The sequence below is a fragment of the Pocillopora verrucosa genome, chromosome 5 (genome assembly GCF_036669915.1).
Source record: "Pocillopora verrucosa isolate sample1 chromosome 5, ASM3666991v2, whole genome shotgun sequence".
NCBI lineage: Eukaryota > Metazoa > Cnidaria > Anthozoa > Scleractinia > Pocilloporidae > Pocillopora > Pocillopora verrucosa.
The window spans coordinates 13,891,831-14,013,726 of NC_089316.1; the positions used below are offsets into that span (position 1 = coordinate 13,891,831).

Sequence of the window (121,896 nt, forward strand, 5' to 3'; positions counted from 1 at the left end):
CGTCAAATGGAATGTTTGTCCCATTCATCGCTTCCAAATTCAACTCTTCTCCTGCTCCCAACAACTCTTCAACATTTCTTAACACCTCCAGCGGTAAGTGAGTTTGTTGCCACTTCCTTGACACAACACAAACCTGGGAACCTGTATCCCATAATGCCTCCACTTCCTTTCCTTGAATTAGGCATTTTACCACGCACCTCCGTCCCACGATTTTCGTCAGTCCGAGCTGCTGCCTTGGCGTCAGGTGGCAGGGAAACGTCGTGTTCAAATCATCGCCATCATCTCCGGCTGCTTTCTGTTTCTCAAGTTCCTGTATAGCCATGCAAACTGGTTTATGCACAGTTCTGTATTTTACTTGACATTCTTTTGAATAATATCTATTGATCTTACAGGCTCCGCAGCGGTTAAGTGGTACATGGTCTGTGCTTTGTTTTCCACACTGCACGTAACGGGACTGATTTTCTTGCCTGGTCACACCCTGTCCCATGGGCGTGACCTCTGGCCGTTTCCCTGAGATTCTGCCGGAGAGCGTCGGCTGAATTGGGCATTACACTCGCGTACATAATGGCCACTCGCCCCACACCTGAAGCAATGGTTGCACGGCCATCCATTCCCACTTTGTTGGCAGGTCCTACACAGTGGGGGTTGTCTCATAGGCTGTTGTGTGAGGGGGGTTTGAGCCCGGAGTGGGGCCCGAACTCTCTCTTTGACTGCGGCCACTTCTGCCTTGAGCTCCCTTAGTTCTTTCATGAGACCTTCCTCCACCCCATTATTCTTTGTCTCCTGCTTGTCCCCTCCCTTTTGAACAGCATTTACCTTGGGGGTTAGCTGTGAACCGAATTTCTGTGATCGCTCCAGTTCGTCACTGAAACACACATTTAATTTCTCGAATAGTTCTTCATCGCTTATAAATTTCTTTTCCAAGTAAGGCTTCATTTCGATCTTGATATTCTCACTTTGCAGGCCAAGGGAAAAGCTATGGACAAACATGCCATGTACTAAGGTAGGATCATATTTCAGGTCCGAGTCAGTTTCTTGAGATGCAAACAAGATCTTCTGTTTCAAATCGAGAAGGCGGATCAAGAATTCTTGAGGTTTTTCCTTTGGCTGTTGGACAGTTGAGCTCAACTGATGATATAGTTCGGTTGCTGTTCTCTCCTGATAATGAGAACGCATAATTCTCCTCAATTTGGCCAGTGTTAAATCTACCTTACCTTCCAAATAACTTCTTAGGCTTAACGCCGGATTTATCGCTTTTATCACAGCCTCTTTAATTTCATCCTCTGTATAGTCGTTCTTTAAACCATTCTCAATTTGATGCACTAGCGAGGAAAAACTCAAACGATCCTTCTGCGACGCGTCGCCAATCTGGCCCGAAATCTTGAAGTCGCGTTTGAATTTTGAAATTGACACCACGGGATTTTGCTCTATTTTGACGGTCGCTTTATTATTTTCAGAAGCTTTCGGCGGTTCCGTTTTCTGTTCCGGTACAAATTTTCCCTGCATACTTAGAGACGACGACAACACTTTGAGCTTCTCATTATCTAATTCTTCCGTTTCGAGGTATTTATTTAGAGCTCGGATAAAAACCAACCTTCCCTTGCTCTCAGGCGGTACAGTAATGTTCAGCCCACTACAAACTTCTTTAAGCCTTTCCTCGCTCAAGGAACACAACGCGGCCTGAATTTCGATCTGCAGACTCTCGGTATCCATCATACTTCCAAAAATAATCTTTCGTACTCACCAATAGTGCAATCAGCCGTTCACAAAAGAAATGCGACACTTTACGTCAAGATCAGTCCGCCGTCGACAGCAATCGACCACAACCAACTCGCGCTCGACGAATCAACCAAGCGTGCCAATTACTTTGTCCTTCACAACCCAAGGCAGTTCTTCGTCGATGATAAGCCTCTTCGGTCGAGTCCTGGCGGGGTCGCCAATGTTACACACTCAAATCACCAGATTAATTAAACACAAGGTTGTATTTATTCGAAAACTCCGAGCACATGCATTCTCTTTTTTTTCCCGACACCCTTTGTGGTTCATGAACTCAACAAAACATGTCACGCACTCTACATATGTAGTAGTGGAGCTCTTTATGCCGGATATGGATGGCTGTGCAGAGACTGTTGTTATTTTGGCATATGTTATTAAAACAATTCACTGTCAAAATAATGTACATAGCCATTAAGCGAAGTGTGAGATAGCTAGTACTTATACATCACTTTACCATTACAAACAACTACACTTTTATAATGCAACGGACTTTTCCCAGTAAACACCAGATGCTTTGGGTTTGTAATAGTGGAGCTCTTTTATGCTGGATATGGAAGGCTGTGCAGAGACCGTTGTTATTTTGGCATATGCTTCTGAACAATTCAGCATTGAAGTAATGTACACAACCATTGGGTGAAATTTGAGACAGCTAGTACATATACATCATCCTCTATGAGGATGATGTATATGTACTATACCACTGTGTGGGCCATATCAGTATACCACTGATATGGCCTTATATTCTTTATGTTGATTGGATAGGCATGGGATGCTGCCTTAATAAGACTTATGTAAAGCTTGAATTACTCACTGATTCTGACATGTTGATGATTGAAAAAGGAATTTTAGGTGTTTCAATGATCTTAAATTACTTTGAGGGGAAAATTATACATATCTTGGTGATTACTACAATTCAAGCAATCCAACAAAATACATCACTTATCTTGATGTAAACAATCTCTATGGATAAGTCATGAGCCAGCATCTTTCTACTAGAGGTTTAAAGTGGATGTCCATCTCTGACAATTGATGAGATGTCCCTTGCATCCTCGATGTGGATCTTGGGTATCCTAAAGACCTTCATGAATTGCAGAACAATTATCCACTTGCTCCTGATTGATTATTGATGAATTAGAAAACTGATTCCAAATCTGAATGATAGAACACCACTTCTTCATATGAAGATACAAAATTGATGCTGATCCTGTTGTGACTGAATTTTTCGAAATTCATTCTGATAATGAAGATAGTATAATATCTGCACTTACCTTCAGGAAACATCCTGAGGTGTAATGGTGGAGTACAATGAAAAACCTGAAAGGTGTTAGAGATGCTATCATCAAGAATATCATCAAATAGATTCTGCTAGGAAATTTGGTTTTCTGATGGAAAAGGGACATTTCCATGGTTGCAGCAAAAACAAAGATCCCAAAATACAATGACTTAAGACCCAAAAACAAAGACCCCTTAATGATCTTGATACAGGAAGTCACACTTTATAGCTTCACGGATGAAAAACAGGTAAAAGTTTGACAACTTCTCTGCTTGCAATGTGATCATTCATCAGTTTAAAAAAGCAAAATTGCCAGCAATTACATTTAACATTAAACCTTAGGTAACTTTTCTTATTTTTTGCTTTACTAATTTATTTTTCAAATACATTGGTGCCCTTCAAAATTCCTAACTGCCACCTCCTGACTTCCCTATTCTAAAAAAAGATCTGAGCTCGCCTATGTGAACTTTCAGCCCAGCTGACACAAGTAGGTGTTACGGTGCTGCTCATCATTCATAGCTAGTCCAGCTGCTCTTCATACAAGCCTGTATGGCAGGATAAATGCCACTATTTAATATTTTCAGTGTTGCATGAAGGCTAGTTCAGTACTGTGGGAAGGCAACTTTCCTTCTTTTGTCTTTACTTGGTTTTGGCTTGACATTCAACAGTTTGGACTCTTTGAATGCAATAAGCTTCAATTGAAAAAGCACATTTGCTGAAAACGCTTAGGAAAGCTCTTCTTACACCATTTTGAACTACAGAAAAGAGTCAGAAAACAGGTGGGAGCTTCTGCAGAGTGGGAGATTCTGCAGTTTGAATGCAATAAGCTCCACGTGAAGAAAGCACATCCACTGAGGAAGCTTTGGAGACAACATTTTTCTTAAGGAATTCCAAATTACATGGTTCTTAGATACACTAAGTTCATTGGAGGGGGGAGCACATGACAGATACATTTGATCACTTTCAATAAAAGAAAATAAGGGCCGATCTTTGTTTTCACGTGTTCCTTTTCAGGTGTTCTTTTTCGGGTTTTTGTTTTTCTGGTCTTAGTGTTTGGGTCTTTATTTTCAAGGTCCTTTTATCAAAAAATCAGTGTTTGATTGCATACTTTATCATTGTTGGAAAGATTAAAACCAGAACTGGATATTTCTGGAGAGAAACCATAACAAGATCATAATAAATGAAGAAAATAAAAAGGTCTTTGTTTTCAGGCCTCCATCTTTGAGTCTTCATTTTTGGGTCTTTGCTTTTGGTTCGTCGTTTTTGAGTCTTTGGTCTTCAGTCTTAGTTTTCAGGGGTCATCGTTTTCATTACACCCATCTCCAAAGCAAGTGCAAGCAGATCATTGCTACAGGTGTAGCAGTGTTTCAATGTTTAGAGAGGATTTTGTTGAACCGGATACTGTTTTCCAACCAGAAACACTGATCAGAATGTAGGCACTACAGTGTATTTGACACTTGACAAGATAAAAATGAAGTCAAAGTATGTAAATATATGCTCTGTACAAAGCTTCCTTATGAGAAATTTCTCAGTTGAAAAAATGTAGTCACTGAATCTGAAAATATACACCATTACAACATTGGTGAATTTCTGGAATAGATGACAAATGGGCAATCCTTCTGAAAGCATGGGGAATGGGGAAAACTAAACAGATGCAAGAATGCTGATCAGAAGCTTTAAGTCATTGCTCTTCTCCTATCTGTGCAGCACAAAGGTTATCTTGCCATTAGTGCTAGGTGATGTGTGGTACACACCTGTCTTTCACCAACTTTGTGTGAAGATGACATTGATCTGTGCACAATTCCACCATATTCAATACGTTTAATGTCTTTGTTCTATATCCAAAAATACATACAGCTAGGCAGTGTGAGTTTCAGACAGCTGAAGCATCATAATCAATTGACTCTTGGGCCATGAGCTAGACATTGATGACACCACAAATTTTATTCCCAAGAAATAATGTGGGCAAAAGATGTAAGAAAACACATCACATTTTGGAATAATTTTGATCTTAATTTTCAATCTGAGAGTTATTTTCAAATGAGCAATTTGGCTGCCAATTACAAATGTATTACTTTTCTGGAAACCAAAGCAGTATTGGTTTTGGCAGACAGACAGCTGAAGGATACTAATTAATTAAAACATTATTAAAAGCATCAAATATTTACATCGTTTTGCTCACCTTGTGGTACATGATGACCACACCAGTCTAAAATGTAACTTTGCTTTCTGTCATTTTTCAACTCTAAGTATGGAAGATATAGAGAATAATACATGGGTGTGCATAGATAATTAAGGAATTTCTCTTTGAGTGTTCAACTCTATAGCTCACAAGTGAGGGCAGCGAATGAGTGAGATGTTGAGTTGAAAACTCAAGGAGAAACTCCATGCATATGTTATTTTGTTTATCACATGAACGCAATAGCCCTTTTCCAACAAGAAAAAGCTGACTTCATTAATGAATGAAAATAAATGAATCAACAAACACCGAATAACAATTGCAAAGTGCATTAGCACTAACTCTTAAGATGGAAAAATGCACTGAATCATGTTTATCAAAAACAACAGTGGGCATAATTTTCAATTTACAAAATTCTAATTTATTGACTTTGTCCTTACCCGTAGAAGAAGTCTTCCAGGTAAACAGCCAAAATTGGCCAGTGGCAAATCTTCCAGTAGTTGATTTTTGTCCTCTGGTGCAAGAAATGTCATTACCAATGCCACTGAATATGTAGCATTCAGTTTATCTTTTCCTATATTGGTTTTCCTCCCCTTCAAGAAAAATTTGAACATCACTGTCTGTGAGCAATATGGATTTTTTCCCATGTGTGTTGTTACAGCTTTTCTCAGAACTGAAAATCCTTGTATAACACCCTAGTTAATATGATTAATGCACATATCATATAGATAGAGGACACTTTTTCAATAGATCTAATTACAGTTTTAGCTAACCCTTAACATTTTCTATGTTTTATCAAATGCACATTGCATGACAAAATACTTATCAAATAATTGAAATGGCTATACCTCTACAGTCATCCTAATCCTTTTCCTGGCACCTCTTGACTTTACTTGTCTGCTCTTTATTTAAAATAAAAGAAATCAAATGAAGTAAACAAACTTACTGTCAGTTGCACTAAATGTCCTTAGGAACAATGTATCCCAACTTACTCCCCTTAGTAAATTTCAGTGTAGCTCTCAACTAGTCTTTTTCTCTATGTCCATGCCCTTGGAATTACCATTAACTTTTCACATACAAAAGATATCCCAAGTTTTTAAGGAAGTAAATTACAGCACAGATAGAAGGCTCACTGGATGTTTCATTAAATTAATTTTGCCTACCAGGAATCCCTGTAAACATTTGTAGACCTAAACTTCTGGCAATCTCCTTTCAAGATGGACTGAAATTATCATCTTAGAGCTGGGTTTGTTTAGCAGTGTTTTCATTTTCCCTTAAAAAGTACCCTAAAAACTTATGTGAAAGTCTCATCTTTTTACCATAATTAGGGGCTCAAAATTATAGGTGCTGCTTGTAGATGAGATAATAACTTTCAGGATTAACGGTTTTGAATGGGATCACAAATAGCTCTAAAAGCTTCAGTAAGTAAAGAAGGACCATATTGAAACCTTTTGATGATCATTATTTTAAGTAGAAATGGTGGCTCCTACATGTAAAAGGGCTTAGTACCTTCAGGTTCCTTCTCGCCAGTAGTTCTTTCAAGTGTTTCATTTGCACTTTGCTTGAGTAGCAACAAGTTTTCCTTCAATTGATGGCTTCTATATGTCCTTGAAAACATGATGTGCACATAAAGCTGTTGAGGAAGCTAACCTTTCTGTGTTTTTTACTGATTGCTGTGAAACTACCCAACTCAGCCCACACCTTCCTCTGTTAATAAAAAAATGCTACCGAGCAAACATTGTATGTCATACTCCTCTGCTTCATTTTTGTTCAAATTTTATCCAATTCATTTCCACTGTGGGTTTTAGCAATGAGGACAACTCTTATCAGTCCCAAGAATTAGGGAAATTGATTAAAGATAAAAGATTGACTCATTAAGGTTGCTACAAATATACAACATTGGATTGAAATTGTGAGAAAATTTTGCCTACAGTTTTTCATGAAAAGGAAGATTAAAGGTGATTCATTTTAACAACCAGAAACTTTTCTCTACCGATAACCAAGTAAGAGTCTGAGTCACTAGTCATGCTAATGCATATCCTATCTTTCTATTTGACATTTCCTGTTCCACACTTTTTTCCTCTCGTTTTCACCCCATTCACTAAATCAACAATAAAGCCCCAAGTGACCCAAGCCTTCTGTTTCTCTCTAGGTGAGACTGTATATGAAAATTTGGCCCAAAGGATAAACTAAAGGAAAAGAAAAACACCAATTGATACCTATCTGATGAGTTTTCAATACATTTGCAAGGGATGCACAGACAGAAGTTGTAATATAGCACTCGTGCAAGGCCTACCTTCTCTTCTACCAAGAAGCTATCATGGTAAAACATCCTCATACACCGCTCAACACAACGTGTGCAGTTTCACTTCGGCTGAAAGTCCCCGTCAATTACACAATTAGTCAATGGTCTTTTCACTTAGTTGCTATGGTTTTGCTTTTTTATTTTAGCAAATCGTGATCTTTCATTAACTTTTGAGGGTGAAACCCAGAATGGTCACGAAAAACGTTTCAAATCAAGAAAATTTTACGACTTTAACAAATAATAACATAAAGAAAATGCGTGACCAGCCTGTAGGCCTGATATTTCTACCGCCTGCCTGACTTTTAAAATATGTCTTGCAAATGTTGAAACAAAATTTAACTTCCTTGGGATACAGGCCTACAACGAGGCAAAAAGCTGGCTACGCCCCTGAATTAAAGAGTGGATACGCTCACTGTGATCATACCCGAAAAAAAGAGAAAATGTACCTTTAAACAGCCACAAAATATATGTTGCAATACAATCGACCATTTGATTGCCAGGCAAGCACTGCACAGTGACAACTTCTTTTCCCGCGAAAACTGAACTGATTATGCCAACATGGCCGCCACGGACTCCACAATCTGTATATACAGAAAAGCAATTCAAATTTTAAAAAATCAAGATTGTCGAATCGAGTTGCAGTAAGAAACTGGTCTTCACTTGAATATTAAACAATAACGCAAAAATATCATCTCTTGGTTGTACTCCTTTGACATAACGACAAAACCGAAGTTACGCCTAACGGTGCAGTCGCAACGAACTTACGTCTGATCCACTGTGCCTCGAATGTGTCGATTACGGATAGCGCCAAGTTTTTTTCTTCTCTCGCGGACGATTGTCAAGCGTACGGAAGATGTTGGTAACAGCCCGCAATATTTGATCGTCCCCGAGTTTACGGGTACTTCGAGAAACACAAACTTTTGGCCCGATAAAATTTCACTAGAACGGCAAAGATAAGTTATCCGTACCAGAAATAAAGCAGTTGTGTTGAGCAATTAGTCGCATTTACACTGTAGTCTCTGGTAGTAGATCGAATTAAAGTACATAGCAAGAAACTGTTTCTTCTAAGATCTGTACAGTTACAATCATGAACTAAACATCAATGCCTGCTGCAACGATCTTAGCCTGATTTTCAAGGATAACAATAAGGCAAATTAAGTTACGTAATGAACAATACACGGATATGTAAAACGATGCCGATAAAATAATGAGCTCAAATTTTAAAATTACAGAAGGGAAAGTACACCGCCGAAAAACAAGAGACGGCTAATTTGATTTAGAACCGCGATGACAAATATTTACGCTAACAATGGAGACAAAGGCTATAAAATAAATGTTTCGTGGTTACACTAACTACTACCTAGAAGATGATTGTTCCTTTCTTGCTTTAAGCGCCCTTAATCTGTGGGCAGGTGCTTGCTTAGCGGTCAAACAAAGGCCTTTCTTTTTGGGGTGTCACTACATCGAGGATCAGCAGACCGTGGAACTTTTCATTAAAAAAAGTAATCGAATGAAATAAACACTAGAACGTACCTAACAATGTTTACAAGTTCGTTTACGGGTATAAAGAAGAATGCTTTAAGTGAGAAATAGATTTTAATTGTCCTCCACGTAAAATTCAAGGTTACTCCCCACCTTCAGGGGCCGAAAAAAACATATTTTGGTTTATTTGACTGAACCGAATTGGAACGTTTAACCTAACGTTTCCAAAAGAACAATTTTTTAAATAGCCAAAAGCACCCGAGCTATTTAGAATAATGTAATTTCTGGTAAAAGTTAGCAAATCAGGAAGGTGTCATAATCTCGTACTTTGCTCCTCAAAGTCTTTGTTAAAAAAAAAGGAAAGAAAAATTAGAAACAGGCCCAAAGAAGGAAGAAGTCGCCACCGAACCAAATTTGCCATACACAGGTTTAAAACCGAGGTTTCCTTTTATTTATTCAAGTACTAGAAGCCAACAAGTTGCAACTAGTACTACTACTAAGGCACGTGGCTCCGTGTGGAGCATAGGCCATCGACGACCCCTCGCCATCGCACTCTGTTGTGGGCTAATCTTGCTGCTCCTATCCAGTTTGTACCTTGCTGCTTGAGCTCTGCCTCAGTGTCTCGCCTCCAGCTGTTGCAAGGCCGGCCTCTCTTCCTCTTTCCTTGCGGGTTCCAGGTCAAAGCTTGGCGTGTGATACTGAGGGTGTGTCCGATCCAGCCCCACTTCCTCTTCAGAATTTGTTTTGCTACTGGTTCCTGTCCCGCTCGCTCCCACAGCTCTTCATTTGGGATCATCTCTGGCCATCGGGTGTTGTAGATGCGCCGTAGAAAGGTATTGAAGAATGTCTGGATTTTCTGCAGCATTGTCTTTGTCGTCCTCCAAGTTTCGCATCCGTAGAGCAAGACTGACTTCACATTGGAGTTGAAGATGCGAAGTTTGGTTCTTGTCCTGATCTTCTTGGACGACCAGATGTTCTTGAGCATGACAAAAGCTGCTCTGGCCTTGCCAATCCTGGCTGTGACATCTCTGTCCGTGCCCCCCTGTCGGTCAACTGCACTCCCAAGGTAGATGAAGGAATGCACTTCCCTGATGGGCTCTCCATCGACTGTGACTGGTGTGTTGGCAGTGGTGTTAATCTTCATCAGCTCTGTTTTCCTCTTGCTGATCTTGAGTCCTGTCCCAGCTGATATGGTCTCCAGGCAGGTGGTTTTGTCCTGCATATGTCGGTGGTTGTGTGACAGGAGCACCAGGTCATCAGCAAAGTTGAGGTCATCCAGCTGCGTCCAGGGTGTCCACTGTATCCCGTTGTTCCTGCCTGTTGTGGTGGTCTTCATGATCCAGTCGATGACCAGAAGGAAGAGAAATGGTGACAGCAGGCACCCTTGACGGACTCCAGTCTTGACCTCGAAGCTTTCTGACGGCGTGAGCGATATTGCAGCTCATGTCCTGGCAGGTACAGCGGATGAGGGCGATGATCTTCTCCGGGACTCCGTAGTGCCTCAGCAGCTTCCACAGCGTCTCTCTGTCCACACTGTCGAAGGCCTTCTCATTGTCTATGAAGTTGATGTAGAGAGGGGAGTTCCACTCCAGCGACTGCTCTACTATGATGCGTACACTGCCGATGTGGTCTGTTTCTGCGGAAGCCAGCCTGCTGGTCTCGGAGCTTGGGGTCGACTGCCTCTTTCATCCTCTCCAATAGAACTCTGTTGAGCACTTTGTCTGGCACTGACAGGAGCATGATCCCTCGGTAGTTGTTGCAGTCCCTGAGGTCTCCTTTCTTGGGCAGCTTAATCACGATACCTCCTTTCCACTGAGCCGGTACCTCTTCCTTCTCCCAGATCTTGCTGAAAAGACTGTGTAGCATGTTGGTCACCGTTTCCATGTCTGCTTTAATGGCCTCTGCTGGTATCTCGCCTGGTCCTGCCGCTTTCCCACTTCTCAGTGTCATGATGGCCTTCTTGATCTCTACTTTTGTAGGCTTGTCGCAGCTGATGGGTAGTTCTGTCTCTGCTGGCGGGATGTCAGGTGGTGTTTCAGGAGAAGGGCGGTTCAGCAGTTCCCTGAACTGCTCTGCCCATCGCTTCAGCTGTTCCTCGGTTGTCGTCGGTTGGTCTCCATCTTTATCCTTCACTGGCTTGTCTGTCTGCTGGAATTTGCCCGACAGCTTCTTGATTACCAGGTACAGGTCTTTGAGGTTCCCCTGTCCGGCTGCTTCCTCTGCCTGACTGGCTTGGTTTTCGATGTAATCCCTTTTATCCTTCCTAATGCTCCTCTTCACTTCTCCGTCCGCTGTTATATATTATGCTATATTCTATCTGCGCCTTTGCCTTGGCTGCTCTTGTTCGGCTTGTGTTCAGGTCAGTTTTCCTCTTTTTCCTCTAGCTTCTGGGTGGTGTCAGCAGAGATCTATTCCTTGTGTTAGGTCGCCTTCTTACCCAGAACTTCTTCAAACGTATTGTGCCAGAGTTTCTTGCTGTCCTCCCACTGTGTCTCGATGTCTGTCTCCCTACCTTCTGTCAGCTCCTGTAGTAGCTGGAATCTGTTGGAAAGGCTGATCTGGGGTGCTGTTCGTGTGTCTTTATTCCTGAGCAGTCCAACGTTGTACCTTGTTCGAGTGTTGTATGCGTTGGCGTACCTCTTCTTCAGCCGCAGCCTCATTGTTGTCGTAACCAGGTAGTGGTCTGATGACACGTCGGCACCTCGCATCACTCGCACATCTAGCCATGACCTCCTGAACTTCTGGCTAATGCAGATGTGATCAATCTCGTTCTCCGTTCTGTGGTCTGGGGATCTCCATGTGGCTTTGTGGATACGCTTGTGTGGGAAGATGCTTCCTCCTATCACCAGCTGGTTCCAGGCGCAAAGGTCTGGAAAGCGCTGACCATTCTTATTCATCTGTCCCAGTCCGTATGTCCCCATGGTGTCCTCGTAACCATGTCTTTGGCTCCTCCTTTATCTATCACCGCCTGTAGTTGCTGGTAGAATTTATCCTTCTTCTCTTCTTCCGCATCATTGGTGGGAGTATAGCACTGTATGATGTTCAACTTGATGTCCTTCCTCTTGGTGATAAACTTGGCTGTGATGATGCGGGAGTTCACAGGTTCCCAGTTGACGAGCGCTCGCTATGCCTCTGGTGCCAGCATCAGGGCCACGCTCTCAGTGTGGGGGGCTCCATCCTCTGTGTGTCTCGAGTACAGCAGCTGCTCTCCTGATGAAAGTCTCAGCTGTCCTGTCTGTAGCCACCTCGTCTCACCGAGTCCAAGGACTCCAATCATATAGTTTTTCATTTCCTTTGCTACTTGGGCGGTTCTTCCAGCTTCAAACATTGTCCTGGCTACTCTTGTTGTTGTCCTGGATGTCAGAAGGGGGTTGGCCTTGCAGCTTCCTTTCAGCTTTCAGTGCAATGCGTCATAAGTCTTCGGGGTGGAGACCCTTCCTCTCACAGGTGAGTGTTTTGGGTAGTTGTGGTGGATGCTTCTGTAACTAGGTCGTTTTTACAGGTAGGGGTGTTAGCCCTACGCAAACCCATTTAGCCTCTGGGTGAGGTGGTCCACATTTGTCTGACCTCTACCCTTTGACCTGTCCAGCATGGGTGGCCCTACCAGGAGCATACGCTCCCGCTGGTGTAGCTCTCTGGGTCATTGAGGTACTCAAGCCGTCACACCACGACAAGGGGTGGACCATGTTACAGAGCCTCCTCTTAACGGCCTCCAGCCAACAGTCATTTTGTGAAAAGACGTTTCAAATGGCCTATGAGGGCTAGAAAATATCACAAATGCGTCGATTAATAATTTATTTAACTTAATTGAGATATTAAGCCCGAGATGTAATTTAGATATATAATATTCAGAGCTTATTCATAACCCTTATGGATGTCAACAATTATTAACCACGAACATATAGTGTGATCTGCCTCTCTTGCCTCTGGTGTATCATGTAAAAACAATTTAACTATTACGCCTCAAAAGAGACATTTCCTCCACATGCCGCTATGCATTACTATTGGACCTCGGGGACCAATCGGTGTAGAAGCTACGCGACGCTCGTGTGTGTCCAGAACTGTTAAAAACGAACCCGTGAGTTCTTTTCTTTGTGACCCTTTTGTGTTATTTTCACCTAAATGGAAAGCAGGAGAATTTTCATCATGGAATTTAGCACCTTATATATTCATTAGTTTAGGGGAATGTATTGTAAGCTATCAAGGAAACGTCTAAACATGATTTTAATAAAGTTTTATTAAGTGACTAAATGTGACTTTCTCAAAGTTTAAGTAAAGCAGATATCATTCGATGATATGAAGAGAACTTCTTCTCTTTACAACGTGGAACAGAAAAAGTAAAAAGCAAGACCTTTTCACGGTCTAGACTATGGGTAGTCCCTCCTTTTCGGCAGAGTCTGTCGCGTAAGTAAAAAAAATCACTGAAAAAAATTGATGTTGGGGACTTCTTGGAGTGAGGCGCTTCTTTTCGCACGACGGACTTCGCCGAAAAAGAAAGAGTGCTCGTCGTCTATTCACAGTCCAGAAATGCATAATCCTATATTTAACTATATTTTATTAAGCTTACCATCTTTCTTATTCTATTTATAAACATGACGCTATAGACATTGCTGATCCTAGCAGTATGCAGGACGCGTATCACCATATGAACTTCGTAATAGACCTCGCTCACTAGTAGAGTCTCTGTGGCTCGGTGGTAGAGCATCGGAGCGCGAGATCCTAATGTCTGAGGTTCGATTCCCCATGAAGACTAGGAATTTTTTCTTTGTACCACGCTCATGACAAGAAGAAAAACATCTTTATCACATAAACTACAGTGTTATACAAGGATTTCCAGCACTGAGAAAAGTAACTACACACATAACAAGATATCGTATTGTCTCAGGTGTATCTGATATCGCCAATCAGCTGCTGACACGTCACTCGCCTTTCACGCCACTCATTCAGGTTGATGAATGAACATCCGTGTTCCCAGGCAAAAAGAATTATCGCTGCTAAAGCACTGAGAGTTGCGTATTGCATATAGATAGTGACGTTCAAACTTTTCTGGAAGAGGGAGAAAACCAAAATACCAAAAGACGAACCGAAAGTTACGTATTCAGTGGCTTTGGTGATGGCAATTCTAGAGGCTGAGAATGAAAATCGACTGCTGGATGTTTTGCCACAGGCCGATTTTGTTCGACTTGAAAGATTTCTTCTGTCGGTAAAGGAAAAGTGTATAACGGAGGATTTTGTTCATTAAAAATTACGTGCATTGTCCTTTTTGTAATGATTCGACACATTTTTTTCGTCTTGAGCCTTTACATCAACGCACTTTACGATTTTTATTCGGGGATTGTCTATCCTTTTATTTTCATTGATTAGTAAAGTCGAGTTTTCTTGTCAGTAAAGGGCTATTGTGTATATATAGTAAACAAAATAATACACGGTTGCTTGTTGATATGGAATTTCTCTTCTCGTGTTTCACTCAACATCTCACTCGTTCGCTGCGCTCACTCCTGAGCTATCGAGTTGAACACTCGAAAAGAAATTCCATATCTACGCGCGCCCATGTATTATTCTATATATTTCCTATTGTTTCGCGCTCAGTCTGTACCACAGTAACGCGAGTTACAACCAGGTGGCTTGGAAAGTTTGTAGATAAAGTAGGCTCCACAGTTTTTGACTGAAATCTCTATTGTGTGTTTGCAACCAGTGGGACGATCACTAAAGCAGACTGTCCTGTAAACTTCACCATCCTTAAGTGTGGGATGAGCACCATCCAACCAGCCTGACCAGACTGTACCACAGTGGTATGCATCCACACGCTTTGTTGGCATTTTTGTTCCAGCATCTCCCATTAAACGATACCATTCCGCAGGGTCACTCTCTGTAGGGAGTTGATCGTCACAAGACTCTGGACCCTTAGTTGGTGTTGAGTAACTGCTCTTCCTGTCGTTTTCATTTAGAATTTTGTAATTTTTGCAAGGATTTCCTACGAAATTAAATGATAATTATAACAGGATCAAAGTCGTTAGAATCAATGTTAAAAGATTTTGTCTAACGAACATTACTTACTGCACATTCAGCAAGAAGTCATTCAGTACTTATAGTAGGAGCTCGTCATATTTCCCCAGCAGCATAATTCAATCATCGAGTGGTCACATATTGTTTAAAAACATACATATCTTAGACTTTTTTCTCTTTTTCTTCTTCTTTTCACATTAACGAAGTTATTAAGCTAGTAAACAGCTCTGAGCTTCAAGGCCAAACTTTGTTTTAATGCTGTTGTCAGCATGAAGACCATGCGAAGGCAGAAACAAACGATTCTAATAGCGAAGTCAAGAAAAACCAGTGCATTCCCGAATTTCCTACGACAATCACTTGAAAATAGCTGTGTTCAACATATGAATGATAGCGAGATTACTTCAAAGGACACCCTATAGTACCTTCACATCCGTAGAGCTCCATTCTCATCGAAATGTGTTTATGCCATTTGGTGGGTAGAAGTCTTACGTAACGCGCCTTAATGGATGGGTGGATCGGCTGGAATACAACAGTGTCACTGTCTTGGTTTGCAATGAACTCCTGCAAACAGAGGCAGAAAATAGATTTGATGTTAATCCATCATTTTACCACAAAAGTCAGAAGTGATACTTTTATTTAATGGAAATTTGCTATGGTCGAACCTCAAATAAGCAGTTTTTGGAGCTGAAATACGAGACATTTCTAGAAGATATCAAGTATCATTTCCCACCCTTTAACTTTACAAGTCAGACCTAACCCAAGGGGAAAGTACAGGACGTAAAAGAAAACATGCATGTTCCTACAATGTACCTTTGGAAAGTTTTGACCTGGTGTTTGATAAAAGTTAAAGTTCACTCCATCATCACTGTACTGCATTCTGTATTTTTTCACCCATTGGTTGTGGGCATTCCTTCCTTGAGTGGCCATCTGTGTTATTGTCGTCTTAGTAAGAAGATCAACCTGGATCCACTAATTCAAATTCTTGTTTTTAGCTGACCAGCCTCCTTTTTTTCGTTGATGCGCCAAAAAATTCAACCTTCCCTGGATTGCAGCATGGTTTCCATCCCACTCTGAAGAGGCTGAGATCTGAGCGTCCTTTATGAGTCTCAACTGGTTATCCATACCCAGGGGTGCTGAGCATGCTGTAAGGGTTGGAATAAGAGGATTAATCCCAACATAGCGTATGAATAACTCTAGGAATAATTCGATTATGTTGGCGTGACTTTTTGACGTAAATTTTGTTCAATGACTTTGCCAGCATGAACCACCTAGAGCACAGTATCGTATCCGAAGCACTACCCGCAGAGAGGTCAAAGGTTTGAATTTTGCTTGAAGCGCACGAAATTTTCTCTCTTAGTATTCCTCTGTAAAGAACTAAGATATTTGTCGTTTCAATATGCTTAGATGTACATGAGAAGAAAACTTCTGTCGGAAAGTACAGGAAATTACCGAAATGGCGGAAGACTTCGACGTCTTCTTGGTTTGAACTGTGCCGTGGTGGCATGGAATCGATGGAACCTGTGTTTTTTCGCCTTGCGTTTGCATTTGCGTTACCCGGGCTCACAAGTGCGAGAAGCGTATGCAAATGCAAATACAAGCTCAAGAAAATGAAAAACTTTTCATTCCTTGCGTTGACGCTTGCGTCTGCATTTGCGTCGGGGTGGTTGAAACGTGTAAATCCTTGTATTTGCACCGCAAGGCTTGCGTCTGCACTTACATTTGCGTCGCACGTTTGAAACAGGCTTTCGCTTTTTCATCCAAGAGCCATACATGTCTGAATGAGGCAAAATACTCTTTTGTACGTTTTTGAGACTATTAACAGTACCTGACGCTGTACAATTGCGTCCATCTCCAGTATATCGAGGTTTGCAAGTGCACACGTACGATCCGCGTATGTTAACACAAGTGGCGTATACGTAACATGAGCCAGGGTATGTTTTGCATTCGTCAACATCAGTCAAAAATTTTAAAAATAAAATAAGGAAAAGAGAGAAAGGAGTAAAAGCTAGGATTTAGTTCTTCTCCATGAGCCGTACATGTATGAACGAAACAAAATACTGATTTGCACGTTTCTGGTTTCATGCGATTCTAAGCGAAGTATCAAAATATTCTTGAGCTTTGCTCACGTTGTTGAAGTCTACTCCACGAACTGCGCTTCGTTTGCCACCCGAGCACAAGATAAATTCAACGGAACTCTATCTAACGAGAAAAACAGGAATCGACACCATTGAATCAAGAGAGAAATTCATGCTATTTTAAGCACTATGTAGATTACCATTTTCACAGTGTTCTCCATCGGACCCAGGAGGGCACAAGCATCGATATCCCTTTATGGTGAAACCAGTCTGACAAGTTGCGTTATTTTGGCACAGTGAATACGTATCACAAGAGTTCTGAAAGAACGAGACAAAAATCTACGGATTGAAAGAACGAATCGTTAAAGAAGAATGAAGAAGCAAAATGTTCGCAAAACGTCAGTTATTTTTAATATGTCATCCTAAATTAACCAATTCGTAAATTCTTCTGGTAACTTACCTTCGAGCCACGATAGTAAAAAAACGCGTCATTTGTCAAGTCGCTGTCATATTTCAGATGTGTGGCGTTATTTAGCTCACAGATGTGACCTGATTTGTCATTCTTTGGATTAATCCCTGGATCTTTTTTGAAGTTAAGACTGACACAGTTGTCGTTCAGGTAGCAAAGAAGCTCACAGTCATCTAAGTTCTTGACTTTTCTTGTTTCAATAGAATGGTTTACCAAACGTCTTTCAGCAAAGAAGTAGTAATCTGGAAACAGCATTGCGCGCTCTCGCTCTAAAATGAATAAATTTAAATATAGTTACAAGGCAAAATTTTCCATCGCGCAAAAATAAAATCTCAAGGAAAAGGCTCTTAAGACGAATTTCTTGGCAAAAAAGTCTGGGATCAAAGCCAATGCAGGTGGTTAGAGTTGGTTAACTATGGTTTATTTATGGATATGAATGCGATCCTCGCAGTATTTATGTCATCTCGTTATTTTCCTAAATTGTTTCCTCGACACAGATTATTCAATCATTCTCTGTTTTCATCAATTTTTTTTATCACAAGTCAGGTCCGCGCACATCTGTTTTCTGTGGTAGAAAAATATTGATCAGAGCAAAGGAAAAATAAGAACACACAACTGAATGACATACTTTTGAATAAATTACAGTCTTGAGTTATTGCAATGAGATTGATGTTGAAAGGAAATAAACTTTCAAAATTTGAAGAGACTTCTGCGCAAATGTTTTGACTAAAATCTTCGTGTTAAAGCTATTTGTTGTTTGGCAAGCCTGTACTTTAAAACTAATCCTTAAAAGGTTTTGAGTAAGATTTTTTTTCTGTTTTCGATCGCACTAAAAGGGCCCAAAAAATATTGTAAGAAACAGGGTACCCTGTATTTCCGCAGAATTGTTAAACCCAGAAAACACAATTTATTTCATGCACTGGCATTGCTTCTCTATATCAAGACCTAGTTTGACTAAGAGCGGCTTCACGATACAAAGTATCCAACTCCCGTGTTTCAAAATAAAGCGAAAATATCTTAAGGGTAGTTTTATCGGTTCATACAATTGTGAGTTTAGCATTAGGAGTGTTCTTGTTTTGAATGAAGCACTTTTTACCGTGGTCGTTCCTTGTTTTCATGTAGTTTATTCTGTAACTGAATCTCATTTTTTCGCTCTTTTCTTGGCTCTTTGCCTTTTTTTTTATTTTTATTAGATTTTGTCGAATGAAAAACATACCCCGGCGAATTTCACTCAAACACTACTCGTAATAACACATACTGATCATACGTGTACACATCCAAACCTCTCTAATGGTTCATGATAGTAACACCCCTTTCTTAAATTCTACTTGTTATAATCACATTTGTTGAGTTCGGATTCTTAGTTTTGTCGTAATGACAGGTCGTGCATATAGAACTTTCAAAACTCAGTGCATGAACTGTTAAAAATCAGCAAAATTGAGGCAAATAGTGATGGGAAATTAGATTGTACGAATGAAATATGAATCTAGGGATAGAAAATGATCCGTTCGCAGTTTGCAACTCACCTTTACAAAACGTCCAACAAGTCATCAAAGCATTTAGGACTGCGACGATGAAAAGTGTAGAAAAGTCCATGCTTCCTGAAGACAGCAGACCTCAATATTGATGCAACAAATTTCGAGTTGACCACCTGCATTCAATAATGCATTAATCGACACAGACCGACCTGTTTGTATTGAAAATGGAATGTAACAAAGTTAATAGCTGTCAGTCCTAACCCAATGAAATTATCGATGCAAATAACATTCACGATGACGTGTGGTCAGTTTCTGCGAATGAATACGTTTTCGATATCTTTTGTTTTGCTTCATAGAAAGAGTTTGAATTTGGGGGACTACAATTTGATCAGCGTTAACCAACAGAATAGACGCAGGACTTTGTCATACTATTGCAATAAAATTAAAATAACTTCATAATAACAGTCAACTGATAACGTCTAAAGCAATAACATTATGAGCATATTTATAGAACAGTAGGAAAATATACCAGTCACTCACACGGTCAAATTCTCCTGAGTTTCTGAGATAGTGTAGCCTCAATTTTACAAGATTAATCAGTAGATTAAGCGTATTTTTCTCTCATTTTTAGGGTAAAACACCTTATATCAATCGAAGTATTAATAACTGACGTACTGCAATCATAACAAACACAATAAATATAAAATAACACATATTAGTAGATACAGAATTTTTCCTCAAGTTTAGGCCTCTCTCGATTGTGCTAGTAAAATGCCGGATAGTTGCTGAATGAAAAGCTGAAAAGTTGCTAAAAAAAATTGCCAGAAAGCTGTTTCCTGAATGTTATGATATTTTTACATAAACGTTGATTGAAAGCTCTATTTTTCGGTCTTCACAGATATTTCTAATAACATTGAGACTACGCTTCGATCACACCTAGTATACGCCCGAAGCATGCCGCCGACCCAGCTAAACAGGATGGCGTAGTCTACAGGATTCCCTGTGAGTGCGGAAAGGTTTACATCGATGAAACTAGCAGACCTATGCAGGAGAGAATCAAGGAACATGACAGGGATATCCGACTCGCCAAGACGCAGACCTCCGCCTTGTCAGAGCACGCCTACAACAACGGACACCGCAGACAGACGAACAGCCACCGATAGAAACAAAGACACAGACAGAGTAAGAAACCGACAGAAGTTCTTCGTAAAAAATGAATTGTTGTTGTTTTGGAATTATCTTTTCACATGTGCACGAACAATTTCTTAACTTTCCATATCATGCCTACAGTTTTTTTGTTGTGTATGATCGCAGTTATTCATCCAGTAGTTACTTACCTTAAGCGATGCGTTCTTTATTAATTGCATCATGTAGCCACACCCAGCATAACCTGAGTACCCAATGGACAGATTATAATTTTGAACAGACCCTGTTCAACAAACAACTCTCTACTTTGTATGGGGAAAAGGCAGGGCTCTTGTTCAAACTAGTAACCAGTGTAAGATGTCAGCTTCTTGTAACCGCAGAAAAAAATATGTGAATTACTACTGTGAGGTACGAAGAAATGCAAATATATTAAGGAGAGAAATCAGCCTCAGCATTGAAAGTGAGCTTTTTTTGCACTATTGTAATAGAAACATATCATTTTTGCTTAATTTTGTGTGTGTGTTAATTTGTTGTTGTTGTTTTGTCAATGAAATCCCTAGACCTTTCGTAAACTATCATCCTAAAGCTGCTTTCTTCTCATAGCAAGTTTTTCTCGACGCTATAAAGTAAGTTGGTTTTCCTTTTGCAATGTAAACCCACTTTCTTTAGTGATTAAATTGTTTAATCGATTCTTTATTTCTAATACTCAAAGTGCCCATGCCATGGTTAATGTAAAGTTTTGAAATAATAACCTGCTGCATGTAAACTTTAAAGGAAAGAGTTGATGTCATTTCCATGGAAAATTCCTCTCGCCACAGCAACTTTGTGAGTGTAAGTGCGAGATCAAATTTCGAGGTATCGTGTTTGTTGCAAAGATGTAGCTCACGGAGTAAGTGAATGTCATTCTTCATCTTAACTGAGTGGTAACGACTTGTAAATCAGTTTAAAAGATCTATTTCACTTGATGGCAACGATATCTTAGTAAGGACTGATAATGATATGTTGAATAATAAGTAGAGAATAATGCATGGGCGCACGTAGAGATGGAATTTCTCTTGGAGTGTTTAACTCGATACCACTCAAGTGAGCAAATGCGCAGTGAACGAGTGATATGTCGAATTGAACACGGGAAGAGAAATTCTATATCTACAAGCAACCATGTATCATTTTATTTATCAAAGAATTACGACTTAATAAACCCTGTGGTTGATTGGTGTTGTTATTCTTAGCAGACTCTGATTATTGACTTAATTTATTTCTTCCCAAACTGACGTTTAAGGAGACTAACCAGAGGGCTAACTTCGAGGAGGTATCAAAGGAGTTGCGGTTGTCTATATGGAGAAAAGTTAGTTAAATGGCGACACTTGTTGTTCTTATTTTATAAGAAACAGTGCTTGCTCAAAAGCTTTTTTTTCTTGTAACATTCCAAAATCCAACAATTTTATATAAGAGTCTTAAGCTAGGACCAGCTAACAACGTTACCGAGAGGCATTTTCAATAACAAAACCAAGCTGGAGAGGCTGTAAATTAAACACTGCCCTTTGTTAATCTTCATTTTATTAGACGAGTGTAGTTGTAAATTGTACTTTGCAACACAGCTGTATCGATTGCTTATTAAGTAATAACGCCGAAAGCTTAAAAATAAGATATATTAAAGTGCACGTGGCAACCAGGTGAACAATCAGACATGGTTTGATGCTACTCAGGTTTAAAGATTCAATAAATGTAACCGAGTTACAATTCATAAACCCAATGTTTCGACACTCCTGACTAGTGCCTTTATCAGGGGTGATCTAATCGCTTCAACAAGAGGTCCTTTTATATGCTTACTAATTAGCGGCTTTTTTGTCTGACGGGGTCTAAATAGGAGTCAGGTAGTAAACCGCCATCATCACGATTTAAAGAGGCGTGGGTGGAGTTGATATGCCAGGCTTTCAAACGAAGGCGCTGGTGGTAACGTCGATTAGTGGTAATAATTTTAGACTTATCCCACCCGATTGCAAGGTGCTCCGATAAAGCTGAATTTTCTTCAGAGCAGCGATGTGTTATCTCCAAATGATCGTAATGTTCTCTTTTCTTAACCATAGATGTTTGCTCTAATTCTGATGCGAAGTACTATTGGATCCCTCTTCCCCCTCGTCTCGGTGTCTGTTGAAGAAAATATACCAATCCGCATGTTTGCATCTACATGTTCTTACATGTCAAATCTCTTCGTTAATTGACCAGCATCAGACATTTACTCCGCGGAAAACAAACATCTGAATGCATGTGTTATACATCCCAATAATGCTGCATCAACTTTTAGACAAGCACACATTCTTTGACAAATGCATTTGAGATGAAAAATCTTCCTGCTATATTTATAAGTAGAGAATCTTCTGGGAGGCATTCGAGAAGCCAACAACACCAACAGATTTTCAATGATAACTTTCCTTGTTCAAAATTTGGCATCTTGGCCTCTTTTTTTAAGAAAAAAAAAGGAAATCAACTCAAACCTTTAATAAACAGTAGAAATGGGTACAATGTTTTATTAACAGGTTAGACACTTGAGGCGACACTATTTGTAGCTTACATCGTTCAGTACAATGATGGTGCACACATATGTAGTAAAATACCATCAAAAGTTGGTAGGTATACCACTGGTTCTTGTTTAAATATGTCCTCTCTGGTAATTCTTGAGAGTAGTGAATTAAATACTACAACAGTTGGCCCAATGCAAAGAGGATGACTCGAAATATGAGCTGATAACCAGATTTGAGTAAACAAATTAAAACGCTAAAAATGGAAAATTAAGACTTAAAAATTTAATAACAAAGCGTATTTGTGGTTTGAGTGGTCAATTAGAGTGCGATTTCAACGCTTTCCACCGTTGTAGAATAGACATAGAATTATCCGAAACATTTTTTGGGTAGGTACGGCTCCTACTGGAAGCACTCGGAGTCTTTTTTAACTTTTCCTTAACGAGTATTTGTCACTCACTGAATAACATCTCCCTTCGCTTAAATCATCAGGCTAGAAATTTACAATCACCATTTACGTCTCATTTCGCTTAATTATCACATTTCGACATTACCTCGCATTGTGCAGGATGTCTGTTACCATGGACTTATTTAACTGGTCTAGATAGCTACGAGTGGTCCCAAGGACTGACGAGAAGGGTAAATTGGTTGAGTCCCCTTGGGAACGCTCAGATTTTTCTTTCCTCTTTGCCTGTGTCATTCATCAAATAACACCTTTTTTCAATGAAATTACAAGGCTAGGTGCAACTCCAATCGGAAGTACTCAGAGTTTTTTTTTCTCCGAACAGACATGTTTTATTCACTTAATTATATCTATGTATAGTGGGACTATCACTAAAGCAGATTTTCCTGTAAACTTCACCATCCTCCATTGTGGGATGAGTACCATCCAACCAGCCTGACCAGATTGTACTACAGTGGTATGCATCCACACGCTTTGTTGGCATTTTTGTTCCAGCATCTCCCATTAAACGATACCATTCCGCAGGGTCACTCTCTGTAGGGAGTTGGTCGTCACAAGACTGTGGACCGTTAGTTGGTGTTGAGTAACTGTTCTTCCTATCGTTTTCATTTAGAATTTTGTAATTTTTCAAGGATTTCCTACGAAATTAAATGATAATTGTAACAGGATTAAAGTCGTTAGAGTCAATGGTTAAAGATTTTGTCTAACGAGCATTAATTACTGCTCATTAAACAAGAAGTCAATCAGTACTAATAGGAGGAGCTCGTCATATTTCCCTGGCAGTTACTTTAATTTCCATCATCGAGTGGTCACGTGTTGTTTAGAAACATACATATCTTACACTTTTCTTCTTCTTTTCTTGTCACATTAACGAAGTTATTAAGCTATGAAATAGCTCTGAGCTTTCAAGGCTAAACTTTGTTTTAATGCTGTTGTCAAGCGTGAAGACCATGCGAAGGCAGAAACAAACAAAAGTCTCAAATTTATCCATTTATAATTGAGGAAAATGACTTTGGAGATCCATCTTTAAGGAAAAAAATACTTCCCGTCTTTTGTAACGATCACAATACACTCATTTTGCATTAGATTTTTAAAGAAGACCTATCTTAATAAACGTAATGTGTAAAAATTGGGGACTATTACTTGGGGGTATATCACCAGATATTCCCCGGTATTCGGTCACGCAATGCGTTTAGCGCAATAACACGCTCGATAAATCATTTGATGTATATATCTTAAGGGTGGTTGTGGTCTTCTCACGAACGACTGATGGAAACTTCATGGAGAAATAGCATCACACCATCGTGGTTTTGTTAACATTTAACGACAATTCAGCAAAGCGTGTCACTATAGTTAGTTCTAAAATGAATGAGTTTGAATGATTTTGAAAAATATAAGCGGGAAATATTGCATTGCTGCCCTTTTACGTCATAGATTTTCAACATTGCTGGCTCAGAGACATTTTACCGCAAACACCTTCGTTGTTAGATGGCATGTGACCTCGAATTAGCCAAAATAAGAAAGACATGTGCTGATGGGGAAAAAATCCCAAATAAATACCAAAAGTGTTTCTTAGGAAATGATCCACGTTAACACAGTTTAGAGCACCATCATTCGTAGATAAATGAAAATGAGGTGCGATTAAAAATAAAACATAAAAGAAAATGATTAAAAAAATTAGAGTGAACTAATGGCCTACACATCTGTCCTGTATAATTAGAACTCAGCAACATATCGTCGGAAGTTGAGCCACAAGAGTCAAGTTTGCAAAAAAGAGAAAAAACCGTTCCTGATGGTAGATAATTTATGGTGAACAATCATATTTAGGGTAATTCTTGCATTTTTCTTCTAAGGAATTCGCCATCGTTTCTTCGAGCTGTTACATTTCCTCTCTGAAATGTAGAGCCTTTTAAGTCAATGATTGATGTTGTTGAATAACAAATTTATGAAATTACCGTCTTTCAATGAAACGTCAAATCTAAGGTTCAGAGACAATTTATGATATCATTCCTAACTTTTTGTACGTTATCGCCAGTCCATCAAAGGACAGCCGGAAACAAAATAATAAGAAAATCGTTCAACTAAGGATTATGGACTGAGAGATCCATAACGTGATTGAAGGCATCCTAAAAGAAATCATCCATGATCTCATTTTCTTTCTTGCCGTTGTCATCTTTGGCATTCATAGCACTCTCTCTCCCATTCTAATCTCTTCTCCACCGGCTTTTATTCAGAATCGAGTCGACAAAGAATCTTATTCGTAAACAAAAACAAATCACGTTTAAAAAGAAAAAGTAAAGCAGAGGAATCCGTCCTACATAGGCACGTAACTCAGCGAAGTGTTTTCAAAAAGTTATGTTGAGCGTTAAAAGCCCAGTTTTTGATTTTCATAACCATTAACTTTCGAGAACTCAAAGTAAAAACAGGCAAGCTGCTTGAAATGAGAGAAAACGCGAGTAACCAAGCCGTAAATTGGTTTTAGTCTTGAATCTGATTGATAGAGGAAGCGTGCGATTTTTTTGGACAATTCTAATAGCGAAGTCAAGAAAAACCAGTGCGTTCCCGAATTTCCTACGACAATCACTTGAAAATAGCTGTGTTCAACATATGAATGATAGCGAAATTACTTCAAAGGACACCCAGTAGCTATAGTACCTTTACATCCGTAAAGCTCCATTCTCATCGAAATGTGATTGTGCCATTTGGTGGGTAGAAGTCTTATGTAACGCGCCTTAATGGATGGATGGATCTGCTGGAGTACAACAGTGTTGCTGTCTTGGTTTGCGATGAATTCCTGCAAACAGAAGCAGAACGCAATTTTGATGTTAAACCATCATTTTACCACAAAAGTCAGAAGTGATACTTTTATTCAATGGAGATTTACTAAGGTCCAACCTCAAATAAGCAGTTGCTTGGAGCTGAAATACCAAGCAGCTCTCGCAACGAGGAAAAAGCTGCCTTAATATTTCAAGACATATCTGGCAGATACCAAGTATCATTTCCCACTCTTTAACTTTACAAGTCCAGACCTAACCCAAAGGGGAAAGCACAGGACATAAAAGAAAACAAATATGTTCCTATAATTCATTAAGAGTACCTTTGGAAAGTTTTGACCTGGTGTTTGATAAAAGCTAAAATTCACTCCATCATCACTGTACTGTATTCTGTATTTTTTCACCCATTGGTTGTCTGCATTCCTTCCTTGAGTGGCCATATGTGTTACTGTCGTCTTAGTAAGAAGATCAACCTGGATCCACTGATTCAAATTCTTGTTTTTAGCAGACCAGCCTCCTTGTTTTCGTTGATGCGCCAAAAAATTCAACCTTCCCTGGATTGCAGCATGGTCTCCATTCCACTCTGAAGAGGCTGAGATCTGAGCATCCTTTATGACTTTCGATTTGTTATCCATACCCAGGGGTGCTGAGCATGCTATAAAACTACTTTTAAGAAATTTTCGCTGTATTTTGAAACACGGAAGTTCGATACTTTGCATCGTGAAGCTGCTCTTAAACATACCCTGACCGTGGCGAATTCCATTCAAACGCCACTTGCAGGTCGTGCTCATAGCACTTTTAAATCTCAGCGCATGAACTGCTAAAAATCAACGAAATTGAGGCAAAGGGTGATGCGAAATTAGATTGCACGAATGAAATATGTATCTAGTGATAGAAAATGATCCATTCGCAGTTTGCAACTCACCTTTACCAAACGTCCAACAAGTCATCAATGCATTTAGGACTCCGACGATGAAAAGTGTAGAAGAGTCCATGCTTCCTGAAGACAGCAGACCTCAATATTGATGCTTTTAGTGTGCAACAGAATTTCGAGTTGACCACATGCATTCAGCAATGGATTAATTGATACAGACCGACCTGTTTGTATTGAAAATGGGATGTTAACAAAGTTAACAGCTGTCAGTCCTGACCCAATGAATTTATTGATGCAAATAACATTCGCGATAACGTGAGGTCAGCCTCTGCGAATGAACGCGTTTTCGATATCTTTTGTTTTGCTACATAGAAAGGATTTGAATTTATGGGACTACAATTTGATTGGCGTTAACCAACAGAATAGACGCAGGACTTTTTCAAGCTATTACAATGAAGTTAAAATCAATAACTTCATAATTCAGTTAATTGAGTGCGTCTAAGGCAATAACATTATGAGCATATTTTTAAGAACAGCAAGCAAATATACCAGTCATTCAAACGGCCAAATTCTCCAGAGTTTCTGAGATAGAGCAGCCTCAAATTTACAGGATTAATCCGTAGATTCAGCGTATTTTCTCATTTTCTCCGTAAAAAACACCTTGTAAAATTAATCAAAGCATTAATAACTGACGTACTGCAATCATAACATAGACATAATAAACAGAAAATAATACATGGGCGCGCATAGATGTAGAATTTCTCCTCAATTTTAGGCCTCTCCCGATTGTGCTGGTAAAATGCGGAATAGTTGATGAATGAAAAGCTGAAAAATTGCCGAAGGGCTGTTTCCTAAATGTTTTGATATTTTTATATAAACGGTTATTAAAAGCTTTTTTTTTTTGCGGTCTTCACAAATATTTCTAATAACATTTCTAGTGGAAAACAGCTTGAAACCTAGCTTTGAATAGTAACTCACAAACATGGGCGAAAATTGAGAATACTCTCAAGTCTCACGGAACAAAAGGTTCATTTGACGTCTTGCTGAACATCATTTTAGCTGACTATCCGGTTTAATATTATATAAGGATCGTTATGGGCCTGCGAACGCTGTCAATTGAGACGTTATGTGTTCTAAAGCTTGATAAACATTCATATGAAGTTCACATCAATTTAAGTTTTATATGTTTGACCTTATTGTGCTTGATATGTGCCCTAAGCCTATACCTTGCTCAAAAACTGCTCAGAAAGGTAAAAATTCCTCAAGTTTGTAAAAACCGCAAAAAGTTGTTGCAAATGCCAAAATGTGCTCAGATGTTGCCGATTGTTGTTCATCTCGATATCTGACTCGTTCGCTACCCTTACTTGTGAGATATCGAGTTGAGCACAAGAAGAGGAACTCCAGATCTACAAGCAATTAGGCATTATTTTGTTTACTTTATAAACACAATAGGCCTTTTACTGACAAGAAAATGAACAAATGAATGAATGAGTTAATGACTGAATAAAGAATAAGGCGCAAGATGAAAAAAATGCGTCGAATCATTTCAAAAACAAACGACGGATGTAACTTTCAACTTACAGAATCCTCAGTTATCGCCTTTTCTCGAGCCCACGGCCTATGGAAAATCTTTCAGTCGATTTTTGTTCTCAGCCGCAAGAAATCCCGTTACCAAAGCCAACTAACCTACGGTGTTTCTTTTCGTATTTTGGTTTCCTTCCGCTTCTACAATCGGCGACCAAATTGTTGACACATTCACCTTTTCAATCCTCTATTACTCCAATTTTACCTTCCTTTTCCCTCTGTAAGTTAACTTACTTGCCCCCTTCCCCCAAAAAACGATGTTGTATCGTAATTCCACGAACCTTTAGCTACAAGCAGACAACATTGAGTGGTTCCTTAACGTGCAAATCGAGCAACTTCTTTTCAATTTACACTTTTCGTTGGATAAAGTTTTGTCAGACAGTCAAGTTAGCGATATATCTACTTCTTCAAGACATTATTGCCTCTACTATGTATTATACATTATAGCTCTCTGGTTATGTATATCGATATTTTTTTCTTTATTCAATTATTTTTGTATGTGTTTATAGCTCCCATCAAGCAAAATATCATAAGTGACACGTCATCAAAGACAAGAGATTAATTTTTCTTCGGTGAACTGTTGTCGAAAGTAACGTTGTAGTGGGATGACTGTCACGAGAAGTAAAAACTTGCAAATTTTACGAGACATCTACACTACTGTTTTGAAAATGGTATTTTCATTCAGTTTATTTGATTTTGCATTGGTGAGGACTTTCTTTCAGTCCTACTGAATAGCTGATTTCAAGATTCGGGAAAGACAGGCATAATTTATGAAAAACACGCAAAACACAGAAAATTTTACATAGTCCATAAAAAGTCACTCCTCCTGTATAAAATAGGCCCTCAGGGGTGTCAAAGAACGGTAAAAATATGCCTCCTTAAGATGCAAATGAACTTAAAAAATGTAGTAGTGTGATAAGTTTGCGTAGTTTAGAGGAAAACAATAGGAATGTTATCAGTTTGAATGAAGTTCTTCTTAGCTTTAGGAGTTTTTTTTGTTTGTTTTGAAACTATTTCGAAACTTCCAGAATGGGAGAAGATAAATAACCATATGTTCAATACCATTTTACATCTACAGAACGTATTTTCAAGAGTTTGGTTCTTTAACTAGTCATGCTTACTGAATTTGGGTTTTCAGGTTTGGCTTGTTTGGTAACAAGTTTTTTTTTGCAATAATGACCTGCGTGTTGCTACAATCAATTAAATTAGCTCAGCGTTTGAGCTGTTATATACCAGAAACAGACGCGAATCGTCACACGAAAATTACTCGCAGATTGCAACTCACCTTCATCCAGGAAGTCAATGAAGTCCAGAATAAAAATGTGAAAAACACAAAAAACTTCATGATTCCTTGATACAACGGACTAAAATATATATGCTTTAAGAGTCAACAACCAGCATTCAGCGATGGATCAAACAATACTAACTGAACTGTTTTAATAAAGGATATTGAGTGCAATGTAGTGGCAGCTGTCAGCTCAGAATCAATAAGGTTGAGGATTCAAAAAGATTTCTGTGAAAAAAAAAACTTCGGCCGACATAATTAACGTTTCGCTGGCCAGGAAGACGACTTGGGAGCTACCCTTCATTATAGACAAAAATAATCAGTCGAAAGTAACTTTTATTATTATCATTATTTCGATTTGTAGCAACGTGAGTTCAAGTTTCTTATTGATTAAAATCAATGGAGAGTGCTTTAAACAATTACTTTTTAAGCACATTCTTTGAAATGTCCAATAAACGGCAGGAAAGCGAACCAAAGGCAGGCAGTCGCTTAAACTTCTAAGGTTAACATTTACTTGGCTCTGGATTATGATGCATGAGCGGAAGAGAGGGTGTCCTAAATGTGACTATTGCTACGAGTGAGTGTTTTTTCTTTTCCTTTTTTACATGTATATTTTAGTTTTATCAAGTGGCAAAATTGCCTCCAAATACTTGCAGCAGGGCTCGTCACTATAACAGAGAGCTTGTATGTTGTGGCTCATTTGTACATATTGTTTGGAGTTCTGGATTAAGCCATTGCGCACGGGACGAAAATACAATGCACACAATTCACTCGGTGTATTCAGGCATCTGTTTTTGTGAGGCGAAAACAGATGCCGTGCACTGGTATCCAATCCTATATTTGCTGAGCTGAAGTAACGTACAGTGGGAGAAGTTGCGGGTCATACTCAAGAATGGTTTAGTACTAAGCTTTATTTGGCAAATGTTCCTACAGTCTCACTGATTTAATAACAATGAAAAACAAATATTAAATCTAATTTAAAAAAACAAAAAACAAACAAACAAATACCAAAACCAAATAACACATGGAACCTGACGAGTTTGTAAGTAAATAGAAGTCAGTCAGCAAATGCTAAGAATGACTTTCTATATACAAGGTTCCTATACGTTATGAATTTAGTCGAGTCTGAGTTATAGGCGAAGACAAAAGCGGTGTATTTATTAATTTTTTATATTTCATTTATTTATTTTGCTATATATTTATTTGATTCGTCTATATTATTACAGAGCTACTTTTAAGCACTTAGAAACTAACGAATTTTATGTCCCCCTTAACACTCTGTTAACTGAAAAGGTATAAAACATTTAAACTGCTGTCCTAACAAAAAACTATAGAGCTGCCAGTCAAATTGTATTAAGATCCCCTTTCCTGTCCTCACCCCCCCCCCCTCCCCCGTTAATTGCATGTTACCTCCAACTCCTAAGAATTGGCAGTGATTAAGCTACATAATATACCTTTTTGTTTTTTCGTATTTAAGTAAGTGATAAATGCCAATTAAATGCGAAATTTTGGCGTAAGTACTTCCTTGCGAAAATGTTAGAGATGTACAATGTTGTGCAACTTGAGTCTGTGTGAATAAAGATCCGACTCAACCTGTACAGAAGTTTCAACTGAGCGTCAAAAGTGATTCATCTCCGGCCGATTGTCCTTTTTATCTTCATCATTTTATCATCGTGTCAGCAAAATTTAACCATATTTGAAAAAAACTTTTGCTTTTCACACTGAACCAGTCCTGATTGCTTGATCGGTTTCGGTTTCAACAAGAAAACTTTCAGAAAAAAGGAAATAACGGGGGTTTCCCGAAGAAAGCTATCCTAAAATAAATTGATTGGTTAGCTTAGTGGACTACCCACAGTAACTACTACTGCACACTTTTAATCCATTTTTCCATCGCAGTTTAGATTTCATATTTGCGTTAGCGGGTTTCGCTCGAGCTTAAAATTGATATTACTTATGACAATAGGATCGAATGGAGTAATAACATGAACCAATAGATTGGTCTAAATCCTCTTGATTCGTTAGGTTATTAGTTTGGCGCTCAGTCTGTACCACAGTAACGCCAGGAACAACCAGGTGGCTTGAAAAGTTTGTAGATAAAGTAGGCTTCAGTGTTATACAAGGATTTCCAGCACTGAGAAAAGTAACTACACACATAACAAGATATCGTATTGTCTCAGGTCTATCTGATATCGCCAATCAGCTGCTGACACGTCACTCGCCTTTCGCGCCACTCAGTCAGGTTGATGAATGAACATCCGTGTTCCCAGGCAAAAAGAATTATCGCTGCTTAAGCACTGAGAGTTTCGTATTGCTTATACATAGTGATGTTCAAAAATTTCTAGAAGAGGGAGAAAACCAAAATACCAAAAGACGAACCGAAAGTTATGTATTCAGTGGCTTCGGTGATGGCAATTCTAGCGGCTAAGAACGAAAATCGACTGCTGGATGTTTTGCCACAAGCAGATTTTGTTCGACTTGAAATATTTCTTCTGTCGGTAAGGGAAAAGTGTATAACTGAGGATTTTGTTCATTAAAAACTACGTGCATTGTTCTTTTTGTAATGATTCAACACATTTTTTTCGTCTTGAGCCTTTGTACCAACGCACTTTACGATTTTTATTCGGAGATTGTCTATCCTTTTATTTTCATTGATTAGTAAAGTCGAGTTTTCTTGTCAGTAAAGGGCTATTGTGTATATATAGTAAACAAAATAATACACGGTTGCTTGTTGATATGGAATTTCTCTTCTCGTGTTTCACTCAACATCTCACTCGTTCGCTGCGCTCACTCCTGAGCTATCGAGTTAAACACTCGTAAAGAAATTCCATATCTACGCGCGCCCATGTATTATTCTATATATCTCCTATTGTTTCGCGCTCAGTCTGTACCACAGTAACGCGAGTTACAACCAGGTGGCTTGAAAAGTTTGTAGATAAAGTAGGCTCCACAGTTTTTGACAGAAATCTCTATTGTGTGTTTGCAACCAGTGGAGCGATCACTAAAGCAGACTGTCCTGTGAACTTCACCATCCTCAAGTGTGGGATGAGCACCATCCAACCAGCCTGACCAGACTGTACCACAGTGGTATGCATGTACACGCTTTGTTGGCATTTTTGTTCCAGCATCTCCCATTAAACGATACCATTCCGCAGGGTCACTCTCTGTAGGGAGTTGATCGTCACAAGACTCTGGACCGTTAGTTGGTGTTGAGTAACTGCTCTTCCTGTCGTTTTCATTAAGAATTTTGTAATTTTTGCAAGGATTGCCTACAAAATGCAATGATAATTATAACAGGATTAAAGTCGTTAGAATCAATGGTAAAAGATTTTGTCTAACGAACATTACTTACTGCACATTCAGCAAGAAGTCAATCAGTACTAATAGGAGGAGCTCGTCATATTTCCCTAGCAGCATATTTCATCATATTTCATATTTCATCGAGTGGTCACATATTGTTTAAAAACATACATATCTTACACTTTTTTCTCTTTTTCTTCTTCTTTTTACATTAACGAAGTTATTAAGCTATGAAATAGCTCTGAGCTTTAAGGCCAAACTTTGTTTTAATGCTGTTGTCAGCATGAAGACCATGCGAAGGCAGAAACAAACAAAAGTCTCAAAATTATCCATTTACAATTAAGGAAAATGACTGAAAAAAAAATACTTCCCGTCTTCTGTAACAATCACAAACACTCTCATCTTGAATAAGATTTTTAACAAAGACCTATCTTAATAAACATAATGAGTGAAAATTGGGAAATGTTACCTAGGGTATATCACCGGATATTCCTTGGTACTTGGTCACGCGATGCGTTTAGAGCAATCATGCCCGAGATAAATCATTTGATGTATCATAAGGGTGGTTGTCGTCTTCTCTCAAACGACTGATAGAAACCTCATGGAGAAATAGCGTCGCACCATCGTGGTTATGTTAACATTTAACGACAAGTCAGCAAAGTGTGTCACTATCGTTAGTTCTAAAATGAATGAGTTTGAATGATTTTGAAAAACATAAGCGGGAAACATTGCATTGTTGCCCTCTTACGTCATAGATTTGCAACATTGCTGGCTTAGAGACATTTCACCGCAAACACTTTCGTTGTTGTTGTTGTTCGTTGCATGTGACCTCGAAGTAGCCAAAGGAAAAAGACATGTGCTGATGGGGAAAAAATCCCAGATAAATAGCAAAAGTATTTCTGAGGAAATGATCGACGTTGACACAGTTTAGAGCACCATCATTGATAGATAAATAAAAATGAGGTGCGATTTTAAAGAAAACAAAAAAGAAAAATGAGAGTGAAGAAATGGCCTACACATCTGTCTCGTATAATTAAAACTCAGCAACATATCGTCGCAAGTTGAACCATAAGAGTCAAGTTTGTTAAATGGAAAACCGTCCCTGATAATAGATAATTTATGGTGAACAATCATATTTAAGGTAAATATTGCATTTTTCTTCTTAGGAATTCGCCATCGTTTCTTCGAGCTGTTACATTTCCTCTCTAAAATGTACAGTCTTTTCAGTCAATATTTGATGTTGTTGAATAACAAATTTATCAAATTACTGTCTTTCGCTGAAACGTCAAACCTAAGGTTCAGAGACAATTTGCGATATCATTCCTAACTTTTCATAAGTTATCGCCAGTCCATCAAAGGACAGCCGGAAACAAAATTATAAGAAACTCGTTCAACTAAGGATTATGGACTGAGAGATCCATAACGTGATTGAAGGCATCCTAAAAGAAATCATCCATGATCTCATTTTCTTTCTTGCCGTTGTCATCTTTGGCATTCATAGCACTCTCTCTCCCATTCTAATCTCTTCTCCACCGGCTTTTATTCAGAATCGAGTCGACAAAGAATCTTATTCGTAAACAAAAACAAATCACGTTTAAAAAGAAAAAGTAAAGCAGAGGAATCCGTCCTACATAGGCACGTAACTCAGCGAAGTGTTTTCAAAAAGTTATGTTGAGCGTTAAAAGCCCAGTTTTTGATTTTCATAACCATTAACTTTCGAGAACTCAAAGTAAAAACAGGCAAGCTGCTTGAAATGAGAGAAAACGCGAGTAACCAAGCCGTAAATTGGTTTTAGTCTTGAATCTGATTGATAGAGGAAGCGTGCGATTTTTTTGGACAATTCTAATAGCGAAGTCAAGAAAAACCAGTGCGTTCCAGAATTTCCTACGACAATCACTTGAAAATAGCTGTGTTCAACATATGAATGATAGCGAAATTACTTCAAAGGACACCCAGTAGCTATAGTACCTTCACATCCGTAGAGCTCCATTCTCATCGAAATGTGATTGTGCCATATGGTGGGTAGAAGTCTTATGTAACGCGCCTTAATGGATGGGTGGATCTGCTGGAATACAACAGTGTCACTGTCTTGGTTTGCAATGAATTCCTGCAAACAGAAGCACAAAGTAAATTTGATGTTAAACCATCATTTTACCACAAAAGCCAGAGGTGATACTTCTATTTCATGGAGTATTGCCAAGGTACAACCTCAAATAAGCAGTTGCTTGGAGCTGAAATACCAAGCAGCTCTCGCAACCAGGAAAAAGGTGCCTTAATATTTCAAGACATTTCTGGCAGATATCAAGTATCATTTCCCACTCTTTAACTTTACAAGTCCAAACCTTACCCAAGGGGAAAGCACAGGGCGTAAAAGAAAACAAATATGTTCCTATAATTCATTAAGAGTACCTTTGGAAAGTTTTGACCTGGTATTTGATAAAAGCTAAAGTTCACTCCATCATCACTGTACTGTATTCTGAATTTTTTCACCCATTGGTTGTAGGCATTCCTTCCTTGAGTGGCCATATGTGTTACTGTCGTTTTAGTGAGAAGATCAACCTGGATCCACTGATTCAAATTATTGTTTTTAGCTGACCAGCCTCCTTGTTTTCCTGGATGCGCCAAAAAATTCAACCTTCCCTGGATTGCAGCATGGTTTATATCCCACTCTGAAGAGGCTGAGATCTGAGCATCCTTTATGAGTTTCAATTGGTTATCCATACCTAGGGGTGCTAGGCATGCTGTAAGGGTTGGAATAAGTGAATTAATCCCAACATAGCGCATGAATAGCTCTAGGATAATTCGATTATGTTGGCGTGACTTTTTGACGTAAATTTTATTCGATGACTTTGCTACCATTAGCCACCTAGAGCACATGGCATAGTATCCGAAGTACTACTCGCAAAAGGTAAAAGGTTTGAATTTTGGTTGAAGTGCACAGAATTTTCTCTCTTTAAGTGTTCCTCTGTAAAGGGCTAAGATATTTGTCGTTTTAACATGCTTAGATGCACATGAGAAGAAAAATTCTGTCGAAAAGAACAGGAAATTACCGAAATGGTGGATCTTGGTTTGAACTGTTCCGTGGTGGAATGGAACCGATGGAAACTATGTTTTTCGCCCTCCGTTCGCATTTTCATTTGCGTTGCCCCAATTCATGCGTTTAGGAAGCGTATGCAAACGTAAATGCAAGCTCAATAAAATTAAAAATTTTTCATTCCTTACGTTGACGCTTGCATCTGCATTTGCGTAAGGATAGTTCAAACGTTTAAATCATTGCATTAGTATTTGCGCCTGCTCTTGCATTTGCGTCACACGTGTGAACCAGGGTTTCGTTTCTTTATCCAAGAGCCATACATGTCTGAATGAACTTTATCCAACGAGAAAAACAGGAATCAACACCATTGAATCAAGAGAGAAATTCATGGTGTTTTAAGCGTAATGTAGATTACCATTTTCGCAATGTTCTCCATCGAATCCAGGAGGGCATAAGCATCGATATCCCTTGATGGTGAAACCAGACTGACAAGTTGCGTTATTTTGGCACAGTGAAAACCTATCACAAGAGTTCTGAAGGAAAGAGACAAAAATCGACAGACTGAAGGAACGAATCTTTAAAGAAGAATGAAGAAGTAAAACTTCAGTTATTTTTAATATGTCATCCCAAATCAACAAATTCGTAAATTCTGCTGGTAACTCACCTTCGAGCCACGATAGTAAAAAGACGCGTCATTTTTCAATTCGCTGTCATATTTCAGATGTGTGGCGTTGTTTAGTTCACAGATGTGACCTGAGTTATTATTCTTTGGATTAATCCCTGGATCTTTTTTGAAGTTAAGACTGACACAGTTGTCGTTCAGGTAGCAAAAAAGCTCGCAGTCATCTAAGTTCTTGACTTTTCTTGTTTCGATAGTGTGGTTAACCAAACGTCTTTCAGCAAAGAAGTAGTAATCTGGAAACAGCATTGCGCGCTCTCGCTCTAAAATAAATAAATTAAAATATATAGTTACAAGGTAAACTTTTCCATCGCGCAAAAACCAAATCTCAAGCTCAATCTCAAGCTCCTAAGACGAATTTCTTAGCAAAAAAATTGGGATCCCAGTAAATTGCGCTAGCAAATACATCGAGAGCGAACATAACCTTGGATGAGAAGAACGATAATTCGTTAAATGCGTTTTCCAACTTTGTAAATTGCCTTTTTTTTATAAAACTACCCAACTTTCGTAATTTTTCATTTTTCCTTCAATCTCTCGTTAGTTCTTCATCTGAAAAAAAATTGGAATGGGGACGGTCTTTCTTCAAGTTAACAGGTACTAGACAATTGAATGTTTATCCCAAAGTTATTTCTTGATAATCATTGAACGGTTACCGTGCTAACTTGAGCTGAGAAAAACTATTCTTTTCTAGTATCGCGTAACAGATTTATATTTGGAATCGAAAGCTTTCTAAACATACAAATTTAGGGTGAAATTCTTCAATTTGCATTTTCAAGCCAATGCAGGTGGTTGAAGTTGGTTAACTATGGTTTATTTATGAATATGAATATGAATTATTTTACTAAATTGTTTTCTTAATGCAGATTATTCAATAATTCTCGGTTTTCATCAAATATTTTTATAACATAGCCAGTAAATTTGTCTGATCAAATTCAATTGCCCGAGCGTGCTTCATATTCCTTTATGCACGCTCATGACGTCAGCAAATAAATCCCTCGAGAAAAAAATTTCCCACCGGGTTGAAAATGTTATAAAACAATTGGTTCATACGTCATCTGTGCGTTCATCGAGATATGAAGCACTTGGGGAGTTTCGAGAGCACTCAAGAAGCAAGAGTATGCATCTTTCGTGCTCTCCAAACTCCCCGCGAGCTTCATATCTCGATGAATGCACGCTTACGTATGAACCAATGGTTAACTTTTTCACAAGTCAGGTCGCGCACATCTGTTTTCCGTGGTAGAAAAATATTGATCAGAGCAAAGGAAAAATAAGAACACACAACTGAATGGCATACTTTGGAATAAATTACAGTCTTGAGTTATTGCAATGAGATTGATGTTCAAAGGAAATAAACTTTCAAAATTTCACGAGACTCCTGCGCAAGTGTTTTGACTAAAATCTTCGTGTTAAAGCTATTTGTTGTTTGGCAAGCCTGTACTTTAAAACTAATCCTTAAAAGGTTTTGGGTAAGATTTTTTTTCTGTTTTCAATCGCACTGTAAGGGCCACAAAAGTATTGTAAGAAACAGGGTACCCTGTTTTTCCACAGAATTGTTAAACCCAGAAAACACAATTTATTTCATGCACTGGCATTGGTTCTCTATTTCAAGACCTAGTTTGACTAAGAGCGGCTTCACGATACAAAGTATCCAACTCCCGTGTTTCAAAATAAAGCGAAATCTCTTAAGGGTAGTTTTATCGGTTCATACAATTGTGAGTTTAGCATTAGGAGTGTTCTTGTTTTGAATGAAGCACTTTTTACCGTGGTCGTTCCTTGTTTTCATGTAGTTTATTCTGTAACTGAATCTCATTTTTCGCTCTTTTCTTGGCTCTTTGCCTTTTTTTTTATTTTTGGTAGATTTCGTCGAATGAAAAACATACCCCGGCGAATTTCACTCAAACACTACTCGTAATAATACATACTGATCATACGTGTACACTTCCAAACCTCTCTAATGGTTCATGATAGTAACACCCCTTTCTTAAATTCTACTTGTTATAATCACATTTGTTGAGTTCGGATTCTTAGTTTTGTCGTAATGACAGGTCGTGCATATAGAACTTTCAAAACTCAGCGCATGAACTGTTAAAAAATCAGCCGAATTGAGGCAAAGAGTGATGCGAAATTAGATTGTACGAATGAAATATGAATCTAGGGATAGAAAATGATCCGTTCGCAGTTTGCAACTCACCTTTACAAAACGTCCAACAAGTCATCAAAGCATTTAGGACTACGACGATGAAAAGTGTAGAAAAGTCCATGCTTCCTGAAGACAGCAGACAATATTGATGCAACAAATTTCGAGTTGACCACCTGCATTCAATGATGCATTAAAACACGGACCGACCTGTTTGTATTGAAAATGGGATGTAACAAAGTTAACAGCGGTCAGTCCTGACCCAATAAAATTATCGATGCAAATAACATTCACGATAACGTGTGGTCAGTTTCTGCGAATAAATACGTTTTCGATATCTTTTGTTTTGCCTCATAGAAAGAGTTTGAATTTGGGGGACTACGATTTGATCGGCGTTAACCAACAGAATAGACGCAGGACTTGTCATACTTTTGCAATAAAATTAAAATAAATAGCTTCATAATAACAGTCAACTGATTACGTCTAAAGCAATAACATTATGAGCATATTTATAGAACAGTAGGAAAATATACCAGTCGCTCACACGGCCAAATTCTCCAGAGTTTCTGAGATAGTGTAGCCTTAATTTTACAAGATTAATCAGTAGATTCAGTGTATTTTTCTCTCATTTTGAGGGTAAAACACCTTATATCAATCGAAGCATTAATAACTGACGTACTGCAATCATAACAAACATAATAAACAGAAAATAATACATGGGCGCGCGTAGATGTAGAATTTCTCCTCAAGTTTAGGCCTCTCCCGATTGTGTTCGTAAAATGATGGATAGTTACTGAATGAAAAGCTGAAAAGTTGCTGAAGAAAAAAGCTGTTTCCTGAATGTTGTGATATTTATATATAAACGTTGATTGAAAGCTCTATTTTTCGGTCTTCACAAATATTTCTAATAACATTGCTAGAGAAAACAGCTTGAAACCTAGCTTTGAAGAGTAACTCGCAAATATGGGCGAAAATTGTGAATACTCTCAAGCCTCACGGAACAAAACACATGGTTCATTTGAGGTCTTGCTGAACGTCATTTTAGCTGACTATCCGTTTTGATATTACATAAGGATCGTTATGGGCCTGCGAAACGCTGTCGAGTGACAGGTTATGTGTTCTAAAGCTTGATAAACATTCGTATGAAATTCGCATAAATTAAAATTTTATATCTTTGACCTTAAGGTGCTTGATGTGTGCTCTAAGCTTAGACCTTGCTCAAAAATTGCTTAGAATAGTAAAAATTCCTAAAGGTTGTAAGAACTGCAAAAAGTTGCTCCAAACACCAAAATGTGCTCAAATATTGCCGAGCACAATCGGGACAAGCCTATCCGAGTGTTCATCTCGATATCTGACTCGTTCGCTACCCTTACTTGTGAGATATCGAGTTGAACACAAGAAGAGGAACTCTAGGTCTACAAGCAATTAAATATTATTTTTTTTATTTTATAAACACAATAGGCCTTTACTGACAAGAAAAGGAACAAATGAATGAATGAGTCAATGACTGAAAAGAAAAGGATCCAAAATCAACTAAGTGCGGGGGGACTAAGGTTCAAGATGAAAAAATGCGTCGAATCATTTCAAAAACAAACGACGGATGTAACTTTCAACTTACAGAATCCTCAGTTATTGCCTTTTTTCGTGCCTGCGGGCGGCCTATGAAAAACCTTTCAGCAGTCGATTTTTGTTCTCAGCCGCAAGAAATCCCGTTACCAAAGCCAACTAACCTACGGTGTTTCTTTTCGTATTTTGGTTTCCTTCTGCTTCTACAATCGGCGACCAAATTGTTGACACATTCACCTTTTCAATCCTCTATTACTCCAATTTTACCTTCCTTTTCCCTCTGTAAGTTAACTTACTTGCCCCCTTCCCCCAAAAAACGATGTTGTATCGTAATTCCATGAACCTTTAGCTACAAGCAGGCAACATTGAGTGGGTGAGGGGGGTTTTGTTAATGAATGTGGTAGAAACGGGGGTATTATTCTACAGATGGAAAGAGCTCTTCAAACATGAAATATCAACTAATTTTGACGCTTATTGTAGGAAATTTCGAGGGTCACTGTCTGTAATCGATACGCACTGTTCTGTGTTGTTAGCAGCCATAATACGAGAAAAGTTTGACAAACGACCATGGATTGAGAATAGCTTTGCCATTCATTCATCGACCTTACAGAGTGGCACGAAAGGCTAATGACGTTTAGCAGCTGATTGGTGATAACAAACAAATGTAAAAAAATTCTTGTTTAATTGATAATTTTTCACAAGAGCTGTTTCGGCTACGGCTTTTCCCGGGGCTAGAAATCCTTGTAGAACACCACAGTTTATATCATAATAAAATTTCATCCTATAACTCGCTCGCTCCCACTCACGGAGTCCTATAGTAAATGATAATCAGTGTGTAGGGTCAAACGGGTTGGCATAAGCTGATACCAAAAAACCGTCCACCCTGCACTCGTACTCGGCTCTATCGCATTTCTCAAAAGCGTGAATTCTTAATTTGGATTCTACCTTGAAATAAATCTAAAATTATAAAATAGGTCGCGTTTTTTTAATGAACTCTCACTCTTCGTGAAAATCTAAGAATTTTATGATGCTGATCGAGCGAAATATTTTCCGTCTCACTTAGTCAATTAGTACGTTGTAATCAAAAGGTGATTTCCCAGTTTGAAGTCTTCGGTTATGAGTTACACTCTTAAACGGATCTGTGAATAAATGATTTACTTTGAACAAACAGAAACTCTCTTTGAAACTGGTGATCTTACATTATCGAAAGTCCCTAAGCAACTTACGACTGCTTTCTCTCCTACGTCTCAATATATCTTGAAGATCATGTTACTTCCAATAGCATAAAGAGTGTTGAGTAAGAGCCCCTCAATTATCTTATAATAGTTGACTGTAAGATACAGTGGTAGCTTCTATACTCAAGTCAGTGCTGTCATGAAGCCAAACTCTGAGCATTAGCGTTACTGGCTTGATTTCAAGGAAGATGGTAAATCGATGTTTGCAAAATATGCACCATCATGCATGATTGCTTTTAGCCGAGCGATGCACTATCTTGTATGGCTTCCAAGGCATTCATTGGACTACCTTTTGAAATTATTAAAAATCCTTAGGCCTTACTCTGTTAACAAGATCTACGAGCCGACGCTGAGTACCTCACTAATTCCTCTGATTGGGAGCTCTGCCGAGGTTTCGAGGTTCTTCTATTGCAAGCTCGTCACTATTCCAGAAAATTGAACGTTTTGTAAGCGTACTGCAAATCGAGGGCTGAGATCATGAAAAGCTTCAAAATATGAATTTAAGTCGAGACCAGGAATACGAAAAGACAATTTGAGAACAGAAATAAAAATAGTTATAGAGAACACATCAACGAACAAATCAAGAAGCTTACTTTTCATCCATTTTTTTCTACGGCGCAGTTCATTGACACAAGAAACAAATTTGATCAACAGGCGTCGTCACCATTTTTGATCCTCTCTCACGTGTTTTAGGAGTAATTTATCGCTTTGTGGAATCCCTTGTCGTTGGCAGGTTCACAATTCATGACGATCTTGTAACAGTAATGACATATTATTTTTATTTATGGTAATGATAATAAACATAGAGAAATAATCGAGAAGAGGTTCAAGAGGTAAGCAAGATCTTGTACATTACGAAGTAGTTTTAATTGTTTTCCCACCAAACATTTGTTATATCCAAATTTGGAGGGAAGACAAACTTACATTTTCTTTTTATTCCAAGTAAGCAAAAACACTGGAGTTATAGGCATATATCAAATCGTATAGAATAAAAGTCAAGCTTTTTCAGTATGTATTATGTAGGATCATCTCTTACCTTCCAAGAACCGACTGAGCCAAACGTGTTTTATTTTAGTATCGTATGGTAGCTCTGCTTTCGACAGGAACTTTTAGTTTCAAGCCAAGATGATAATTGACATTAGAACTTCCCTCTTCCTGTTTGTACTCTTTGCACAGGAAGTACATCGGGAAATAATGCCTGCTGAGTTATTCAGATTGATACGGAAATCGTTCCTTCAATCTAATTATCAAGTTTGCATTGTGATACATAAGCCCAGGGGTTACTTAGCGCGACTGAAAAGGACCTCTCTGAGTTTCTTAGACAGTTTGTAAGTCCTGCAATTTCGACCACTCAAGACGGAAAAGAAGTATGCTTAACCGTGAGCTTTCGTTTTTCGCATCTGTTTTTAACTTCAAAGACGAAGAACCTGTGTAGACGGACGACTGGTTGAGTTCTTTTTAAAAAACTTGTAAATTTTTTTAGCCGTTCTCCCCAAAACAATGACACGAATCTACATGTAACTCGTTCTGAGTTTGCTTGTTTCTGGAGCCCCGACGGAAATTTTTCTCAATTCGGCAATCCCCTCATCGTTTCAGATGAGACGATGTATAGGGATGACAAATCTAGCCATGAATGAAAGTTTTCAGGACAAATTGAAATTACTTTTCTCATTTGTATTTGTTGATGCCGCTGTCATCAATGCTCTATTTTCTATCGTATACATATATGGAGATTAATGAATAAAGGGAGTAAGTTTTTAAAGAAAATTTGCTGCTGCGTCAGTGAAAGAGTATAAAAGGGTAATTTAGTGTTATCAACTGAATTGATAACGTAAATTGGCCACCGTAAAGAGTTCCAAAGCTGACGTTTCGAGCGTTAGCCCTCCGTTAGAGCGAATGGAGGAAGGGCTCTGACTGTCACTCTGACAAAGAGCTAACGCTCGAAACGTCGCATATGAAGATTGTCTAATTTAATAATTGGGATGATACACGCTAAAAGAGGAGGTAAAAGGAATGGAACGACATGATAGAATGTAGCTCATTACGTAAACTTAATTTTAAAACATTCCCATTATAGGAAATAGGGCAAAAAAGCCGTCGAGGAAAGCACCTTTCAAGAACTTCATTGTTAGATAATAACCAGGGACAGTCGACAGCTTCTTTTTACTTATTTTTTCCTTTTTTTTTTTTTCAATTCTTCTATTTTATCGAAAATACAAGTGCTTGAATATTGAGAGTTTATTGAATAAAACATGACTGTAGAGATCCCCAGTGCACGGTTGTCGTAAAAGAAGCAAATACATGCTTATTTGCACCGAGACCAACTGTTGTTGTTTGCCATCACTTAACATATCAATATTCGAGTTCGAAAGGTTTCTAAACGTACAAATTGAGCAACTTCTTTTCAATTTACACTTTCCGTTGGATAACATTTCGTCAGATAGTCAAGTTAGCGATATATCTACTTCTTCAAGACATTATGGCCTCTACCATAGTTAAGTATATTCAATTTTTTTGTATGTGTTTTATAGCTCCCATCAAGCAAAATATCATAAGTAATACGTCATCAAAGACAAGAGATTAATTTTTCGCGATGAACTGTTGTCGAAAGTAACGTTGTAGTGGGATGACTGTCAGGAGATGTAAAAACTTGCAAATTTTACGAGACATCTACGCTACTGAAAATGGTTTTTTCATTCAGTTTATTTGATTTTGCATTGGTGAGGACTTTCTTTCAGTCCTACTGAATAGCTGATTTCAAGATTCGGGAAAGACAGGCGTAACGCATCAAAAATACGTAAAACACAGAAAATTTTACATAGTCCATAAAAAGTCACTCCTCCTGTATAAAATAGGCCCTCGGGGGTGTCAAAGGACGGTAAGAATATGCCTCCTTAAGATGCAAATTAACTTAAAAAATATAGTAGTGTGATAAGTTTGCGTAGTTGAGAGGAAAACAATAGGAATGTTATCAGTTTGAATGAAGTTATTCTTAGCTTTAGGAGTTTTTTTGTTTGTAAGGGAAACTATTTCGAAACTTCCAGAATGGGAGGAGATAAATAGCCATATGTTCAATACCATTTTACATCTACAGAACGTATTTTCAAGAATTTGGTTCTTTAACTAGTCATACTTACTGAATTTGGGATTGTAGGTTTGGCGTAACAACAAGTTTTTTTTTCACAATACTGACCTGCATGTTACTACAATCAATTAAATTAGCTCAGCGCTTGAACTGTTATGTATTAGAAAACAGACGTGAATCGTCACACTAAAATTATTGGTAGATTGTAACTCACCTTCATTAAGGAAGTCAGTGCAGTCCAGAGTAAAAATGTGAAAACACAAAAAATTTCATGCTTCCTTAAAACAACGGACTAAAATATATATGCTTTAAGAGTCAACAACCAGCATTCAGCGATGGATCAAACAATACAAACTGAACTGTTTTAATAAAGGACATTGAGCGCAATGTGGTAGCACCTGTCAGCTCAGAACCAGTAAGGTTATTGATTAAAAAAGATTTCTGTGGAAAAAAAACTTCGGCTGACATAATTAACGTTTCGCTGGCCAGGAAGACGACTTGGGAGCCACCCTTCATTATAAACAAAAATAAGCAGTCGAAAGTAACTTTTATTATTATTATTATATCATTTCGATTTGCAACAACGTGAGTTCAAGTTTCTTATTGATTAAAATCAATGGAGAGTGCTTTAGACAATAACTTTTTAAGCACATTCTTTGAAATAAGGACCGTAAGCAAACCACGACGGCGACGGCAACGAGGACGTGAAAAAACAAAAGATCTAATTGGTAGAACAATAGCTCAGCACGTGTGTTTTAAAACTTTGTACATTTCTTAGCCGTCCTATGCAAAACAACAACGTGAAATCACCACAATTTGCGTCGTCTGCGAACTGAAACCGCGACGACAAATTATTTTAATTTCCATTTGGAACTCAACGCTTCCTCTATACGTTAAGCTGAAGTTGAGTTGTGGCGCCGTATGAGACGGTAAACACATGCAGCCATTTTTAAATTCTAATTAAAGCGGGCAGAAATTCATTTTTTAATCGAAGTCTTCCTTGGCGTTGCGGTCCTGACTACTTAAGCTCCCTAGTGTCTAATAAACAACGGGAGAGCGAACCCAAGGTAGGCAGTCACGTAAACTTCTAAGGTTAAAATTTACTTGGCTCTGGATTATGATAAATGAGCGAAAGAGAGGGTGTCTAAAACGTGATTATTGCTACGAATAAGTGTTTTTCTTTTTCCTTTTTTCATGTCTACTTCAGTGTTTCAAGTGACAAATTGCGTCCAAATACATGCAGCAGGGCTCGTCACTATAACAGAGAGCTTGTATTTTGTGGCTCAATTGTACCTATTGTTTGGAGTTCTGGATTAGGCCGTTGTGCACAGGAAGAAACCACAATGCACACAGTTACTCGGTGTACTCAGGCTTTTCGTGACGCAAAAACATATGCCGTGCACTGGTATTCAGTCTTATATTTGCTAAGCTGAACTAACGTACAGTGGAAGACGTTGCAGCTCATACTCAACAATGGTTTGGTATTAAGCTTTATTTGGCAAATGTTACTACAGTCTCACTGATTTAATAACAACGAAAAACAAAAATAAAATCCGATAAAAAACAAACAAACAAATGCCTAACAACACATGGAACCTGACGAGTTTGTAATTGAACAGAAGTCACTCACCAAATGCTAAGAATGACGTTCTACAAGGTTCCTATACGTTATGAATTTAGTCGAGTCTCCGTATAGGCGTAGACAAGAGCAATGTATTTATTATTATTCTTTTATCTTTCATTTATTTATTTTTCTATTTATTTATTATTTTTTCGATTATTATTACAGAGCTACTTTTAAGCACTAAGAAATTAAGAAATTGTATGTCTTCCTTAACACCCCGTTACCTGAAAAGGTATAAAACACTTCAACTACTCTCCTTGCAAAAATGTTAGAGATTTACAATGTTGTGCAACTTGTGTCTGTGTGAATAAAGATCCGACTCAACCTGTACAGAAGTTTCAACTAAGCGTCAAATGTGATTCATCTCTGGCCGATTTTCCTTTTTATCTTCTTCATCTTACCATCATGTCGTCAAAATGTAACTATATTTCAAGCAAATTTTCGCTCTTCATCACTGAACTAGTCATGATTGCCTGATCGGTTTCCATTGCCATGAATGTGCTTGTACTTTTACCTCGTTTCTGTCATTGGAATTTTTTCTTGGCTCTTTTATTTGTCTCATAGTTATATCAACTTTGTTGTTCAATCACTTCACGACACTCATTTGAAAATGGTTCAGATAATTGTGTACACAATGTCCTTCTGTAAATTTTATAAAGCTGAGCCTCGGAATGAATCAACCTATATCAGTTTCCTTTGACAAAACCACTTATGATTTATCCTTATTCTAGTAAGCATCTCCGTTGTGGAAAGAAACAAACCTATGTTTTGCCTAATAGTCCTGTTTTCAACGTTCCTCCTGGATATGAGAGAAAAACTAATATCAAGGGAATCGTGAATAACATTTCCCCATTTGCCTCACAGCGGTCTTAGAATATCAAACTATTTAACATTGACTTTTGAAAATTTCTTTCCTACATCCTAACTGTCTTTTAGTATTAGAAATTGGGCCGATGTTTTATTTAAAGCTCTTTTACTGAACTTATATAGACATAAATTTACCAGAAAAACCACTGTTTAATTTTTCATTTCATTAAGAAACTACAATAAACACAGTTCAACTTTGACGCTATATATAGCATTCCAAAGAAATCTACCGACAAGTTGCTCGATCATTTAAAATGTTACTTACAACTTGCGCTTACTTACATTAGCTTGTAATACTTATCTACCTGTGTGGTTTTGAGTTTAAAAAGCAAACATCAGGCTGAAAACTTGATTACAACCAAATACAGTTACATGTAATTTAGATTAAGCTGTTATGAAAAATATCATGTAACGAGAATAACATCCCCATTTGCTGAAATGAGCGACATTCTCTAACTCTTGAGAGTCACTGCCAATGACCTCAGATTTGGAATCAATTTAAAATACGAGCAATCCACTTTGATAAATCCTGCCAGATTAAAAAAAACTCTAACATCGGCATGAATCTCTTTTCTCACTGTGTCTGGAAACTCCTTTAAACTTTGAAATACTGAAACACGAATAAAACGTCTTGTTGTGAATTCTTTTTCGGTGAGGTTGTCGGAATTTGAAGGTTGTATTCGCCAGTCCATCTCCAATTCGCCAATTGTCCATCTCCTACAACGCATTTCCCTTATCACACGCCATGGCCGTGGACTGATGTAGACGTCGACTAATTATGGTTAAAACTTACAGAGGAAAGATAGAAATTTTGAGCTTAAAAACTACGGTCTTGTATCAACGATCAACGATCTCAACGATTTGTATCGTTGAGAACAGACTTTTGTCATACCTTGTTTTTCATCATGCTGAATGATGTTCCTGTTTTCTATGATTTTATCACCTCTGATTTTTCTTCTTGTTCGCCTTTTATCACAGTTCTTTTTTTTCCGTTCTTAATTCTGCAAGCAACTAAGTTCTTGTGATTATTACAAAGGAGATTTTAAAAACATTCTTGATTGCAAAACAGTGATTACTGATTTTAATTAGTGATTACTAATTATGTTAAAAAAAAACTAAGGAAAAGCTCTCAAGTGTATGTACCTGCTGATCAATCTATGAACCCTCTTATTTGTAAAAAGTTTATGCTTCGTATTCAGTCTGTAGCACAGTAGGCCCAGTTGCAAGTATGTCGGTAAACGAATTTATAGACATAATAAGATCCACAGTTTTTCAAAGAAATCTTTGTTGAGGATGTGCAACCAGTAAAGCGATCACTAAAGCAGACTTTTCTGTCCACTTCACCATCTTCCACTGTAGGATGAGCACCATCCAACCAGCCTGACCAGTCTGTACCGCATCTGTATGCTGCCACACGCGTTGTTGGCATTTTAGTTCCAGCAGCTCCCACAAAACGATACCATCCCGAAGGGAGTTGGTTGTCACAAGACGATGGACCATTAAGGGGTGTTTTGTAACTGCTCTTTCTGCTGGCATCACTCAGGTTTTCGTAATCATAACATGGATCGGCTACAAAGTTTATGATAATTGTTACAGGATCGTAGTCAATATAATTTATTTAAACCTCTTATAATCCCATCAGTTTACCGACCAGCGGCCGGCAGAACTTGTGTTTTACAAGAATAAAATTAATTATCAAGCCTTTAGGTAAAAGGTCCAATTATACTTGTGTAGGAAATTTACAGTCAATAATGCGATGAAAAGTAACCAGTTAGTCCCTGTAAGAATAGAAAGAAGAAATGAAAAATTTTCAACCCCATGCCAATTTTTGACTGGCTGTTTTGGCGCTGACGTGGGATGCATAAACTTTACCTTATGAATATTGCAGCATTGTTATTTTAACAACTGATGCTTGTTTACGGCCCAAGGCCTCATTTTTAGACAAAAAAGAAACGAACAAACGAAAAACAAAAAAAGGCCGAAAGTATAGCGTACATAGTGACATCATTCTTCCTCACTCCAATGTATTCAATTTTCCTTGAGACCTCGTGTGGGCAAGGCAATGGATGCTTTTTTTAAAATTAAATACTGTTTTGGCCATTTTAGCTGTTGGGTGAAACAAGTAAAATATTTTTTTAATTTCTCCCAAAATTTGTTGATTCTGGAACTAAAACTAAGCGCCAAGTTAGTACTTATATCAGTTCTAGGTGCTTAATAGTCTCGTGCGGACAATTTACCTTAGAATCTCAAAACAAAATTCTTTGCCTTTTGTTGCAATTTTTCCGTTTTTCCGTTTTCAACAGCAAAATTTCCAGAAAAACGGAAATACCGGGGATTTCCCGAAGAAAACTATTCTGAAATAAATTAGTTAGCTTAGTGGACTACACACAGTAACTACTATAGCACACTTTTAATCCAATTTTCCGTAGCAGTTCAGATTTAATATTTGCGTTAATGCATTTTGCTCGAGCTTAAAACTGCGATTACCGACGGTAACAGGGTCGAGTGGAGTCCAGTTCGGTCTATAATCATACGAGTGATTACAAAATCGGACGACCGCGAAGCAGGAGTCCGATTTGTCAATCATGAGTATGATTACAGACAGTAAGTCGAAGTCCTGTTACCAATCAATCATAACCGTTACAATTTCTGAACAAAGAAAACAAAACAAATTAACTTATTAGCAAGGATTGGCTACAAAACGAAATGATAATTGTAACAGGATTATGGTCGTTAGAATCAATGGTTAAAGATTTTGTCTCACAAACAATACTTACTGCGCATTAAATAAGAGGTCAAGCAGTACTTGTAGGAGGAGCTTGTCACATTACCCCGGCAGATATTTCAATTTGCATCATCAAGTCGTCACATTTTGTTTAAAGACATACATGCCTTAACGTTTTCTTTTCCTTGTCACACTTTTTTTACGTGCAACGGCGGTCGTCGGCAACATAAGATTGCTTCCCCTCTGACGTCATAAATTTGCAACATTGCGCGGAAATTTCACCGCAAATGCTTTTGCTGTTAGATGGCATTTGACCTCGAAATAGCCAAAAGAAAAAAACTTGTGCTGATGGGGAAAAAAATCCCAGATGAATAGCAAAAGTATTTCCTAGCAAATGATCGACGTTAACACAGTGTAGTGCACATCAGCCTATTGAAACATGATATAAATGACTTATGAGTAAACAAGTGCATCGCTAGAGGATTAAGGGTTGTGAAATACTCATGAAGGGAAGTTCTGTTAAAGCAGTTTGGATGAAGCGACGCAGTTGCTGGTATGGCCACCTGAGGAGCAACCAAGTCCATTCAGTACTTACCCCAACAAGTCGAAAAAGGACATGTAAGAAACCAAACCTACCTAAACAGTTCAAACCATCTCCAATGTATCCAGGGCTGCAAATGCAGTTGTACGAGCCCTGGGTGTTTGTGCAAATGGCGTGCTGATGGCAGACGTTAGTTTTGCATTTGTCAGTGTCTGAAAGAAAAGAATATATACAGAACTTAAAATCGATAATTTGATACGTAGAGTAACTGTAACTCGTGATAAATCTTATAGATTAATGAAAATGAGGTACGATTAAAGAGAAAAAAAATGATAAAAAAATGAGAGAAAATGGCCTACACATCTCTCCTGTATAATTTTAATTCAGCAACATATCGTCGCAAGTTGAGGTACAAGTGTCAAGTTTCCAGATAGAAAAAAAACCGTCCCTTATAATGGATAATTTATGGTGTACAATCATATTTAAGGTAATTATTGCATTTTTTTCCCAAGGAATTCGCTATCGTTTCTTCGAGTTGTTACATTTCCTCCCTTAAATGTACAGTCAGTATTAGATATTGTTGTATAACAAAATTTCATGGAATTATTGTCTTTCACTGAAACGTCAAATCTTGCGATATGCTTTCTAACTTTTCATACATTATCGCCAGTCCATCAAAAGACGGACCAAAACAAAGTTATACGAAAATCGTTCAACTCAGGATTATGGACTGAGAGATCCATAGCGTGATTGAAGCCATCGTGAAGAAATCATCCATAATCTAATTTTCTTCCTTGCCATTGTCGTCTGCGGCATTTATAGCACTCTGTCTCCCACCCTCTAAGCTCTTCTCGACCGGCTACTATCCAGAATCGAGTCGGCAAAGAAGCTAGCGTCTGATTCTTTCCACTCACATGGTTCCCTTCTTCGTGATAGTTCTTATTATTGGGAAGTGAGCATCTTCAGATAAGAATTCAATCGGCTGTCACACTTCATTTGACCCTCTTCGTCCAATCGCGGATGTAACGCGAGCAATTTGCTGTTCTTTGGCAGCTCAATTTGTCGTAAGAGGGCTGAATACCCTTTCGAAAAGGCTTCTTGCTGTGCACTTCTAATGATGTGAAATTCTGTATCCTTGATCTCAGTTGGCCTCGATTCTCCACTTTCTTTCTCACGGACTCTGCATTTTTTTACGAAGCGACAAACTCGCGCGTAAACTCTTGTAAATCTTTTTGAATTGGAGAAACGTCTGGAGTCTAGGCGCCATGATTAATGAAAACCACTGTTAGTGCTTCGTTTGATTCTCTAAGTTTGGTAACTATGATCTTGCCGACTCTTGATCTAAGACTACTTTATTAACAGGCCACACCGAGTCCTTCTGAGCCAAAAGGTCCGGTCCATTCCATCGTTTCTCGTTGTTGACCAGTTCTGACAAGTCCATTCACCTTGTAGGGAAATCTGCTTGTTCTCTCCACCTCGATTTGCCACAGTTTGAGTGACAGACTTCGTCCACCATTATCCACCATAAGAAATTCGTGCTATCCAACCAGAGAGTGGCCTCATCTATATTGATGTTCAAAACTTTTCAAACAGGTTCCGTCATCCTCAAGCTTAAAGCGTCATTAATTCCAGTCGAGGAATGCTAGTAGCTGTAAGTAATACCACTTTTGTCTTTGCCGCCACAAATCTTCTCGTTATTCTGCCGCTCTTAAAACTGCTCTCGAGTCGCCCATCCCAGACGGATGGGCTTGATGTTTTCTAGTTCTTCAAGATACAAAGCTATTTTTCTTCGCTCTCCACGATCTTTTTTGCTTCTCCCAATAAATGTTGCCGTAATTGAAGTAATTTTTATTCAGGTGTAGCTGGTGCTTAATCAATGCATGCTATGAAAGCTGCCTCCCATCCTTCGCGCGCCCTTTCGTGACCGTTAAAGATAGGAATAGAATCGCGACCCCACATGTCTTGTTCCAGTGTTGACTTTTCGCACACTTTTTCCTTTGAATTTAGCACCTTCTATTTCCCGAGCATCCATTATCGTTCAATTTTATTCCCGAAGGGCTTCTTCCCGCTGAATGAATGAGACTTGCTCCTCTTGAGACTTGTATTCGCTCTCCACAATTTTTTCGCTTTTCTTTTCGACACTCTTTTTAATCTTGTGTTGCAGTGTATTAATGAACCTTGTATAGTCGAAGTCGATAAATCATCCTTTCCACTACCCAGAAATTCCTGCACTGTTTTTTTTGCATCCGAAATCTCTACCTCGAGTCAGTTCATCCCATTCGATAATTTTTCTGCGGTTGATTTTGTCCTTAAGAACAAGTCTCTGTAAGAATCAAACATCTTGGGAAATGAAAATTTTCAACCCCCCTTCAAATTTTGCATGCAGTTAGGCGCTCAGGGGGGATGCACAAAAATGCTCTTTTTAAAGGGCGCAGCACTCTTGTTGCCATGGTAACAACGGCTGCTTGTTCGAGGCCTGGCGCCTCATTTACATACAATAACGTCGCAAAAAAAGAGTGAAATGTTTATTTCCCTATCTCAAGCTAAATACAACATTACAAATTGGCACTTCTACCATACATAGTAACATCATTCATCTTCACATTGATAAAGTCGATTTTCCCTGGGAGTGAAGTTGAACACACTAACAGATTATTCATTTCGGTACAGTTTCGGTCATCTTTGTTGTCGGGTAAAACAGGAAAAACGTTTATCTGAATTTCTCCAAAAGTACATCGATTCTGGAACTGAAACTAACTACATAGCTGGTTATAATATTCTAGTTTTTAAAAATGTTAAAATCTCTGCGGGCCTGCCTCTACTTTCCATAGGAGCAATTCGCGAACGAAGCTCAAAAATCAGATATTGCATAATTTGGCGATGTTTACATCGAATGTTCTCGACAACAAATGTTTCAGAAAAATGAAACATGTAAAGCTTTGAAAGAATGTCATCTTATGAGAAATCTCGCCTTTGGTTGTCATCTTTCTAAAACAAATTGATTAACCTTCATGGAGGACTACTCGGCGTAACTACAAACATATACCTCAAATCGTTTGCATATCATTTGCGTAAACACTGAGAATCTGAGGGTATCAATCGTAACCTGTCAGCGGCAGTAATACATGTAAAACCCAGTTGTAACAATAGCAATTTTAACGACATAGGCATCTCTCTACAAAGAGCAGATTCGGGCAGTTATCATTTCCTTGTGACAGGAACTAAGATAATTAAAATCATCTGAAAACTGTCAAAAAACTTTTAGAAAATTTGTATAAGATATGATGGGGAGAGACTTATCACCGCCGCAGTGCTATCGAGTCAATCAATCTTTCCTTCTATGTCTTGTTAGAGAAAATATCATAACAACTTCGAAATAAAGATTGAATGAAATCATAATGTCATAATTCCACCTTTCAAACAACTTATTATCCACACGCAAATCGCAACTCGTAACTTGAACGGAACTCCCCATGGTTAATATGTAATCTGGATTGCTTCAGGACCTTCAGGAAAAAGAACAGCGATTTCACCACCATTATTTTCCACACTTTTCTCCCAGACATCTTTTGCAAGCTTACAGAAAGATGAATATAGCGTAATCTCCCAGTGATTTACACGAGAGGAAGACAAAGGTCTCTCTAATTTTCCCCTGAGGTGACCGGCTCACCAGGAAGAAACAGGAGATCGTTCGGTCCAATAACGCTAGTCTGTGGAGATTATCAATCTAATAAGATTGTGCCCTTTTGTTCATCAGTGACAGCATTAATTATTTCAAACATGTATTTCTCGGTCCAAGCGACAACAAAAATAGTTCCTTTGTAATTTTGTAAGCACTTCCTAAAGCATTTTACTGTCAAGGGAAATAAATCTCAAGGTTCAAAGCCAATATAACTTTCGAGCAAGAGAAAGACTCCCTGAAAAAAAGCTAAATTTCTGGAAATTGGTTGTCATGAAATCCCTGTTCCATTTGCTGTACTTCAAGGATACTGAGTAGTTCAAAATCTCCACTTTGTGATGATTTTCGCGCGAGTCGTACAAATTGCTATTATTGGCGACTGGGTTTTACATGTATTACTGCCGCTGACAAGTTGCAATTTCTGCTTTCAGATTCTCAGGGCTTACGAGCGTTCGATCGAGGGTTTTTTCTTTCTTTTTTGATTGTTTTTACTTAGAATGCGCGGAAATCTGCTGATATATCCAAAAATGTCCATTTCTCGTCTTCTTTGGGACGACCGATGGAAACTTCATGGAGAAATTCAGTGTCACGCCATCGTGACAACGTACATGTGTATGCAAATGACCAGTGTGAGTATAGTTTCATGTAGATCAGCCGACTTAACATGTTTCAAATGACATACAAGTATAACAGTGTATCTTCAGAGGACTTCAGATCGCTCAAATTCCCATGAAAGAAGGTGTAGCACTCGGAATCTGGATGATATGCACACGATTTGAGGTATATGTTTGTAGTTACGTCGAGTAGTCCTCCATGAAGGTTGATCAATTTTTTTTAGAAAGATGACAACCAGAGGCGAGATTTCTCTTCGGGATATTGCTCATAAGATGACATTCTTTCAAAGCTTTACATGTTTCATTTTTCTGAAGCATTTGTTGTCGAGAACATTCGATGTAAACATCGCCAAATTATGCAATATCTGATTTTTGAGCTTCGTTCGCGAATTGCTCCTATGGAAAGTAGAGGCAGGCCCGCAGAGATTTTAACATTTTTATAAACTAGAATATTATAACCAGCTATGTAGTTAGTTTCAGTTCCAGAATCGTTGTACTTTTGGAGAAATTCAGATAAACGTTTTTCCTGTTTTACTACACAACAAAGATGACCGAAACTGTACCGAAATGAATAATCTGTTAGTGTGTTCAACTTCACTCCCAGGGAAAATCGACTTTATCAATGTGAAGATGAATGATGTTACTATGTATGGTAGAAGTGCCAATTTTTAATGTTGTATTTAGCTTGAGATAGGGAAATAAACATTTCACTCTTTTTTTGCGACGTTATTGTATGAAAATGAGGCGCTAGGCCTCGAACAAGCAGCCGTTGTTACCATGGCAACAAGAGTGCTGCGCCCTTTAAAAAGAGCATTTTTGTGCATCCCCCCTGAGCGCCTAACTACATGCAAAATTTGAAGGGGGTTGAAAATTTTCATTTCCCAAGATGTTTGATTCTTTCAGAGACTTGTTCTGTCCTTGATTGAAAGATGTACCATTGTTTCTATTGCCCTTTCCTGTGGGTTAATAAGTTTTCCTCACAATTCTTTTACTTCCTTGCGACTTAAGTGGTCTTCCTCGTTTACTTTATAGCGTAGTTTGTTTTTGATACAAGTAAAGGCCGACTTTTCTTTTGCTTTTTCGTGTTTTAAGTCCTGCAATCTTCCTTCGATTTCAAAGTCGTCCCTAGTTGCCTCTTCCCCGCCGTCCTCCATGACCCCCACTGCCGACATAACCTTCTGAGAACCTCCCTCTGCTGCCAAATGGTTACAAGACTAACCTTTTATTGTATATTTACGGTAAGGAACTAAAGAAGCGAACTACTTAACCCTGACGACGACGACGACGACGACGTCCTTTTGTCCACATGTCATTTTAAAGAGGGCACAGCACTTATTTAACAATTGTTTCTTGTTATTGTTTAACAATTTCCGTACTTTACTTTAAACAATGAAACGTCAACTCAGGTCTAGAACCAAATTTGCGATATCCTCTCCTCCTTAATCATATTTTATCGCTAGTCAATCCTAAAGCAGACCAAAACAAAATCATACGCAACATCTACAACTCAGGATTATGCCGTAGAGTTCCATAACGTGATTGAAGCCATCTGAAAAAAATTCATAAATGATCTCTTTTTTTCGCTATGCCGTATTTGAACCTTATTTACATAATTATTCCTTTAGGACTTTTCTTCGTATCAAAGGGAAGCTATCAAGTACGCCCGAGCAATTTTTGTCCATTTCCAGTATATCCAGGTTGACATTCACATAAGTGTGATCCAATAGTGTTCGTGCAATTTATATTCCCGTGACAAGAGTGGTTTCCTTTGCACTCGTCAATATCTAAGGAATTATCGACAGCAAAAAAAAAAAAGAAAGAAAAGGGAAAAAAGAAAAAGAAATGGTAATTGCGAAATATTTGAATGGCATAAGCCATTACTGTGTGAAGACTGCTTTCTTTGGACGTCGTAAACCCATTGCTGGAATGTGAGATTGTCCTAAAAGGCGAAGCAAGTTATCTCTGTAAAAAACTTATCTATAAATAACTTTTAGCTGGGTACTTTCCCAGCTGTGGTACAAATATTAAATCAGAGCTTTCCACGGTATCATAAAAACAGACAGAGAAACAGAATTACCATTTTCACAGTGCTCTCCTTGAAAACCAGAAGGACACAAGCATTGATATCCCTTGAGGGTGAAACCAGACTGACAAGTCGCGTGATTCTTGCACTGAGAGTACTTATCACAGGCGTTCTGAAGGGAAAAAATTGAAATAATAATTAGAGAAAGATGGACGGATTAAATGAACGAACAAATCACCTTCGGGATAGAAAGAACGAACATTTTTTAAAATGTCAGTTATTGTTTATATGTTATCTCAAGACGACAAATTCGTAAATTCTAGTTGTAACTTACCTTCGAGCCACGATAGTAAAAAAGAACATCAGTTGTCAAGTCACCGTCATATTTCAGATGTGTGGCGTTATTTAGCTCACAGATGTGACCTGGTTTGTCATTCTTTGGATGAATCCCTGGATCTTTTTTGAAGTTAAGACTGACACAGTTGTCGTTCAGGTAGCAAAAAAGCTCACAGTCATCCAAGTTCTTGACTTTTCTTGTCTCGATATTATGGTTTACCAAACGTCTTTCAGCTAAGAAGTAGTAATCTGGAAACAGCATTGCGCGCTCTCGCTCTGAAATAAGTAAATTGAAATAAAAAATCAGGCATACTTTTCCGACGCAAAAAAATGAAACTCGAGTTAAAAGGTCTTAGCAAAATTTTGGGATCTCAGGAAACCACGGCGGCAGATACATCAAGACCGACTAAAAAAACATTTTAGAAGAAGAACGATGATTCATAAGTTGTGTTTACAACTTTGTAAATTACTTCGCCGTTTTCAACTAAACAATAATTTAAAACTACCAAAATTGTGGAATCTTTAATGTTTCTGAGATGTGGAGCCTTGACGGCAAATTTTCCATGTTCAATTTGGTAATTAAAGAAGCCTCACGATTTTACCTGAAACTATTATATCGATAAAGAGGGGGAGCACACCAAGCACTCAGCGAAACTCTTATTGCAAATAGAGTTAGTTGTTTATTTGCAATTTTTTTATGTCATTATCATTACTGCCATGAAACTGATGATTTAGGGGGGATTAATAAACTCCCTCAAAAAGGGAGCCTTCAATCTCTCTTTGGTTCTTTGGTTCTAGAAGTAAACAGTGATGCAAAATAAAATCTCACCAATGAAATTTGAATCTAGGGATAGAGTATGATTCGCAGTTTGCAACTAACCTTTACCAAACGTCCACCAAGCCATCAGTGCATTCAAGACTACGACTGTAAAAAGTGTAGAAAATTCCATTCTTCTAGAAGACAACAGATCTCAATATTGATTCTTTCAGTATGCCATGAATTTCGGGTCGACCATCTGCATTCAGTAGTGGATTAATATATATGAATCGACCTGTTTGTTTTGAAAATGGGATGTTAACAAAGTTAACAGCTGACAGTCCTGACCCAATGAAATTATTGATGCAAATAACATTCGTGTTAAGGCGTTTTCAAAGTCTGTGGTGTCTTTTGTTTTGTTACATACAAAGTCTTTGGATGTAGACCCAGCGCTTTTTTCATTCTAGTACAATAATTACAGTCAATCGAGTGCGTTTAAGACATGAACATTATAAACATATTCTTACGAACAGCAGGTGAATATACCCTGGGAAAGCAGTCACTCAGACGGCCAAGTTCTAGTAAAGCTTCAAATTTAAAAGATTGATCCATAGATTAAGCGAATTTTCTCCTCATTCTCGAGGAAAAACAAAGTCAAAACACCCTGCAACATTTATCGAAGCATTAATAATTGACGTACAATAATAACTTTTCATCCTATAACATAAATTTTAAATTTGGACTTTAGCTTAAAATAAACCAGGAATAATAAAATAAGTCGATTTTTCTGAAGAATTGTGAGTCTTGTCGTACCTCGAAGAAATGAATAAAAGTTGTTAACCTGCACCACCTTCTTCTGCACCTCGTGTAAGCGAGCGAAAAATTATCCTGAATGGCCTCCCCCTTAGTCAATGAGTAAAAGATGTCTTAGTCATTTTATCCTCCTCCGCACCCATTAACGTCACAATGAGTTAATGGTTAGCTCTAATACGTTGTTTAGTTTGAACAAACAAAACGAAACTTTCTTAGGAACAGGTGATCTTAAACCACTGGAATTCCCTAAATTTTCCAAGCCGCAAACGACCGCCTATATCTCATAATATCTAGGACATTTTTGTTACCGTAATTTCCGTCCCGCGCGGAAGATTACCCGCTTCAGTCAATTTTTGCAATAACAAAAAAGAATTTTCAACAGATTACCCATACTGGCAAATAACCCGCACCCAAAAACAAAGAAAGCCGTCGACTCACACAAAGTTCCTTCATTGTTTTTGTTGACATGATATCCTTTAGCGTGCAATTAATAAATTTTCACATTTTTTGTTTCCGATGTTTCATCGAGAATGATACCACTTTCAAAAATCAGTTCTCAAAAGAAATCGATACCCCGAGATCAACTGAGTCGGAGGAATCGCTTGAAATGGGAAAATACTCTTTAACTCTGAGCAGTGCTAGCTAAGAAAATTTCACTGATGCGTCGAAAATTCTGTCGCGCATTAATTATGCGGCGCCACGAAATGAACACATCAGCACATTTTCTGTGTGAATTGCTCTGAAGCCAGCTTTTTCACAATTAAATTATTTTATTTTCAAGTTCACTACCCGTGTAAGTGAGAATTGTCTTTTGAACCAAACAAAGAATCAAGCTGTGAAATTGACAAGGTAAGAGAAAAGCTTTGTCATCGAGTTTTGTATGTTTTCGATTTGCATCTGCTTTTATCATGAAGAGCATTTTGCACAGGTTTTTTGAAGAGTATCTTGAGTGGATCTTACTATCTCTGTTATTTCCTGCATTTGGTTTTAAAACTATACCGGAAGCTTTTAAAATTATTGTATTACCTACTACTACTACTGTTTGTGGAAAAATTAACAGATTACCCCCCGGTAATCAGCTGGAAATTACGGTAATACGAACACATAAAAAGTCTCGAATAGGATCTCCTCAGATATCCTACAATAATTGAGTAAGATCCAGTTTCAGATAGGTTCTATACTTAATCTAGAGCCTTGATGAGACAAAGCTCTAAATGTTGTTTTCAGCGCTACCTCGATCTTAGGAAAATAGTAAATCCATGTTTGTAAAAGATTATCTCATTTAGCCAAGCCTTGACCTATCGTGTATGGCTTCCAAGGCATTCATGGGACTACCTTTTAAAATTGTTAAAAATACTCAGGCTGTACGCCGTTCGACCGCCAAAAATGTTAGCGAAGTTAAAATAACTGACTGGGAGCCATGTAAGTCATAAATTGTTTAAGTTTATAAATCTCAAGGTTCTTTTATTGCAAAATTTTTATTATTCTCGTAAATTGAACGCAATGCAAGCAAGTTGCAAATTGAGAGCTGAGATCGTGAAAAGATTCATCATATTAACTTAAGTTGACGACAAGACAATTTTAGTGGGGATGGAAATCATGACAGGTACAGAGAAAAAACGAAAGAACGATACTTCATAACTTTGGCTACTTCGAAATAGGGAGCTTCTTTTCCTTCCACTTTTTTCTTTACCGTATAGTTCATTAGCACAAGAAATAAATGTGATCCAAATAGCAGGCTTCGTCATCAATTTTGATCCGCTCTCATGCGTTTGATGAGTAATTTATTTCTAAGGGTAATTCTCTGTCGTTTGCATTCACAATTTGTGGCGATCTTGAAACATGAATATGAGAATGATCTTCGCAGTAATGAACACAAACAGAGCAAAATGAAAATAAGGCCTGAAAAAAATTCAGGCCTGCACGGGATTTGAACCCAGTACCTCTGCGGTACCTTTGCAGTGCTCCAGTATCGCCGAATTCACGAGTTCGAATCCCGTTCATTAGAGTTGAGGGTAGAGATAAAATTTTGTAGAATAAAAGTCATTTCAGTATATACAAAGTAGCATCATCTCTTACCTTCCAAGATCCAACGTTCTTTAGCGCCCAACTGTTACTCAGCCAAATGTGTTTTCTTTTGGTACCGTCTGGTAGCTATGGTAAATGAAGAAATTGTTTTTTTCAAGCCAAGATGATCTTCAACATTAGAAAAGAACTTCCTTCTTCCTGTTTGGGCTCTTTGCAAAAAAGCAAGAATTCAACATAATGCAAAGGAGTGACTGGAGTAATGCCTCTTGGACTACAATGTAATACAGCTATTTCCTTGAAAGTGTCGCTGAACAATGTCTCCTTAAATAGAGCGAAAGAAATATATTAATTTAATAAGAAAACCGAACAAATTTAGCAAAATGTTGTAGAGATTTACACAAACATGGCAAATAGTTTTCTCAAACAGGTGTTCTTAAACAATTTTGCTTGATGTGCCAGTTTAGATAAATAAGCCCTCTAGAGAATGGAGCTGCACACTGCTTCAGACACAATATACACCTCGAGGGTACATAAGATGCAATTATGGAAACTTCTTTACTCAGAGCCGAACCGGGAAAAGAATCACGTTTTTGTCAAACTTTGGGTCGAAACTTACGTAATTTAAAACATTAATTGTTTTGCTAACCGGCCGTAACCAAAAGTTGCATTTTTGAGGCTTAAAAGATCGAAAGAGTTCCGACCATTCGATTTATAAAGTTTGCATTGTGAGACATACGCCCTGGGGTTACTTAGTGCGACTGAAAAGAACCTCTCTGCAGTCTCGACCACTTAGTGCAAAACAGGAAGCATATTCGACCGACAATTATGAACTTTATCATTCTTTCCTTTGTTCTCCAAAAAGTAAAAAATTTTGACTTTCCTTTAATAATGAAGAAAGAAAATTAATGCGTTGAATCCAGTATTAACCTCATAATTCCTTTTTTTCCCGAAAATTGGACACTATCACCACTATCTATAAAAACGGCCGACACTTTATGTACGGATTTATTTTAATTTAACGTTCTTACTTTTGCTGCCGTCTTCTCTTTGAAATGTAAGGCAATGATTCGATCGGAATTACTTCGATTGACCGACAGAAAATTTAATAGGAGTTGACGAAAACGTTTCATGATGATATATTGATAAATTTCTCTCTTTTGCGAGGTGGAAAGTAGGAAAGCATTAGAATTGGTGAAATTCATCAAAGCACTCCATTTAACCTCCTTTAGTCTTTTCTAGAAAACTTCAGAACTTATAGTTTCCTCTCACTTGTTTCGGAAAATAATACCATTTCAATTCGGCTGGATTTCAAAAATTCGACATGAGACGAGTAGATTTTGGCTCTGTTTTATTTGTTGGTTCTTTTTTTGTATTTTTCCTCAGCAGCATATTTAGTTTACCAAATTATTAGACTTTTGGCTTCATTTTCTCGTTATATCAACTCTAAATTCTATTAGAGGAAAAGGAACACGGATATTATAGCGGTTGTGAAACTGCACCACCCGAACCTTATCGCTGTTGAATTATCTTTCTCAGACTTCGAGTTCCTTTTTTTTTTGTTTTGACTGCAAAGACAAAGAACTAAAAACCACCAGATATTTCAAATGAAATTTACAAGCCTAAGGTAACCGCGGGTAAATGTACCCAGCCAAGAACTCTTGACCCAACTCTTGAAGCATGCAAAACTCCAACAGCTTTCGACCAAACTCCTAGAGGAAAGCGAATTTTTGAAAGGAGTAAAAAATTAACTGGCAAGATTTCTGCACTATTTCATGGCACATGCAGTTCTTGGATAGAGAAAACAAAGGCGAAATCAGTAGATTGCTTTTAAGACTACGGCTTTGTTTTATAATAGTATGGGGTAATACGGAAATCTTTCCAGAAACCTTGCAATATTTAATTGAATAGAGGTAAACGGAGCGAATTTTTATACTTTATATTTTTATACGGTCAGAAAAAGCAATTTGAACTTAATTTGAAAGCTGAAACGATTTTGGTACGTCGGTCTTTAAATAAACCCTTCTCCAAAGCTCTCAGTGAACCTTCCGACAAGAATGTGAGGCCATTGATTCCATCTCATTGTCAATGAGCCTCGAATGAATACACGGGGTTGAGGCATTATCATAGTATGTGATGCATGTGTGTTCTGCACGAGATTGGAAGTTTTAGTTTCCTATTAAGCCAAAAAACTAAGGAAATGGCCCTTAAATTCGCAAATTCGAGATTCTAGACCACGCAACAAAAATGCAAATGACTTTCCTACATGGCGCCATAACGCAAGATGAAACCTTGTGCCCAGCTTTATACAGCCAATTATTGATCTCATCAAAGTGACCGTGACAGTGATAACAACAATGACAGATACAGTGACAGTAACAGTGACGGTGAAAGTGACATGGAATGAAACACAAATGGAAACAAAGACCGAGACCGTGACACTGACAGTGAAGAGACAGTGACAGAGGCAGCGACGATGCTGTAGACGGTGACAGTGACTGATGCTGACAGTGACAATAAAGTAACACTAGCTGACATTGAAAATGACAGAGACAGTGATGGTGACCATTAAAAACACTGCGACAGTGACAGTAGAACTCATAGTGAAAGCGAGAGGGACTGATAAAATGGTCTCGCTAATCGTCATGTTACTGAACTAAGCCGTTGGTTCATACGGTCCGCATAACTTTCATTCGCTTTCCACCTTGTCCAACTGCTCTTTGATTTTGGCAGGTCTTGCTACTAACTACTGGTGGATATCGTCATAGGGTGGGTGACTTTTGGGTCTAAATCAAAAGAAATAGGCCTCCCGAACTGTCCAAACCCGGTATGCACATAAGGAAATGCTTAGAAACCCACTCCAGAGTCATTGTGGCAGGGCGGGGTGATAAAGACGTGTTTGATGAAGAACGTCAAACATGCGTTCTGGCGGCTTAAGCATGTCTCGCTCGTGCGAGATCTCGGTTTTTGGCAGCTGTACTGAGGCCTAAGAATGGGGGTCTGGGAGTGTGGCGGTACCATGTGATGTTCCAAGTGAATGGACTTTATCTGCACGGATCTTAACCACACCCAGGTTGACACAGTCTGAGCCAGACAGGAGGTGTATGTCTTGTGTATGCGAGTCTCTCAAATTATGAAATGCGAGGAGGTGGTACCCTGCTCTGATTTCAGCCAGTTATTCTAATTTACCAGTAGTTATGAGCTTACATTTGTCATAGGTGAATAAAGGTTGCTTACTAGGGGTGAGACAGTTTTTGAGCTTCTGCCTAGGAGAAATCAATGACTGAGCAATTTTTTCTGGTATTGTGTTGCAAGTGCAGGCAGTATCTAGCTGCACCCTGATTGATTTGGTAAGGTCCTTGGTCAAACTGATTATCAAGTGGCTGAAGAATCTACGCCCCAGCGCCACGCCATGAGGATTTTTTGAAATGTTGTAGACACTTTGGACATCCTCATTTAGTTTAATATCCACCTCCAAGTGGTTAGTTTCATGCTCTTCCCCTAAACTGACATAAAGATGGTGTGCCTGGGGTTTGGTGCTCACAAACTCAGAGGATCTGGCTAAAGATGGTGCTCCTATTCGACATATGCAGGCAGTGTCCGATTCTCTCTTAGCCTTTCTTAGAGCACCGCTTGTTTGAGGGGGGGGAGCATGGAGCGAGGGTGTGCTGGACCTGCACAATACTGAAAGGTGTCAGCCTTGCGCTAACAGTTAGATTGACCTTTACCCTCCTATGCTCTGACTTTGGGGGTGTTTTTGTGTCTCTGTAGTTAGTTTGTTCTCGGGGACCTTTAGCTTGCTGCATCGCCTTAGCCTTCTTACATTGCTCATAGTTCTTAGCTACCTATAACATCGTCTCAAATAAAACTATGTCCTTCGTTGTCTTATCTGTTACTTCGACAGGAGGCTCGCTGTCGCACCATCTAATGAGTTCGGACCAATCTTTGAACATCTGTATGAACTTTTCATAATTTCTTTGTGGAGCATGACCACTGCGACTCCCTGTCCCGACGCGAACGCCATCGTCAGTTTTATGTTTATTGCTGACCTCCGAGAACCGTGCTAAATTGGCTGGAATCCCACTCCTGATACCATGTTGTAGAACAAGGAAACACTACGAAACTATAAATGGATGTCACATTTATTCAACACACCCTAAGGCATGCTGGGGCAATCTATAACAAATGCATGACGTAAAAGTCATAGGTTTGCAGTGAACTTTAAATTACTCCTAAATGATTCAGTGACTGGTCCTATTTTTTCGCAACCTCCACATATCTCAAAAACGCTACGAAAACATAGGCAACGTTTTGGTCATAAGTTCATCGTAAACTAATGACCAACCTACAGCTTTAAAATGTGCTCGCGCACGTTGCAAAACTTTTCCTTTCATCCATGACTTCTAGAAAATATCGGGGCCCAAACAATCCATCAAGGGTACTGATCACTTCATGTGCTCATCTGCCTATGTCGTCCATTGCATAACTTGCACTTATTGCTAAAAGATGAACATTGCTGAAGCAGGAAGACGACCAGGTGACCGATTCCGAGAACAAATGTTTGTGACATAGAAAGAAATGAAAAAGACGCATCCAAGCCACTGTCTCATTGTCTTTGTAATCGTGACATTCACCGACCTTGCCCTATCTCTGTCACTGTCACTGCCACTATCGTCGTCGCTGTTTCTGTGACTGACTTTCATTATGGCTGTTTCTCTCTTTGTCTCTTTCACTGTTACCATCACTGTCACTGAACTAGAATTTCGGGCAACATGACTCAGGTTTTGGGGGACATGACTTCAGGCGAGATGACTCTGGGGCAACTTGATTGGTTACCACTGGCACTGTCAGTCGTTTTTTGTTGTTGTTGTTGTTGTTGTTGTTTTGTTTGTTTTTTTTTTACCCTTAGTATCTCTCTTATTGTCAATGTCAGTGTCACCATCTTTGGCACCGTCCTTGTCACTGTCACAGCTATTGTCATTGTTTCTGTCACTGTCCTTATAGTTGTCAGTGTCACTACCACTTAATTTTCCTTGTTACTGTTACTATCACTGTCTCTCTTTCATTGTCATTGTCACTTTTACTGTCACCATCAGTGTTTGTTACTGTCACTGTTAATGTCACTTTTCATATGACCTTCACTTTCAATGTTATTCTCAATGCCACTCTCAATGTAGCTGTCATTGTTAAAATCACTTTTACTTTCAATGTTGTCATCATGGTCAATCCCCCAGTTTCTGTCTGTCTCTGTTTCCGTTTCTGTGTCTGTCTGTCTTGTTCAAAGGCATTTTTTTTTATTCTCACTCTTACTGTCAATGTCTGTCATTGTTAATATCACTGTCACTGTCTCCATCATAGTAATTGTTTCCACCACTATCTGTCACTGTTTTTGTTAGTCACTGTTAACGGATGATCTGCTAAAATGATGTTCGGCAAGACTTCAAATGAAGCTTGTGTTTTGTTCTGTTAAACTTAAATATTCTTAGTTTTCACCCATATTTGTCACTCTTTAAACATAAGTTTCAGGCTATTTTCCTTGACTAATGTTGTTAGCAATTTTGCAAAGACTGATAACCAACGCTTTTAACTATAATGCTTATATAAAAGTTATCAATAAGTTTAGGTAGCAACTTTTGAAATTTAGGCAGCAACTTTTTGCATTCTTGGCATTTATTTTTTGCAACTTTAGAACATTCCAGCAAGCAACTTAACAGAATTTTACGTACACAATCAGAAAGGCCTGGTCTCCTTCACTGTCTGTCGTTGTCACTGTCAGTATTGTCATTTCACTGTCTGTTTTCTATCACTTTTACTAGCATTGTTACAGTAGCTATTATTTTCCTCATCATGGTCACTGTCCCTGTCTATGTGAATGTATCTTTCATTACCACGATCACTTTCACTACCACTGCTACTGTCACTTTCAATGTCACTATCACTATCACTGTTTCCATTGCTATCACTGTTTCTTTCACTTTATTTTACAGTGTCACTGTCCCTCTATTGTCCCTCAATTTCAGTCACTGTCCCTTAGGATATTATTTTCACTGTTTCTTTCATTTTTATGGTTACTTTATCTGTTTCCTTCACTGTCACTTCAAATATCTCTTTTAATCTTTTTGTCATTGCACTATCTTTTCTAGTGTCTTTGTCATGCACCGTCATCATCTTTGTCACATTCTAGGTTGTTTTCTTTATCATTGTCATGGTCCTTCCTTTAGTCACACTCTCTGTCACTGTCTCTGTCCTATACTTCATCACTCTTATTGTCTCTCTGATTCTCACTATTATTATCCAGTATATTTTTCTTTCTGTTTTGTCATTGTCATGTCACTCTCATTGTCAGTGTCAGTGTAAATTTCATTGTCTGTCCTTGCCTCTGTAACTAGAAATTTTACTCGTATTGTCATTGTCACTGTCTATCTGACTATCCCTATAGCTGTTACTGTTGCTGTCATTGTTGCTGTAAGTTACCTGTCCTTTAGTTAGAAGAGAGCATAATTACTTGATCTGGACATTGTGTTTCAGCTTCAGCAATTAATTTATCATACTGACAAAACATGTTATATTATGAACACCAGGCAAATCGTCTTTTTGTAATTTGATTGTGAACTTTGTTTTACAGAGGTTAGGGAGGGGATATAACATTTTTCACACATGGTCATGTACTACACACAAGCAAAATATCTTTTTTCAGAAAATATAGTTACAAATCAAGTTGCATATATAAGAAATTTTATTAGTTTCCTTTCTGGAGACTTGAATAGGTATATATATTTTCATAAATAAGTCATTCCTTTTGCTGGCAAAAGCTCCTCAGAGCCTTTGCATACATTATGTTCCACTATCACTTTGTACATACAACTTCCTGTTCTTGTTATCTACCACTCTCTAGCATAAAAATGGCTGTGAAAAATTATCTAGACACAAAAAAATTCTCTAATTCCTAAACAATTCTACAAAATTAGATTTCCCATAAAACAAACCGCTGTCCATTGATGTTTCTTCATGTTGTCTGCAACTTTTCTTTGGTTATCTTTTTTTATGTGATTGGTTTAAGAAAGAAGCATACATTCAATCCTAATGGATAATTGGACCAATCAATGGCCATCCTAGTTGATAACTGGCCCAATCAATAGCTATTCTAATCCACGATTGGTCAGGGCATACTAGTTAGAGTTCATCATGGTGTTGGACAGCAAAGTTGTAGAGACTGTTCAAATCTCTGGGCCCACGATACTCTTGTTTCCGAATGCCTCTGCTAAATATGATAAGGGTAGGATACCCCTTGATCTAAGAAAAAATAAAACAAAACTGAGAATAAAGAAGAGGTTAAAACATAGTGATATTACCTCATAAGTGATTTGCAACTCCACTATTTAAGAAAGGCTGTGGTAAGATTTCTCTTGTAAGTATTTATTTCCTAGTTGGAATGTTAAAAAATTAGCTTACTCCAAAACTATGACAAAGATCAGCTTCTTCTGAGCAGTCAACCTGAGAAAAAAAATCGGCCAATATTAAAAAAAGAGAAAATGAAACAAATGGCGGGGTAGTTCAAATGACAAACTTGATGAGAGGGCACCTAAAAATAATACACAGATGTTTGAAGGCCATCCCTTTTAAGTTAAAGCTACAATATGGTAGCTAAACAATACATTCCTGGATAGGATAATTTGATTTTATCAACTGAGTTGATAATGTCAATTGGCCACAGGGGGAGGGACAAAGGGTTAACACTGGAAATGTAACCTTTGAAACTCTTATTGGCCAATTTACAAAATCAACTCAGTTGATAAAACCAAATTATCCTGTTGAACTTCCCACCAATACAGCACCAAAGTTTCTTTTGAAACTTACCACCTTTATTCATAATTTGATCAGTTCTCAACTCGCCTAATGCAAAAATGAAAAATACCTAAAGGGAAAATTTGGGAATGCATTTCCCTTAACAGATAAAGGTACTCAATCTCTGTGGGTTAAAGTTGAAAAAGATACAGGCAAAACTGTTATAAGTTTTTTCCCACTCCAGTTACTTATCCTCCTGCTTTTTTTTATGAGTTTATTTTGATTCTCAAGTCTACTATAACTGGTCAGTCTTTTTTTTCAGGTTCATGACAGTTCATGGAAAGGTTACCACAGAACTGTTAGGTGAGAGTGTGAATTACATTTAACAATAAAAAAGAAACCTTTGCAATTCTAGGTCCAGAAGCACTGTCTGCGCACTTGTTTGCCAACTGATCCCAGATTGGTGCAAGTGTCTGGCAGTGGACACACCTGTGAATACAAGACGAGAGTGAAACACAACCTCAGAAATATGATAATGAATTCTCCCTTTCATTTGGACTACCACCTCAAGCCAATAAGCTATCTAAGTATGTAAAGATCAGGAAAACCCCTTTAATCCTTGAAAAACTCCAAATTTAAATACAATTAGTCTCAATCCAAGTTTGCAAGAGGCTTTGATAATTAGCACACATATTGCATTCCAAACTAACCAGAGAGCACATGCCAAACTCAGAAGGTAGAAAAAAGGAGACCTAATTCCTGATTCTCCTTCATAATCTCCATGACATAAGGGAAGCTCTTGTAGTGAAATAACAGATTACCCAGACAACATACACAAAAAACTGATGCAAAGTGATGGTATTTTGAACTTACCAGGGTACATAAAATTTGACAAAAGTTGTGCCCACACTGACCATGGCATCAAAGTTACTGTCTGTCAGCTGGAATGGCTTAATCTGAAAAGGAGCCATGGGATTATCAGAATTATCTTGGATTTCAATAGCAGCTGTAGTGCAGGCAAATCAATAGATTTATCTTTCTAAATGATGATGCAATGTTCAACAAGGGTGAGCCCAAGAGCCTGAGGTCCTTGACCTAAATCAGGTTTAAAGCATGAAGATGTCTTGACAGTTTCCCACTTAGTCAGTAACACAGTCTGTTTCTGTATCCAGCCACATGCATACAAGCTACTACAGGGGAAAGAACGTAGTTATGTTTGATTAGTGGTGGAGAATCACACTTTCAAAGAAAGGGTCTAAACACAACACTGTAATCAAGCCTACAATTAGGGGAACACTGTGAGTATTGATACTTCATTGCTGAGATGATTTGGTTGGAAATGTATTACAAGAGGAATTTAAAAACCAAGGAAGAGTGGTGAACAAAAACAGGCAAAAGACTTGGCTCTTGGTTTCACCACTGTGATTTCAATGCGTTGTCACTAGTTTCTCTCCCATCCAAGTGAGACTGGGAATATAGAAACAACCCTCTAATTGCAATTTAAATTGTTACCATGTCAGCCTCTGTATCATCTGATGGAATCTCCTCAGCAGTCTCACTGTTTTCTGTGATTGCACTACTTAACAAACTGTGCTCAGAGATCTTTAGAGTCAAATAATTCTTCAGATCATCAAGTGAACGTGGTCCTTCATAATGGTCCACCTAAAGCATTTAAAATTCAAATCAGTCCTGTTGATGGTATAGGGAATTATTTACCAGACACAAAAGTACCATAACTTTAACCATAGCTACATGCTATAAAAGGACTGATAACATTCTGACAGAAATGATTCCATCCAGAAGGGAATGTTGCTCTATGGCTGTTCAAAGCCCTTGCCTCCTTTCCCCCATATTTTTTTAGCAGTACCAGTATTATTTTATATTCTCAGAATTATATTTGATTTCACAAATATTGTGAGGTGTGTAGTATAGTTTGCCCAAGCTTTAATAGTGAGATGAGGGAACCTGCCCTCACCTCTGAAATAGATGGTACAGAGACACCAATCCCTGGATAAAGATAACAATGAGACCACCAAATAATATTTTTGTAACCAGATTCTTCACTGAACACAGGGGAATGAATATCTTTGTTACGTTTCCTCATTATTTTCACTAGGAACAGTAAGCAGAATATCACTAACCTCTCTTCCATCTTTAAACAGCTTCAGTGAAGGATATGCATGGATATTGTGTTCAGTGCATGGTTTGCTCTCAGTTGTACAATCAATCTGAACAATATAAATTTCCAAATGTCAATGAGGCAAACACTTATTTGACAAGAAAATAAAAATGTAATGGTCTCCATCTCTCTGAAAAGCAAAAGATAGTGACCTTCAAAAAACAAAAGATGTTGAATTTTCACCTTGGCAATTGTCACATCCACATTGTCTTTATGGTACTCTGCTAGTGCCTTCCAAGTGGGTGCAAGTTTGCGGCAGTGACTACACCTGTGCAACAAAATCCAAAGAGTGAAAGCTACATGACATTGTATGACTGATAACTATGTATTCTTAATAACCGTGATTACCAGTTCATGATTATTAGTCTTTGGAGCATCATTACATTGACCCCAATGTAGAGAGTTTTTGACTTTTAAAAGGTACAGAATTTCCTTACAGTGTTTTTCTCCACCCAGACTTATAGCAATCTGTCAAAATACTGGGGAGGTTCTTACAATGGAATACGGTCTCATCAAAATAGCAGAAAATTTACACTACTATTAACCTCACTGTATTAAAAGAAGACTAGGTAAATTCCTAAGGTTTTTAACTTCTTGGCCTGTAAGATTTGTGTTTTTTAAATTAAAATCTAGTGATACCAACTTCATTCTGACAAGAACTAGCATCAATCCAAACAGTTCTCTGTGACCAAACAATTTCTTCTTTGAATTAATGTAATTATTGCCACTCAGTAACTTCACAATATTTTGCAATAAATTCATGTTAGATGCAGTTCAGTAAGCTAACTTGGACATGTTTCACATAACTAACTAAAACATCTCTGGTGACTCAAACCCACAATTTGAGGCATCAGTTTCATGCTCTTTCACAATGAGAGGCGACCTGTCAAGTTTCTTTATGCAATTCATTCACTTATTTAGCTGTGTCCCAGTTCAGCTAAAAGCTGGTTCAAATGGGGGCCTGACCACAACACTAGGAGCTGTGTTCCCTACTCTTTACAAGAAGGGAGTGGGTTCTTTGACATACTGTGCTAACCAGTGCAAAGGAGATGCAGGAGATGGGAACGATAGTCTATCATCCTTATCCAAGAAAACTATAATGTCTGACCATTTGTGGATGTTATAGCAAAGGCAGGACATCCCCCTCAGTTAATTTAAGACCCTTAATGTTAGTCCAGTTTGGGGCTTGAACCCTTGACCTTCAGCATAGGAATACAATGAGCTAGCATGAAGATCAGCAGGAAAATCCTTGAACATCATGTTAATACCATGAAAATTATATTTTTTCACTTACCATGGGGCATAGAATTTCACAAAATGCAGTCCCATTTCCACATGTCTATCAAAATTATCTGACGTCAGTGTGTACAAACCATTATCTGATTCACCTGTAGCCTCTGAATTTTCCTTTTCTTTTTGCTAAAAGAAACCAAGATTTTAAAGGTCTTATAGTACTGATTTATTTCAAGCTTTTCAGTATCAACATGCAAGGAAGGTGTATAGAGGCTTCCTGACAGGTGCAGCCATCGTGACTCCATGACAAAGGTCTTTTAGGTTTGGTATTTGGTCACTCTCAAGTGCAACACTTGAAATTGCCTCTTAACCCACCAAATTCTCAGCATAAGTGTGGGTAAACTGCCAAGGGTTACTAAAAGTTTTAAAAGCCATTTAACATGTTTCTTTCAATATATGATCCATTAACAGAAAAAACTGTTAATCTAGAACAACAAATAATACATTTCATGTCCTTGACAATGGCCTTCTGTGTAAATCAAGCATTACAAATCAAAAATAAAACAAGGTCTCTCAGATATGCCAAGAAAAACAAACTGTTCACTCTAAATTTATGAGCACTTATTTATATAATTGTTCTCACATGAGGCATTTAATAGGGAACAGTGCTTAATCAAGGGTCACAGGCACTTAATTTAGTAAAGATGATAGTATTTCATTTGTTTTATTCCTATATAGCTGGCAGCCCAAAAGGGCTCAAAGATTGGACAGATACATCTTGACTTTTAAGGGTATGGGTATATACTACTTAGCCTTTGTCAGATTGTTTGGATTCAATAAATCTAAAGAGAGAATTATGAAAAGCTGACCCAACCAATTTTCATCAGAATCTGCTGCGTAGATTTCCTATCTCCACATCATTCATATTCAAGGTTGCTCTGCCTTTCTTTTCAATGAACACACATCAATCCTTCAGTTACGTGGCTGCCTCTGGTGTTGTGTCTTACCTCTGATGTAACAGCAAACTTATCAACAAAGGCTTTTAGTTCACCCATTCTCCTTTTTCCATTGTATCTCTTTATTTCACCATGATCATAATAAAGTTTTAACCTTAAATTAAGAAAAGAAACAGAACATATTCTATTACATTACTAGTAAAAGCTAACAGATGTTTACTGACAAAAGGTAAAAGATTTGGCCTTACGTAGGATATGCACGGATATTCTGCTTTGCACATAGTGGAGTCTCTTTTGTACAATCAACCTAATGAAACAATAACAAAAAACAAACAAATAGCTGCACATTTGCCTCAGCTTTTATAATAGTTATCATCAAAATAATTGGTGTACCACAAGCTGTTAATATTACTGATATTGTCATCATCATGCACTTATATCCTTTTCCTTACTGACCACATGATTGACACGCATGATTTGAGACAAATCCAAATATTCATTGACAGAAGTTACATGTGCCATAAAACATCTAGCCAACAAGTCTTACTCCACCCTTGAGCTTGTTTTAAATCTATATTTCTCCATAAAAATATAGGGAAATAAATAAGAAGAAAAAAACTAGTCAACTGATAAATAAAAAGTAGTTGTCCTTATTTTTTCTCACCTTAGCTATTGTTACATGTTCACTGTGTGGGATTTTATTGTAGTGATTAGCTAGCTGATTCCAGATTGGCATGAAACTTGCACAGTATTCACACCTAATTATTAACAATTGAAAACAGTATAAGACTTAGAACCATATCAAATGGAACTAATATCAGACCTTAGATAATCCTTATCAGATATTCTGTAAAACTAAGTAAAATTTTTGTTATAAGACATAGATACTGGTAGTGAGCACGTCTGTGTCCGAAAACCCGTTTTGAGTGGACACTTCAAGAGTACTCAGGATGTAGCTCCCTGGCCGAAGAATTGCGGTGGGTTAAATTTCTACAGGAAGAGAAGCATGTTTTCGAGGAAAGTTATCTCAATTTCACGACGAACCAGAATGTTGCTACGTTGTACTACTCGAACACTGAACAATCTTACAATGTTCTGTGTGTTTAATACTTTGCTCCAGACTATGTCAAAATTATGATGCAGTTAAACGACTAGCTGACCTGTGTTGCGAGCAGTTGTGTAGGAGACGATCAACGAAGATTGCATCAAAGTTAATCTTTAGAAAATAAATACCTGTACAGTGATGAGCTTAACATAGGTGAAACAGCCGGAAGTTTTATTGGTGAATGTTTACAGAAATTTTACGACTTACCAAGGGCCGTAAAACATCACAAAATGTGTAGACGATCCAAAAACTTTGTCTTCAAAATCTACATCTGTTAGTGAAAGTACCTTATCGGCTAATCTTGGTGAAATAACGGAAAAAAAGACCAAAGCAAATGCTTGTAATACGGCCATGATTTACGTAAAGACACGTTTTGTTTTGGTGGGAAACCGCAGAATATAGGGTCGTTTACATCGCAGTCGAATCCAGCGATAGTAGGAATGATTGGCTCCTTCGATGTCAAACAGAAGAAGCGAAACTTCGTGTTACATTTCGGGACTTATGGGGAGAGGAAAAAGAAGCGAAATTTGTCATCATTTATTGGTATAAAGTGCGTAAATAATATTTCATTGCAAATGAAATATGCAAAAACTCTAAAAATGGCCTCCTCAGAAACAACAGTTTTAAAATCTCGACCACAACGCTGGTCATCTCCAAGAGAGATAGGAGAAGTTTTCACCAACGCTCTCTTACAACTCGCACCTTCTGCCACACTGGTGTCTTGATATGTAAGGAGAACAAAAATGGCGGACTGAAATGGTAAGAACTAGCCCGGCGGACATTGATCGGCGCAACAGAAAACCTGATGCAGTTAACAGACCTCCTTAACTCAGTTATTAAAACTACTAACATGGCCCACCCGGAAAGATGGGATTCTAAAACAGCGGTAGACATATTTAGCTTACGCTCTCAATTGTGTACTTTCTTAATTTTGTTAATTTCATGGTAGTGAATATTTATCGATGGCACCTCTTGACTCAAAGGGTATATTTCTATACTGCATATCGATGAGGTCACATTTCAGTTTGCTATCTTGCACCAGCCGTCGTCGTCGTAATAGCAGGAATTCCAATAACAAATCAAAGCGACTAATCAAAGCGATAATTTCGTTACACACATTCCTAAATCAACTGATTTGTTTAGGAAGGGGAATTCATTAACCTAAATCTACTTTTTCTTTCTTGGTGCACAACACTTGGCAATACAATATGACAGCGATTTCTCGCATAGATTAATCTAATTCATTCCTATCACGGAAAGAGCTTGACAATGAAGAGGATGCTCGCAAACAAAAGTCGTCCTGGTTATAAATGTTTTCTTATAAAATTCAAGACTTCCTCATTGTCACTAAATCGGATGGAACTGAAAGTTAGTTCCTGAGAGGAAGGTCAACAAGACACATCATCGCTACAGACATACAGAATCAATTGGAACGCCACACAATTCCTTAAAAACCATCAACTTTAATAAAACAAGTTTAGAATATAATATTAAGCAATAAAACAATTCGTTTCAGTTTCTTGTTCAAACACAACTTCAATAACAAGTACGGATCTTTAACACGAAAATATTTTAATGTTGTAAAGATTTATTCCTCGATGTTTCGGCGTCCTTTATACGCCTTTATCGATGTTAGACAAAAATCAAAAAAGGCAACTGTAAAAGTAGGCATAAGTTTTTTCTGTTTTGAATCTTTTTAAACACACTGAATGATAGCCTGACATACATATAAGCTTCGTGATGACACCGAAACTTCTTGGTTTAAATTACCCTTCAACAATTTTGGAAAATATTCTTGAAATGTTAATTTTTGTAGAATATGATATTTCTACTAAATAAAAATACGCCCTGGAAATTACAACAGTAACAATATCAATAAAATAACTACTTAAAGTTCGGAAACCCACGCACTGAAGCAGAAAAATCGCTTAAACTTTGCCTAAATAAGTAATGACCTGAACTTTCTACATTCTGTTATCCAAAGCACGTTTTTATTTTAGTAAATTCAACAAAAACTAACAATAACTTGTTCCTCGTTGATCATCATCTGGCCTTGTTGGAAATCAACGCTACCTATTTACCAACCTTTCTACCAACCTTTAACTAAATAGCTCCCTCCTTGCCTCCATCATTAATAAAGATTGCCACACAGTTTCAACAAATCTAATGAACAATTCAGTTAAGAAATTTGATGTATCCTTTCTGAGCTTAGTAAATAACACTTGACCGTTAATTCACATAAACATTTCGCCATAATATTACTTTTTAAATTATGAGAAGGCTTTGACGAAATTCTTTCTTATCTCTCCCAATCTCAGCCACAGCGAGACCTTTTCCAGTCAGGAATTGTTGTTCTTGTCAATCTTTGTACCAAGCTTGGGCACTTTTTCCTCTAAAGTTCCCTTCCTTGATGACTTTTCCTTAAATGGCCCCTTCAACTTGTCAGTAAGACCTCTTTTCCAGACTTCACGAGTTGTTCTACCAATACTATGATTTTCTTGACGTTTAGAGGGCTGCTGTAGCGATGAAAAACTTTCTCTACATCGAGCAGAGTCCCGCTTAGAAAATCGCACTCTCCTGTGATTCTTCCTTGTTTTCAAACGCTGACCTGTATCGTTGACACAGCTTATATCACCATCTTCCAGTTTAAAAGAATTGTTATTATTCTCACAGATGGAAGACTGTTCATTCACTGTAAGACACGTTACTGAAAGTTGCTCAGTTCCTGGAAAAAGATCGTCATGCGATGAGGTTGAAAAAGACGAAGATTGGGTACTTTTCCATCTCCGAGAACATTTTCCTTTGATCCGCTGCGGTTTTGGGGATGGACCACTATCTTTAATATTTCCATTCTTCAGTTCTTTCACAACAGTTTGAGTATAGCTACAACATTCTTTTGACAAATTGTCCCAATCACTTGGAGATCCACTTGCTTCTTTTGAAAATTCGTCTTTGAAATCGTTGCTTGATAAATCGAGACAAACGCCCTCCACACTACTTCCATCCGGTGACAGTCGCCTTCCCATTCCCATCACACTCTCTTCATGGGACAAAATTGTAACTTGTTTATGCACGAGGTCCTCTTGACTTTCACAGTATTGGTGGCTTGAGCTGATGTCACTACCAGATACCTTCATGTGGCAAAGTTTTGCTAACGTAACTACTTGGCTCTCATGTTTGTGTCCAGACAGTGGGTTGTTTTCTTTGAAATCTTCTTTAGGTTCCTTCTGAGTGTCCTTGTATGCTACCGTCGTTGTATAGCCGAAGTCGTTATCTGCCTTAGCAAGGAAAGATTTTAAATTATCATCTGTCTGATTTACTGGCGAAGTCATCATTCCCTCAAATGAACTATCGACTGAAGACGTATCTGAACTGGAATCCACCAAACTACCTTGCGAGCCGCACGAATCCATCGAGTCACTGACGACAGAACCACCTTGGGAGAGTGCAGTTGCTGAATGAGTAAAGACCAGTTGGCCACTGGCATCAACAGGTGGACCAGCTGCCTGTTGTGCTTGCTCATAAAGATTTACACCGGAAAAGCAAGGAAAGGCCGTGGCAGCTTGAAAAACTGGAAATAACTGTGGCTGAAGTTGGGCATGAGGCACAGATGGAAGGCCTAAGCTTGGTGGGACTAAGTTAGAGAACATCATTTGATTTCTGTACTGGAACGGTGGCATAAAGACCTGTTGAGGATGCGGTGGTTGCATGAGGTGAGATGCCATCACAGGTTGAACAGGAGTGGAGAAAGTGAAAGACGGGTAGCATGGTTTCAACAGAGGTAACGCGGGGTACCCTTGGTAGAAAGTTCTATGTGGATTACCCTGCAGTGGCGGGAATGATGCTTGACTGTAATACAAACAGGGACCTGAAGGCTGTTGAGTTATCACTTCTCTTGCATTCCCTGCCAAAGGCAGCTGATTTGATTGCTGGTGAACTGTGTCAGGGGTATATCTCCGCTCCTCACCGAGGGGCGGTTGACGTGAAAATGCACGGTCGTCTACGGATTGGTCATCACTGGCACTGCTGCTCTCTGATGACAATTCAGCAAGGAAATTACCACGTGCCTGAATTGTACTCTCAGTGCTTGTAAGATCAGATGCAAAACCCTGATTCATACCACAGCTTCCAAGGGAAGGGTTTTCTATCGGAATGGACGGTGGTAAAGCAGAGTTGGGTAAATGAGCACATGAAATTTCTTCCCATGAAGAAATCAAACCATTGGTTCTTTCTACCGTTGAGCCGTTAAGACGTGGGGGTTTGTTTGCCGAGCACGCTTCATGCATGAAGTAACTATTCGTATCAAAGATACATTTAGAGTTGCCTTGATCAGTTTCCTTCAAGGCCTGAAAACCACTACTTGATAGGTTAACAAGAGGAACGAAATAGTTGGTACTTGTCCTTACTTCATGTAAATAATTGCTAACATTTTCTTTCTCTTCTTCACATGTTATTTGATCATGTACCAGGGCATTTCCAGGAGACTGCTCAAAGTCCAAAGATGATGGGTGTGCATGACACGTGTCTCCGTCAGACCGAACAGCAGATGCCACAAAACTAGATTTCAGGGTACTTTCTTCACACGATTCAAACTGCACCTCAATGGCACCACTAAGATTTGATTCGTTGACTTCAGGTTGCTCTTCGAAGCATGTTTCATGAGAACTTTCAGGTGATTTTGGAAGAGACCGATCATGCTCTGAGGGAAAATTCAGCACAACAGGTTTCACCGAATTACCTGGAGGTAGATCGCAATTCTGCTGTGAAGACTTCGTTATCTTGTTAGGATCGAAATTATCTCCTTCAGTCAGGTCTTCAAAGTGTGTTTCAAATGTTCCTTGCACAGCATGGACTAAAGGTACATTGTCAAAGACTGGACTTTCTTGTGTCGAACTAAGTTCCTTGCTCTTCCCTAGAGTATGTGCTTCAGGTTCATTTACACCAGTTACATTAGAATCACAATCTTTGCCATCGCACTCAACAGGAACGAGAATAGCAATGTCTCCTATAAGAACACTAGCGAACTTATGCTCCAGGTTTGTTGTGGACGAAGCGCCAGAAATTTCCGTAAGCTGTAACTTTGCTACTAAACATTCAGTTGGGGAGCAACATCCATCAAAAGCTTGCTCCTTCAGCTCACTCTCTGGTTTACCTTTATCAGAAGACGAACAGGGAGCGGATGGTTTGTTTTTTGTAATGTAGTTGTCATTTACAGAAGGATTTATTAGCTTGGACTGCCTCGGTTTGACTAGATCTCTTCTGTTGTCTTTTCCTGAAAAGGCGACTTCCTTGGAAAGCATGCCGTCTGGTTTCTTTTTTCTGAAAGATTTCCTCCCTTTGACAGTCTTTTCATCTCTTTGCTTTGGTGCATGAGGTGCTGAGTCAGTAGAACCCTTTCTAGCTTCAGCTCCGGAGGTTTTTCCCCGTGAACTCTTATTACCGACTTCAACATTTTGCATCTCAGACAGGGAATGTTCTCCTTCAGATTTGTGCGAGGAATGAGTTCTTTCAGACTTTACTTTTCCTATTGGAGATTCGACGCCTATTTCATTCTTCTCTGAATGAGTGTACGATAAGTCATCAAGAACCAGGCTCAGAGGAGCAGGAGTAGTACACTTCAGGGTGAAGCTACTTCGAGGTGCAGCTTTTACTAAGTCTCTCTCCCAGTCCTCAGTACCATTCTCTCTTTCAGATAACTTGCCATCTTCTAAGCTGTTCACACTTACCATGTTTGGTTGTGGTTTTCTTTCAGCATGGTGACTTTCTGAACTCGCTTTGTTTGGTTTCTCTTCGTGCAACCTTGGGTACGCTGTTAAACCATGATTTTGAAGCCCTAGTCCACCGAAATGTAACGCTATAACCTTTGACACTTTCCTTTCAATACCATAGGTTTTCATGACTTCATAAAAATCCATAAAAGAACAGCAATCTTCAAAGATTCTTTTGAGAGTGTTGTACGTAATTCCCTCCTTTAAGAGTTTCTTTATAGACATATTCTTACTGCATGCATCCAGCTTACACAGTTTATCTAAATTGGTGAGAAAAAGAGATGGTTTACTAATCAGTTCTATAACTGCACGATAAATACAGTTTAAAAACCTGTACGCAACGAAAACAAAGCTAGTGTACTCAGTATCACCAGATGTTAGATCACCACCCTCAGATGTCCATGTACATCTATTATATTTTTCATAGTTCAGAGCGCCCTCTACGCCTCCTACTCCCAAATCCAAACATCTGAATCCATACCACTCACTAAGTAACGCATACCCATCTGACCAACCTTCTAAAATGGCTTGTTGCTGTTTTTTTCCACACTGAGAGATGTAATACTCCAATCTACAAACATAAATTTTAGTTCATGATAAATATTAAATACATTTCCATAATATCTCCTTTGTTATTGAAATAAAAATAATGGACTTGCTCCATTTCAAAACCAGAATTGCCAAGGACTTATATATGTAACTACTTTGGAGAAGATGCACGTTCTAGAATCCACATTATTTTTGTGGTTTACGGTCAACTCGCCGACGGACCAACTCGCCGACACCAACTCGCCGACGTATAAAATCGAGTAGAGACGTCGGCGAGTTGGTCGTCAATCCAATACAACTTATTAGAAGCTAAACATACAGAAAATTAAACGATATTTAGTAAAAAAACATTGGACATTGGTGAACATCAAACAGAAGCTTAAACATCGGTGAACATTGGTGAACATCACCAATGACTATAACAGCTTAAGACGCGAACGAGTTATTGTGCGACAACAACACCGTAAAGACTCATCATGTCAATCGCTCAGATTTTTTAACGAAAACGTGGCTTTCTAGACGAGATCTTTAGTAAAAAGCATTTCTTTTTATTTGCAACAAAGTTTATAAGGATCTTAAGGCGAATAAAGCGAAGTAAACCTCACCAACGACTCTAACAGCTTAAGACGCGAACGAGTTATTGTGTGACAACAACACCGTAAAGACTCATCATGACAATCGGTCAGATTTTAAAGGAAACTTGGCTTTCTAGTCAAGATCTTTAGTAAAAAGCAATTCTTTTTATTTGCAACGAAGTTTATAAGGATCTCAAGGCGAATAAAGTAAAGTAAACATCACCAATGACTCTAACAGCTTCAAACACGAACGAGTTATTGTATGACAACACAACTGTAAAGACTCATCATGACAATCGGTCAGATTTTTTAACGAAAACTTGGCTTTCTAGACAAGATCTTTGGTAAAAAGTATTTCTTTTTATTTGCAACAAAGTTTATAAGGATCTTAAGGTGAATAAAGCGAAGTAAACCTCACCAACGACTCTAACAGCTTCAGACGCGAACGAGTTATTGTGTGACAACAACACCGTAAAGACTCATCATGTCAATTGCTCAGTTTTTTTTTTAACGAAAACTTGGCTTTCTAGACAAGATCTTTAGTAAAAAGCATTTCTTTTTATTTGCAACAAAGTTTATAAGGATCTTAAGGCGAATAAAGCGAAGTAAACCTCACCAATGACTCTAACAGCTTCAGACGCGAACGAGTTGTGTGACAACAACACCGTAAAAACTCATCATGTCAATCGCTCAGTTTTGTTCACGAAAACTTGGCTTTCTAGACGAGATCTTTAGTAAAAAGCAATTCTTTTTATTTGCAACAAAGTTTATAAGGATCTTAAGGCGAATAAAGCTAAGTAAACCTCACCAATGACTCTAACAGCTTCAGACGCGAACGAGTTATTGTGTGACAACCATAGCAACCACGCGGAACCACATGTTTTTTTTTAACTTTAAAGAAAGATTTATTCATGATCGAGAACGTTTGATTTACGATAAAAACGATAAAATTCCATTTATTATAAAGATCAGATGAACATGTGAAAGTAATGTATATCATGCAATTACTCTGCTCTTGTAGGTCCGTTTAATCTCGACATCGATTGGGCCGCTGTTCTTTCACCATTTTCATATTTCTCCCATAATCCAAACACCTTACTCTGTAATTGCCTAATAAAAAGAAATGCTTTTTACTAAAGATCTTGTCTAGAAAGCCAAGTTTTCGTTAAAAAAACTGAGCGATTGACATGCTGAGTCTTAACGGTGTTGTTGTCACACAATAATTATCTCGTTCGCGTCTGAAGCTGTTAGAGTCATTGGTGAGGTTTACTTCGCTTTATTCGCCTTAAGATCCTTATAAACTTTGTTGCAAATAAAAAGAAATGCTTTTAACTAAAGATCTCGTCTAGAAAGCCACGTTTTCGTTAAAAAATCTGAGCGATTGACATGATGAGTCTTTACGGTGTTGTTGTCGCACAATAACTCGTTCGTTATAGTCATTGGTGATGTTCACCAATGTTCACCGATGTTTAAGCTTCTGTTTGATGTTCACCAATGTTCGCCAGTGTTTTTTTACTAAATATCGTTTACTTCTCTGTATGTTTAACTTCTAATAAGTTGTATTGGATTGACGACCAACTCGCCGACGTCTCTACTCGATTTTATACGTCGGCGAGTTGGCTTCGGCGAGTTGGTCCGTCGGCGAGTTGACTGGTTACCATTTTTGTTGCCTCCATTCCACAGTACATGAATATTTGAAAATTTACTGATAACTGAGTATTGAGACTCAACCCATAATCAAATTGTTTGAAAATTGTGTTCAAATGAGCTTGAAACTCAATAGTGAAAGCTGCTTTCTCCAATAAAAAGGTACCTAAAATAAATTCACCACAGGTCAAACTACACGCAAGTTGACTTTACCCAGGAGAAGGGACAAAACCAACCTCAATCAAATCTAAGAGTACATGGCTTTTGAAGTTAGTAGAAAATGACACTAGCTTTACTTTCCCTTCATACAATCTGGCTTCTTCTCTTTGGACAGCACAATTCTTAGTTCAATATGAAAGTTGTACTCATTCTGATTCCCTTCAGACATTCCCAAGCAACAGTTTATGATGGAACAAACCTTTCTTTGGTAGATGAATACTTCAAGAGGCGAAGTAGTTTGCGGAGTGGTGTCTGTGTGAAGATCTTAACCATTCCATCTACATCACCCATGGCTCTGTGTCTGTCTGAAAAGCCAAAATGGAACTTTGCAAAAAGACATTTTCTAGTAATGGTTTAACACTAAAGTTAAAGAGAGTACCACTGCAACTTAATTTTCCGAAATTGATTGTAGAGATTCTGAGTTAACCAAAGCTAAAAAGTCAGAGGAAAGTGCATTAACACACAGATAGAGTAAGGGATTTGATTGGATGGTTAACAACACAAAATTAGGGAAAATGAATGTCGTGCAAATAAATAATCTAAGAGACAAATTATATTTCTTCTCGCACTAGTTCCAACTGTTTTGTTCCATGAATTATGTTTCAAAATGATAGTTTGGGTACTGCACAGGAGAGGCCAACAAAACTATGTTACATGGGGAACCAGACAGCAAGAAACCAACATCAACCAAATGTTTCAAATCAGTCCACAGTTTGTTGAGGAGAGAATGCCAAATAGTAAAATTTGAGTAACAATGCTAGGTTGAAACACATCAGCAGTCCATATAAAGGCAAACCTAGTTGGTCATGTTCTGAATTCATGAATTGTTCAAAAATACCTCTAAGAATACTGCACATGTATACATCACACCTCCTTTGACAGTATTTACCTTTAAAAATTTTCTTTGGAAAGAATTTTCTATACAGCGCCTCAAGGGACAGTCTTGTGTTGGCCAACAACTTCTCCCCATTGTCTTTCAACTAAACAAAAGGAGAGTTCAAAGAGATGTAATCAACATTTCCTTCACATCGTTTTAAAGCAGTTTTGAAGGTTTTGATTCATTTTTATGCATGACTTTCAATATGCTCATGACAACATTTTCATGAAAAATACATGCAGATAAATAAAAAGATAAATTAAAACGAGCTTTTACATATCTGCAAGCAAAGTGTTAGATTGTCTCTTGTGAACATATAAAATATAAAACAGATGTTGTGCATGCCAAGGTATTGAAATGGGTAGGGAAGGAGGCTCTTTCCTCTCAAAAGGTACATCATATGATTATTTGATCATTTGTCCTTCTTCTACATTAATACTAACAGTTAAACAAATTTCAATGATATTGAGATAGAGAAAGATGTTTTTTGTCTTTTCACAAGAGTAGGACAAAGAAAAATTCTAGGTCCCCATGAGGAATTGAATCTCAGACCTTCAGATTGCATGATCCAATGCTCTATCACTGAGCCTCAGAGACTCCACAGTGAGTGAAGTCTATTACAAAGTTCAGATGAAACAAAATTTACCATCTCTCTTGTTCTATTCACATGCAATGATATCATTGGGTAAATATGTTAAGTTATTGCGACTCATAACAATTTATAGGTACCTGCAGTTTCAGGTTCGAAAAAGATGGAACAATTTCCCAGGTGTTACTTTAAGGTTTCCAACATTCACATCCATTAATTTTACAAAGTATTCCTCATCAAAATCAATACACCCACAGGTACTTACAGTTAAACCAAAACAATAGGTTCAATAAAAATTTAAAGCGCAAATTATGTGTACATTTTGTTTCATTTCTATCCTCTGTTCAAATTTTACTTTCCTTTGTTTTGGCATGTGGCACTGCATGACAAAGAGTCTAAAATCAAAGAAAATTAAAATTTGAACCACAACATAAGTGCATCACCTACACAAGCATAACTGTTTTAACTAACTGATTCAGTGCAAGTTCACACAAGATTTGCAACCAAACCCTGCACCAACCTCATGACAGAAAACCAAAGTATCTGCAAAATGAACATTGTGCTGGGTCAAAATTGAGTGATGTAATCCACACCTCTCCATGTTGTTCAGTAAAATCAAGAAGTCAAATTGATAGCCATGGTGTGCACACAACACTGAAAAACAAGAATAGAAATAGTGTTAGTAATCAGTTGTAAGGAAACATCTACTTGATATTTTAATTGCTGGGTATTTTTACTTTTCTATGCTACTGCATTTGTTGGGTTACATGATACTTGCAGTACCTGGACACCACTGGTAAATTTCTCTTTATGAGAACCCCTGAGAAAAATACATTTAAATTTAATCACACAGGGAACACTACCATGTTTGATTTCTAGCCCAAGAACCGCTATATCAAGTACTTTACCTGGAAAAAAATGCTTCCCATGTTTCTTTTTGGCTAATTTCACCATGTCATCTATCCAGGAAAGAAATTTAAGAAAAATCTCCCTGAAGAATGGCTTGTTGCTTAGATCCTCCTGTGACAGACCACAATCTCTGGCAGCTAGACATGATGTGAGTACACAATAGGAAATAAAAGTTGTTTAGACTATTAAATAAAAAGACTAGAGTAACATCAAAAAAATATTTTTCTCTACCTCTTGACATTCTCCTCCCCTATCACAACCTAACTATAAGTTGTCAGTAAATGAGAATGGAGTCTCTGTATGGATAAAATGAACATAACACATCATGGAAAGTCTGTCTGTATGGTATTTCCCCTCCTGTTGGTTTGTATCAGAAATCTTACTTCTTTACTGCCTCACTCATTAATTATTAATACTATCAATTTGTGTATGTTATTGTACCATACAGACAGACCTCCTTGAAGTATTCTATGTATATTGTAAGTGTATACCCCATAGGTAAATATTAGTAGCATATACCCCACAAGTGAATAGTGTATTTTCACATGTACTGATAGGCTAGTTAGGAAGTCAATAGCAAGTGCTATTCACCTCTGAGGACCTGGTAAGACAAAATTGCCAATCAAGAGTTTAATGTTCGACCATTTGTAGCTAAAGTTCTCAAAACACAGGTGGTGAATTTGCCCTTTAATTCCCATGAATGACCAAAACAGAATTTATCCTCACAATATCAATACAATATCAAGAAGACAAGTGATGAAAAAAGAAAAATATCAATTAGGGTTTAATAGTTGATTCAATATCAAATTCTCCAAACCATCATTATGAGAACTGTTTGCCATGCTGTAAGGAGAATTACCAAAGAGATCTTAGGAATGAAAAAGTAAAAAGCTTAAATATTGTGTTTGTTATCATCAATATTGAACTCTTTGAGATAACCACCAATAAAACTAAATTTGGAATTACCAGGCTTCTGTACATTTCTTCCTGTCATTCGGCAGAAAAGAAATAACCTATACTCTCCTGTTTTAAAATTTAGGATGAAGAAGCTCAAAATTTTTATCTGTAGTATTAAGAAGTGCGACAACACCTTGAGAAAAAAGGAAAATAATAGGTCATTTCCCTCCAAATCAATTAGTTAACTAAATCACAGTTCGTTTACTAACAATTATATTCGCAATGCACTCGAGCTCTTCCATGGGATTAAAAAACGAAAAAAGATTCGTTGCACCCACAGCAAATTTAAAAATCATATCATCGCCTTCTTACTTTAAAATAAATATACCACTCGAGAAGAAGGTAAAGACCATGAGAAAAGGAGCCGGTGTCGAAAACAGGATTGAGACTAGTTCAGAAATACATGACGAAGCCTGTGTTTATGGCGTTGGCAATTAACATACCGGAAATACCAACACACATTGTAAAAGCCTGAACGAGTCGAGACAGTTTCTAAAGGAGCATTTTCGTGAGAGGGAGTCTTAATTGTCTTCAAATTCGCTAAATGTGAAATTTTTAGATCGAGAGAAAATTAGGAAATCATTTGAATTCCGTCGAATCACCAGACATGCGCTTCTTCGCACGCGCTGTTATTCTTGGCAAATTGTTAGACGCTGTTCAGATGTTGAAGGTTTTCTTTCCCATTTCTATGAATCTTTGGCTCTTTTCCAGTCCGTGCAAAAACTTTACAGAAAAAAATTTCTTCACACATAGCTTTTTCTTTGAAATGCAGCGGCGTCACAAAGGGCACAAAGTTGCTGACGGTGTAGATTTATCGTGTCGATGTTATGCAAGAAGCGCATAAACAACGTTCACTTACCGAAGGCACACAGCGGTTGTTTGGTGTTTATCAGCGACTGAAAAGAACCTTTCACAACATCAGGATGGCACTTTGCAGCTATTTCAATGATATCGCCACAGTAAACATTTCCATTAGCGGCTTCACTATCATAAAATATCATCAACGGTTGAACTTTCGCGTCTTCTTTCTCCTTAGCTGCCATGTTCCTTTTTCCCGGGCTTGTAGTAATCAGCCTCGTCTCCAGGGTGACATAGTCATCCCAGGCTCACTCGTACGCGGCATTTCAAGATGGCTTCCAACCCAACAACAACCAAGGTAATTCTTTAGTTATGTAATTTTTTAATAAATCAGATATGTTTTATTATCTGGTTTGCTGCTGAACCAAAAGGTACTTATTCTTTTTTCTACAATAGATGGGAAAGTTTGTTCGTTGTTGCTACAATCAATTTAAATTTTTATGAAATTTCACTTCCGCCGAGACTATTCTTAGCTATATAGCGTAAAATTGTTATATGATTGAAAATTTGAACTGCATGATTGTATGGTAGGTTCACGATATCTAGAATCCCAAGTGAAAATTAACAATTTGAATACCTACCCAGGGGCAGACTAAATAGGATTTTTTTTAAAAAATGTTTCACAATTTTGGTAACTTTGGTACTTAAACATTCTTTTCTTCAAGAAACAACGACAAAATAATGGATAAAAAATTTGTATCGGGGGAATGATGTCCTGAGTATCGTAGTCTCGTATATCAGGATGTATATATGTGTTTTTAACTTTCATTGGTTAAAACTTGAGGGGTATTTTAGATAATAAAATTGAAAGTAACGTTCTATTTAATTTCTTGTGAAAACAGTACGTTGCATAGTACTGCAGAGCTCTGCCAAAGACTGAGATTTTCGACACTGCATAGCCATCGATTGTGACACTGCAGGCATTGCCTATCTGGGGGGGTGGGGAGGGGAGGGAGAGTGGACAACCAGGTATGGGAGCATATTCCCTCAAGAAAGTATGAAAAAATGAAGTACTTAGCACATGTTGTCATTTATACTGAGTTTTTTTGGAAAGAGAAATCTCAGGGTGGTAGGTCTTGTATGATTCTTCAGCACTTTTGCACGCACTCTCTCCACCATCATTTATATTATTTTAATTACTATCATATTTTTAATGTAGTTTTTTCTCAAATTGAACTGTTTGGAGAAATCAGTTACAAGAGTTATCCTTTTAAATCTTGTAACATCTTGTTTGTGGCAATGATTGCCATAAACTTGTAAGCAAGAAGTCAAGGTATACTGTGGTGCCTTGAATTTTGCCCCAGATTCTTCCACTGCTCCATTATTTATTACCACAAAATGCATTGGTAAGTGTTATCTTTGTAGATGGAGTTTGCTGTGCAGATGACCTGTAAGAATTGTGTAGATGCAATTTGCAATTCACTCCATGGTGTTGAAGGTGTGTAAGTTTGTGGAAAAATTGGGGTCTTTTTTATTGTTTTGTTGATTTTTTTAAAATCATTCTAGGTTGTGAATAGAAGGGTTTATTTTGTTTTCTTATTTTGAGATATTGACTGATACATGCAGGTGGCTTCAGTTGTAGTCACTGTGTTCTGGTATAAGACCCTTCACACCTTTCATACCATGCCCCACCCAGTAGTTAAAATGTTTACTTGGAAACTTCAAGGAAAACCTGTAACCAAGTTTTGGAACTTTGTTGTGATGAACCAGTACCCAATCCTAAAGAGGGTTATCCTAACAGCTTTTAATCGAACTGTGACTACTTTTGGAAGCAGGAGGCTAATTATCCTATGGGATTATTAATGATATGTAAATTACGGTTGCTATTTTTAATCATGTACTGGTAAAATTGTTCAATATTGAATGTGACTTAACATTGTTTTCAAGTAAAATATTTATATGGATCTTTTAAATACTCTATCATGATAGCTGGATATTCTGACCATTTTTTTTGAATGGTGTTGATATTAAGGACAATCAAAACCCCTGAATATATGATAGAAATGACAGCTTAAATTAATGCATCAGGTGGTTTAACTGATAGAAAATGACTTTTTTTTAGGTATCACATCATTCACAGTGGATCCAAACTCAGAGCAAGTGACTTTAGAGACAACTCTGTCAACCAGACAAGTCCAGAATCTATTAGAAACCTCAGGACGTACAGCCATCTTACGTGGACTTGGTACAGCAGGCAAGGGCTATATGTACACAACACTGAGCAATAAAAATTATGCAGTTGTGTGATGACTGTAGAGCATGCCATCCCTTGAAGTTCAGCAACATGTACACTGTAGTTGATCCTGTCCTTTCTCTACTGAATTTGAGTTACTGAAAGTCCTCCCACTGAATCAATTGAAAACAACTTCCTTAATGTCATGCCTCAAACTGTCTCTTAGTCACAACTATCTTGCCGTTACACTGTTTATGATCCCTATCATCATCGCCACTACAAGCTTCAAATTCCTGGTCTCCTCTTATAACCACCTACCCCCATTGTCATCATCATCATCATCATCATCATCATCACCACCCTGTTGAGATGCTCGACTGTGACAGTACTTACATGATTTGAAGTTCAAGACTGAGTTGTCAAACAATTTATTCAACCTTACCATCTCTTTCTTCATGATCATCACTATTTTCCTCATGGACTTTATCCTTCTCATTATCACACTCATCTTTCCCCTTATCCTCATCAAAGCTCATTGCCAGCCTTGTTATTATTGTCCTTCTCTTCTGCACTCATCACCTTCCTATTATATATATTTTTTTCACTATCATCATCATTACTATCCTCACTGTCAGATATTTATGACAAACAGATATCATTTCATTCCACACAGGGAAGGATCTGAAGCATTTAGGAGCTGCTGTTGTGGAGATGCGTAGTGGAATTGTTAAAGGTGTCACCAGATTTGTTCAGGTATCTTAATGCACTTTTGAAAAGGTTCTTTACAGCACATGGCATTGCTGTTAAATGTATTTTTATGAGTTCCAATTTACACGAGAAACTCATTATTTGATGATGGTCCATACAATATCATATTGAAATTATGTCCTACTAGGTGGAAAACCACTAGGGTCAAATTCTTTATCACAAACAGAGAATGTCCATTTGTCCATGCTAAGTCCACAGGGAAAGGAAGAGCTGATAGTTTCATCTGATTACAATTTATGCTGGTAATTTTCTGATTTTTAGGTATCTGAGGATCTGTGTGTGATTGATGGCACAATTGATGGACTTTCTCCTGGACTTCATGGGCTCAATATTCATGAATTAGGAGATCTGTCTCTGGGATGTGCAAGGTTAGTTAAAAGTTATCTGTGACATTTGTGAACTGTACAATTCAGAGTACAGTATTCATGATTTACATGAGTTTTGTCAAAAGAGGAAACTATATAATAAGTGAGCATTGGTAGCTTGATGATTTGAAAGCTGAACTCTTGTTGAAAGGTCCAGATGTGAGCCCTGGATGTTGTTATTCAAAATCTTTACTCTTATGGTACATCTCTTCACTATGGGGTGCAGACAGGTGACATTAACCATTCACACCCTAACATTTACATCCATATTCTCCATGCTGTTCTCTTTAAATTTCCTAGGGTACTGACAAGGAGACTTTGATTAACAATCAGGAGCCTCAGATCTGAAATTGCTGATCACATTCTTAATTCTTATGGCCTTTATATTTGATTCAAAGGTGATACTGTAAGGAGAAATTAGAAGCCAGTCACTCTTTGGGGTTAAAGGGTAACTAAGTTGTCAGAAAAACCTGACAAAACTGTACAGGGGATAACTTGTGATGGACTACCATTCTGCTGAGGATGTGTGCAAGTACTGCTACAATTTAAGATAACCTGTTTAATTATTCAATTATGATAAAAGATACATCTTTCCCCTTAGTACTGGTGATCATTATAATCCCAGAAACTGTCAACATGGAGCACGAGAGGACAATGTGAGGGTATGTTCATTATTGGCACTAATTTTGAAAAAAATTTCACTCTGTAACCACTTTTAGAAAGTCCATTTTTGCAGTTTGTAGGGTGTGGTAAATGTTATGTGGTGACCACAAGTGCTAAGGTGGCTTAGTTGTTGAGAACCCAGTGGGTGAATGGAAGATGGTACATATGGGACCTGTCACTGGCACATTGTCTTTTGTTCCCAATCAGTAATTTTATCTTATTACTCTTAGTTTGTACAATTTCAAGAAGAAATAAATTAAGCTTAAAGACTTGGCAGCCAACTTAAGTTACAGAGGCTTGATTTCAAGTATTGTAGAATTGATTGTTGGCCCTCCCAAACTCAACCTTTGATACTGATAACCACATATAACTAAGGCCTCTAATTCAGTTAGTCATTCATACTTTTAGTGATGGATGATTAAGTTGGCTGATTTATTTGTATGTTGTATATCGAAGCATGTTGGTGACCTTGGCAACATTTCAGCTGACAAAAATGGCAGAGCCTCTTTCAGAATGGAGGACAAAAATATCAAGGTAAATCCCTTGGACTGTTCTTACATTATGTTTTTATTCTCCATCAGGTAAGAAACTTTTAGACTCTGTACAGCTGTGATTTTTTCTTCTTGTCTGATAAATTGTTGATTGTTTCCTATTAGTCTTATTGGTAAGTGTGCATAAGAGTTAAGAGAGTTCTGCTACTAAGCTGTAGGTTCAAATTCCTGTTGCACTTGCAGTCACCTACACATGGAGTTTCTTTCTTTTTCTTCTGTTGTGTTAAAAAAGGAAAAAGGTCCTAAATAACCCTATAAAAAATATAGTAAAACAAAATAACCTTAAAAATGTTGAAATAACCTTAAAAATATAATCGTTAAATACACACAGTGCAAATTACATGAACAATCAAATGTCACTCAACAGAGCAGTGTAGTTGACAATGTGCAATCATCACAAGGACCAAGGTCTGTTTACACTATAGCTTCCTGTAGTGACGTTTTTTGTCAGGTTTCTCAGTTTTTGAGGTGTCCATCAAACATGCACATTCTCAGGTTAAATGAATATGAAATCTTTTTTACCCTCAACACCCTGATATTAATATGCATATTCTCCATACTGTTCTGGGAACATTTCTTAAGGTGCTGACAAGGAGAATTTGTCTAACAATCAAGAGCTTCTCTTAGGTGGTGATCATTTCCTTTTTACTTGTGACCTTAATGTTTGATTGAGGGTGATATTGTAAGGAGAATTAGATGCTAGTCACTCTGAGGGATTAAAGGGTTGATCAGTTATCATCTGGGAGCTGTTATGATAAATCTGCTTGGTTGATATTATTATTACATGCACATATGATTTATATGTGGGAAGTTCAAAAATTTTGAGATTTCAAGGTTTCATATTGACGTCTCTTTGATGTAGATCTTTGTATTACAAATTAGCTTTTAAAACAGAACGACGTTTCGACCTCTCCGAGGTAATTTTCAAGTTCTAGTAAATTGTAAAAATTAGCATGGTTTCAGTCCAAAAAATTATTCAACATTAAGGTTTATCTTGGATTTGGAAACACTAACGTACAAGCAATGTGGCGTTACTTCGAGGTATTATAGCGTAAACGGGGGTTGTTGTTCTACAGTAAGAGCAGTTTAATCATTTATTTTGTCCTTCCCTGCAGGTTTGGGATGTAATCGGTCGCTCACTAGTCGTACATCACGGTGAAGATGACCTTGGGCGTGGCACCAATGAATTGTCGAGGATAACTGGAAATTCCGGCCCTGGGTAAGACTTGTACCGAAAGAGTCTGCAAACTTAAATTCCAGGTTCTTACACTTATTTTATGGTGTTTCCCGGCAGTGACTGAAAAGAACAGGGGCGTTCAGATCTAAGATCTCAAACGAATTCGCATTTTGATCAGCCGCAGACGGTCTCGGTCGGAATGTGAGCGTTCTTTTCTTGGAGTCTTTTTACATCGAAGTTTTACGCTTTCGTTAGTTCCTGTAAGTCCACGTTACAAAAATGATTTTGAAATTCCTCAACTCTTCACATAACATGGTCGTATAAGCTGCCCTCTTTGGCTCATTTTGACAAACAATATCGGGAACTCGTTGTAGTCCCTCTTTCAAGAACCAATTTCTTTATTTAGCGATAGGAAGTTTAAAATCTTATCGTGTAGCAAAGGAAGGGCTTTGAAGTACAGTCCTGTAACTGACGTAATATGTTTGAATGTGGATAACTGAGATACGGTTTTGTTCTTTTGCTGTTTTGGAGGATTCTTTTTCCTTCCCGAGATTGTCCCCCTTGTACGAACCTAACTCCCAACAAAGTCATCTGAGCAAGCCCCTAGAACAACTTGGCGACCACTTATTAAAATGTGTTTCTAAAACAATCTTTTACAGATTATCTTGTGGAATCATCGCCAGATCAGCTGGACTTTTCCAGAACACCAAAAAGTACTGTGCATGTGATGGGAAAATCCTTTGGGAGGACAAGCCATTGTCTGAACCAACAAGCATGCCTTCTCAGCTGTAAATTCTTGTACGGAAACCAGTGGATGTCTTGAAATCAAGAAATCTTCTAGGATATTTCATCTGTTTGGGATCAAGTTCCGTAAAAGCAGGACACAAGCAAACCAATAACATTCGCTTCTGTTTTCGCAATATCAAAAAAAAGGGCAGTTGATTTTATCTCTTGGAGTCACTTAAAAGTTAAATGATATCTTTGACGTCATAACGAAATTTTTTCCTGTCATGAAATCGCCCAAGGAAGGTTCTTAGTAGACAATTGTCTCGATTTTTCATTCTTCATTTAACACTTACCCTTTGGATCATGTCGCATCATGTGACTGAGGAGAAACAAACTGCTTACGTTCTTTCAAATTTCATATTGATAAGGAATCGAATCTCAGTTAGACCCATCCAAGCAAACATTTTAACTGAATTTCGAAACAACTTGTCACGCTTTTAGGGATGGCAAAATAACAAATCAAAACCACAAGAGTTTAAACTATTCAACAGCATTCTTGTTTATATCAGTTGAGCTCCCCAACTTTGGTAGTGTTCTGTGAGCCGTCTAAGTCTTACTTTGACCTTCTTGGAATCTCTGTACAGATAACATTTTACCCGCACGGGTTGCGTGTTGACGTGCCCTTTCCCGTTTCCCAAGGGAATAAAATCCCTACCATGTGATCTTGAAAGACGGTTTTGTGTTATTTAAAGGAAATACAAGAAAATCTGTTACTTGAACCTTGTTTATCAAAATAATTTGGCCCGCGATGGTTGAGCACTCTCCTGCTGAGATTGTTATAATTCATCGGTTTGAAGGGAGACACATTTTGATGTGGACACAAGGCTTTTCAGAAGTTGAACCCTCTATTATTTTGAAGCAGAACTCTCTTTTTCAATGCCATATCGCCGTTTATATTTGAAAACCTGGATCACGTGTATTTTGAGATTAAAACCTTTCACAGTGGTGCACAGCACATTCCCCCAACCCCATATGTTATGTAATTCGAATCCACACAAAGTGTAATACCAGACGGTCATATAAATGAGATTGAAGCGCGTGATCTGCCAAATGCGTTGGTCGTTGTAGAGATTTTCTGTCAAGATGTTCATGTCTTGGTTGCTCGCATTTTTCCTGACTGGAATTGCCCAGTCAAGTTTGCTCGATGTCGATCAGTTGAAAGCACCAGGTAAGCATGCCAGATTATCCGTGATTTTATGAGAAGTGATTACATGGCTATGTAGTATTGAATTAGTCGTAGGAACAAATGAGTGTTCGCCCAGACAGTTTAATGCGCTTTGAGACGAACGAGAAGTATTTGGCTGGCATAGTCTAAATCTTAGCTTCCATTCTCACATAGTCCGTTCATTTTATGTTGTTTTTCGCCAAGGAGAAACCTTTGATACAAGACAAGAAAAATTACAAGCCATTGTAACCTGATATTGCGGATGAAAGGAAGAGAGTGACAGAGTCAGCCCTTCTCTTTTCAAAGGTTAATTTAATCTCAGTCCCCAGTCTCTTCAGCCGGTGATAACTGCCCATTCCCCTGCTTAATGCTCATTAATGGTGGAATGAACTCTTTTTCTGTAGAACCAGATTTTGTCGATGATGGTGATTGTGGATGCACTAAAGAACCGACTGCACAGTGTGGCTGCTGCACAAAATTTGATTTTGACCACAAGGAGCACACAGGTAGGAGTCAATAGACTTTAACTCTGTGAATCGTAAGAGTGACTGGGATCTAAGTTGTTCGAACCATATAACCCTTAATAAAACATTAAGGTCACGAGAATAAAGGAAATTATCACCAACTAAAGAAGTTCTTGGTTGTTAAGCGATTTCTCCCTGTAAGTACCTTAGGAAACTGTGTTGAGAGAACACTATGGAGAATATGCATGTTAATGTTAGCCATGTAAGGGTTAATAAAACAGAAAGAAAGAATGGGATAAACGAAATGTGAGTCTCTTTTAAACCAATTAAGATAAGTATGAAATTGCCTTAATACTGATTTTCGCAGGTCAGTTATGGGTTCGAGTTCAAATTTACATAAAAGTGTTATCATCATCTATCATTAAATTCTCCACCCACCGCTGATCTGCCACAGAATATTTACTGGTGCTTGTCAAGACTTCTGACTGAGAATTTAGTTTTACGTCTGAAAACTTTCATCAGCAATCTTACCGAGGGGATTGAAAAGTTTATTAAAAACACCTGGTAGAGTTCACTCCGAGAGAAGATGACTAGAGGAGATATTTCGTTTAGGATTTCTTACTTGCAGAAAAGTGTGGTCATTTATGAAGTGTGTTTTGTTCTTTTTGTAGCCTGTATGAACATGACATTTCAAGTGGAGGAGAAAGTGAGTCATGATAATCGTTATAGATTCACTCTGTTTGCGAGACAAACCTGTAGAGCTAGTGGAGAAATTAGAAACACTAAATGTCCATTTAAAGAGTTGAAAAAACCCCCAGCTTTTGTGCTAGTAAGATAATTAGAGAAAATTCGCTCGTCCTCTACCAACTTGATCAACAAACTGTAGACAAGCTCGCTCAACTGATTTCAATATTTATCCGAATATTTAGAGTCTCCGTGCTGAGTCAGGCTCGGCATATGTGTTTTTCTCTGGTGATTGACTGAATGTTTATTTCTTAGGCGATACGATTTACGGGGACTTTAGATGACAAGGTTCTGTTCAACGAAACTCTCTCAGGTAAGGTATACATTTTCATGTTCGTCAATCACTAGAATTTGGGTTACTGAACAAAATAAACCCCTTGCGCTGTGTTTTTGTTAAATTTTCCTTACCTGTTCGCTTGACAATACATTGATACTAAAAAAGGATGCATATTCAAAATTATTCGGTCCTGATGATAAAAGGGTCGACAGTTGTATGGTAACGCCTCCATATTCCTCTGCAAAGAGGGCTTAATAAGAAAGTTAATAGACGTGTGAGTTAACTAGAGGCAAAAGTCACTTCCTAATCCCTGTTTATATATATTTTTCATTTTTTTTTCCAGCGAGAAATCCACCTCCTTTTTGTCAAGGGGTTTGTCCACTGTCGTGCATCTGCCTTCAGTATTACAACATCTCGTACGGTGATGAGGGAAAGTGGGGAGGATGCCTGAAGATATATGCTGATCTCATTGTACCACTCTTTAATCTTGACTTTGGCTGCTTCAATCTGCCAACCCAGGAAGGCCAGGAGCAGTGGAGGGCTTCGGACAAGGAGGGCAACTCGCTGTTACACTTTGCCGGCTCTAATAAGTCAAAGGATCAAATGTTGAACAAGACTCGGCAGTGGCTCCTAAAAATGCTTGGCAAAGACACAACTAAGTCGCCACAAAAGAAAAAAAATCCACTTGATTTCCTTTTCAACAATCGCGTGATTGAAAATTCTGATGAGGACTAGAATTAAAGACTTACCGAACCAAACAAGTAAATGTCTGTGTGATTGACAGAATGATATTGTAATCGGTAATGACATTCTTGGCAGTCTGCTATACTTTACCATTCATTATAAATGTATGTAAAGTGGATTAGAGCAATAATAAAACTGAATAAGGAAGGAAGTGATGTGGCTCTTTGAACGATACAGTTAATTTGTGTTTTCATGATGGCGATGTCACAGCGGCTTAAAGTTAATATCTAAATAAAAGTTGCAACCTTCAAACAGATCGGATTACATTTCAGTCTTCGAGGTAGATAAGCAAATAGAAGATCTGACTGCAATAAAACTATCTTCCTTTCTGTAAAGCCGCCCTTTGAATTGAGCACAGTCTTCACGGTTCCAGTTACTTAACCCTCTTACCCTCACCTTTGCAATAAGGTCTCTCGTGATCGGCACCTGTTTGAACATGTCACACTCGATAGATGTACACGAAGGCATAGGTGTACGAAATTTACACAGATTTAGAATAAAGGCGAAATCATAGAGATAAAAAAAGTAGACAAATAACTCCATCACTTGCCGCCTTGTTGTAAAGTACTTCCTGTACTGATGATTATCATTTGCATGGCATGAAATGAACTGCTCTCTCTTCTTTTGCATCTGGAGGCCTCACTCCTTGCTATTTAGTTCATTGGAGAACTGCCCCCCCCCCCTCCCGTTGACCCACCAAACAGCCGGAAATGACGCACGGAAAGCGAAAGTGACTATTAAATATCTGTGGAAGGTCATTCTTTGTCTGGTTAGCGACATATTATTTTCTTACCTTACTGTTTTGAGAAATCTTCTTAATGTGTTTGCTGAAAGTGAAATTTCCTTTATCCGTGGTCACTGTACTTGTTCCTTTGGTGGCAAGTTTCACACTGAAATCTGTTGGTTAGAGAAACCTTTGTTTTTTTCCCCGTACTTGCCTTGATCATCAACCCTTTCATGACTAACTTCTATTTTGTTTTTGTAGATCCAGTTACAGCGAATAATCCAAATTTTGATGGCTGTGAATGTGTCAGTGGCAATTCGTCGTTTTATTGTTGTCAACCCATCTCTGTCTACCGCTTTAGTGAGTTAGGTAAGAAATTTCAAATGCACTTATTAGAAATTTCAGTAAAGACAAAAAAACAGCACTGATTGCATATACATTTTGAAGGGTCTTCTATCGATCACGCGCTGTCGTGTCTCCAAGGCGCAGCTGTTTCAGTAGAAGAGTAACTTATGACGGGGATTACGTCCATGGGAGATTGCATTCCATTGCTTTTTCACCCATTACACTAGTCTACACAGGTTATGGACTCAAACAGTACTACGAAATTATTAGCTGGGCCTAAAAAAACTCATTCTTATTTTCCCAGTTTGTGTGAATGTGTCAAGCGTGGATACACAGAATGTAAGAAACTCAGTTTTTCACTGCTAACACTGAATTTAATTTCCCTGTATTGCTTAATGAACCTGACACTTTTAGGAATTGAACGTTGAGTTTTGCTCGAATTAGGTTATACCATTCACCTTGTCTGCAGATGGAAAGTCGCGCCTTACTGATACGTACTCAGGTATAGAGTTTCTTATGATGATATTGTTAAGGCTAAATTTGGTAGGAATAGTTTTTTTTATATTTGCAATCCAGTAAACACCCCTTAATTTAAGGTTTTCATTTATGTCGTATGAAAATTTATCGGAACTAGAGAACAGTCAATATGAGGAAAGAGTTCAAACTTCAAAGGACTGACTTGGTACACCAACATGGAAGCTTGTTTAAATGTTTGGTAACTAATGTAGCTGTATCCACGTATGCAAAGCCGATTGCTTCTCAAAGGACATAGGTAGAAATTTCCATTGGGATGATGTGGTCGTAAACCGGCATGTTACTCGGAGGGGTTTAGGTGTGACAGGTTTTGTTTTTATAAATTATCAGGTTATCTCGATCTAGGAACGGTATCACATGTACACAAGTATCTCCCTGATCACCCGAGCCCTTGATTAACTGATTTCTTTCGAACACTTGGCAGAAAAAGCACCTCAGCCATACTGTATTGAGTTTGACAACCCAGGACCAGTTTACACCTGTTTAATTTTCTACAACACAACGTTCACCAGCACACAGGTCAGCGGCTGTCTAAAGCTGAGAGTTTTGGTACAAGCTGAAATCTTTATCCCATTGAGATGTTTCAATCTTTCACGACCTTCTGATGTCAAGCAAGAGGACGATTTTACAACAAACTACATATTTTGAGTACTGAATTTTTTTTAAAAGTGTTTCTGTTTCTGAGTACCCCTTTTTGAATAGCTCTTATGTATGATGACGTCATTTACCATTTGTTCAGAAAGATTGTCTGATTGGTTTATTTTTGAGACTCATATCTTCAAGATTGAAACTCGCAGGAATGAAATGTAGACAGATTTAATCAGTACTGCTGAATGACTTTTATATTCAATAATTCAATATAAAAAAAGGTTACCACCTTTGCATATTCTCCAAGAGCCATACAAAGTAAAGAGAAATTCTGACTCGTGATTCTGATACAACTAAGTATGTACAAATCGCGATAATTTTGCCAAATACATCAATGCATTATTTTTCTTGATTTTTTTGTCTATTCCACATGTATATGTAAATGCAGGGAAGGGCATGTTACTGACTACCTCATCTGGGTTTCTGGCATCTGAGTCTGAAATCCAGCAGGGACAAGAAAGCTCATAGATACAAATCTTTTTGTAGCAGCTCTTTAATAAACAATTCCATGTAATTCCTTGCACAAAGCTTTTCTAACAATTCTTTATCAAAATCCTTGTGGTCCATGCCAGAATTTTAGAAAATAGCACTGTTGTACTGTCCCAGAACTGTTCAAATGTACAACTTAGTGCAAAATCTGGGTTCCATCAGGTCTACAATCAATTGGTGGGTTTGACATAAATGCCCTCCTAAAAGAAAAAAGAACAGGTCATTACACCAAGCCACTGGACAAGATTACAATCACTTAACAAGCAACATAAAACTAAACCCCAAAAATTAATGACAGGGTAGATTAAAGAAACCTAAAATGTGTACTAGCCATGGACATAATAAGATTAGATAGTTTTGCAGAAAAAGAAATGAATAACACCACAAGTTTAACATGTTTGTTGTTTCCTTGAAATGATAATTTCCTGAACATAAAGTTAGGCAAATAACAGAATGAAGTAAGACACCAGTACTGACCGTTGCCTTCCATTCATTTCCTGTTTCAGGATAACTATAACCACTAATTTCCTTTTGACCACTAATGGGCCGGCCAAACTGGTCTCCAGTTACATGCAGATAACTAAAGAGAGAAAACAAATACAAACAAATAACTAACTGTCTAGGAAGAAAAGTAAAGGAACATGCTTGAATCAGTCTTTGCCCAAAAGCTTAAAAGTTATAACCCTTGAGGTTACTCCAAGTTGCAAATTATTTTCAGTAAAATTAAGGTTACTAACTGGGTATGTAAACTTGCATCCCCCTTCCAAAAAAAAAAATTTTTAAAAATTGAACATTTCCAAATATGCCAGTTCTTGAAGAGAAGGTATTTCCACAAAAGTGACTTAATTTTCACACTGTTATAATCTACACGGGGTGTGAGCTTCCTAATAATCCTTTTGAGGCAGACATCATCTGGGAGGGAGTGATGTGGTTTTCTGAAGGGAAAAAGTTCTCAGTTGAATATCAATGCAAGGTCATGACCAAGAAGGGAAAAAAAGACATGTGAATGTTCAGATGTAAAACAAAAAAACAAAAAAAAACAAAAACACACAATATCTTGACAGAAGTGACAAGGGTTGGTGGTTTTTCCAAACTTCAAAGATTGAGGAAAACCAGGTTTTTTGCCCTTGGTTTAACCAATATTTGACAACAGAAAATATGTTCATAAAGCTAACATGGGAAAAGGTACTTGAAAACTATCCCTTTTCCCAGGGAGCTTCATCTTGCTTACTGTGAACATCAGAGGTTCTGCACTTACACTTTAGTAGCTGAATGCTTGAACCTAATTTTATCCTGTCGTTCCCAAAACTTTGAAGGACAAATAACAGACCAGTTGTCCAAATCATCCCCATCTCCATTTTCACCAAATGCACTCACTTCCTGGTTATGAGAAATTGGTGACTGAAAGTGATGACTGTGAAGATTGCGTTTAGTGGCCAGGTGTTGTAATCTTATTGCGCTGCCACACTTAACAGGAGTCCTGGAAAAATAAAAATGAATATCTTTCATTTCCTCTTAAAAGTACAGATTTAAGACTTTCATTACTTAGACTGTACCAGTATATTTCTGTTGACATGTCACAATAATTAACCAGTCCAAGGGTATATCACCAGATTAAGTCTAGTGAAATCTGTAATTGTTGATAAGTTTAAGAGAATGTTTCTCTTTCTGCTGCTCTTTCCCATCTACCATCCTTTTCTCCCTGCTTTGCATCATGATCTCTAATTATGCCATTACACCACTGTTAACTATAATGACTGAATGCTTAGAGTAGGTTACTTTGGTACTCACCCTCTTTTGCATGGAGAATCCATTTTCCCTCTCACAACCCAGTAGCTGTTTCCGTCATCCGCACTGTCCACTCCTGTAACAGACTAAAAGTAGCAATATTTTGTTTAATCAGCAGAAATTCTTAGTCAAATGTATACTGTAGAGATGCCGTCTACAATCGTCTGTCTTGTCATACCTACGTGAGGAAAAAAATTAAGAGAAGTGATACTGCAGCAGCATTTAAAAAACCCCATTAATGAGAGATCTAATAGAGCCAGCCCACTAAGAGTGGAAAATTAGGGTTCCATTGAAGGTGATTTTGAACCCCATGTGAAAAAAAGGATAAGTGATTAGGGTGTAGAAAGGCTACATAATTTTTAAAATAGAATGTAATTTCCAACCAAACACTGATACTTTCAAGAACTTTAGACGAACTTATGAAAGGAAATTTGTTATTTTTTCCCTTTAAGACCGTGCAGGACAGCAGGGCTTTTGGTCACAACGAATAGTAGTCTCTACTTCAAAGCTACAAAACTACGTCAAAATTCGATGCTAACCCTTGGTTCGGTGAGTAATTTTTTAAAAAACCCAGTCTTCCGCTTAACATGCGTATTTCAACAGGTTGGAAACCGGAAAACCAAACACAAATCAGAAGCGTCCACGCACAGTGCATCTCATTAAAATTAACGCCTGAAGACAAGAAGTAACGCAAGGCGTCCTCTCCCGCTATCCAGAGTCCCTTTCCATATAATACACTTAAATAAAAATCGTGACATAAATCTAGGTATGTCTGGGGGAAACTATCCCTTTTCTGTTGGTCCAATTTTTTCGATGAATACCAACAGTAAGCTCATCAATTGTACTTTGTTTTGGGCATTGAAAGCGAACTTGGAAAAAAAACTAGAATTTCTCGATCACAACGACAGGGATGTTACAGCAGCTTGGACACATTTTATTTTGAGTGTACACTATCTGCTGTCTTTCCAAACATTCTGCCATAAAATTAACAGAGGAACATCACAGCAAAACATGCTGAGGATATTTTCAAGAAGGGAGATCATCACATTCGCTCCAACTGACGCAGAACGTACGCTCAATCCTACCTGTTGTCCGCTTCCAGAGCCATACTTAACTTCATGGGAATGGAGTCTAACATTGTGCTTTGGATTGACTAGCTTTAAAACACTCCCACAAGTAATATATTTAAATTCTGGAAGAAAAATCAAACAGCTTCATCATACATTCTGAGTTAAAATGGTTTCAACCTGCTCTGTTTTTTAAATTATTTTGTCTACTTACTTACCTCTAGAATCTCCTTGTGAACGACCGCATAGCAAAGAAGCTATGCTCATCAACAAATAAACGTATTTTACAATATTAGTTCCACTGACTATTCGAAAAAAGTAAAGGAAATTAGGTACTGTCACGGCCATCATGAAATTTCGAAAAGACACGCAAAGGGCATTAAACCTCGCTTTGGCTCGTCAGACTCGTTCTCGTGCACTAAATAGCTATTCCGCGGGTCGGGTGGGATGTTTGTCCGGGATGTATTATGTATTACAGTATCAAGGGATTTTGGTCTAATGGCACTTCACTGATCAAAGTTATCAAAATATTTTACCGTTCAAATTGTGTCGCACCTTTTATCATAATTTTGTCAATAAGGTGATACTTAATGAGCATAAGTGGCATTGATTTGGGGAGTAATGGTGGTAATCTGCAAAATTTATATCAAATCTGGCACAAGGTATGGTTTTGTTTGGGTATAAATGGGCCGTGGACATCAAAGTTACCACTGCACACACCTACCTGGAAATGACTGGGGATTCCTCTGGCCAGTTAATTTTTCAGATACCCTAGATTTGACTATTCCGTAAAAAAGATAATGGCAAGGTAGAGATTACTGGTGAATGACCTGACTCTAGAAAAGATGGAAAGAAAGGAGAAACTAGATAAAAAATGGTCAGATTCCAAAGTGAGCTGATCATCTTATTGCTAATGAGCTAATAATACTGGTGAGGTTGAGATCTGCCTGAAAGTACTTTAATGAACACAAATTGAGAGCATTGCTGTCTGATGTTTACTCTATGTCAACCCTAGCTAGAACCAAAAAACATACATTTTTTTTATGATTTTAGCATTAATATATATGCACATCTTTCTCCCTTGAGAATGATCATGGAGGTAAGCCTGATTACAAACCAGAGTGGGCTTCAATGTGAATTACTGACATATTGGTTGTGCACTAGCCCCATACTTAAGTTGCTGAAAAGACACATCAAAGGTAAAATTGAGGTCACTGATTTAAACCCAAATAAAGGCTTGAATTTTATGATATCGATTTCATGTTGCAACTAAATTCTATCATACATCCAACCCAACATTTTCATGAGTTCTTATTTGAAATAATTTATTTTATTTGGAATTCCAGCTAAAGGTAATTTTTATATTTTGCTTTGAGTCTCCTCAGAAAAGGGAGTAAAATAACACATGCTTGCAGTCTGCATCAATTATTAAACCATCCTCAAACTAGTTATTGTCCACTTATTGAATAAGAAAAAATATCTTTAATATCTCTTTTTCTTCATGTTTTACAGTGTCATTACTTTGCCTACATCACCCCTTTTTATAACATTAATTTGCTTTTTCCTTCTAATCTATGAATAAATTACAACTTTTGATATAAGTAGAAAAAAGCTGAAAAGTGAATAGTCTTCTCCTCTCATAAACCCCAACCAAAAGCAAATTGGCATTAACAAATTAAACTTTTCACACAATTTGAAGTGGAAAAAAAATTTTTTAAAGAACAAAAAGCTGTGCTTCATCTGTATCCATCTCGACACAAGAACTATGCAAAAAAAGTTTTTTCATTATTCTTGTACCAGTATGTGTCATCTGGTTCGTCTTTCTCCTTTCTGAGTTCTTTTCCTTTCCTTTTCTTTCCTCTCATCTGCTTTTTGTTTTTGCTTCTCCTTTGCTTCTTTTATCTGTTGTTTTCTCTGTTCACTTTCTTCCTTCATCTTATCTCTCTTGTCTTTCTCTTTATCTGCTACAGATTGTGTATTCATATTTTTTACCATTCCTGTTAATTTAGAGAAGTTGCGAGGCACTGTTCAAATATTGCTCTATAATGCTCATGTGCAATGACATTTTTAAATCTTTAAACATGTTCTTCATCAGTTATTTGATCACTGATGCCCAGCTGGTGGGCAAGTTGACCCTTGCTGTCTTTACAAACTCAGGTGCTCTTAGTGAATAATAAATTAATACCTTGACAGTCAGAAGTGATCAACATCCAACTTAGTCTTAAATTATTAACACAAAGGCAAGCAAAGACATAATTGGTGTCCACAAACTTATGGTTTAACCCAAATATACCACAGTAAAACAGAGAGGATATTAGGTAAAGGAGGATTTTTACAAGAAGCAAAAACAGAAACAAATTTTGTTCATCCATGTATGGAGATGAATCTAACCATGCCAATTATCTAGAAGTTGATAGAAATAGAAAAAGTGTATCTCACTAATCCAGCAATATAACTTTTAAAATCCATCCCTTGGCTCCAGATTACTCCACCAGATTTAAAGATAAAAATGTAAATTATCAGTGTTTGAGAATCAAAGAGCTGTTGATACAAACCTAAATCCTTCTCAGCAGAAGAACATGAAGCTTGTTCATCATCACTCTCAGTAGTGGTAAGAGGTTAAGGATGTCTAATGAGTAACATCCAACAAATAATAATTTATATCATTTAATTTTACTATCAATACTCTGGGCAAAGATTTTCACTGCAAATAATTAGTTAGTTCCATTATAAATTTCTAGAGCCAAATATTAGTGAACAACATGAAGTTTCTTTGATCAAATTCTTAAACATATTAGCATAATAGAAAAAAAAGAATAGTGTGAAAAACATGTCAAATACAATACGGAAATAAGAGATACAGAAGGGCCAACTGCAAATAAAACATCAGAAATGACTATAGTGACATGGTTCATACCTGACTGAGATGTTTAATATTTCATAGCACTATAATGACATAACCTCTTAATGCAAGCTTGAATAACTATAAATCAATACTCCATTTTTAATAAAAAATTATTTGACTGGCAAATTTTCACAAACCCTTGGATCATATTTCCTGTAAGCATGATTTGAGGCCTTCCTTTTCCACCCTTTTCTCTGATAAAAGTGACATTCAAGCATACATTGATTAGAAGAAACATGATGTACATCGCACACATGTTAAAACAGAAACAAAAAGGATATCAGTAGTCTTCATCTGATTCATGTCCATACTGAGCAAGCAAGAGCTTCTTAACTTCCCTGTCAGCATCGGCCTGGGTGGATTTTCTTGAAGACACTGTTGAGGCTTGTTTCTCCATTATTTCAGCAAGTCTGTTCTGTTTTTCTGTTGCTTTCTGTTCTGTTTGTAGATGAAGTGTAAATAAGATTTTACATCCAAACTTCATGTACCTCATTGACAAACAACATGTACCTCGTTTATCAATTGAATAGCAGTTATGTAAGATAATCAAAATTCAATTACTGCATTTTCATTAAAACATAGAGGACGTCAGATTGCTTGTTCAAAACAATCAAAGAGTAAGCAAGGAAGTGAATGATAGGGGACAATCCCTCAGTAATGTAGAAACTACTCCACCACTTTCTTCACTTGAACCCTTTGGCTGGTGTGTTAATTCAACAGATGGGTCACTCTGGGTATAACTGGATGGCTAATATTGCAGCAATTTCCGTGGGTCAGTTACTTTGAACAAAATATTTATCTGATCTATTTTAGAGTTATAAGCTTATGATGATCTGTGTGACAGTTACTTCGAAGAAGTTATTGATTTCTCTTCACTTTCATCTTTGTTCATCTTTTGCAGTCTTTTTGTTAATACATAAGAAATCGACTAGTGGATGGTCTTTTAAATCTCAAACAAAATCAAAACAGTCATTTCATGTTGATTATTATTAATTCATATTTCAAAGTTACTCCACTTGTTTGCCAAAATGATTGCCTGGTTGTTTTTCATTAGTACCTTTCTCGAGTTCCTTTTCCTGTAACACTTCTGCCCTTGATGTTCTCCATCTTTCAATGACTTCATTGCAGAGGTCGTTCAGAGGATATTGCTGCAATTTCAAAATGTTTTCACAAAGCTGGAAATCTATTAAATAGTCACAAGAATTTTGAAAAACAACAGAAAGATCTCGCCGTACCCAAGAATGGCAGCTACATAATCTCCAATTTAAAACAAAAATTCCCGTAAGATGATAGATACCAATAAGGCCGGGCTAAATTGATGGTTGAGGTTCCCCATACACGTGCCTCACGCACCTCACTGAGTATTTCTTACCGTCATTCCGTCTAAAATACCCTTGAGTGCATCTTTGCGATCTTCGTCCGTATCCTCAGAATCTAGTACTCCTGTGATATAGCTTCCAAATACGTCTTCATCTAGGCCTAACTGTTTCATACGAGAGCTAAGCCATTCTTCAAACGCCTCTTCTTGTGTTGCTCCGTCCGCCATCTTGAGATCCTGAGCAATTCCGCTTCCCACCCTGACTGCGTTTTCAGGTTCCCGAAACCTCACTAGGGTGACATGCTGACCCGCAAAGAGTCCCGTCATGTCATCAAACATCTGAAATAAACACAGCATCAAAGTCAGTTAAAAGTCTACAGGAAACACCTCATTTTGAAAACTTTAGAGCCTATAAAATCTTTATAAGACTGATGAAGAGCTAATGCTTGACGCTACAGCTGTAGAAGCTCCTCACAATGGTTTATTTACATTATAAACCAAATTATCTCTTTAATACCTACCTTCATGGGTGCTCAGAATTAGGCATTACCAGGAGTCTATCACTGACTTAAAAATCAATAACACCTCCTTAGTATTCCATCAGTTTAAAACTTGAGTAGCTCCCCCATGCATGTAGAATGTTTGTGTTTTCATTTTCTCTTATTTAGCCAAGGGAGGTATGGGTGAAAGATGTTATCAACAGACACATGTAGGATTGTCTCTAACCAAGAAAGTCTTTGTTCTTAGTCATAGCCATGGAAGAGACTTACATACATGGCTAAGATACCGGAACTCAGTTCTGTAAAAGCCATCAAATGGACAACTATGACACAATTTGAGAATTATCACAAAACAAAGCCAAACCAATACCTTGTTATATGCACACATGAAGCAACTCTCAACTCTTAACCCTTAACCAACAAATGGCTCTGTAGACCCCTAAAAATTATCATTCATCTTTTCAATATTTATTTCAAAGCTTATTCACAATGATTATTTGTATCAATACAAGTATTTTTGAGCATAATGACAATCCCGCTTGTAAGAGGATTTTCCCCAGTTTCTCTCATGGGTCTTGTTGTTTGGCACCTTATTTGGAGAGGCATGAGTCTATAGAATCTGTCTAGTGTGAGGCTACATCTAATGCAATCGAAAGGTAACTTTTCAAATCATTATTTTAGCCTCATTTGATGTTATTTTCATGATGAGGAGACGGAGTCCACGTCTCAGTGGCACGAAAGTTCTGTGAAATTTCCGATCCGTTTGTATCTTAAATAGTAGATTGAAAGTATTCTTGTTTAATTGACCCCTTAAAAAAAGGTTCTGTACAATTGCCAATTTAGTCAAAACTCACAAGAGTTTCTTTATTTAAAGTAAAATAGAGATCCTCGCCATGGTTTCGTTATTGACAATCCTGTTGTTGTTCTTGAGGTCGCTTGCGGGCGAACTTGCTGATGACATGGCATATATGATGCCTTCTTTATCTAGATAACGTACTGAGAACACTAATGTTATCTTCATCTTGACCGTCACCAAATCTCTTAACTAATCTTTATCATCCTCTGGCATTCGCTAAAACCCAAACCCACACAGAAGCATCACAACCGAGGCCCAATAGGAATATCCATAGAGGAATAAACACCACGAAATACGATGCGGTTATGATATCCTCAAGTCTGCAACACAGTATAATAATAAAACTAAGTTTTGCAGCAACCAGGAACAAGAACCAAAACTTCCTTGCGATGGTAAAACGATTCGGGTCTACGCCATCTTTTAAGTGACGACAAATTCGAAGCATAATGTAAAAAATCACTAAGCAATCAAAGATCAGAAATGGTATGAAGATGATGAACCAGAACCAGTCTGTTTCTTTATCCAGTCGAATGACTAAGAAGATTAAAAAAAGAAGAACAACACTCCATATGCCAAGAACTCTGTAAAATGGAGTATTCGCCATGTTCTAGGTACACCTCAAGATCTAAGTTACAAACCAAAAAACTGTTATGATACCGCTGGTTATAAGCACAGTGGTTTCCATTTTGGCTGATTTCAATTCTGAGCCCACGAAAATTTGGCTTCTTTTCAGCGGTATAACCACCGAATAATAACAAGGGGCCAAACTATGTTAGTATTGTCCTCTCAGACGCCAGCGAACGCGCCAGCGTTAACTCGCCACGTTGCCGGACGTTCATCAGCGGACCGCTGGTGTGCAACACTTACTTGTGGTTGGGGATATTTCAATGACAATTGATCATTCGTCAAATAAACTCAGAAAAAGCCTTATCCAGAAACAGACGCAGCCGTCAAAAATTACTGTTAGTACGGGAAATCCTTGAATATAATGGAGACTTCAGCCGAACAAGCTGAAGAAATCGAAGCGTTAATAGCTATTTATGATCAAGATTTTATTGTCATCGACGAAGCTAACAGAATCTATGAAATCCGCATTTGCCACCAAAGTGATTCCTGGTGGTCAGCTACTCTGCAAGTCCTTTTACCGCCACAATACCCAGACCGGGTTCCCCCTGTATTCGAAATTCATTCCGCCTGGATGAGTGATGCTGATATGTTTGAAGCCTCAGACTTGTTATATACCATTTACCGAGAACATCAAGGTCAGATTATAATTTATCAGTGGGTAGAGGCCTTGAGGACTTTCATTGATAAAAAATTTAATGATCAAGAACCGATTGATACCAAAGGATCGAGAAGTGATGTTTCCCTTAAATATCACGGTAAGCCAATACTTTTTGTCCGTTTTTATTGGAAGGTAATAATTACAAAGAAAGATTTTGGAAGCTAAGAGTAGGGATGATGCAATTACTCGATATTATTTCTTAATTTATGCATAGGCAAAGTCCACAGAATGAAATTTCTTTGTTTGCGAGCCTAGTTGGAGGTGGCTTGAATTAGTTTCAGTAATTAATATAACAAAAGTGATCATAATAGATATCAAAAGGTAAGTATACAAAACTGACATGCATGAGTGATGCAAATCAATTTGTTTTAATTTCAAACATCTTATTTTGAGAATTCTAATTGCGGTGCCGATGAAATCCTCTTAAAGTTTTCACATCAACAGTTTTTAACTATGGTGATATCTCTTTCTGTAGTATTCAATTTTCCATCAAAGCCCCTCAAATTCATTGGAACATTGCACTTCAAAATAAATAATTTGATTCAATATTTAGAGTAGTCTACATTAGAATTGATCCACTTTAAGTTTGTAGATAAGGTATGTGGGGAAATTATGGTCATTCTAGAGACTAATAGCAAGACTGTGATATTGATATTTCTGTGTAATGTTTTTGAGACTTACAACTGTAAGGGAAGGTACGTTTTTTCTTGGGGGGGGAGGGCTGGGGAATTTTGGTATTTTTTCCAAAAGAAAGTGTTGGCCCTCCCTCATGTTTTGATTAAAAAACTCCTGACCCCCCCCCCCACTTTTAGGTGACTGACAAGTGTGACCCTCCCCTCACTACCACATGGTATGCTCCATGCCATAGAAACCTCAGAACATTTTTCGACATTTTGCTTGTATTTTGCTTTGGAGCTACTACAAAAGGCTAAACAACAAGTTGAAAGAATTTTCCCTCGCCAAGGAAATGCTCTCAAAAGAAAGTCAAGAAAGCAGAAGCAGAATCACCGTAAAGCCGATAAATGCAAATGCCAGCGCTACGCAGAAAATGAAAAGTCATTTAAAACAAGAATTTTAAACATTGATGAAGAAACTCTGAATGATGAAGACTATGTAATAGATCATGGAGATTTGGAGATGAGGGTTGTGAAGGCTCATATTGGCAGTAAGATTTTGACTTCAATTGTGCAGGAAAAACAGACAAACATTCCGCTAGCCTCTGGCTCAAATCCAGTGACAGTGACAGCAACAGGGTAGAGGGCATTGTTGGATCTTCTAGTAACTCTTCAGAGCTTAATGACTCAGGAGATCAGGCAGTGGATAGACAACAGCTGGAACAAGAAACCATACCCGAGTCAAGTATGTCACGATACGGACGGAAAATTATGTGCCATGGAATAATATACATGTAGACACCCAGTAACCTTATAAAACTAGTATCTGCACCGAATTAAAAGAAACAAGTTGAAAAGAAAATACTTAGTCTGTTAAAGAAAAATGGAAAATAACATCACAAAAATTTCCATTAAAAATTCTGGAAAAGGTGTGACCCTCCCCTTGAATAGCTGAAAAAGAGGGTATGGCCCTTCCCCTTTGGTGCTCACTTTCACTGATGACCCTCCCCTCTGAGGCCCCAGCCCTCCCCCCCCCCCCCAAGAAAAAACGTACCTTCCCTAATACAGATCCTTGTTTGCAGCGTTGACTGTTTTTCTTTTCTTTTTTTTTATCATATAATCTGACTTAGGTGAGAACATCAAATTATCAGAAACAATTGAAGATGGTGATTCTGAGAAGGATCAGACAGCAAATCTCAGTTGCAATGGTGAGGATGCTTTGAAATTAATCAGGAGTGAAAGATCAGACCTGTGCCCAGAGATTACTCATGGGGAACCTTTTACAGACAGGAAAAGTACTTTTCAAGCACATCTTGCTCATGTTATAATACTGGATCAAGTTTCAGGAGTACTACAAGAGTTAAAGAAAAACCGGAAAGTAAACAATGCTACCCACAATGTTATGGCATATAGAATATTTTGTAAGGACCGAAACTGTTTTCTTCAAGACTGTGATGATGATGGTGAGGCAGCAGCGGGCTCAAGACTTTTACACCTGTTACAAATATTAAATGTCAGAGATGTTGTTGTTGTGGTAACCCGTTGGTATGGTGGGATTCTTTTGGGGCCTGACAGATTTAAGCATTATAACAACTGTGCACGGAATTTAATGAAAGATGCAGGCCTCATAGATATCAGTCCACAGTTTAAAGAATCAAAACTTAAAAGTAGATTTAAACCAGGAAAAAGACAATAATGAGTTAGATCCCATTGCTGTTTGGTGGGTCAATTTTATGTAGATTTGTGTAAATTGTTGTTATATCTTCCACTTTTCCTTCGGGTGTCTTAGGTACATATGTAGTGACAAAATTTCATTTGTACCCATATTTTAAAGAAAGAAATTGCTGAGATAAATATGTATGCCCACAAGTCAAACTGATGATAAGTTTGATGTTGTCAGGCAAATAACTACGTACATGTTCCAAGAACATGGTATTGCTTTTCAGTCAATGGACTATGTAAAGATGGTCTTCAGCCCTTGAACTAGCACAATGAACTACGTCGTTATTGTGTAATTTTGGCATGCAAATTATCCCCTGTAGATTGCAGAAAATAAAAATTATATTGGGTGAAAAAAGATGTGGCTAAATGTATCCACAATGGCCATTACTTTAAGATGCAAGTTATTACCTGAGAGCAACAACTTGGGGAGGGTTTTTGAGTTAATGTTGTTTAAAATTGCATTATTTTCCCACAAACTATATTTCACATTGTTTTATACAGTTGAAACGTTTTACATATCATATGTCTTTTCATGTTTTTCTTTAAAAACCCCTTGTAAAATTTATTGTGAATTGATGAATGGCTGTATTTCATTAACCTGAACAGAGACAATGGAAGTCACTTGATGATAACTTCTGTTAGGTTTTAAGCTGTACAAGTACGTTGCCTGAAGGGAAATTGTTTCAGTTTAAAAACAGGCATTGATTTCGACCATCATGGTTTTAAATGGGGTATGGTTTGCAAGCAATCCTCAGCAGGGTAAGAATGGATAGCAAAGAAAAATAATTGCAAAAATGTAATGCTTAATTTGCCTTCAATAAAGCTACTAGGAAATTTGTATCAAAAATGACAGAAAGTGAGAGGGGATTTTAAAGGCTGGTGTGTGAAATGGGTGTGGAAAATGGCATGTTTTGGTTGGAAATAGGATCAGGCTTTGGAGTACTGAGAATTACACCCACACTTAGTATCCTATAGAGCATTTCCCTCAGGATGTGGTGGTAGCAATAATTAATTTATAATTATCAGCACACTTACTCTATGTGGCAGTTTATTGACAAGAGTAAAATATTTGCTATACCTTTGAAATTTACTGATTGTATGGACACTATTACTAGTGCTGTGTTTTTTGTTTGCACAGCCCAGATGTTAACTCCAAAATAAAACATGACAAGATTGCTACTGAACCTCAAGCACTAGGAACAGTTTGGAGAAGCTTTTTACTTACTTCCAATTCTCCATATGAAAAGTCACATGTTGATCTTGACAGTAACCTGCAACTCATTACCATTATTAGGATTCAACTGCAGCTCAACGGTAAATTTGTGTCCCCCAAAAAATTGGAAGAGTGTATCAGTTTGAGAGCCAGTACAGTGAACATGTCACTTTAAAAATTCAGCCAAAGTATAAAGGTCAGAAAAATCTGTAATTAAAACCTAGAGTTAAAACTTTTGCGACTTAACTAACAGGAGTCCTCCTTACATTTAGTCGTTTCCTTCGTTACAGTTAATAAAAGAAATAAAAAAATAATGTTCGCTACTTCCCTCTAAGAAAATGTAAAATACTTTTTAAAACTGATTCCTAGCAGAAATGTTTCTTCAATATATATCTGTATGCTTTATCAGCCCCTAATAGATTTAAATGAAATACCTAATATTTAAGGGGCAAAACTAACTTGTTAATAGAAACATCCCCAATAGATTTAAATGACATACCTAATATTCAAGGGGCAAAACTAACTTCTTAATAGAAACATCCAAAATTTACTCTTACTCTGATGTCTTGTACAGCTCATTTTATTCTAACTAAGTCAAAGTGGGATATTTCCATGAAGAAGCTGCCTACCTGGTTTAATCCTGTAATTTGGTTTCAAAACCACAGAGATAAAGAAGGAAAAAAATGCTGCTAAAATATTGATATCACACAGCAGAGAGCAATCACGATTTATGACTAGTCAAACCTACTTCACAGCTTCTAGAATAACATAATTTTATTGAATTCTTGTTAAATGGATGACAGGCTTACATGACTTCTGGAGCTTCTTCAGCCTTTATTCTCTAAAGCATCAATTAAAAATTGTATTCTTTGAATGGCTGACTTGCGAGCCACTCGTACATCTTCTAATCCATCTGTCTGTACTTTATCAAGATCCAAAATCAGTTTTGTTAGTTGTTCATCAAGATAAATAAACTCTCTGTCACCTTTAAAAAAGCAATATCATTAAATATATAATCAATCAAAGAATTAAGAATTGAAAGAGTCTCAAAATTGATGCATCATTATCTTTTAAACAAATAATTTGGAGAGTTTGTTTGAATTGAAATTTCTCCTCTATTCGAACCCAGAGATATAAAAAATATCTTACTGAGTTTGAGGTCTGTAACGTAAGATACTGATCCAGTGTCTGCTTGGATTTTTGTACCAAGTGCTTTGCACATGAACCCTAAAGCTGAGGGGAAAAAAACTTGGCCAATAACTTACAGGGCTGACCCTGCACTTGGTTGGCAAGAGGTATATACTGGTAGCAATCCTCTCTGGAAGTCCTTCAGTTAACTTTGCAACAAAACAATTTAAGACAATCCTGATCTCCAGCTGTACATTCAACTGCTGGGAATCTTTAAATGATGACAATACAAGCACCTAACCCACTTATCCTCTGATATGAGCTTGATCTCAAGTTATCTAATACAATTCACAATCCACATGTAACTGAGTTGAGAAATCAAAAGGAAGACAAAACAATATTTAACTGACCTCTGGTTCCTGAAAAAGATAAAACTCTTGGTTCCAATTCCTCTGCATGACAAAGCAGTGTATCGATTGAATTAATTTTAGCATCTGATAAAGGTGACCTTCGTGTTGTGTATTGACTCCGAGGTTCAGGCTGGTGATAACCTGAGCCATACATCTGAGGAGCTGACTGTGCATAGGGTTGTCTGCCTGGGAAGCCTGGTTGTTGACCCAGGTTTGTGTATCCTGAACCAACTGCATAAGAATTAGGAGGGTAACCAGGTGGTGGATGTTGGGGTTGTGACTGCCGCATCATTGACTGTTCAGTTGCATATGACACTGGAGGAGCACCTGGGTAAGGAGATGTGTGACCATACACAGAGGTTGGGGCAGGATTTGCAAATGGAGGAGCCCATTGGGTAGCCTGGGATGGAGCAGTTTGAGCATAGGACTGAGTTCTTCCATCTATCATTTGTAGTGGTTGTCCCACAGGAGTTGGGCCATAGCCTTGATTTTCTTGTTTCACAGTTCTATTTCCTGGGATACTTTGTGTATGAGGTGAGGAGTAATTATAATTATTTTGGTATGGTTGATGATGATGATGATAGGATTGTGCTCCAGGTGACTTTGGTTGTACAGGGGAGGGTGGCATTACTTGCTGCTGTTGCTGGAGCTGTGAAGTAGCAGCACCCACTACAGATGGTATTGGTGGCTTTCCTGAAGGCTGCACTTGATTAGGAACCTGTCCTGGTGTCTGATAGGCTTGATACCCTCCTGGTCCTGTTGCCTGCATTGTCTGAGCATTAGGTTGTGGTGGACCCTGGCCTTGATTCTGAGGTGAAGGTTGATATGGTCGTACCTGGTATGGTTGACCAGGAGCTGATGTTGGAGTTTGGTATGCTTGGCTTGTTCGCGAGGGAGGCAAGGGACTCTGCACAGGCTGACCAGGGTAAAGTTGGCTTGGATTCAAAGACTGAGGTTGATAAAACTGGTCAGGATTTGAAGCAGGCATCTGATATGGTTGACCTGGATATGGTGTTGCTTGATATTGTTGACTTGATTGACGAAGAACACCGGGTTTTGCTGACCCACCTAAGGCCGACACAGAATTAACAGCAGGGAATTGATATGCCTGACTGGTGTTCTGGGATGAAATTTCATAAGTTGGACCAGCAGCAGACATTGGTATCTGATATGGTTGACTAGAATCTGACCTCTGAATCTGCTGTGGTTGGCCTTGAATCATTGGCTGTGCCTCATAAGGTTGTGAAGGACTTGGTCCTGGTACTGAATAAAGCTGTCCTCCAGGAGCCATCTGATTTGGTTGACTGGGGATCACTCGGTTTACTTGACTAGATGACATTTGGTTTGGCTGACCATGTGGCATTTGGCTTGGGTGACCATGTGGCGTTTGGTTTGACTGACCAGAAGGCATTTGGTTTGGGTGACTAGATGGCATTAGATTTGGCTGACTGAAAACCATTTGACTTGGCTGACTAGATGGCAGTTGGCTTGGTTGAGGAAGTGGCATTTGGCTTGATGGAGCTGGAGCTTGGTTTTGTTGATTTGATAATATCTGACTGGATTGACCAGGTAACATGTGATTTAAATGACCAGGAGGCACTTGGTTTGGCTGGTCAGGTAACACTGGGAAAGGTTGACCAGGGTTTGACACTGGGCTTTGAGAAACTTGCCCTGAAATAGGAGGAGGCATTTGGTAGAGTTGACCTGGAGACGATGGTACTGGTGTAGAGTATTGCTGACCCGACGGCAACTGGAATGTTTGGGATGGATTCTGGTTTCCCAAGGATCCGCCAGGTCCCTGTCAAATAGAAAAGAATTTCAGTTCAGTGAGCAATCCACTGCTGAGAAGTGGTAACCATGCTTTTCACTCCAAAGTGAAAAATTATAGGATGATTCATGATGATTGTGTTTGATATTCCTAACCCTAAACCTAAGTTATACTTACTAATGCAATCTCAATTTCTCTTTAAGAAATTTAACAGGTAGTTTAATTATCTTATAATTCAAGGAACTAAATACTGGAATCAAACTATGTCCTGTTTGTGCTGATTCATGAAGGACACATCTTGCATCACTGGTATAAATCATGGTATGCAAGAAAGCTCTTGACTTCTAGTATCAAAATATTTTAATTATGGTCACAACTGTTCTGCTGTGGCTGAGTTTAGATTTTCTTGACTTCCACTCATAGCAAATCAACCACCATAATAAGAACTGTGCAGGTTTTGGTAAGTCATTGTCAAGTGTTATTGCAGGATGGAATTTGGATGTTCTAATCTTGAATAGCCAGTCCATTCAAACTACATCACATTTGTGATCACACAGAGGAGAGGATAGTCTATATTTGGTTTCAACTCCAGGTGCTACAGCAGTGTGGCATTGTGAAAAAAATCCATCACTAATCTATCACTTACACAAAGTAATAAAAATATACATGTTTTGTAGAACATGCATGCAGAATCTGATAAAAATGTTTGATGAAAAAAAAAAATGGTGCAAAACAAGCACATGCCATAAAATTTAGGCCATGTGGTTGTTCCAGTCTTTTCATTTCTCTCCCACTTTTGTGTTGCGACAACAACAGTTTTGACTATAACTGATGTACTTCAATCAATCAATCAATCAATCAGTCAATCAATCAGTCAATCAATAGGTCGATCATTTTATTTAGTGATGCAGGTTACAAAAGTGGCAGCCATGAGGCTGATGTGGACCTACAATTAACTAATAAAATGTAAAATAATAAACAAAATAATTTGTAAAATCACCCTATGGTATTAAAATTCAGTACAAGTCAATAAAATGAGGTTCATTGACAAAGTAAAGTTTCAAACTAATCTAGAAATTTATGTACAGTATAATAATACCTAAAAATATACAAAATCTTGGGCTTTCATAGCTATTATGGGTGCTTCGAATAAGAAGCTATTTATGTTTTGTGAGAGCCTATGTAAAATGTTTTTTAAACTGTCTTTTGGAACATTTGCATTAAAATTTACCAACCTAGTTATAAAATTCCAGATTACAGGGCCTCTGTATTGAGCTGATTCCTTTCCCACTTTGTACATCACCCTAGGGATTTCAATCTGTAACCCTCCCCGTTGTGATGTTCTGTTGCCTAACTTCAAATTAAAAGGGGGTTATAAGACTTTATCATTTAAAATATCAAGGAAATCTGAGCATGGAGGTTATTAAGGAAAAGAAATATCACAGACTTTGAAGAATATCTGATTACATGAAGTTCTCTTTAAAATCCTTGGAAGACATCCTTGCACTGCAAGACACTTTTAAGTTAGTGTAGCACTTCTTAATAAACCAATGTCAGGACTCCTCAAACACAGCTCCAGCTATAAGCCTGGGTTAAATTTCCTCTTTCTTCAGAAAAATCACTTCAGTCAATCTTCAGCATGCCAAACTCAACTCAACAGTATCTTTGGTCAACAAGGTCTTTTACTTGTTTGATTATTACTCTTGCCAGGAACTTTCCTTTCAGTATAGAGTGAGTAAGCTAACCAAATTAAGACCATTTTGACAGAGAACAAAAACTTTCAGTACAAAGGCATTGCATTTCATGTTTTAAAAAGTCTTGGGAAGGGCAAGATCTACATTAATTTTTTTCTCAGTTCGTGAGCGGGCAGTATTCTACAAATCCTGCAATCTGATTGGTTACAAGAGTGGGCAGTATTCTCCCCATCCACCCAACATAATGGGTGGTATCTGATCCTTTGCGTGATGAGATTACATCAATTGCGTCTTTGCAACTTTTCATTTACTAATTTGATACTTATCATGTAAAGTTTTCACTTTTTACAGTAAATATTAATTTCAGCATGGACTCAGACCACAGTGAGAGCGAGTTTTATTACCCTGATGCGGTAAAAAAATTCAGTGACAAAGAAAATATTGATTCGCAACAGAAAGAAAACCAAGAAAAGGCTCAGTTTATGATGGCGAGTGTGCAAAAGTATATTTTAACACAACGTCCAGAAAACATGGTGAAAAAAACAGAATATGACCTACACATTTGGAAAAGATTTTTTCTTGAGGTGGGTGAGGCCAGGAAAATTGAAGAGATACTGGCAGACGAGCTCAACATCTTGATATGTCAGTTCCTGATGGAGATAAAGAAGAAAGATGGTGGATCATATGGGCCGGCAATGCTACAATCATTTCAAAGAAGCTTGCAACGATATCTAAACAACAAGAACTCCAAACTGAACATTCTCAAAGACCAAGAATTCTTTAAGTCCAAGGAAGTTCTTCTTTCTAAAAAGAAACAGCTGGTTTTTGAAGAAGCAAAAGGAAATTGCCCTCATGCTGCAAAAGAACTATCCAATGCCAAAGAAGATTTGTTGTTTCACACCAGTGAATTTGGTGCTGAAAACCCTGAAGCCCTCCAATGCACAGTTTGGTGGTTTTTGGCACTGCACTTTGGAATCTGTGCCCAAGATGAAAGCAGCAAACTAAAATGAGGCATTGTTCTTCAAACAGACAAGGAAACGTGCAAGGAATTTCTGATTTGGGAATCAGAAAGAGGATCCAAGACCCACTGCGGCAATGGTGATACACGAGCATTTAATCCAACCATGCAGGCAACAAACAACAAACGTTGTCCTGTTTTCTATTACAAGGAATTCAAGAGTCACTGTCCAGAAGAAATGAATAGCACTGACAGCCCGTTTTACTAGGCCATAAATTATTGGCGACAACCTGGCAGCAACATCTGGTACATGAGGGCACCACTCAACAAAAACAAGATTGGTAAGCTGATGAAAACAGGTGTGCAATCAGCAGGCCTGCAAGGAAATTTTACCAACCACACAGTTCGAAAAACTCATACATCTTGCCTAATGGATGCAGAGGTTCCTGTAAATTTGAAGAGCCTCGATTCTTACAAAGCAGCGTCTGCCAACCATCAGCGGAAAATGTCCTTAATTTTAAGCCACTCCAGCCAAGAAAGCACTCAGACATCAACAGTATGCATCCACAAGAACTCCACTTTGTTGGTGAATCTTTCCAAAGATGTCAGTAAATCAGGAGTTTTCTCAGGCGCTTGCATCGGGAAAATTAAAGGCTGCACCTTCACTTTCAACATTGCCCGTGAAAAAGAAGAAAGCCCAAAGTCCATGAAGCCCAAGAAAAGAAGAATTATCATCAGCGATAATTCAGATTCTGATTAGTTAACTGAACTTAATCCACTGTCTTTGGAAAATATTTCCTTTGGATCCTTTGACTTTTTTCATTGAAGATTTCATCATTGCAGATTCATTTAGCTTGAATTTGTTTTCCACGCTGACAACCAGAACTGTTGTTTGCTAAAAAATGCGCATGTGATTTGTCCCTATGCGCTCTTAAATCGACAGGTGTCAGATTGTGACAGATACTTTTAAAAAAATGTTTTGAAGTTTTCTTGGAAGCCTTTTAAATCACCTTTTAATATCATTATGCAAATAAATATGTTTTGATGAAACCACTCTCTTTCATTTGCATTGCCCTTGTTTTCTCTACCATCTACTCACACAAAAATTGTTCCGTTTATGGAGAATCTTGCCATAATTATAGCCCTTTATCATTCAGATTCTTTTCAAAACCATTTGTTAGGTTTTAGAAAGAAATAAAAATGTTATTCACCATCCAAGGTTGGTCTGTATTGGGAAAAACTGTGCCCTCTGTCTTATGTACCGCCTGAGGCCTATGGCCTGGTGGTATCCAAGATAGAGGACACAGTTTTTCCCAATACGGACTTCCCATCTGGTGAATAACATATATGTAGTTACTTAATCTTGTTAGGAATGCAGATCATGCCTCAGAACAGCCTTCATTTTGCTCAGTTTTCCATAGTGCTGTATTTTTCAAAATAATCTTCTCAAATATTATTATTTCTGAGACTATTCTGGGGCTGTAAGATTATACTGTAAGAGTTAAAGAGGTCTGCTTTTATTCTCCCATTGTTTAGGTTCATGCAGGTCAAATTTTGTATTCTTTAGTGAATTTGTATTCTTCTGCTCTACTCAGCAAACTGAGAATAAGCCAAACTGTTGTATATATACCTTTGTTGTGTTACACTAACACAAACAAATGGCCAATTTGTTTAACATCACATTAACAGACCTTGGTTTTTAATAGGAAAGTGAACAAGAGTGAAAATAACTTGGCAAGAATCAACAAGACACTAGCTAGACTGGCTGTAAACATGAATACGGATTTATCAAAAAATTCCAGGAGATGAAGGAGATTTAGTTGTTACTAGTATTGAAGTTGATATCTGGACCAAGTGAATGGTTACTAATATCATCTGCAGATCCCTTTCACTACCTTGTAACTTGTACCTGGTGACTTTCATACATTTTTGAAAGTCACTAAACCACAACACATCAACAGACAACACATTGCGCCAAAATTTGTTCGGTTTTTGAAGATATTTATTGCTGTAAAAGAATATACTTAGAATTCCACTTCCGTGAAAGGTATCAGAATTGTAAACAAATTCTGGATCAGCCACACAGGTAATACGTAATACAACACGTCACTATGACCAAAAAAATGCCTTAAATTTCACAAAGTTTTCAATTAAATGAAGAGCAGCTGAACTAACACTTCTGATCAAATGTGTTTAACGACCAGATTTTTCAAGAGCATCTTAATTTTGACAAATATTCCCTCAAGTGACACAGGAAAAAATGCAGTACAACGACATTGTCTAGGTAACGATATGTGTTACCAACCAATTTATTGCGTTTTAGCTCAGCCAAAATATTATAAAATCAGTTTAAGTGATCTGTTTTATATATATTCTTCGCTATCAGACCCACCAACATTGTTGACATTTCAGAACTACTCAAGCTAGACGTCAGCTATTAAAGCATACAAAATATCCATTTTCAATTAGTTCGAAGAAAAGCATTTTGTGACCATTTTGAGTCACGAAAACCAAGATCAAACTCACATGCATCATCAATAGTACACCTAGCACGGTGTTAAACAGCATTACTAACCTGATAATGTTTCTGCCTTACTCTCGGATCTTCCCAAGATGTTGTCCGCGTCTTATGATCGATGAAGAATGGTTTTCCAGAAGTAGGGTCCACTTTCATCTCCCAGCCTTGAGGGAGAGGCGGATAACCAGGTGTACAACCTTGATAAATTTCCATCTGATGGCTATGTGCTGTAAAGCTCAATGAAAAAGAGCTCTTCCGTCAATATTTTCAGAAGATAAATGAGTTGCTTCCACAACGTCATTAACGTCCGCCATTACACCTTGCTGATCGCAAAGAATTATGGGTCTATTACAGGTTATCTATGAAAGAGTTGGTATTTCCACACCCCGCCTGGAAATATGTTTTTTGTCTGTTGTTGTGTTGCTGTTGCGGCAATTTTTTTCCACTCTTTCGTGAAGATATTAGCCATATCAGGTTCAGCCTTAAACGCTAAGTTACATTTTGTAAACAAGGGTGAAGTAAAATTTGTAACTATTTTCTGATTTCAGAAAATTACTGGAGTGGGAAGTGGACCCTCCGCTTTGCCACTACACCAGCAAGTCGA

General features: G+C 37.9%; 12 protein-coding genes across 13 annotated transcripts; 4 read left to right on the plus strand and 8 right to left on the minus strand.

The window, feature by feature from the left end:
- Positions 1-15,990: 15,990 nt before the first annotated feature.
- LOC136276884 (uncharacterized) lies at positions 15,991-19,217 on the minus strand. Its single transcript, XM_066166397.1, has 5 exons — positions 19,092-19,217; positions 17,557-17,834; positions 17,297-17,414; positions 16,739-16,795; positions 15,991-16,163 (listed from the first exon to the last, which is right to left on the minus strand). The coding sequence occupies exons 1-5, from the start codon at positions 19,159-19,161 to the stop codon at positions 15,991-15,993; spliced, it is 696 nt and encodes a 231-aa protein (XP_066022494.1). The 5' UTR covers positions 19,162-19,217.
- A 13,141-nt stretch (positions 19,218-32,358) lies between these two features.
- On the minus strand, positions 32,359-38,959 carry LOC131777518 (EGF-like repeat and discoidin I-like domain-containing protein 3). Its single transcript, XM_066166398.1, has 6 exons — positions 38,890-38,959; positions 36,684-36,961; positions 36,435-36,552; positions 35,395-35,726; positions 34,954-35,092; positions 32,359-32,954 (listed from the first exon to the last, which is right to left on the minus strand). Exons 1-6 carry the CDS (start codon positions 38,957-38,959, stop codon positions 32,566-32,568), a joined length of 1,326 nt encoding a protein of 441 aa, XP_066022495.1. The 3' UTR covers positions 32,359-32,565.
- Positions 38,960-47,504: 8,545 nt separating this feature from the next.
- On the minus strand, positions 47,505-60,801 carry LOC131777517 (uromodulin-like). 2 transcript variants are annotated; one of them, XM_066167487.1, is made up of 6 exons: positions 60,780-60,801; positions 58,011-58,182; positions 57,129-57,406; positions 56,849-56,966; positions 50,574-50,690; positions 47,505-48,781 (listed from the first exon to the last, which is right to left on the minus strand). In XM_066167487.1, the coding sequence occupies exons 2-6, from the start codon at positions 58,078-58,080 to the stop codon at positions 48,408-48,410; spliced, it is 957 nt and encodes a 318-aa protein (XP_066023584.1). In that variant the 5' UTR covers positions 58,081-58,182; positions 60,780-60,801; the 3' UTR covers positions 47,505-48,407. The 2 variants fall into 2 exon arrangements, with proteins under 2 accessions (XP_066023584.1, XP_066023585.1); XM_066167488.1 differs by lacking the exon at positions 60,780-60,801 and adding an exon at positions 58,701-58,793.
- Positions 60,802-67,438: 6,637 nt separating this feature from the next.
- LOC131777530 (thioredoxin domain-containing protein 5) lies at positions 67,439-74,371 on the minus strand. Its single transcript, XM_059093837.2, has 12 exons — positions 74,191-74,371; positions 73,543-73,636; positions 73,127-73,185; positions 72,930-73,032; positions 71,984-72,108; positions 70,873-70,957; positions 70,652-70,738; positions 70,023-70,172; positions 69,384-69,466; positions 68,912-68,999; positions 68,178-68,219; positions 67,439-68,018 (listed from the first exon to the last, which is right to left on the minus strand). The coding sequence occupies exons 1-12, from the start codon at positions 74,334-74,336 to the stop codon at positions 67,899-67,901; spliced, it is 1,182 nt and encodes a 393-aa protein (XP_058949820.2). The 5' UTR covers positions 74,337-74,371; the 3' UTR covers positions 67,439-67,898.
- Positions 74,372-75,426: 1,055 nt separating this feature from the next.
- On the minus strand, positions 75,427-87,123 carry LOC131777542 (uncharacterized). Its single transcript, XM_059093851.2, has 7 exons — positions 86,933-87,123; positions 85,116-85,253; positions 84,728-84,861; positions 83,631-83,721; positions 82,941-83,046; positions 80,267-80,322; positions 75,427-80,011 (listed from the first exon to the last, which is right to left on the minus strand). The coding sequence occupies exons 1-7, from the start codon at positions 87,114-87,116 to the stop codon at positions 76,323-76,325; spliced, it is 4,398 nt and encodes a 1,465-aa protein (XP_058949834.2). The 5' UTR covers positions 87,117-87,123; the 3' UTR covers positions 75,427-76,322.
- Positions 87,124-87,163: 40 nt separating this feature from the next.
- Positions 87,164-94,133, plus strand: LOC131777543 (copper chaperone for superoxide dismutase-like). Its single transcript, XM_059093852.2, has 9 exons — positions 87,164-87,229; positions 88,297-88,369; positions 88,994-89,125; positions 89,778-89,857; positions 90,134-90,240; positions 90,839-90,899; positions 91,357-91,434; positions 92,567-92,670; positions 93,288-94,133. The coding sequence occupies exons 1-9, from the start codon at positions 87,203-87,205 to the stop codon at positions 93,418-93,420; spliced, it is 795 nt and encodes a 264-aa protein (XP_058949835.2). The 5' UTR covers positions 87,164-87,202; the 3' UTR covers positions 93,421-94,133.
- A 138-nt stretch (positions 94,134-94,271) lies between these two features.
- Positions 94,272-96,985, plus strand: LOC131777541 (uncharacterized). The gene is made up of 5 exons (XM_066167489.1): positions 94,272-94,582; positions 94,984-95,085; positions 95,715-95,749; positions 96,043-96,100; positions 96,408-96,985. The coding sequence occupies exons 1-5, from the start codon at positions 94,498-94,500 to the stop codon at positions 96,797-96,799; spliced, it is 672 nt and encodes a 223-aa protein (XP_066023586.1). The 5' UTR covers positions 94,272-94,497; the 3' UTR covers positions 96,800-96,985.
- A 576-nt stretch (positions 96,986-97,561) lies between these two features.
- Positions 97,562-99,403, plus strand: LOC131777533 (uncharacterized). Its single transcript, XM_059093841.2, has 5 exons — positions 97,562-97,711; positions 97,794-97,901; positions 98,182-98,216; positions 98,322-98,379; positions 98,836-99,403. The coding sequence occupies exons 1-5, from the start codon at positions 97,627-97,629 to the stop codon at positions 99,057-99,059; spliced, it is 510 nt and encodes a 169-aa protein (XP_058949824.1). The 5' UTR covers positions 97,562-97,626; the 3' UTR covers positions 99,060-99,403.
- Positions 99,404-99,534: 131 nt separating this feature from the next.
- Positions 99,535-102,787, minus strand: LOC131777532 (stromal cell-derived factor 2). Its single transcript, XM_059093840.2, has 6 exons — positions 102,622-102,787; positions 102,422-102,528; positions 101,340-101,422; positions 100,807-101,028; positions 100,026-100,128; positions 99,535-99,748 (listed from the first exon to the last, which is right to left on the minus strand). The coding sequence occupies exons 1-6, from the start codon at positions 102,752-102,754 to the stop codon at positions 99,719-99,721; spliced, it is 678 nt and encodes a 225-aa protein (XP_058949823.2). The 5' UTR covers positions 102,755-102,787; the 3' UTR covers positions 99,535-99,718.
- Positions 102,788-103,365: 578 nt separating this feature from the next.
- LOC131777535 (coiled-coil domain-containing protein 43-like) lies at positions 103,366-106,994 on the minus strand. The gene is made up of 5 exons (XM_059093843.2): positions 106,681-106,994; positions 106,366-106,456; positions 105,590-105,746; positions 104,959-105,011; positions 103,366-104,400 (listed from the first exon to the last, which is right to left on the minus strand). The coding sequence occupies exons 1-5, from the start codon at positions 106,981-106,983 to the stop codon at positions 104,210-104,212; spliced, it is 795 nt and encodes a 264-aa protein (XP_058949826.2). The 5' UTR covers positions 106,984-106,994; the 3' UTR covers positions 103,366-104,209.
- A 1,785-nt stretch (positions 106,995-108,779) lies between these two features.
- LOC131777529 (protein IMPACT-B) lies at positions 108,780-112,980 on the plus strand. The gene is made up of 2 exons (XM_059093836.2): positions 108,780-109,364; positions 111,012-112,980. The coding sequence occupies exons 1-2, from the start codon at positions 108,971-108,973 to the stop codon at positions 111,575-111,577; spliced, it is 960 nt and encodes a 319-aa protein (XP_058949819.1). The 5' UTR covers positions 108,780-108,970; the 3' UTR covers positions 111,578-112,980.
- Positions 112,639-121,612, minus strand: LOC131777528 (uncharacterized). The gene is made up of 3 exons (XM_059093835.2): positions 121,350-121,612; positions 114,355-116,152; positions 112,639-113,801 (listed from the first exon to the last, which is right to left on the minus strand). Exons 1-3 carry the CDS (start codon positions 121,503-121,505, stop codon positions 113,644-113,646), a joined length of 2,112 nt encoding a protein of 703 aa, XP_058949818.2. The 5' UTR covers positions 121,506-121,612; the 3' UTR covers positions 112,639-113,643.
- Between the last annotated feature and the right edge of the window lie 284 nt (positions 121,613-121,896).

Excerpts from the sequence above, each read along its gene's own strand:
- LOC136276884 (XM_066166397.1), bottom strand. The coding sequence starts at position 19,161 with ATGGACTTTTCTACACTTTTCATCGTCGCAGTCCTAAATGCTTTGATG. Across the intron at positions 17,835-19,091 it reads TTGTTGGACGTTTTGTAAAG|AGCGAGAGCGCGCAATGCTG; the intron begins GTGAGTTGCAAA and ends TATTCATTTTAG. Across the intron at positions 16,164-16,738 it reads TTCAAACGTGCGACGCAAAT|CATGCTCAGCACCCCTGGGT; the intron begins GTAAGTGCAGAC and ends CAACCCTTACAG.
- LOC131777518 (XM_066166398.1), bottom strand. The coding sequence starts at position 38,959 with ATGGACTTTTCTACACTTTTCATCGTCGTAGTCCTAAATGCTTTGATG. Across the intron at positions 36,962-38,889 it reads TTGTTGGACGTTTTGTAAAG|AGCGAGAGCGCGCAATGCTG; the intron begins GTGAGTTGCAAA and ends TATTTATTTTAG. Across the intron at positions 36,553-36,683 it reads TTTACTATCGTGGCTCGAAG|AACTCTTGTGATAGGTTTTC; the intron begins GTGAGTTACCAG and ends TCTTTCCTTCAG.
- LOC131777517 (XM_066167487.1), bottom strand. The coding sequence starts at position 58,080 with ATGGAATTTTCTACACTTTTTACAGTCGTAGTCTTGAATGCACTGATG. Across the intron at positions 56,967-57,128 it reads TTTACTATCGTGGCTCGAAG|AACGCCTGTGATAAGTACTC; the intron begins GTAAGTTACAAC and ends TTTTCCCTTCAG. Across the intron at positions 48,782-50,573 it reads AGATGGTTTGAACTGTTTAG|CCGATCCATGTTATGATTAC; the intron begins GTAGGTTTGGTT and ends TAAACTTTGTAG.
- LOC131777530 (XM_059093837.2), bottom strand. The coding sequence starts at position 74,336 with ATGGCCGTATTACAAGCATTTGCTTTGGTCTTTTTTTCCGTTATTTCA. Across the intron at positions 72,109-72,929 it reads AGTTTGCTGTTACATCAGAG|CAAAAAGAAAAGGAAAATTC; the intron begins GTAAGACACAAC and ends GGTTTCTTTTAG. Across the intron at positions 70,958-71,983 it reads GTGAAATTCTATGCCCCATG|GTGTAGTCACTGCCGCAAAC; the intron begins GTAAGTGAAAAA and ends TTTGTTGCACAG.
- LOC131777542 (XM_059093851.2), bottom strand. The coding sequence starts at position 87,116 with ATGGCAGCTAAGGAGAAAGAAGACGCGAAAGTTCAACCGTTGATGATA. Across the intron at positions 84,862-85,115 it reads TGGGAAGCATTTTTTTCCAG|TGTTGTGTGCACACCATGGC; the intron begins GTAAAGTACTTG and ends CTTGTTTTTCAG. Across the intron at positions 83,047-83,630 it reads TCCAAAGAAAATTTTTAAAG|ACAGACACAGAGCCATGGGT; the intron begins GTAAATACTGTC and ends TTGGCTTTTCAG.
- LOC131777543 (XM_059093852.2), top strand. The coding sequence starts at position 87,203 with ATGGCTTCCAACCCAACAACAACCAAG. Across the intron at positions 89,126-89,777 it reads ACGTGGACTTGGTACAGCAG|GGAAGGATCTGAAGCATTTA; the intron begins GCAAGGGCTATA and ends CATTCCACACAG. Across the intron at positions 89,858-90,133 it reads GTGTCACCAGATTTGTTCAG|GTATCTGAGGATCTGTGTGT; the intron begins GTATCTTAATGC and ends TCTGATTTTTAG.
- LOC131777541 (XM_066167489.1), top strand. The coding sequence starts at position 94,498 with ATGTTCATGTCTTGGTTGCTCGCATTTTTCCTGACTGGAATTGCCCAG. Across the intron at positions 95,086-95,714 it reads TGACCACAAGGAGCACACAG|CCTGTATGAACATGACATTT; the intron begins GTAGGAGTCAAT and ends TTCTTTTTGTAG. Across the intron at positions 96,101-96,407 it reads GTTCAACGAAACTCTCTCAG|CGAGAAATCCACCTCCTTTT; the intron begins GTAAGGTATACA and ends TTTTTTTTCCAG.
- LOC131777533 (XM_059093841.2), top strand. The coding sequence starts at position 97,627 with ATGTGTTTGCTGAAAGTGAAATTTCCTTTATCCGTGGTCACTGTACTT. Across the intron at positions 97,712-97,793 it reads TTTCACACTGAAATCTGTTG|ATCCAGTTACAGCGAATAAT; the intron begins GTTAGAGAAACC and ends TTGTTTTTGTAG. Across the intron at positions 98,217-98,321 it reads CAAGCGTGGATACACAGAAT|GTTATACCATTCACCTTGTC; the intron begins GTAAGAAACTCA and ends TGCTCGAATTAG.
- LOC131777532 (XM_059093840.2), bottom strand. The coding sequence starts at position 102,754 with ATGATGGCCGTGACAGTACCTAATTTCCTTTACTTTTTTCGAATAGTC. Across the intron at positions 102,529-102,621 it reads TTCACAAGGAGATTCTAGAG|AATTTAAATATATTACTTGT; the intron begins GTAAGTAAGTAG and ends TTTTTCTTCCAG. Across the intron at positions 100,129-100,806 it reads AAGCATTCAGCTACTAAAGT|TTATCTGCATGTAACTGGAG; the intron begins GTAAGTGCAGAA and ends TTCTCTCTTTAG.
- LOC131777535 (XM_059093843.2), bottom strand. The coding sequence starts at position 106,983 with ATGCTGTGTTTATTTCAGATGTTTGATGACATGACGGGACTCTTTGCG. Across the intron at positions 105,747-106,365 it reads GGAAAAGGAACTCGAGAAAG|AACAGAAAGCAACAGAAAAA; the intron begins GTACTAATGAAA and ends ATCTACAAACAG. Across the intron at positions 104,401-104,958 it reads TTCTGCTGAGAAGGATTTAG|GAATGGTAAAAAATATGAAT; the intron begins GTTTGTATCAAC and ends CTAAATTAACAG.
- LOC131777529 (XM_059093836.2), top strand. The coding sequence starts at position 108,971 with ATGGAGACTTCAGCCGAACAAGCTGAAGAAATCGAAGCGTTAATAGCT. Across the intron at positions 109,365-111,011 it reads TGTTTCCCTTAAATATCACG|GTGAGAACATCAAATTATCA; the intron begins GTAAGCCAATAC and ends AATCTGACTTAG.
- LOC131777528 (XM_059093835.2), bottom strand. The coding sequence starts at position 121,505 with ATGGAAATTTATCAAGGTTGTACACCTGGTTATCCGCCTCTCCCTCAA. Across the intron at positions 116,153-121,349 it reads TAAGGCAGAAACATTATCAG|GGACCTGGCGGATCCTTGGG; the intron begins GTTAGTAATGCT and ends TCTATTTGACAG. Across the intron at positions 113,802-114,354 it reads ATCTTTTTCAGGAACCAGAG|GTGACAGAGAGTTTATTTAT; the intron begins GTCAGTTAAATA and ends GCTTTTTTAAAG.